At 35.8% G+C, this 125,625-nt stretch overlaps 2 protein-coding genes across 3 annotated transcripts; both read right to left on the bottom strand.

Annotated features, from left to right (window-relative positions):
• Positions 1-974: 974 nt before the first annotated feature.
• TBC1D15 (TBC1 domain family member 15) lies at positions 975-61,603 on the bottom strand. 2 transcript variants are annotated; one of them, XM_010958861.3, is made up of 18 exons: positions 61,467-61,603; positions 39,456-39,554; positions 38,924-38,998; positions 36,191-36,326; positions 31,473-31,683; positions 24,518-24,620; positions 23,471-23,521; positions 22,975-23,172; positions 21,790-21,918; positions 20,395-20,498; positions 19,274-19,368; positions 15,588-15,704; positions 10,405-10,505; positions 6,536-6,635; positions 5,945-6,042; positions 3,843-3,959; positions 3,244-3,330; positions 975-2,281 (listed from the first exon to the last, which is right to left on the bottom strand). In XM_010958861.3, the coding sequence occupies exons 1-18, from the start codon at positions 61,494-61,496 to the stop codon at positions 2,060-2,062; spliced, it is 2,073 nt and encodes a 690-aa protein (XP_010957163.2). In that variant the 5' UTR covers positions 61,497-61,603; the 3' UTR covers positions 975-2,059. The 2 variants fall into 2 exon arrangements, with proteins under 2 accessions (XP_010957163.2, XP_010957164.2); XM_010958862.3 differs by lacking the exon at positions 23,471-23,521.
• Positions 61,604-86,736: 25,133 nt separating this feature from the next.
• On the bottom strand, positions 86,737-120,585 carry RAB21 (RAB21, member RAS oncogene family). Its single transcript, XM_010958863.3, has 7 exons — positions 120,155-120,585; positions 108,389-108,448; positions 107,510-107,617; positions 104,486-104,549; positions 99,241-99,295; positions 98,634-98,722; positions 86,737-96,021 (listed from the first exon to the last, which is right to left on the bottom strand). The coding sequence occupies exons 1-7, from the start codon at positions 120,299-120,301 to the stop codon at positions 95,879-95,881; spliced, it is 666 nt and encodes a 221-aa protein (XP_010957165.2). The 5' UTR covers positions 120,302-120,585; the 3' UTR covers positions 86,737-95,878.
• Between the last annotated feature and the right edge of the window lie 5,040 nt (positions 120,586-125,625).

The raw sequence follows: 125,625 nt of genomic DNA on the forward strand, positions 1-125,625 counted from the left end.
TTAACTTTAAATTATCACATACTATAGCACGTAATATTTTACATTTGTGAAGAACTGAAATAAACAAATCTTTAAAAAGTTAGACTAAGACATTTACCTGAACCTACTGTAGCAATATCAACAGATCAAGTTTACACGGTCTTTGCTAACTGAATTTTGCAAGAGTCTGCAATAACTCTGATTAAGTGAAGACTTTCCCTACCACTATATTATTATCACTTCCATATAAAAAACAGGCTAAAAAGAAATTCAAGACTGTTTGGTAAAAACATTTTAACAGTAGCTTTAATAATGAAACTTGACAAAAGTTCAACTTACTAAATGTAATAAGATTCTTTTAAAACTCTAAAGTAGATATTATATGTTACATAGTAGAAAAACTCCCAAAAAACCCTGTCCAGGAAGGACAAGAAAGACATCAAGATGTTCTCAGCAATTTCCTGAACAGCAGGAAATGAAAGGCTGGAGATGCCGAGTTTTTGATCAGTTCACTTTTTTTCTTTTTCTCTGAATAGGCTTACTCATTATTAACTGATGAAAGATAACATACATATGATATTAAAAGCTACAATCTAATGGTTCTACTGCCATGATTGTCAGTTAATGCTCAAGCAAGAAAAAAAGTTCATTTGGTTCTCTAGCTTTCTGGAAAAAAAAAAAAAAAGTCTATCTACCAGACCATTTGAGAACTACGTAACTTTTATTTTACATTATCAACATCAATTGTAGGAAGCTGCTTTACTGATTCAGGTAATTACATCCTCCAAGGATAACACCACGCCCAATTTCACGCTAATGAAACATGTTCTTCAGTTATATGAAGGGTCATGTTTTTTGCTCATTTCCCCAACTCATTCACAAATGGTTGTTTCACTCACCTAAAAATGTAAGACTGGGGTCCATACTGGATTTTTTTTCTTCTGATGAAGAACTAGCAGATTATTTCTAAGTGTAATTTAACTGAAAACATTACATCAACTTCATATTTATTTTAATGATATGTACAGAAGTTAACAAATCACAATTAAAACGGAATCAGTTCTGTTAATTCCACATAACTTAAAATCATGCAACACTGCATGGTAAAGACAACTGCTTCGTTCATATACAAAAAAGCGTTACTTTGAGACTCGTGATAGTATATTGAAATATTTGACATAAGCTTTTTGTAAAGAGTATTTTATAAAAATTTAAAGACCTGATTAATCAGTTAATGCATCATTAAGAAAGATAATAAACATTATTAGCAAAGTGAGGCTACAAGCAGTTAACTTGAAAATTACACCAGGTACAGGGTTCAATGTAGTCTCATGAAATAATGTTTCGTTAAGAAAATAGTTTTGAAAAAGATCTCATATTGAAGCTATGTATTAACTTTGTGAAATCAGGTTATATAAATCAATAGTCAAGTTTATTCAGTTAAAGAAAATATGCCTATCCTTTCTTATACTCATAAATAAGTACTTATACAGTCTTTATATACAAGTGAAGGAAAGTTCAATGTAAAAAATATACTGCCAATCCACTTATTATGGTTGAAATAGCTCCTTATCTACACATTAAATTGCATTGATGAAAATGTCCAAATCACATTCCACCAGCATAAATATTTAAGCTGAGTACTGTTGTAAACAACATTTGTCACCGGGTAACAATCTACTTCTCAGCTTAGAATGGTATAGAAGGCCCAAACATTTAATTTAATCAAATCCAAACCCATTAAACTTGGAGTAAACAAAGTGAATGTTTTTCAAAGTGCATAATTTCCAACTCATCCACTTGTAATATTTATCCAATTCCAGTTTTTCAGCAAGAAAATAAAATGTACTGAGCTATAAAAATACTAAGGAATGTTACTGAAAAGGAAAGGCTATTTGGTAGAAGTAACTACAAAAATAATTAGTTTAAATCTTTGTAAAGCTTTAATGCAAGAACATCAGTACACTCTTTCCATAAACCTTAAAGCATGATCAATACCGAGATTTCAAATTTCCACCTTTCAAGTACTTTAAAAAAAGTTCAACAAAGTGTCTCTTCAAAAATTAAGCAAGAAGAGTGATCATGCAGGTGTTAATCTGCTGACACTTGGGGACACTGGTATCTCTGTTGGGCTGTCATCTCTGGCTCCACTGGTGGCAAGTACAGACAAGGAGTTACTCTGAAACGCAGGTGTCAGACAATTAGCCATGCCAACATTTTCATCTTCACCGGTGTCTGAATCCGGTGTTGTAACTTCACTGTCCTGAAGCCCCAGGATCTCACAAACTGCTTGAGGCAACTCCTGAATAAGAAAAATCAAACACAAATCTGTCATTCACCATAGAGGGAAAGTAATCACAAATTAACACTTCTGTTTAAGACTACATCAGAGCGTTTGTTTTAACAGTACAATCGTTCTGCACCCTCTCAAACCTTCCTTCTCCACTCCAAATGAAGTCCTAAGCACTCTTTTAGTAAGTGGCTCTCGGACCTTCTATTCTGAATTAGCGACTCTCCACTCCACCCCACTACTCCCACAAACATATTGTTTTCTAATATTTTGCATTTATTTCATTCTCATTTACATCATCTTTCTCTCTCAAGACACAGAAGCTTCTTAAACATAAGAAGTATCTTACTGACAGTTTTGAACAGAACAGCTATCAAATACCTGTAGAAATGAGCCACTGTAAATATTTGGAACCATGAACAAATGATACAAAGACCAAGCAAGAATTCTCTAAAAAATATGAAAATCAACATACATCAAAAGTATAATCCTTTGGTTTAAACTGAGAATATAATACATCAAATATGGCTTGTTTTTGAGATAATTAAGAGCTTGACCGATACAAATGTAAAGACACAGACCAAGTACTATTCACTTAATTATTTCTGATTAGCATCTGTCTTTACTTGGAGATACTATATATCGAATACGAAGTCCTACTCTGTAGCCACTGATTTAATTGGGTAATGTATCAATGCTTAAGTTCTACAGCCTCTTTGGTTGCTGCAGAAGTGTTTTCATTACTTTTGTAATTCTGCATTATTATATGTTTCCTGTCTAGCCATAATTAATCAACTGTTTCCAATTAAGTGCTGTAAATCTACAATGCTAAACAGACACTAGCTAATGCTTTGTGTCTGCCTTCAACTTGCTGCCATCTATTACTTCTAAAAAGAAAAATTCTTTTTTGACCTTAACCCATGAAAAACACAAAACAAAAAACCCAGCAATTACTTAAAACACTGTATAGATACCTTGCATTTTACCATCTGTAGAGAAATTGCTTCTGCCTTGCATAGTATATCTTCCACATCAATTTTCATGGACAATTCATTGATATGCTAAAATAAATCAATAAAATAAAATGATGATTGAAACTGAAACACTAGTATGTTCTACTATACAATTTATTACTTATATTACACTGTAGACAAAAATCCTTAAAATAAAAATATATACTACAAGTAAACAAGAAATTTAATATGTCTTTCATTACATCATTTCAAGTTTTAAATCTAAAACAGTTAATAAGCTTATGGAACATTAAATCCAGCAGTTGTCCCAAGTCTACTATGTCAAAGTTATAAGCAAAAGACATTTTTTTTAGAAAACTAAACTACAGAAAAGAGCATTAGTTGAATTTCCTTTTCTTCCTAATTAGCTAGGAAAAATAAGTAGCCAATATGTACTTATTGGACTGTCCTTCTCAGAGAGCCAGTCCTGGTACTGTTATTGGTAAAATTTAAGTTACTCAGGGGCTTCGGTAATGCTCCAAAGGAATGTTTTGTACATCAGTCCCACCAAAAGGAGGAAAGAGTCAAAATATTAAAATCTAAATTAAAGGAATCACTACCTTAAGTATTTCATTAAAGCCATAATGCTTTTCCATTATTTGCTGCTTTTCTGATTCCAGAATAGCACAACAGAGAAGAAGATGGAAATTTTTACATGGTAGTTCAGTCCACATCACCTATAAAAAATAGAACACCTGTTTAGTAAACTATACCAATTCTAAAATGCTCTCTTCACAGATACAGTGCTGACCTCTAAATGCCTTCTATGCAATGCAGAAGCTGTCTAGATGGGAGAGTCCACTCTTTTTCTAGTTAAGTGAAATGAGGTGTGGGGAAGGGAAGTCTCACCTTTACCTGCGAAGTAACTAACATTACGTGTAACATTATGTGAATACAATGAATTCCAAATGTGGCTCCTTAGGTAACTACAGTAACACTGAGTCTAGCCAGTAAGATAAATGGCATGAATTAAGGAGCCACAGCCAAGAGGTTAAGGTGTAAGGGTTAGAGGCATTTTCAATATTTTTCTGACCCTTTACTTAAAAGTTTTTCACTTTTAAGTAACCTTCAGTCTCGTGGAGGAAGAGTGGTGGGTAGTGCTAAATTCTGGAAGTAAAGATGCACTTGTACATTGCATGGAATAAAAAACACCCAGAGGTAGCTCCAATTTCTAAACATCATACTATGTAATGAACTCAGAGTATTCCTGATTATGACAAAAACTGAATGGACCACCCCAAATTTATACCCAAATGCATAAAATATTTTATCAATAGCTGCACTTCTTCCTAAGTTCCTTAAGTATAGGTAATGTCCTAAAGCTGAAGGTCTTAATTTCCCCCTGGTTAATGTACCTAATAATACCTTTCCTAGAAAAATCAAAAACTCATGTAAACAATGCTATTAAAGCACACCTGAAATATTTTTTCTTCTTTCACCAAAAATAAATCAAGTTGGATACTTTTCATACTAAATCCAATTTTTGAAAGTTTAATTACAATGTAATTACTCTCAAAGGTTCCATTAAAAGTTCCAATTTATTGGTAAACACAGATTAAGAAATTATTCCAGCTACGTGGTAACTTTAAAAAAAGAAGTTGAAATACTAATTTAACAAAATTGATAAGCTTTAAAATACGATTCTAGGTTGAGAACATATGAGCTTTTCTTCTAATGTCAAACAAAGGAAGTGATGCCCCATAAGTCAGTGCATCACCTCCTCTAATGGGAGCACAGTCACCAGGAGTACAGGAATTGACTCCACCTGTAACAGCCTCGGAGGGCACTGGCGTTCCAGTGTAGACTAAGGCTTTCATTATCCAAATGGATTATTCTCCCAATTCTTTGGGAAAATTTCTGTCATCTTCATTTGTATAAAGATAAGGTAGCAATCAGTTGTTTTACCAATATTCTATTTCAAAAGCTCATCCGTCTGTTAACAATTAACAGATACGTGAGAAGAAAGTAGTAATTTTGTTTTTCATCAAGCAGTGCCCTGGGTGCAAAATGGAATAAAACAATATACACCAAAAACATGATGATGGGTATCGCTTAGAGTGGAAAGAGGAAAATGGGGCTTGGGGTGGTGAGCAAAGATGTGAGCTATATCCTTAAATGTTTTTTTCTTGGAAAGAAAGAGAAAAAACTAGAAGTAAGCAAGGCAAAATGTTTACATATGTTAAGTGTGAATAGTGGGATGTGTGTTATATTATTCTTCGTATTTTGCTCTCACTCAAATTTCTTTAGAAAAAAAAAAAAAGCCAAACACAAGTCAGTTCCCTCCCAATGCTTCAGACGGCAAATAAAGCACTATCTCTAAGGACCGGCCTGACAAAACTTCCTTAACTCTGCACGAAGCTACACCAGAATGTGGCCGAGCCTCACATGAAGTCCCGTCTCCCAAGGAAAGAACACAGGCACAAATGGTCCACAGAACTGGTTCTGGGAAACCTACTGGCCCCAAGGGTTTGATTTACAGTAAAAAGCTCCAAAGACCAGACATTCAGTTCAAGATTGTTAATTTTTAAGGAGAGACCACAAACCACCAGGATTTCAGAACAACACTGCTTTAGAAATTCCAGTCGGGATATTACAATCTATTTATAGATACAAATGTTTATTTCAATAAATATTATATTTTAATAATAATTTAAGAACTTACCTCCCATAATCGGAGAATATCTAGAAAACTAAATTCCCTTTTAAATCTGATTAAAAGCCACCTGAAGCAGAAATAAAGGTATCCAGAGTCCTGGGATTCTACAGAAAGAAAAAAGAAATACTTATATATGGCTTACTCTTATGCTAATTATCTCAGAATACAATAAACTATTTCAAACTCAAATTTTTCTGTTCATCTTAGGCTATTAAAAGTCCTATAAATGTAACTGCCTTCTACTAATTCAAGGAAACAACTCAAATTGCAGGCTAACTTCTTTAAAAGAAACCATCACATAAGAACAAATACAGTCAACCCTCCATATCTGCAGATTTAAACAACTATGGATAGAAAAATATTTGTTAAAAAAATTTTTTCCCATGAAGTTTCAAAAGCAAAACTTGAATTTGCCACCTCTGGCAACTACTTACATAGCATTTACAACTATTTACAGTTTGATCCCACACTTTTAGTCCTCAGAGAAGCCCAGGCAACACTGGCAGGGTGTATATGTCTTTAAGAGTTCTCTACATTTTTTCCCTTTGAGTATTACCCTAAAATTTGCTGGGTAGAGTTTTGATTCACTAAACTTACCTAAGTAACTGCAAAATCCACTGTCCAACAACCGAAGTAAGGTACTTAGCTGAATTAGCTGGGTCTTCATGCCTTGCATTTGCTCTTCAAAATTTTGATGCTTTAAAAGGAAATAATTGTTGTCACATTAGTAATATTCAATGAACGCTTTACTGTATATAATCATTGGTAACTATGCCATGAGGATAAGGACAAATGTTGGACTTATACCACATTGGTTATATTTAAAACTCACAACTAATTAAAATGCTAAAGCAACATTAAAAAGGAGGGAAAGAGAATCTTTGGTCTTAAACTGAGGACTATTTTTTCACATGGGAAATAAACTTACCAAATCACTTTCACTGTTAAATATTTCTTTCAATTAACATATGAAATAAAATTAATTTTACCTTTAACATGTATCTCTCGCTGAAGAATTAACTAATTATCTTAGATTTGATGACAATAGGGAATCTATGAAGTCAAAACCATTTTCATGACAATGCTGAAACAATCTATGCATTTTGTGCTTTAAGTTCTCCCGCAAGTGTAAAAGCTGTATGATATGTGATACTGCGCTGGACAGCACACAGGAGCAGATATGAAAGTCAGCCGTCTCTTACTGAACTGTTAAACCAAACATTAAAGAAAATGTAAAATGTACAACAATCCCTCTTCTCAGTAAATTTTGTTTTGGAAAAGTTACTTTTCATTAAAAAATATACGTATGTTAAGGTATAATAGGTCTGTTATTTTTAAATGAATTAATAGATATTTATAAACTTCTCAGTATTAATTTTTCAGATGAGAAACGTCAAAAGACATAACCCACACAAACAAAAGCTCTAGGAATCCTTAATAATATTTACAAGTGAGAAGGGGCCCTAAGATCACAAAGTCTGAGACTGCTGTGGTTTACATGTTTTAAAAAATCTTCGAAGTTGAGCAGATTCCCTACCAACACTTCAGTCAAGGTTTGGGGGATGGAAGCACACCAAAATAAATGAAATGCTTCTTCGATGATTCTGACTCCTTTAACCCACGTTTCCTGAGCCCTCTATGGTGACCTACCGCACTAACTTTGTGACAAGTGTAAGAACAACATCCCCTCCCTCAGACTTATTTTTTTAGTTTTAGAGACAATAATAGTGCTTTATTAGAAGTATCTATCAGATTAGAAACCACTCCTTCTTGGTTAAAAGAAAAAAATTAAGGGCTAGTGATTCTCAATAAACTGGCTTCTCTTTAGTGATTTAACGAACTAGTTTAATAGACTAATGCAAGCTTCTGGGATATAGTTTCTTCAGATTTCCCATATGGAACTCTAAGAGAAAGGCAGAATTAATTAACTCTTTGATTAACAGCATAGTTTTTATTGTGACGTGACTAAAAGCTAGAGTTGGTTTGGAAGTACCAACATCACCTAGCCATTGCTACCCACTCTGTTATAAAAAGAAGCACTCCCAAAATGACAGAAGCCAAAATGACAGAAGCTATTCCCGGAGAAAGGAAAATGAGATTAACAATGGATATACAAAGGGCCTCAAGTGTAACTGTAAATAAATACACATGTGCAGACATACACATACGTATGCAGGTATGCACGTATGTGTATGTGCGTACACATAGGTGTGTGTGTACAAACATGGAAAGGGGTGAGAGGGAAGGGAGGGACTGAATTACATGGCAAAATGAGTGGTGGGTATAAAAAAGTTCATTAGATCATTTTGCAAATATTTCCATAATATTTCAATAATAGACAAAGTCTACGCCTAAACCTACATTAGATGTGAGTAAATATCAACAAAGGACATCTACAGACACTGGATTCAGCCTCATAAAAGCAGTAAAAACTTACATGAAAATAAAGCTGTAAAGCAGAAGGGAGGAGTCAAACAGCAGCACAGATTCAAGGACACCAGAACAACAGCAATGCAGTGGAAAATAATCGTGCAGATTATTTTGATTACAACATGCTGCCCTTTTGTTCAAATATTACACAACAAAAGATGTTAGGAAATGGTATATTAAGAGATCTTTTTAGAATAAAAACTAGAAAAATCCCCAGACCACTCTCAGTGGAAAAGGCAAACAGAGAACATTTACTGTGAAAAAGAGAACAAAGAACTTGAAACTTCATACACAAAAATGACAAACAGACCGTGAAGTGTGCATTACAGATGTTCAGAAAGTAGTCTTCACATCTGAGACCTAAAGACATGCACACATATGCATGTATGTGTGTATTTGGCATCATAAGCCAATATATTTGAACATGCCAATATTAGCTCAGTTGTATGAAAACTATTATTGTAAAAAAACTAAACGCAGTATGCCTGGCTAATTCTTGGAATACCTACTCTAAGTAAAGGTCTAAACTAAGCACTGGGGAAATATTCATGTGTTTATTCTACGAAAATCAGCTGAACAAAAAAGCCTCATGTCAGGCATTAGGAAAATTCTGGAAGCATATCAGAGAACTAGTTAAACAAATACATGACCCCTCTTACCAAGGAACACACTAGGTCTAGTGAAAAGAGGATAAACAACAAAAACAAAAGGAAAGCAGACAACAGTTTTCATACAATTAATATCAGTTGTACAGACCTTTATAACAAATGCCTCAGGTTTCTAGAGCACTTGGGAGTAAATGGAACTAAGGAGGCAGGTAAAAATCAATCAATCAATCAATCAATCAAAAAGGGAAGACAAACTATGATATTACCAGGCTACTGCAATTAATAATCTTTCCAAATAATCCAAAAGCATTAAATCATGGTAAAGGACTACATAATTAGATATTTTTAAATAGGAAAAGAATAGTTTAAAACCATCAAATCTTATCAAGTATGGAAAAGAACTAGAAGTGAGGATGAGTTGGAACCATGGATAAGAAACTTGAGGAAACAGATAAAATTGGGGCAAACTGGAAGGGAAAGAAAAACAGGCAGGCAAGAGGGGAAGAACAGAAGTAACTGAGATGAGAAGGGCACCACTTGCAAATCCCCTATCTGCATCCCAGACTCTGTGTTACAGGGAAATATACTATATGATTACACAGTCAAAATCTTCACCCTCCTGCAAGCGAGCAATTTCAGTACCTGATATCAAGGCCCAACATCAAGTATATTAGTTTTATTCTGAAACAGTACAGTGACCTATGTGGCCAGGTCTTTGGATTTCCTATGCCTTTATCTCCTCTTAGTCCCTACACTTTCTTTTCCCCCTTTCTAACAGATTGCTTGAGAAGACTGTTCTGTTTTATTTTCCTGTTAATACTCTTTCTGTGCTATTGTCCTAGAACTCTGTCTCCAAGATATATCAAAGATAATAGATAAAATGTTCTTTGTAATAATTGTATATATAGACACAGTACAACACTAATAATCGCATGCTTCTGAAAAAACTAAGAAAGTGTCAATGTTACAAATAGTTCAAACACATCTGGAGAAAAATCAGTCACTTATAATAAAAAAATCCAAAATGTTCACAAAAGGTAAGGATATTACTTGGCATGACTAAGCTTTATCTCTGAAACAGATGATATGAAAGTTCAACTGCTTCGCAAGAACTGAATTCATCTATTTCATCAATATTCTACAGTGACTCATGGCTCTTCGGCAGATCATACGCACTTACCGATACTAAATCCTGATTATTCCTGTTCTACAGACATATACTATCTACTTTTTGTATTAAAAACAATACCAGGACTTCCAAGCCTCTTGAAAAGACTTGAAAAAAGAAACAAACGAATGAACAACACAGAGCAACTTTTTTTAAGTTCCACCGTAAATGGCTAAATATAAATATCAATCTTACACGATAAGATTATACAACTACAATTTTCAAAATTAGTTTGATTAAAGGAAAGAATCTATTCTTACCATTTGGTCCATGTAGGAGGCAAAGCACCAAAAGGCATCCACTTCATTTTCCATCACATATAAAACAGGGGAAAGTAAATCACTCATTCCTTGCACATACCCTAAGAAGAACAGAAAAACTAATTATGTCTCTAAAAACCTAAGCTTTATGTATCCTTCTGTGCGTATCATCACCATTTCACTTAAAATCACATCTTTTCTTTGGTTTCAGAAACTGGTAGATACGGAAGTTTGTAAACACGGTGGAGGAAATCCCGCGATCAGGTGAGAAAGATGAGTTGTTTTAGACCAAGATGTCAAGCAGGTATATAATGGCTAGTGTAGATATCACTATCAAGAATGGTAATAATATTAAAAAATAATATGTAAAAGCATCATGAGAAAGAAGAAGGGTGAAGAGAAAACCCTGAGAAGTATCAAATGTCAGAATACATACTCAAAGGGAGATTTGTGAAGGAACAGTCAAGAGGAAAGGGGGAAAAAGCCATGGAGAAGAGTGTTGTAAAAGTCCACGCGGGAAGAAAGCTGCAAGATCACCAAGCTGCCATGAGTAAGTCTAGCAAAATAAGAACTAAAAAGGGTTCAACTGCTTTAGCAACCAGCTTATTGGTAATCTACACAAAAGGAGTCACAACAAAATTATCTCTTTTAAATGGTCGTATTCATATTCTTTTCTCTTTTTTTTCTTTTGCTGTTATTCTATATCCAATTAATGCTAGCAAATGAATTTAATCCAATCAATATTCTGTACCTAAAACTACCACTTTAACCACCTTTCTCTTGATGCTCTTATAATTTCTCAGTCACGCCACTAATTTACAGCCTTTGGTTAAAAAGAAAATTGGGAAGTTAAAGAATCAGGTCCCTCACTTAAAAAACAAACACAAAGTCTTAGTTTTGCTTTTCACCTGACCATGTCAAGCTTCTTGTTTCTTAGTTTTATCTTATCCTCAATTTTCTTAAATGTTTTACAATTAGATTTCAGACTTAAGACACAGATTCTTGAACCAACAAAGGGACAAGGGCCATACTAAGCCTTTTCACATACATATTTTATCACTCAACTCTGGTACCTTTTTGTACACTTGTTAAAGTTACATAGAGATTTTTTCCCAACGATAGCTTGGGGAGTCTGTGGAAAATAAGTCTTTCACTTATCTGCAGAACCAAAGCTTACATTAAAATCATTCATCAAAATCTATGTGCAATGAATCCACTTAAACGGCACATATTTTAAAAGGCGTGGAATATTTCTGCTAAAAATTATATACAATTTTATATCACTCTTCCCATTTTGGAAGAAAACTTTAAAAATGACCCCAGGAAGCATACAGGCTAAAGTCTCTTGAGAAAATTCAGATTAAAAATATAACATGAGAGTGAGTAGATACAGCTAAACCTAATTACCCCACCACCACCAAAAAAAAGCATAATAGAGAGACACTCAGTTCACTTCAATCTCCTTAAAATAAAAGTTTAGCTCCATCTGCTCTTAGCTTCTGCCCTAATCTACTGCTATATCTAGTCTTTGCCAACCTCACTATGCCTACACTGTACCCTGGGGGAAAGTATGGCTCTACTCACACTGGCACAAACAACACGTGGGTTCCCAAGGCAGGCATCCAATTTATTACAGTACCAAACTGTGGATTTAACAAGACATTTGCAGAAAGGGGCCAGAAAAAAAGTGGCATACAACATGGTACCTAAATGAAGCATTTCTAATGCTTACAAATGTATTGCAGATGCTTTTTTAAATAATACACACTTGTGATGATTAGTTTTGTGTCAGTGTGAGTGGGCCACAGGATGTCCCCATGTCTGGTTAAACAGTATTTCTGGGAGTACCTGTGAAGGCGTTTCTAGAAGAGATTAGCATTTGAACTGGAAAACTGATTAAAGCAGACGGCCCTCACCAACGTGACAGGGCAACATCCAACCCGGTTGAGGGCCTGAACAGAACAAAAAGACGCAGGAAGACTGAACTTGCCCTCTGCCAGGCTGGCTGAGCTGAGCTGAGCTGAGCCATCAGCTCCTGCCCTCAGTACTCCTGGTTCTCATACCTTCAGACTCAAAGGAATGGTACTCACACCACCCGCTCTGCTGCTCTCAGACCTTCAAACTACACCACCAGCTGCAGATCTCAGACTGTGGGACTTCTCAGCCTCCGTGATTATGTAACCCAATCTCTTATAAGAAATCTTTTTCTTTCTTTACTTCTTTTCCTGATTAATACAACACTTTTAAGAAAGGAGTAAGTAGGTTGGAAGGAGAACTAAACTGTTATTATCAGAACTTTCCCACATGGGAATGACACAGTGAAAGCAATGACAAACATAAAGGCTAAACCAATTAAAGTATGAAGGAAATTTGATCTGAATTCAACAAAGCGCAAAAGAGTACTTTACTGGCTGTGACTGTATATGGTCTATAACAGAAATATTTCAGAGTACGCTATTCAAAAGAGTTACAAAGCACCTTTCCCCCTAGGGGAAAAAAGTGCTTTATTATAAAATTATAATGAATGAAAATTTCTAAGAAGCTAACTTAATCCTTTAAGTCTTCAGCTTTCACGTGGGATCACTACCATATTTCCCCTGTAAGTCTTAGTTGAAGCAAGTAGTCGATTTAATCTTCATATTCTGGTTGCTTTTAATCTGTTTTATTTTGTACATGATGTTCTTTGGGATATGTCATGAGTTGTGGGGGTGGAATTAATGTACAAATTCCTTTTAATTAAAGAAAGATTAAAGCTGTTTAAATTAGCATTCAGTGCCACTCACATTTTGTACTAGTGCTGACTGACGTACATCTTAATCAGCACTGCTACAATTTCTGAAGTAGTTCCCCCAAATTATTTTCATAGCAAAGCTATTTCAGTGGGGGAGGTGTGAGAAATGAACTCCTTATCATTCTAGTGTACACATTCTTACAGAGAAAATGTTCATTTACATATAGGTCAACTTTCCAGGTTAACTGAAGCTTAGTCCTTAGAGTATCAAATGAAAAAAAGAAATCTTTAACAGTTAGAAATCATTTTTTTTTGACTAGACACTCTCCTGCCTTCTCACATACAGTATTTTGAGTATAATTTAATCATTTACTGCTTATTCAGAGTCATGATCATGAAAATACTGTTTAAAAAAATACTCCTAGAAAAACGTGTAGTGTGTTTACACTAACTAAAAATTATTTTTCCTTGAGTTCTTCTGTCTGCTTTCAGTAATTTTTGTCTTCTTCCTCACTATTAATGAGACTATATTCAATGCAAATACACCTACAACTATGGGGTAAGAAGCCAAACAACTCAATACGACAGAAACACCTCTAAGAGTAAATTTACAGCCTAGGTGACTTCACTGTGAGTTTAAAAATTGTGAAATTTGGTCCACTGCTTTATGAAAACTACCCTGGCTTCTCACAAGGCCAGAGTTTAATAAAAAACTTGGGTATGTTTCAGATAACTTAAGCATTTCACTAGAAAGAATGCTGGATTAATACAGACAAATGAAAACAGCAATTTATCCAGTTAGCTGGTCTGGGACTAGGCCCTGAAGAATCTGAGTATTCAGGGAACTCCTTCTGAGAATATGCATTAATTCTTTTCTCAAAAGTACCATTTGAGAGTACTGGGGGCAATGCCGCTTGTCCCCTAGGACAATAACCCAGTTCCCTACAGAAACTAAGATGGCAACGGCTCCGGCTGCTGCATGTGCAGAGGCAAGAACGCCAGCCTGAAATAAAGACCAGGCTCTCCATCGCCAATCCAGTATTTACTACTTGTGCTACCCTGAGTCACTCTCTAAATCAGTATAACCTTACTCATAAAATGGGGATCATTTCCCCACTTCTTTAGAACACTAATACAATCAAAATCAAAACTGAGAATGACTCTGTAACCTGAGAAGCACTCTAATAATATGTTTTCAGTCATCATTACAGATGTCACAGACAGGACTGACTAGATTTTACATTTCAAAGAGCAATCTGTGATCTTCAACTACCATCCCCAAAGAGGCTAATGCCTCCAGATCCACAAGAGATTACTTCTTCCCTTAGTTTACATGTAACAGGAAGCCAAAAATTCACATAGGTATAAACAATGAAGAAAATGCACCTGTAATTAAGGTTAATTTGGCTTTAATATGACAAATACCCACTTATCTTCTCTTCTCCAAAAGACGTCTCAAGCTTTATGAAGGTAATCTGAAAAACATCTACTTTCACTGTCCTCTCCTTGGAAGTCACTAACACTGGTAGGTAACTCAAACTTTTCCATTATTTATACTTGTTTAAAAGTTGATGCTTAGGGAATGTATTGGTCCTTTAAAAACACAGCTCAAGTACTCCTGACCCTTAAAACATTGGTTTCTTAGGTTTTCTATCCCTTAGCATCACTTCTCCATGAAATCCCCCATTCCCACCTCCAGCCCGTCCGTCCAAGTCAATCTTCATGGAGATCAGACTAACCGAGAAAAGACAGTCAAGTTCCACACACCTTAGGTAATTACCTGCACTGCTTGTCTATGATACCAAATTGGCACTTTTCTTCACAAGGGAGAAAGCATATCAAAAAAAAAAAAGGTTCCCAAACTTTCTCAGTTCACAGTATCCTTAACAGCTCAGTAATCTTTTTCCCAAGGCACCTCAGGCTCAAAAAAACTACAAATATTCCCATTTATTAAATAGATCCAAACAATGTAATAAATATTTATGTCCTAGGAACTTAGCACCTGTTGGGCACTACACTACTTCTCAAACCTTGGAATTCAATTGGAGACCACCGTCCTTATCTATTTTCACACAGTTACTTGCTTATCACAGCAGGGGCAAAAACACTGCTTTGCAAAGTTATAACCTCATCAGAAGGCATTTGGCGATCTAATGCTAAAACTCTGAACTACTTTAGCTAGTACTTAAAGCAGCATCCTACAGATGTCACCATATTACCCTCCAATATTTAAAATATCCCACACTGTCCCCATGAATTCACTGCAGCAACCCAGTGCTCCTTGGTGCACAATTTGGGAACCATAGCCTTTTAAGTTTCCAGTCCTCTGTGGAACAACCCCTATAAAAACGAGGCCACAGAGCTTTTACATACATTTAAAGGGCTAATAAATTTAAATTCTAAAATAAACATATACAATGTCTTTAAATTAGAATACTAGAGGAGAACTTACCTAAATCAAAATCATACATACAGTAGGTCATCAAAATGTCATGAAGCAAAATCAACCCTGGATTATCTTGGCCTTCATAAAACTTGTTTGTTCGATCTGTTCTGTTAACATCTTTTTCTGAGGAAGAAAACCATCACATATTTGAAAACCTTTGGAGTAAAAGATTTTTCATAAATCTCACATCTTACAAGAACATAATTATTTCTCTTGTTAATAATTTTTCTCGCTTGCTGAGCTTTTAGTTAATGAAAAAAATCCAACAAATTCCATTTTAGATACACAATAAAATTAACATTTTGGAATATTTTTCCAAAGTCAGTCCACCTCCTTTTGGGTATATTTTAAAATATTTTTCAATTTTTATCTAAACATAGAAATCTTTTAATTGAATAGTAAGAAATACTTTCAATTAATTAAGACCAACACCTAGTAATATTCACATTAGTTAGCAATAAAAATACCAGTCGTGAATGAATGTGATACAGTAGTTTCTGAAAACAGTAATGAAAAAAGCTACTATGCAATCAGGCGCAATCACAGGGATTTGTTTCGTTCATAATTGCTATCAACTTCTTTGTCATATCCCCAAATCAGCTTTAGGATAAATTACTTCCTTATTCTCATGTATACATTATTCAGTTTACATATAATTATAAGCAATTTATTTTAATTGTGAAAAAATAAAAATCCGTATTTTTCTGGAAATGATTTCATGACATTAAAAACAGGTTTGGAAACATCACCAGGACTATATCCCAAGCTGTCTTGACAAATTCAACTCACAAACACTGATTCCTACTAGATGTATCTTGTTGTGAAAGACTAAACAACTAAAAATACTTTCCCCAAACTTGAATCCCTCAATAATTAGGAAAAATAATTCAAAGAAATTCAAAGTGATGAACTTACTCTATAATCAAATTTTGTTTAAAAGTTATAACTGAGTTGTAACTTGCCCCCAACCCCTGGCCCATTAAGCTGAGTAATTTGAAAACACTTTCTCAAGAACTGTTGTGAAGAGATGGGGAGGTATTTTACAACAAAGTAGAATCTAACAGAGCATGACCTGAGTTTAGATTCTGTAAGGGCATTTAAAAAATCATCAGGACAATATTCTAGCTTTCTGTTAAAATACATTCCATTTGATTCTATGAATGTAAGCACACATCTCTAGAACTGTGGATACATTTTTCAAATAAATAAGGAAAAGCAATACCAAAAAAAATCATGCTATCAATGGCAAATTTCATTTAAAAGCATCAAAATGTTTCATTCTCTTATTATAGTTGATAGTTATTTTTTATTAATGAGTTATTTTTTTATTAACTCAAACACAATTTACATAGAGGATCTGCCTTAACAGGTGTTTTAAACACAGTAAAAAGTCATTTGTACCCTCATGAACTATCTATTTCTTTCCTCTTAAATAAATATTTAGTAATGATACGCCAGGCAGAAGACAAAAAGACTGAAGAGAAGCACAACATGCCGACGGCTCCATTTCACACTCACCATCACTAACCTCTGGGGGACCCCTGACACTGCGGGGCAATCATGCTCTTCCCCTCGTGCATTCCCTCTCTCTGCATTCCCTCTCTCTATTTATATAACTGTTTTACGTATTTTCCTCTCTCCTCAAGCCTCCAACATGTCATCTTCTCCCACACCTTAGCTCTGAGGATCTTCCTTCCCATTTCTGAGAAAACGGAAGTTATCCAAAGAGAACTTAGTACTTATCACTAACATTCCAAAAAGATGCCTGGTGATTCTAACATGCAGCCAAAAGTTACGAAGCAATGCTCTAATGACTTGGATTCCTGGGCCTTCTTATCTGCTTCTCTTTCCCTAGGTGACATCATCTATACCCATGGGTGTTTATACTGACAATACCCAAATTTATATATCCTACCCAGACTACTCCAGATTATTCAACTAGCCATTGACATCCCATTTGTATGTTTCACTTTAAAATATATATCTTAAAGTGAAACATACAAATGGAGAGAGAGAGAGAGAGAGAGGGAGAGGGAGGGGGGGAGAGAGGGGGAGGGAGAGGGAGAGAGAGAGAGAGAGAGAGAGAGAGAGAGAGAGAGAGAGAGAGAGAGAGACAGAGACAGAGACAGAGACAGAGACAGAGACATCTAATTTAACTTCATTATACCCCTACTATCAAGCATCTCTTTTTTAGAGAATAGTTATTCCCAGGTAAGTAGCTATTCAATTCTCAAATACTGACAAAATTTACTATCTGGAGTCATTTATTTAATTAAAAAATGAAATACATGCCTATTAAGAGGTGTGGGGGTATATAAACCAAAGCCTCTTAAATCTCTGAATGACAGAAACAAAAGTAATTTTTATTTTTCTCCTTTTTGCTCATTTAGAATTCCTAATTTTTTTTATAATACACACCAGGTGTTCCTATAATCAGGAAGACAATTTTTAAATGAAATTAACAAGCAAATAAAGTTACAAACTTTTGTTTTAATTCACATTTTAGAGCTCAAAATGAAATATATCAGTACTTACAAATGTACTGACTGAATTCATACTCCTACTGGAATATGAACAGCCAAGAATATTAGACACATATTTTAATGTACTCTCCAATTCTGATTTCTCATTTTTATTGAAGTATAGTTGATTTACAATATTAACATTAGTTTCAAGTGTGTAACATAGTGATAATATTTTCATAGATCATATTCTATTTAAAGTTATTACAAAATAATGGCTCTATTTCTCTGTGCTGTATGATATAGCCTTGTTGCTTATCTATTTTAAACATAGCAGCTTCTGTATCCTAATTCCCTAACCCTATCTTGGCCCACTCCTCTCCCCACTGAAAACCACTAGTTTGTTTTCTTTATCTGTGAGTCTGTTTCTCTTTTGTCATATACATCTGTTCAGCTGTATCGTTTAGATTTCACACGTAAGTGATAAAGTGTTTATCTTTCTCTAACTTATTTTACTAAGCATAACACTCTCTAGGTCCACCCACATTGCTGCAAATGGGAGAGTTTCATTGCTTTTGGGGGCCGAGTATTATTCCATCGCGTGTGTGTACGTATCACAACTTCTTTATCCATTTGTTGTTGATGGACACTTAGGTTGCTTCCATATCTTGGCAACTATAAATAACTGGGGTGTGTGTATCTTTTCAAATTAGTGTTTTCATTTTCTTCAGATATATACCTAGGAGTGGAACTGCTGGATCAGATGGTAGTTCTTTTCTTAGTTTTTTGAGGAACCTTCGTGCTCTTTTCCATGGTGGCTGCACCAGGCTCCACTTAGTTTTCAATGAGAATTATTCCACTATGCAGATGTATTTTTGATGTGTTTGTGGGGGAAGGTAAGTTCTGAGTCCTCCTACTCTGCCATCGTGACCTCCTCCCCTCTGAGAAGAAGTTTTATGTCCTCCATTATTTGGCCCAAATTCACAACAATGCCAGTTTCCTTAGAGGGCTAGAGAGTCAGATAGAGGCTTTGCAGCTAGAAAGAGTGCCCAAATCACACTGCCAACGCTGCCCTAGGTGGCTCTATGTATTTTCACAGTAAGAATCTTTGCCACAAGCCTCTGATTTCTTTTTTGACCCCTAACTCTGTAGCATTTACATTCACTTCTTAAATCTTATCAAGGCTTCATGTAACCCTCTCATGCATTTTCAAAATTAAGAAAAAATTACCGATAAGACTTCTATAATCTCTTAACCTCGAATTTCTCCTCTCTTGTTCCTCGCTGACAGATTTCCACTGTAGTTTCATCCTGAAGTATTCATCACTATAGAAAACAATTTTACACTAAAGTTATTTGAACACTTTAAAAAAACTTTAATGTATCAAAGCATTTATGATGCTAGTGAGATGTAAGTTTATAAATATGATAGCGAAGTATTTAAAATTATGATAAATTAGTGGAAAAAAGAAAAAATAAAATAACCTTATATATGTCATAAACTTTAAACTACTAGAATAATTTAGGTATGATTTTAAGGAAACATTTACTTCAATCCTTAATATCATACCTAAAATTATTCTAGTCATTAAATATTTAAACCACTAAAATTTCTGAGTAACTACAAATACAAATCTACAAGATTTTTTTTTATGACACATAAGAGCTCCATTTCCCAACCAGTTTATTGCAGACACTCAGTAATGTCAAAATGTCTCAGAAGGACTGGCAAATGTGTTGAAAAAAGAAAAGACTGAGAGTTTGAATATACAGATGATTCAAAGTGAGCTTTAAATCAAAAGCTAGACTGACAAACTGGGAATAAGGGTATCTGCAAAGTTGGTCTATATTTATTTTCAAGTCTGATAAATTACTTTAAAATAGAAACATACTTCGAAAAAAACAAAACAAAACTAGAAACATACTTTGAAAAAAAAAAAACAAAACTTCGAAAAAAAACAAAACAAAACGTAAGTTTATGTCATAAGAACACAGGAAAATAAAGATAATTAACCTAAACAGCAAATTCACTTATGAGCCATTTTTATAATTTCATAATAAATTGTAAAATCAATCAAGATGAATGAGATACATTAAAAAAAAAACTACCTAAATACATTTAAAATGTTGATACAAGGACACCAGAATTTTTTTTACCATCTTTCTACAAATTCACCAATGTAACTACAACGAGATCATTTTAAGTGTTTCTGGTCTGAAATACTACGGTGCTCATAACATTTAAATTCAAACAGTGAAAATTAAAAGATTTCCCATACCCTGGTCTACTCCAATTTGTATGGGTGAGTTACTTAGATTTCTCTGATGAACACACAAAAGACCACTACTTACGTTTTTTGTTTTTGTAACTGAGTTCTTTCCTCTTTGGTACTGTCCCAAGGAAAATAACCCAGAAGAAATTTCCATGCTTGTTTTCTCAATGCATGACTAAGTCCCTGAAGAAAATATGCATGTTAAACACACTCATAAAAAAGAATGCAATAGTTTAAGTTTGCAAAACTTGCATATAAACAGAAAAACCGATATTTAAGGGAGAGTTTTACAATCTTATGGTTACTGGAGGGAAAGGTGTGGGAATGGATAAATCTGGGAGTTCGAGATTTGCAAATATTAGCTACTATTTATAAAAATAGATTAGAAACAAATTTCTTCTGTGTAACACAGGGAACTATATTCAATATCTTGTAATAACCTTTAGTGAAAAAGAATATGAAAATAAATATATGTATGCATAGGTATGACTGGGACACTATGCTGTACACCAGACTGACACACTGTAACTGACTACACATCAATAAGAAAGTTTTTAAAAACTAAAGAGTTTTACACAGGCATATCTCGTTTCATTGCGCTTTGCTTTACTCCGCTTCTCAAATATTGCGTTTTTTATTAAATTGAAGGTCTGTGACAATCCTGTGTCAAGCAAGTTTATCAAGTGCCATTTTTCTAACAGCATTTGTTCACATCGTGTCTCTGTATCACATTTTGGTAATTCAGTATTTCAAACTTTTTCACTAGTTTTTTATTTGTTACGGTAATCTGTGATCGGTGATCATTGTTGTTACTACTGTAATTGTTTTCTTGTGTTTTTTAATTAAAATATGTACTTTACTTATAAAATATGTACTTTACTTTCTTAAGACATAATGCAATTGCACATTTAATCAATTTAATACAGGATAGTGTAAACACAATTTTTATATGCACTGGGAAATCAAAAAATTCATGTTGCTTGCTTTATTGCAGTGTTCACTTAATTGCAGTGGTCTAGAACCAAACCCACAATTATCTCTGAGATTTGCCTATACATAAGAGTAACTCCATTCAGTGAATACCACCTTGGTTTTGACTTTTAGATTCTGAAGATGTAGGCAGCTGACAGAAAGCTCAAACAATGAAGGGTATACAGTAGACTGTACAGCAGAAAGTGTAACTGATTTGATTAGTCTCTCTAAGCCCGATCTCTACTGGATAAGGCAACACCACTGGTACACAAATGCATCCTTCACGTACACAATCCACAGGACCTCAGGTAAGGATGAATATCTACCCCCAGGCTTAATGGTATACCCCTCTAGCCCAACCCGTGGGGACATCACCAGCACCTCACTCTGTCCTACAGGGATTTTAAGGCATCACTTTTTTAGGAGTGCTCCTCTCCGACCTCCAAAGGAGAAAAGGAAGGAAAACTTGAATAACAGCAGTTTAAAATACTAACGCATTTACCCCTCTAAATATCATCTGCTTCATATTATCTACATTTAAAATTCTTCCTTCAGAATCAATGTTCTTAGTCCATTCTTCCAATGATACTGGCTCTCTCCTTTGAACAACAGGTCGTTCTCCAAAAACAATCTGAGAAGATAGGCAAAAAGAAGTACACTTTTAACAGGCAACATGAAATCAAGACATACAGAAAGTAAAACTAAAATATTATTACTTAGACATAAGTTCTAACATTTCGAATATCTTCTCTTATTTTCCAATGTTTAGTTTATTAACTGTAATAGTTAACATTACACACAATTCCCCTCCCCCTACTAAACACATAAATAACTGGGTTATAAACTCAGAAACAGAAAAGCATTTGCTATTTGGGGTTTCGATTACCAAGTATAGAATATTCAACATCTAAATTCTAAAAGAGACTCTTCAAACTAAATGGTATAGCTATATTATTAAAAAAGAGAATATTATTCCATTTATCATATTCTAAAATTAGCTTTTCTTCCAAGCTAAAACTTGTAGCTCTTAGAATTGATTCATGATCCATTAGCTCTACTTGACATTTTCTACAGTTTTTTATTCAATTAACAGATGTTGGTAATTTTAAAATGCCCTCTGCAAGATAAGCCCTTTAATTAGCTAGTACAATTTAGATATTTATAATGTTCTAACTATGTGCAGCCTAGAACTGCAGCAAATTCAAGTCCTGGTGAGCATATACAAAGATTTGCCATAATTCAAGGCCAAAATCCATCTTACTTAAAAAATAAAAGATTCACACAAGAATAAAAGCACTAGAGAAGTGTCCTGGTTAGCTGCCTTTGCAGACTGCCTGAGAAAACATAAAAATTAGGAAGAGCTAGGGAAAACATTCAGGCTTACTATTACTCACTGCTATGCACTCAATGAAACAATCTGTTCATTATTATCAAAAAGTCATCAAAGAAAAGAGATCCAATGAACAGAAAAGTTACTGTAGTAATTAATGAACAAGAAACCAAGAATTTGGTGGCAGGACAGCATTAGTTGTTAGATATATTAGTTAGCAAAAAGTTATAAAAAAGGTTTATGAGAAAGAGGCAGATTTAACCAAAATGGAGTTTCTACTTCTACAGCATTCCGTACATGCTTAAAAAGCATTTCTCCTATTAAAATATATAAGCTATTAATATAAATACCACTCACTCTTGTAACGACTTCAAATCCTGGTTCTTCTTGTTGATTTATCTTTAAACCTGGAATAGCATCGCTTAGAAAATCTGCCATCTCTGAAGGTGGTCGCTGATGTGTAGAAGGATCGCTGCCTCTCAAACTATCAAAAATGTAGTTTGTGACTTTGGAAAATCCTACCATAGTCGCTGTGTAAGGATCCTTTTTAATTTTCTATGTAGTAGGAAGAAAAATATTGGCATAATTAATTCAAATAACGAATAAAAATACTGCCTGATGGCAAAAGAGCAGACATTTTTTAAAAGAGGGGAAATCAAAACTAAAACAGAGTGTTCTAAGATTAATTTTTTTTTTCTGAGAAGAAAAATTTAAATTTTCTAAGCCAATTTTTTCATTTGGTTAAAACAGTACACTAAATGGCAAGCTAATGCTACTGATTGAATTGCAGATAAACAAATCATTTGCAGGCTTCATTCAATCTGCATACACCAAAAATATATGCAGTGCTTACTTTCCACTGGTGAATGGCCCACAACAGCTTTCTTCTGTCTAGCAGTCCTGCCTTTACAAAAAAAAATATTTCTTGAAGTGTGTAGTACCACACTAGTCTAACACAAAATACTCGATAGCTAAGTTTAAATACTCACAATATTTAAATATTAGTTGACATTTTAATCTAATTAGATAACCAGTGAAACATGTCAACAAGAGTAATTTGTTCTGGACAATGCAGTCCTGGAAAACAGTTTAAAAAAAAGGTTTTTCTACTGCTAGAGTTATTTCTAAATTCCAAAGTATCTGCTTATTCATATTTAGCAAAAACAGTTACTTCTTAAAGGTCAATCTTTAAAATTATTATTTTCACAAATAAGAAAAACAGTTTCCTCATTTTTAATTTTAATCAGTATTTAGCTCTCTTGCCCTCCTTCCTAAAAAGTTCCCTCTTTATCTCCAGAACCAAGAAGACAGTATCTGGGACAAAGTAAGCACTCAAAACATTTGTTGAATGAATAAGTGAATATATGAATGAAAAAACAACCATTGCATTAGTTTACATAGAAATCTGCGTGAAAAATAAATTAACCTTATTTCTGCCTGTAGTTAAGGGCACATTTTTTGCCAAATGCAAGAATATACTCAAATACTTTAAGAGGAATTAAGACTTTCATGACCCCAAATGAATACACTTAAACAGAAAATAAAAATTCAAACCAGCTTCTTGTCTAAGTTTATCATCAATGAATTCAAAGTGGCTTACCCAATGACTTTTGACCTAATCAATGAAAGCTGTGATAATAAAAATCTGATGTCCAATTTCAGTTCTGATAAAGGGGAAAATTGCCTTAATGGTAATTAAGAACCAAGAAGGCTTCTGAGTCTTACAAATAATATGATACATATTATTATTTCTACAAAATTACAGAGAATAGTTCCATGAAGTTTAAACACACACACACACCTCATTCTGTATAATCTCTGAGAAAATGAGAGGTAGAGGTATATAAAATAATGGGAGTCAGGTTAACAGATTAATACAAGACAGACTTAAGAAACACACTTGTATTAGTCCATACGCTGGCTCATCAAGAAGATTTTCAAAAGACTGTGAAAGACTCTTATTCTGACAATTCACAAGAAGCGTCCTTTTGTCCTGCGGAGATCTGTAATAAAAAGAAGGGATTTGTAGAAACTACTAACACGCTATCAGTCACTACCTAAATAATTACTAATGCATAGTTATTTTTCCTTAATAACAACAAGAAAAATTTTAAATGCCCAGTTATAGAACTGTTTCCCATTAATACAATATTAGCAAGTACTTAGTAATTATCTTAAGTGAATTCCAAAACTACATGAAACATTAAACACTAATTTTTAACAAAAATAAAAGGGATGAAGTATATTTTTATTCAAGGTGAAGTCGAGGACTAAACTGTAATGAACCAAGACCCCCGTTCAGAATTACAGCAGAAAAGCCTTACAAATATATATTCCTTTATTACCATAAGATTATATCTCCTATCATAAAGAAAGTCAAAACACATTTAAGGATTCCTCAGTATATATAATATGTAAACTATAGGAAGATGTCCTATTTTGAAATAGTTTCCAACTTCATTCCACAGCTTGGAAGTATTGCAATATAAAATGTTAAAAAGATAAGATATGATAGATTATTTGTTAAAGGTCATTAACTATGCTAACCACTATTATAAATACATGAACATATTCCACAAGGTTGTAATGTACAGTTCAGGTAACAGCATGTTTTTAGATCTTGCTTATTAAGCTCTGGACACAATTCTCCCTATTTCCCAATAACTACAGAATAAATAAAATGCTCTCCAAATGGACATCTGTCTAATGTGAAGTAATCAAATGAATTATCCAGTCTTTTTTCTATTCAGTAAGTTTTATAACTTAGTTAGTCAGCTGTAATAAATCCACAACTTTTGTGTTTAAAAATAAAAATTAAATGTATTATTTTGCTGCTATCAACTTCTAGTTTATTACAAATGTCTGAGATAAGAACTTTAATAAAAGTTATCTCCTCTCAATTCTAACACAACAGGATGCAACAGCAAAGCTAGGGGGGATATGAAATCCAAAACAGGATTTTATTCTTAGTCAGAAACAGCACTCGATCTTCAGAGACAATAGTAGCTTAATAAGCCCCTTGGCTTCTTTAAAGAGCTGCGGTTGAGTCATTTGAAGTAGGAAAAAAAAAAATTACTTTTAAAACATTCAATTTCCATTAATCACCATTTTTCTGAATACTTTCTGAGGTCATGTTTAATATGAAGACCTACAGGTTCTCGCAAGGCACTTCTTAATGACAGGTCAACTTTTAAAGGCAGCACCAGAAAAAGAAAAGTAATACATAGGAATATAGGAACGTATTTTTTTCCTAGCACAGTGCTGCTGGTGCTATGGTTATTATTTTTTCTTAACAATGAATTAAGTCAAAATTTTTCTTTAAAATCCAAATAAAAAATATTCATGAAAGTCAAAACACTAGGTATGCATGTAGAAGGGGAACACATGCAGTCTTCAGTTATCTGTGCTCAGCTCACTGTTACGACTCCAGCTCTCAAACTATAGTCACCAAACTGGAGAGGGAAGAAGAAATGACTGTTCAACCAACCAACAACCACAGATACTTTTTTTTTTTTTAAAGGAAGGGTTTATTTTTTATACCTAATGCTCTTGTGATGAGGCTGGGGGAAGTCACGTAAGGCTTGGTTGCCCCTAAGGAAATCAACAAAGCATTTTTCAAAGTATTTCAGTAAGAGGACAAATAATATGTTCCCTAAGCAACTGCCGAGCTCACACGAGGGCTGGCACTCCAGAATATTGTTGCCTTTCCACCCGCCAGGTCATCACGTTGATTTAATCTGATAAGATTACATATTATGTATTTATAAATATTATATTTATATATTCTGGGAATACCATGGATTCTAGGAAGTTGAACGCTCATGAAAACATTATTGAAGACTTTCAAACTCATTGCAGCAGTAAGACAAAACTTTTAATAATGCTAACATCAGCAATTCTATTAGATCCTACTAAAAGGGCTTAAAGAAAACCAGAATATAATATCGAAACCACAGACTCATAACCACTGAAAATTCAGAAGTAATTTTCAGGCTTGGAGTGAGTCTCTCCCAAAGGCCTCAGAATAAATTCAGAACTTTTAACAGCTGAACAAATGTTTGCATGTTGAGATGTAGCAGTAACTATCTTACATTGCTACTGAGAAGAGCAACATGCAAAGTTAAATAAATAAATAAAAATATCATTGCAGAAGATATAAATACAGAAAAAGTTAATAAAAAAATTAAAAGGTGCAAAATATTTACAACAAAGGGAATAAATGAGGGGCTAGAGCCTAATCTCGTAAATAGCTGGTGTTATATGATGATATAATCGATTTGGCTTTTTAAGGAAATTTTTACTGCTTAGATATTTATATATTAATTTTAAAATGGCTCAAAATATACAAAATAATTTTAGCAGGCCCAATAACCTTCATTCATATTCTAGCAACTATCTTGGTTCCAGAAACCTAACAAAAATATAATTATGGCTCATTCTTTAACTCAACTGCGTATCATGTTTTACATGGTGCTAAGTCAAAGAACACTAACAAACATCAATGAATAAGACAATGTGTTTTTCCTACTAAATAAAGAAAATCATTTGAAAAATAGTAAGTTGGTCAATTTTGCGCTGACTAACCCAGCTGGTGAGGCTGAAAGAACTGTGCGTGGCTGGCCCAGCCTTTTCCTTGCTCCTTCAAGGCTGCACATTTGCAATCTCTTCATCTGTATGGTAAGGCCCTCAATTCATGGAGGCAGGTTACTAGGAAGACCACGTGGCCACAGATGTAAGCCACATTCTTCAATTTAGGCTAATCAGAGAAAAAAGATAACATGGTCTGATTCTGCCTCTACTAACGTTTTGAACTCAGAAGACAACAAGGAGGAGGACCCTGGCACAGACTGGCCAGCATCCCAGTGAGGCTGCTGAAACCCAGGTTCTCCTGGACTACTCTTCCTCCTTCTGGTCTCTACCACGATCTGTGACTCCAGGAACATGACCCTGGAAACATCATTTTGCTTAGGATAACTGCTTCAGAGACAGGAAATGACACCTAACAGAGTAAAAAATAGGGGAGATTTAGGGATTTTCATTTCTTTGGACATTAACCTAATTGAGAATTCCATTTATTTGGATCATAAGTAATGAACATAAAGAACAAGAGCCTTTAATCTCTCTCTAAGAATCTGATAACGGGAAATGGCTTACACAAATTTGGGGCTTATTTTTACACTGATGACTTTATTTGGAGTATCCATATTCTACCACTTGGACTCAGGATATAATCTCTGGCGAGCTACACAGCACAACGTAACTGGGCCTAATTTATGATGGGAAAGAGAACAGGGAGTGCTTACTCTCTGCCTAGGGTACAGAGGGACTTTGGGGATAAAACAGTTGATGTTCTATTCTCACACATTTCAGACTACTCAGGGGGCAAAGAATAAACCGGCCCCTAGTGTCACAGGAGAAATACGCGATGGAGGAATGGCTGGTATTAGGGGTGCGGCTCTTGAAGGACTCACTTCAGACAGCTATTTCCTCCCCCAGAAATAGCCACGTCCTTGGTTGACCATAAATCTGACAGCACGTAGTAGGAAGAGAGAAAATAACGTGTAGGGGAGTCAGAGTCCTCTGCCAGGTTTTTCTCTTTGACCAGGTCATTAAAGGCTATACTTAGACACATACTCACTTCCTGACCCATTTCGCCCTCTCCTCAGTTAATCTCATTCTCTCTCAGAGCTTCAATTACTCCTAACACACACATACACGCAAAAACTTACATACAACCTACTGCATGCTCTCATAGTGCTGTAGCTCTCCTAGTCACCTATTAGAGCTGAAAATTTACATTTATTTGTATAAGCACTGTTTGTCTTTCCCACAATAGTACAAAATCCATGAAGACAGAGGCCATATCTTTTTGATCATCCCCCTCCTTTCCAGCACTTACTATGATGTCTAGGACACAGTAGGTCCTCAAAAAAAAAAATCTGTTGAATGAAAAAACAAAGAACACCATTCCCACAGCTTCATGTTTCCAAATGGAAATATGCATTTCTACTAAAGAAAATCTCCTTCAGAGACATATCTGGCTGCTGAGATCAGGACAGAATTAAGACACGTGCTTGGCATAACCCCTTACAGGCTCTTTTGCTCTCTTGGATCTGTCTGCCAACAGAGAAGGTGGTTCTCGTCCTCTCTCATTCACGTCGTAAGTTGTCTGTGTCCTCACTAGGGAGACCTGTGGTTGTCCAAAGTGATAACTGGGCGACTTCAAAATTAATTTGGGGTGAATTACTATGATGCTACATATCTAAGCCTCACCAATAAGAATATTTTTACCACCATTTGTTTGATTCTTTTATTTACTTCTCACTTGTTTACAAACAGAAAAGGAAACAAAGTTTCACTTATAACCTTCATTAAAATATCACCAACGCATATTTAAGGTACACATTCCCTTATAAGCACCTAAATGATTAGTCTATCTTTGAACCCATCCAGGACAGAAAACGTTCTTCCTCTTGAGTAATTTCCTTCTAATTTATATTTGGAGTCATAACCAAAAAAAAAAAAAAAAAATCTAGTTTATTCCCTTTAATAATTCTTTCAAGATTATTTGTAGAACTGATAAGCACCATGCCAATTATTCACTTAACTAAGATTTAATGAACACATACTACGTGCCAGGCACTATAGCTAGGAATTTAGAAGAAAATGTAAAGACAGATACAATCCCTGTCTTTAATGCGCTTACATTCTAGAGTAGAACAGAAAAGACAAAATGATTTTATTCTGTTAAGGGTCATGAAGGAAGCAAACAAGAGAATGAAAAACCAAAAGAGAATGGGGGTTAAATTAATCAGACAGCGAGTACCCAGAAAAGCACCTCTGAAGAAGTGACACTAAACTGAGACCTGAGGGATCAGAAAGGGAGAAGAATATTCTAGGCAAAAGAAACATACACATATAGGACCAGAAGACAAGAAAGAGTTTAAACTTAGGGCATTTCAGGAACTAAAAGAAAAGTATGTGGCTAGAATACAGAAGAGAGTGGCATGAGATGAAGCTTAAAAAACAGAGCTAAGACAGGGCATAGTAAGAAGTTTGGGTTTTATTTAATGTTGTAAGTTAAAGTTAAATCCCCACGTCCCTCTAATGTTTTTCACGATACCACTTTGATCCCTCGCATTACAGCTTTTCCGTATAATACAGTTAGTCTAATACATCTAAAATGCAGTGTTTAAAATCAAATCTAGTTCTCCAAAATATGATCTTACCAGCGAAGAGTAGAGAAGGACTATTACTTCATTCTAGATACTGTGCTTTAATCACAGACTCAGAATGAATGAGATCTTTTGTAACTGTTACATCACAATACTGATAATGAGCTTGCTATGATGCTAAAACTCCCAAGCCTTTCACAGCTGCAATTCAACAGCCAAGCCTTCTGCCCCAGTCATGGCAATGCTCCTCCTGAAATCCACTTAACCCCTTGGGTGGTAGCCTATTCACAGCTTTTCACTTCAAGACCCCAGGCCCACATACTACCAACCAGGGCTGACTTTCTTATGGTTACTGGTACTAGTCCACATGCCTAGTGCCAGCCAGAGGTGGTCAGCATGGTAAGGGAGAGAATTTCATGCCAGTAAACACACAGTCAAGATCTTCCAACTTCTGGATCACCCCCTCACTTTATATAATCTATGTTTAGGTATGACATCACTCTATTATAAAAAGTGAGGACATTATTAATGAAGTTAACAATCACTCTACAGTTCTCCAAACTAAAAATATCAACTTCTCCCGTCTTTCACCTCCATATAGCCAATCAATCACAAACTCTAAATACTTCTCCAGTACTATCTTTCCTGTCCCTCTCCTAGTTCATGCCACTGTAATCTCACCGAGATGACTGGAACAAGCTGCTGACACGATTTACAAGATCCTTCATGCTCTGGGCATTTACTCAACTCTTTGGCCTCAACTTTAAATTTGATACCCTCCCTTTTCCCACTACGCAGACCTGTGATACTGAAATGCTGAGCTATGTGATTACATCACGTTTTACATCCTTCCCTCCATCTAAAACGTCTCTCCCTCTAAATATCCCCTTCTCTATCATGATAATTTTCACTCAATAGTTAGATCTCAACCTAGATGTTACTCCCTTCAGGTAGTCTTCCCTGACCTTTACCCAAGCCCAGTCCGAATGAAGTACCTTCCTCCATTACTGGGAACTTCCAAAGCACCTTGTACTTCCTCCCTCTTAGTTTCTGAGTGTTACTGCCACTTACTCGCTGGCATCTTTCGCAAGATTAACTCTCAGATATCCAGGAACATGATATTTATTAGTGAACGATTAGTGAACTAACAACCAGCACAGTGCTCAGAACATAACAGATACCAAACATATATCTGTTGAGAGTGAAATGTGAGAAAGAGTATGTGTGTACAAATGCCCATGGAAAATAAATGTAAGACACAAGATTTTTGGAAAGTGAGAAAGCCCTGACCTCCACAATTTTATAAAGCCTTAGATTTGCCTGACTTAAATTTGCAACATTACAAATAAAACTATGCTTAACAGAAACTTAATACAAGGTAAATTTGGTAAATAATCCATAAATTATTGCTTCATCATCATTCATTTCAATGTGTCTTAAAAACACTGGACGACAGTTTTCTTTAAAACAGTAAAAAGGCGATAAGTTACAGATTCAAATTACTGAAATAGCAAAAACGTATTCATTCATCCAAAGGAGTCAATATTCCAGAAAAAACAAAGCTGCTTGGCCCCTGATACGCACATAGGTCACCGACACCCAATGACAAGCAAAGCTAGTCTGTCTTGGAACCAACACAACAATCCAGTTTCAACAGGTCGAAAATAGTTTGATACTTACTCACACAACACCACATGTTTCTCAAGAGAGTCAATCAGCAGTTTGCTGTCTCCTTGATGAAAGTGCAGCGCGGGGAGAACGACGTCATCCTTTAGACAGAACACCAGATACGACCAGCCCATCCCCTCTTTGTTCTGCTTGATTGATTTCAGGTCTGTCAAACTGAACAGGAATGACCATTTGCTTTTCCCATTTCTATGACTTGGAGCATCTTAAAAACAAGAAAGTGGGCAAAATATTTTTGTTCACCTTTTTAAAGGGTACTGATAGTACTCTTCCTGACTGCCCAACAGAACCTAGGTAATGAATATAGCATTCATATTACCATGGTTTCCATCTGTATTAGAAATGGCAACATATATTTTCTTTAAAAAAAAGTTTTAAAAATAATTATCTTAATACACACAAATTGAAAAAATGTTATCCCTATTTAAAAATACCAGCTTTACCCCAAAATGACCATGGCTTTGGAAGCAGACAGGCTGGATTCAAACTTCAGCACCACCATCTTAAAAACTGAATGATCTAGGGCAAATAATTAAATCTGAGTCTCAGTTTCTTCATCTGTAAAATGGAGGTAACTATACTTACCTCCTGATATTATTCTAAGAATTAAAAAAGATAATACTTGTCAATTAACTAGTACAATGCCAAACATATAGAAAATACTCAATAAATATTAATCTTTTCTACTTCCCTCAAATATAAATAACATGATGCACTTGGAGGGTCATTTAAAAACAAACAAAATTAATAAATACCATTTCTTCACTTCCTTTTGCAATTAAATTTTTACTAGACTACACCGAGTGAAGGTAAAAGTATACTGGTATAAAATATAACACTGGAGCGAATGCAGACATTTTATTTGCAAATTCCCAAAGAAGAGTGGGGAACTGAGGTTGAAAAGGTAACAAAGTTCTGAATGCTTCAAAGAGAATGAATACATTCAATCTTCCTGCCAAATCAACTTTCTACTAAATTAAGATCTCAGTTCAAACCAAACTATAGCTATGTAAAATTAAAGCATTTCCTAGTGTGTGGGCTATTTATATAAGCTTAAAATCCTATGTTTGTGAACAGTATCATAAAAGATAACAAGCAACTTAAAGATTATACATTTAAATAAAAATTTAAACAACAAAGGAAAAAATGTTTTCTTCTCACTAGTACTTATAATTTCTAAACAAAAAATGTCATTTTATTTTAACATTTTAACTCAGAAATTTTTTTGAAAACCTTTTCTCTAATGTTATTTCCTAAGAAGTGTCATACTCTCCTGTTACGGAAAATCTTCATTAATTCTGTCCCACACTGTCAATTCCACAAAGATAAACAGCATAGATAATATCTGCTTATAGATCTTAGTCAAAGGGTAGATCAGTCAGTACAGGGTCAGGAACACGACAGCTACAGGGTCAGGAACACAACAGCTCCATCACCTCCAACAAGGGCTCCTATACTGATACAAAGAAATCTACAGCTTATAGAAACCTCTGCCTGCAAGGACTGCAGACACCATCACTCTTTCATGGACACTTTAATAAGGATTATTTGAAACAAAGTCCAGAAAAGCTAAAGTAACTTATCTATGCAGTGATCTGCCTAACTTCCACACCAGTTTGGATGGTGAATTCTTATCTAAGGCTGGTACTAGATTAACTACCATATGCCCACTGGACAAATACACATCATGGTCCACTGGAGTTTATGTTACAGAGCTCATACCACACCACTGTAAACTAGTATCAAAGTGAGAATAACTCTAGACTTCCAACATCTTCAGGAATTATTTAAGTGTGAATGTACCTAGACCACCCAGAAAGGATACATACTACTAGATTATCTGCAAAGACCAAAAAATATTTTCACAGCAACACAGCAATGAAAAACTAGGCATAATTTTTTAATTAAATTCTTAAGTTACACAAAAAGTATTTAATCAAACATAATGCAAGGAAAGCATATAAAGTGCATTAAATACATGCAGGCTATATGAACTATCAGGAGTTTGTACATGTTCAAAAGTAAAGATTTTACACAGGTCTCTCCCGTCAATGGAAGAGCCACACATTATATATTAAATACAATAGGAAGTGCCTCACACGTTTCCTCACTTACAGCTCCAATAAACGAGAGAAACTTACGAGTCAGTCCTAGAAATCCCTTTGCTAGAGTGTAAGCCTCATGAGAACAAGAACTTAACTCTGTTTACAACTATATTCCCGGTGCCTAGAAGAGCAACTAGCACACAGTAGGTATTTAAAGACGTGTTAAATAAATGAATAACCTAGTACCAAGTCAACATAAAGTAATCTATAATTTGGTCAACCAACAATAGCTAACCAGAAACAGAAATGGTTACAAAGGAAAACTAACAGAATCTAAGCATTAACTCAAAATTTCCTTCTTTTTCCTTAAAGAAAGGGAAATAAAACTAATTAGTTCTGATGAATTTACTATGTTATCAAATACATGTAAAAAATATCTCCAACACACTGACATGGGAAAACAAGCCATAAGTTGTTCAATTAAAGTCTCCAAATGTCTGAAATAAAATTAACATCAAGGACATGACATTTTATTTGCATGCATTTCCAGAACATCACAGTATTCTGCTGTTCTGGGAGAGTATATTTTCAAAACATGTGATCTAGTATATAAAAACAATGACTTAAGCAGTATATTTCTTAAATATAAATTTTAAAAAAATTTTTAATACTCAATTTTAAAGGTTCATCTCAACTTCCCTCTATGAATCACAAAAAAGTAAACGTAAAAAATGTGAAGATTATAATAAAAATAAAATAAAAATTTCATTTGAAAAAATGCTTTTTAAAAATATAAAAATTTAGTAATGGTATAATTTTGAATTCTGAAACATCGAACTTAGAAACGTCTTCCTTGGGAAGGAGTTCTGATGAACCATTAACTGCATGAGGCAGACAGTCTAGGATAAGACAGGATGGAACGGGCTAGGATGGAACACAGGAAATGTACTTCACTGACTCCTTGTTCTGTTAAATGTGTGCATGCGTATGCACACTGGGCCATACTGTTCAATGTATTTCTTACTACTATGCACAATCATAAGCTTTTTTTAAATACTGGAGAAAAAAAAATGTCTCCTTAGCTTTTAACAATTACCAAATGAAGGTTCTTTACAAGTCACAAGCACAACCAAGACATTAAAAACAGTATTAATGTCTGTGGTTTATGCTAAACTATGCAGCTACACAGGGGTTCTTAAATCATCAAGAGAGCTTCTGAAAAATACAGAGAAATACAGACACCCAGGCTTCATCTCCAGAGTATGAGTCAATTTACTGGATGAAAACCAGGCACTGGTATTTTTTTTTTTCAAAAGCCCAACCTCCCCAGGTGATTTCAATGTGCAGCCAGGGTTAAAAAACATTCATCTAAAAAGATCTTTATGGTCAGATTATGCTTTTCTCAAACACCTAATGCTTCTTTTATGAAATTCTGAAAACGTACTCCTTTTGTTCATTTCTGTGATCTTTTTCATTTTCAAGGAGTTAACAATATTAGGTAACAACAAACAAAAACTAGCAATTCACATAAACCAATCCTGAAGATCTAAGTCTACGAAGTTGAAAACCCCTCACATGCTAATATCCTAAAATCCTGTGGTTTTATCTTTCCTTAATATTTTTGCATTGTTCTTTAAGAACCTTCCCTGTAGAGAGGGAATGCCCAAATTAAAAAAAAAAAAAAAAATATATATATATATATATATATATATATATATATATATATATATATATATATGTATGAACTGACTTAAAAAAAGTTGCTTGTGATTTACTGTTTACTTCTTAACTTACTCTATTCCCAAGAAATGCTACAGTACAAAGTATAACTTATATGTGAGATGGTTCTCCAGGCCACACATGAAAATCAGTTATACTTAGTTAGAATGCTCTGTAAATGTAGCCATACATATTCCAGTAAATTTTGGCCAGCCTTTCTGAATCTGGTAAACGTGGATAAATCCTAAATTCAGACCAGAACTATTAAAATATAAAATATCTTATTAGTTATAAAATACAAAGGAACCAATGAAAAAAAATTAACTTTATACAGTATTTAACATTGTTTAAAGAGATCACAAATAGGCTGACCACATCACAGATGGGCAAGCCAGATCATATCTGGGGTAGTTCTGTCAGGTTGCTAGCTTGGCCCTTTTTTGTTACCTGTAGGTAGATAATCACCACGCAGCAAACGTAAATTTAAATATATAAATAAAGGAGAATAGTCACTGAACACACATAAACGGGAGACTGCAATGAGCTGCAAAGACCCCAGTAAACACTGAAATTAGAACCGTATGGTTTAGTGGTACACTCCATCTCCCCCTGGTGCTCCAGGATGATATAACATGATTTTCTTTTATTCTACTAGATTATGAAAAATATGCAAGAGGGACAATCAAAGCAATTTTTTTAAGTGTTTCTATTTTCAATAACTACAAAACAGAACAAGTATTTTTAAAGCCTTTTTATGAAGTCACAACCAAAAAAGCAACAAAAAGATGAAAAGGGAATGTAACTAAAATAAGAGCTATACATACATATTAATCCAGGCACCAAATCATTCTTCTTCTGACTGAGGAACATTAAAGAATTCTCTTTGCTCTTTTGTTTACATTATATTGTAGCAAATCAGTTTAGGATTTCAAAAGATTAAATTCATACCTCCATTGGTATGTGGTTTCTTTTTAAATGAAACTGTATTAACCATGTCCCACTCTGCTTCGTAACTGTTCAGAAGTTCCAGTCCTCGAGCTCTCTCTTTTGGGGCCTGGGTCCATTCTACAACTGAACTGGAGTCCTAAAATAATTACAACATATAAAATATTTAGAGACTAAAACTAGAATTCCATTTCAATCATTAGGTCTTCTCAGCTTCTACATAAATCAACTGTGTAGGTTGTGGCAAACATCATTGCAAACATCAGTAGTGGGAAAACTGAACACTATTTTCTATCCTTTTCTCCCTTGCTTGCTCAACTTCCCAAAAAGATAAGAAAAGCTTGCTCAGGTTCCCTAGCAGTTAGGGTTGCCAATGAAATATAAGTGGAAGTCAACTGCAAGGCCCTGGAAATACTTTTGCTTTCTTAATAAAAGCCTGACCCTTTTTCTCTATTTCCTGCTTTTGATATAGCTGTCTTGTCTAAAAATACAGCAGTCACCTTATAATCATAAGGAAAATAGTAAGAAAACCACTACAAATAGCTCCGAATCTCCAGACTTTTGGTTATTTGAGGAAAGTAGCCAAGGATGATTACTTATTTAAGCCACCATTAGTTGCATATTTTCTTAATCAAAATTAGCTAAAAGCCACAAACAAGATATCTACATAGATAATTCTAAAGAACTTTCTGTTTTAAAAGAGAATAAAACCAAAAGTCTATAATGCAATACTAATAATCTGACTAAATAAAAAGTTTAATAACTTCTACACAACAAAAGATAGCACACGTAAGTTACACATAAGCAAAACTGGGTACAAAATGTTTCCAAAACATAGGGAAGATGACAGAAAAACATCCAGGATACAAAAACAACTCTTACCAATTTACTTAGAAATCAACAAATATCAAAAAAGAAAAATAAGGAAATGGTCTGAACAAATAAGTCAAAGACGGAATATAAAGTGACAAACAACAGAAGATGTCCAATTTCAGAAACGATCAAAGAAAAGCAAGTTAAGGGGGGAGGGTATAGCTCAGTGGTAGAGTGCATGCCTAGCATGCGTAAGGTCCTGGGTTCAATCCCCAGTAGCCCCATCAAAGATAAATAAAAATCTAATTATCTTCCTGCAAAAAAATAAAATAAATAAACCTAATTACTTCTCCCCAAAATAAAAAAATAAAATATTCGTTAAGTAAATAAAAGCATTAAGAAAAAAGAAAAGCTAAGATGAATTTTAATTTTCCTGCCCCACTCAACTGAAAAATAAAAATATGGGAGAGAGTTTGAGGAAATGATATCTCACACTGTTGACAATAGTGCTAATTAGTACTGACTCCCAAAGTATAATTTATTAAAATCCAAAATATGCATGTGTTTCACAACAATAACTCTTTTCATCATCTATCTATATACCCGTCAATGAAGGAATAGGTAAAAAAACCCAGGGGGTTGTCAATAAAATGCTAGGCAAAAGTTTAAAGACTGATATATGTTAATATACGTATGTTCAATATGTAATAGTAAATAAAAATTATGAGACAATACATGCGCTGTTAACAACTAAAAGCTTCTAAAGAAACAATACAGCAAGGATCAGGAATTAGAATGCATTAGACTTAAGATCAAGAAAGGAAACTAGTCAAACCTGGGACAGTAACTATCAAAAATATGGGGAAAAATTTATTTTCAAACTGTAATACTGTGCCAGCCAAGCTATCAATTCAGAATAAGGGTTAAAAAAGTCTGAAAAAAGGAATGTTTCTGCTCTCATGCACTCTTTTTCTCAGGAAGCACTGGAGCTGCACCAAAGCAAGGAAATAAACCAAAATAGAAGACAACATAGGACACAGGAAATGGGGATTAAAATACAGGAAAGAGGCAAAAAGAATCCCCAAGATAATTGCTGCACAGCAAACCAAAAGAGCAACCAGTTCAGAATGAGCTTGTAAGAAGGCTCTGGTAGAAACGTCTCTAAGAAGATGAAGTTAGAAGATCATCTATGTGATTAAATCCTTTGAGAAGAAATGTGGAGAACTGAGCCAGAGTTTCAAGGTGAATTAGAGATAAGACAGAGCTAAATCTCTACCTTTCAGAGTGAGAAGTTAACACATGATACACGTGTTAAACACAAGTTAACCCAACTATTCTACTCCCAGGTTTTCAAGGAAAAATATGCCCACACAGAAACTTGTACATGAATGTTCACAGAGTATTATTTATATTAGTGTAAAAGTGAAAACAACCCAAGTCCATCAACTGATGAATGAATAAACAAAATATGGTATAGATGCATAAATGCAATAGTATTCAGCAAAAAAAAGAAAGAAAGTAATGAAGTACTGACAGGTACTGTAACATGGAAGAACCCTGAAAACATTATGCTAAGTGAAAGAAGCCAGTCACAGAAGACTACGTTATTTTATGATTCAACTTAAACAAAATGTCCATCACAGGCAAATCCTCAGAGACAGAAAGTAAAGTAGTGGGTGCAGGGGGCTGGCATTAAGCAGGAAGGAGGGGTGACTGCTAAAAGGTACAGTTCCTTTTTTGGAAGTAATAAAAATGTTCTAAACTTTGACATTGGTGATGGTTGCACAACTCTGTAAATATACTAAAAACACTAAATTATATACTTTAAAAGACTGAATTTTATAGAACATGAATTAAATCTCAATAAAGCTTTTATTTTAAAACTGATACTCCTTTGGCCATACTTTTTTTTTTCGTAAATACCTTTCCTGCATAGAGAATACTGGAAGAATCTAATGCATCATCCAATGGTCTCCAGTCCACTATTACATCAGCATCCTAAAGAAAGAAATCGTTAATCGTTAATCACATTTTCTATTCAGCAATATCACACATTTTTAGTCATCTATATGTAGTTCCATGAACCCAAAATAAAATTTTAACCCCTTAAATTTATTAGCATGTTAAATATGCAATAACATATGTAAACCACTATTTGACAACAAATGGTATGTTTATTTCTAAATTCTACTTTTCATCATAGAAAAATTGTACTACTACAACTTTTACATAGTAAGTTTTAAAATACTTCATGCCATTTTACCGGCTTATTTAAAACATTATATTTCTAACATCACTTCCATGTTAAATTTACAACCACTGCTGGATTACATAATTTTCTCTTACACATGAAATGCAAACTTGCTGATAATGTCCCTATTACTAACTACTAGGTAAAAATCATTTCTTATTTAAATATAAACCATTATTAAAAAGTCATTTACTAGAAACATACCTTTTCTAAAACACGTAATATTCCTGAAATCAAGCTGTCTTGGTCATTGGTCTTTCCAAAAGATGAGTGAATATAGACCCCTTCTTGTTCATATATAATCTAGAACAGCAAAAAGATTAGTTACACCATTTTTATTCAATATTATTTCAGCATTTGTTTTAAAAAAATTAGATGTTTTCCTTTAATACCTGAATCAAGTTTCTGATTATTCCATATAAAAAGTGTAATGTCTTAAAATACCACTAAGATTTAAAAGCACTTCAAAGACAAACTGGAAGGAAATTTGTTTTGTTATGCACCGAAGTTTGTTGGTTTAGTGATAATCACAATCTTGACCGTCTCCATAAACAAAGATATCAGGCTAATTATGTGTGGCTCTATATGCAAATTACACTTAAAATATATTTTTATGTGATTCTATATGCACATTCCATTTAAAAAATGTTTAACAAACATTAAGCAAAGTTGGGTTCAAACTGAAAATGGACCTGAAAATATTCAAGAATAAGAATAGGTGAAATATAAAGAGGAATTAATGATTCCTAACTATTTCCACAGTAGCACATTTTCTAACTGTAAGTTTATTTTGATGTGTTTTTGTAGTATAGTGGCATAAATTCATGGAATATGGGAATTTTAAAAAGTAATGATGAGAGATAAACAAGGTCCTACTGTATAGCACAGGGAACTATATACAGTATCTTGTAATAGCCTACAATGAAAAAGAATATTAAAAGGAATATATATACATATATGTTACATATACATATATGAATCACTACGCTATACACCAGAAGGTAACGAAACATTTTAAATCGACTATACTTCGATCAATTAAAAAAATTAACTGACAGTAGTTTAAAATAAAAATGATGAGGACTTCTAGAAATGACTAGTTTAAACCAGTTCAAGCTCACAAATAGTTACTGAGTGCTTCTATACATAAAAGCATGTAAAAAACTATAGGTAGATGAGTATGATTAAGACATGGTCCCTGAACAATGTCCTATGGGAATATAAAGGAGATTTAAAGTAATTTCTGAGTAAACTGAAATGTTATAAAGTTAAGCCTTATTTTCTAAATGCAAAATGTTATTATATTAAGATTCTATTACAGCACCCATTTTGAACCACTAAAATTTTTTTCATTATGAAAATAAGTAAAAGCAAAAGTAAAAAATAGTCAATTCTAGACCTAAGTAATTTTGTCATAAGTAAATCTGGAATACACTGTACTTTCTATTTATGTAGACCTTTCATTAATATAATCACATCACTATTCAGAATAGCATGGGGACCAAGAAATGCAAGACAAGTACCACCAGAGCCCATACTATCAACCCCGAGTTGACAGTTATGGAACTTATGCACCAAGAACCCCACGTTATAGCCTGATCCTTACAATAACCCTAGATCATAGGTCCTACATCATTATAACTACATCATTAGGATGAGAAACCCATTTGTTCAAATGAGAAAACTGGAACAGAGGTTAAATAACTTGCCCAAGGTTGATGATACAAACACCAAGGGGTGGTTAAGGAATGGTGTGGAGTTTGAAACCCAGGCACAGAGAACTGTGCTCTTAGCCACTGCACTACAAAGCTCCTGCATTACCATTACTGCCTCTGTATTATGTTAGTCACTTGTGATACAGACGTATATCATGTCAAGAAAGAGTCCTCCTAGTAATCAAGATCATCACACAAGTTCCAATCTCAAAAACCCAAGATGGCCTTGATAAAACAGTCGTTAAACACCAGACTAGTATTAAGCAGAAGGCAAAGACTGGGGACAGTATGAATTGGGGAGTGGTGGCAGACAATTCTACAATGTTTGTATTGAAATGAAAAATTGTAAAGCATCCAGATCTTTTCACACATGTGCACAAAGATATGCATAAGAATATCCACAATAGTGTTATTTTATAACACAGAAGATGGGAAGGGAGGAAAGGATGCAAGGGGAGGTATGAATCTAAATGATCAAGAAGAGGGAAATTATAAAACATATTCTGAGATAGTCATTCTATGGAGAATACTATTCAGAGGTTAAAAGAAAATTCAGTCGATTAAGTGGACAAATGGACATACATGGAAAAAAACTTCCAATTAAACATAGTATGATGAAATTTACACTCTTTACAAGTTTTTCTCTATGTCTGTGCAAAATATAGAGACCAAGCTCTGAGAGGACACACTTCAATGTTAACAAAGGTTACTTCTGAAAGAGAATGGGACAGGAAAGGTTGAAAAAGGAACTGTAACTTTCTATGTTATGTTAATGCCTAATTTATTTGAATATTTCAAAGTGAAAATAGTTATATATTACTTCAGTAATTTAAAAATTAACTTTAATGAATACAGTAAAAAGAGGGAATTCCAGAAGTATAAACTGTAACTTTTCTGGACTTCAGTTTATCAATTTATAAAACAGAAGGCTGGACTACATAATTATACCTGAGGCCACAAAACAGAAGTATGAAAAGGTTATGGGGAAAAAAAATCCCTTAAAATCTCAAGCTTTTGTGATGAGTAGATCGGGGACATATCCAGAAACTACACTTTAGTATATTTTCACCTAAGACTCAGCTACCAGAATAATCAAGAACTCCGTAGTTCTCATAATAGAGAAATGGATATTCATTTGCCAAGAAAAGCTTGGCATCATTAACAGCGCAATCTAAGGTCCTGCAGTACTGCTAATACTGAAGAGATTCTGGAAACTTAATGAAACAAGTGAACCCTACAGAATCAAATGAAACACTTCACCTAACTGAAGCACATTAAGCAGCTCTTTCTCTCCCATACATATGTTGGTCAAGTGTTCCGTCATTCTTTTTCACTTAAAAAGCTGAATTTCCTAAGTAATTGAGCTGGGAAAAATACTTTTAAAAGTTTTAAAGTACCAAGCATCTTATGAAAAAGTCAAAATTGCACTCATCTCTGGTTCTTTCTATGCTCCGTAACTTTTTAGCACTTTCTGAGGGACAAATTACACGTCCAAAATTTCACAATTCTAAACTCCGACTTGTACTGTCTTTAGAAAGCAGTCGTGCTAAGCTTTCTAACTTGAAGGATGCGATGTTAATCAATACAAATTAATTCTGAAGATAGAATAAAATTAATAAATTTACCTTCATGCACTACTAAACCTTACGAAGGCTTATAAGACTTAAAGGCACAGGGAAAAAAATACTAGCTGCATCAGTATAAAACTCACTTCAAATATAAAATAATAACAGTTTTGACTGAATAGCACTTTGTTTTCAATACACTCTGATCTCATTTAATCCTCACAGCCAAACTGAATGAGTCCAAACAGACATTATTATCTCCACCTCCATTTTACAGAATAAACTGAGACACAGAGCTGTTCGTTGACTTTACTTACGACCATATCAAAGCAAGGCATGGATTCCAGACTTCCTGGCACCTTCATCCATTAAATCTCAACTACTACTGCCTTAAGAAACTACTAGAAAAATTCTACATGGCTTCCTTAGAGGAAAGTGGTTTCTAAAATTGCTTAGACATAGAAAATAATGTTGCTTCAAGGACTAAAAGCAATTTTTAAATGTCTTTAATTTCTAAGTCAATATAGCAGCTAATATTTAACAGTTTGGCCTTTAAACAAAAACACTTAATTTCTCTCCCATTTGAACTCCTAAACATTTCACACAAGAAGCTTAGTCCCTTTCATGGCATCATCTTGATTTGAGGCACTCATTTTAATATTACAGTCCTTCATTCTACTTTTTTTGAAGGAATGATTTTACTTATTTTTTATTTATAGCGTGTATCTGTTCGTCATCCCAGTCTGTGGGTAAATCTGTAAAATACAGTTGTATCAACTCCTTGAAACAGCACAAAATGCAGAAACAGAAGTCCAATTCAAAATTTGATCTTATACCACCACCATGAAGACAGTATTTCTTTATTAAACCCTACAGAGAACTGATTCCTGAGGAGTACCATTCTGCCACAGGACATTCTGCTGCCTATGCTTATCAGTGGTAATAATTAATATTTGAAAAGCTATCTCCAAGCTTGTTTGAATTGAAAAAATATTTTGCTACAAGGAACAATTATATCAGCAATTTCATCTAAGATACTACTTTTAGTAAAGCGGGCTTCTAATTTCCTTACTCTGGTTTTATTCATGACTGCTAATGCGAAATAAAAAGATTCAAATGCTATTATCAGCCATGTAATATTTCTATCATGTATTACTTTACAAAGCATTCCTACATTATCACATTCGATCCTTACCACTCAGATATGTGTTATCATTCCCACTTTGAGAAAAAAATGCAAGGAAGTGATTTGATGAAGGTTCTTCCGTTACTCTGGGGATGATTCTCAGGTCTGCTCTGACAAGTTTTAATTGTCCAAAGAGTACATAATGAAAAAGACCAGCAACTTAAGGCTCAGCATATGTGACAATGACAAAACTGTTCTAGTATCCTATGGGAACATATTCCAATCTAAATGTGTTGTGAATATGTGTAGGTCCTCTGTGCTACAGGAAGCAAAGAAAGGGCATCAGCAATGCCTCTTTCTACCATCTAATGTTTTGAGGGGAGAAGAGTTCATAGGCATAATAGAAAAAATATACATATGTCAGAAAGAAAGACCAGAGAAAAATTATACTCCAACCGACGTCAGGAAGCTGGCAAATGGAAAGCTAAGAGAAGAAAGACTAAAGCAAAAGTCTACACTACTAGAGATGTACGACATAATTTGAATCTCCTCCTACAGAGAATTCGGACCTGTGAACTATCAGCACCAAGCATTCCAAATAGCAGGACAACGTACAAGCAGTAAAGACTGCCGGTGCCTGCTACCTTAGGGCTACAGAGACTTCCGGTGCCTGCTACCTTAGGGCTACAGAGACTTCCGGTGCCTCCTACCTTAGGGCTACAGAGGCACCGAGTGTAAAAATAAGACAGTCTGATCATTTCTCTAGCACATATATATGAGATATTACTAAAAGTCTGCATCAGATTCTCAAACTCTAATAACTTACTAATTTGTGATACTTCATAAGGGAACAAAAACATATCTGGAGTACATGTCTAATGGAGATTAAAATGGTGTTTTCATTTTATCTTCCAGTTTATTTGGCAGAGAAAGCCGAGTATGAAAATTGTACACAACAGGATTCATAATTGTTGTCAAAAATCAAGATTTGGGTGGTTTGGGGTGTTTTTGTTTTGGTTTGGTGTTTTTGATGATTCCTGTATGTCCAAGCTTTCAAAATCAAGGAGCACTGTGTTTGAGAAAAGGAATTTAAAGTCAAATGTGAAGAGAATAAACAAACTATCCAAAGAAAAATAAGATACCAAATACCTGAAAGACAAAAGTGCAACTGATTGAGAAAAACAAAACTGGAAGAAGTGCCCAGTAATACTAAGTAGAGGACAGAAAAGAAAGACTAAAAAATAATTTTTAAAAAGACACAATAGCAGTGTTTTAAAAATGCTACTAATAATAAAGAAATGCAAGAAAGTACTATAAAACATAAGAACAGTGGTTACCTAGGGGAAGGTGGGTACACGGAAAGCTTTATGGAGTGGCTGCAAAGATCTATTTCTTGACCACAGTGGTGCTAACAAGGATGTTTGCCTTATGACTCATCAAGTTATATGTGTGATTTTCTGCATATAAGTTTTGTTTTACAACCAAAATGCTAAAAATTACTAGCGATTAACATAAAATATGACATCTTAAAAAAAACATACTTTAATATAAATTACAAAGATGTGATGATTACCTTTAACTACCCAAACATCTATTGGTATTCTCTAAATACTTAGCATTTAATAAAATTCTTGAATGTCTTACTACTTGAGTCATCTCTCAGAAGGTACAGAAGAGAATACATGCCAACAAGAAAGAAATGGTTTTTAAAAAAATGCTGGAAGAAAAAAAATCTCAAAGTTCATAACAATAAAGGAAATCTGGAACACAGTAAAACAGTCAGCCTGAGCCTGAGGAAGAAAAGATATATAGAAGAGATAGGTACTATCCCACCAAAACAGAAAGGAAAATAACCCCTAAAACAGCTTACACTTTCAGCCAATACAGAGTAACAAGAGACTGAATTTACCCTCTTGTCAGAAAAAAAGGGGGAAAAAAGGCCAAATTTATGAAACAATAGTTTTCATCAGGTAATGAAGGACAGTAACTGCTGAAAGCAAGGGAGCAAATGGGGTGAGTCATACGATGCCCTAGCTTACTGTCTGGAGAGAGTTCCCTCCCAGCTGTGGCAGAGGGAGAGAAAACCCAGAGGTGCCCAGTGGTCTCCAAGTTGCGGGCACAGAGCTGGGAACTGGGGGGAGGCCAAGACACAGTACCAGAGAAGAGAGAAGCGCACAGAAAGAACTTGAAAGATCTGCAGAGGTCCCTGAGTATTTGACAGAGGACTGATCAATGCACATGAATCAATAAACTACCTAAAGGGAGGGGGTAAAAGCCACCTGAAATTATGAGAAGAAATATCAGTGTGGGAAACCTGTTATGGGGCACTGGATAAAGCACTCAAAATAGTCCTGCCTCAGCAATGGAGCAAAACTAGTCTCACAGTAAACGCTGTGCTGATCTCATCTAACAAAGTTTTAAAAGCAAGACCTAAAAGTATCAAATTGTTTCTGCATATCTTCAGTGCCTTCTGGATGAAACTCAAGAACATTTTATAGGAATACAAAAGCATTGAGCACCCAAAAAGATCAAATTCACAGTATCTGACATTTGCTTAAAAAAAAAAAAAAATTACCAGGCATGCTACCAATCAGGAAAACATGATCAATATTGAGAAGGAAAATTGACCAATTAAATATGACCCAAATGACACAAATAATAAAATCAGTAAAGATATTAAAACATTATTGTAACTGAATTCCGCATGTTCAAGACACTAAAGAAAAGTTAGAACCTGCTAAGAGAAGACATCAAAAATTTAAAAAATATCCAACTGAACGTCTAGAGATGAAAACTACAATGTCTGAGATGAAAAACAGAATGAGATAATGGTAGATTAGATATTGCAGAAGAACAACAAACCTGAAGTTACAGCAATAAAAATTATACAAAACAAAACACAAAAAGGGCGAAAGACTGAAAAAAAAAGTGAACAGAGCATAAATGAGCTGCAGGGAAACTTCAAGTGGTCAAACATATGTATAACTGAAGTACCTGAAAGAGCTGATGGAGGGGAGAAACAAACCAAAACCTTTTCTGAAAAAATAATTACAGTTTCTCCAAATTTGATGAAGACTATAAACCCACAAAAATAAATACTAATGAACCAATGAACTCCAAAACGAAAGAATCAGAAAGAAAACTATGTAAGGGCATATTGTAATCAAATTTATGCAAAATCAGTAAAACACAGAAAATCTTAAAATCAGCCAGAGGAAAAAACACTAAGTATAATGATTACAGTGGATTTCTTTTTAGAAACAATGGAGACTAGAAGACAATGGAGCAGCGCTATTTATTTAGACCACTTCTTGAAGGTATGACTGACAAATAAGAAGCTATATGTATTTAATATATACAACTTGGTAAGTCTGGGACAAGTATACACCCACGAAATCACCACCATCAAGCTATAAACATAACCGTCACCTCCCAAAGTTTCCCCCTTCCTCTTTAGAGCAACATCTTTAAAGTATTGGTTAAAAATATATATATATACTGTTAACCTACAATTCTATACCCAGAGAAAATATCACTCAAAAAAGAAGGTGAAATACTTTTTCAGACATATAAAAGCTAAAAAACTTCATCACCATCAGACCTACACTACAAAAAATGTCACAGTAAGTCTTTTAGACAGAATAAATTACATAAGAAGGAAATCTGGATCCACACACAGAAATGAAAGCTACCTAAAATGGTAACTATGTGGATACGTATTTTTTTTCTTGTTAATCAAATTATTTTGTTTAAAGCATAAATAAATGTATTTTTTGTTTTGTGGGTTTTATAACACATGCAAAAGTAAAAAATAGCACAAAAACCAGAAGAGAAATGGAAGCATATTGTTCTAGGTTCTTATACTTTATATGAAGGAGTATAATAACTCTTGAAGATAAATGTTGTAAGTTAAACATGTATACTGTAAGCCCTAAAACAATCACTAAAATAAGAGTCACAGTTAATTATCAACAAAGGAAATAAACATGGAATGATGAAAACTACTTGATTAATCACAAAGAAGGTAGAAAAAGAAAATGGAACAAAGAAGAGATGGGACAGGGAGAGGGGTGAAAAGGGACAGACTGGGGATTTCAAGATTTGTAGATACTGACAGGTATATATAGAATAGATAAACAAGTTTATACCATATAGCACAGGGAAATATATTCAAGATTTTGTAGTAGCTCACAGTGAGAAAGAATATGAAAATGAATGTATGTATAGCATGTATGACTGAAAAATTGTGCTGTACACCAGAAATGGGCACATTATAAACTGACTGTAACTCAATAAAAAAAAAAAGAAGCATACTAAGAAAGATGAAAAAAAAAGAGAGATGGGACAAAACAGAAAACAAAAGCAAGATGACAGACTTAACCACATTAGTAATCACATTAAAAGTAAATTGTCTAAACACTTCAACTGAAAAAAGATTGTCAGATTGAAAAGTAAGCCCAAACTCATATGTTATCTACGAGAAAAGCATTTTAAAGACACAAATAGATTAAAAATAAAAAGATAAAAAGATATGTTAATATTAAATCAGAAGAAAGCAACAATGGCTATTAATATCAGACAAAAGTAAATTCCAGAGCCAAAGAAATATTACCAGACAGAAAGATAACGTCATAGTGATCAAATGGTCAATGCCTCAAGACGACCTATTAATCCTAAATGTTTATGCACCTAATAACAGATCTTCAAAAAATATGAATCATAAAGTGACAGAATTGCAAGAAGAAATAGACAAATACACAATTACAGTCAGAGATTTCAAACCAGTTTCAGTAACTGATTAAACAGTCAGGAAGTCAGTAACAATATAGAAGACTTGATTACACTCTCAATCAACTGGACCTAATTTACACTTAAAACACTGCACCCAACAACAGCAGAATATACATTCTTTCAAATGTACATAAAACATTTACCAAGATGGATTATACGTTGGGCCATAGAACAAATCTCAGTAAACTTAAAAGAATTCAACTATGTTCTGTGACCACAATGAAATTAAATCATAAATCAGTAATAGAAATACCTTCAGAACATTCCCACATATGTGGAAATTAATAATATACTTCTAAATAATCCAAAGGTCAAGAAGAAATCAAAGGAAAACCAGAAAGTATTTGAGTTGAATAAAAACGCAAACACATCATATTAAAATCTGTGCAGTGCCAGTGCCACTAAAACAGTGCTTAGTGGGAAACAAAGTATTGCATGCCTTTATTAGAAAAGAAAAAAGGGCCTCAAATTAATGACCTCAGCTTCTACCTTAAGAAACTAGAAAAAGAAATATAAATTAAACCCAAAGTAAGCAGAAAGAAATAAAGGTCATAGCAGAAATCAATAAAATAAAAAAAAAAAAGAAAAGAAAAATGGTGGGTGGGAGTTATCAACAAAACCAAAAGCTCTTCTGAAGGAATAAAACTAGTAAAACTCTAGCCATGCTCTGATGAGGAAAAACAAGAGACACGAATTACCAATATTAGGAATTAGAACATTAACATCACTACAGATTTACACAAATAAAAAAGATAGTAAGAAAATTTATGAACATTTTAGACTAATAAATTTGACAATTTAGACAAAACAAATAAATTCATCAAGAGACAAAGTTACCAAAACTCACTAGATGAAAAGTATAACCTGAGTATCTCAATATAAATTAAGGAAATTTAATTTGTAGTTAAAAACCTTCCCACAAAGAAAATTCCAGGCCCAGATGGTTTTAGTAGTGAGCTTTGCCTCATATTTAAGAAAGAAGCAATACCAATCCTACACAAACTCCTTCAGAAAACTGAAGAGGAGGAATATTCGCAACTATTCCATAAAGCCAGCATTACCCTGACACCAAAATCAGACAAAAACAAGAAAACTATATATCAGTATTCTCATGAACTTAAGTGCAAATTTTTAAAATAAAAATTGAATCCAACAACATGTAAAAAGGAAAATAGTTCATGACTAAGTGGGGCTTACTCTACTTAAGGTTGGTTTAATATTCAAAAATCACTAACTGTAATTCACCACAGTGAAAAATTTTTAAGAAAAACCATTATGATCATCTCAAAAGACACAGAAAAAGCATTCAACAAAATCCAATCTCTATTTCTGACAAACACTCTTAACAAATTAGGGATAGAAGGGAAACTTCCCCAATCTGATTAAGGGCAACTATGAAACACTACAGATGACATCATATACGTTAAAGACTGAATGCTTTCTCCTAAGATCAGGAACAAGATAAGGAGGTCTGCCCACTCTCACTACTTTTATTCAACGTTATACTTGTGGTTTTAGACACTGTAATAATTATACACAGAAAACTATAAACCACTGATGAAGGAAATTAAAGAAGACTTTAAAAAATGGAAAGATACCCACGCTCTTGGATTGGAAGAATCAATATTGTTAAAATGGTCACACTACCCAAGGCAATCTACAGATTTAACGCAATCCCTATCAAATTACCCAGGACATATTTCACAGAACTAGAACAAATCATAATAAAACTTATATGGAACCATCAAAGACCTAGAATTGCCAAAGCATTACTGAAGAGAAAGAAAGAGGCTAGAGGAATAACTCTCCCAGACTTCAGACAATACTATAGAGCTACAGTCATCAAGACAGCATGGTATTGGTACCAAAACAGACATATAGACCAATGGAACAGAACAGAGAGCCCAGAAATGAACCCACAAACTTTTGGTCAACTCATCTTCGACAAAGAAGGCAAGACTATACAATGGAATAAAGAAAGTCTCTTCAGCAAATGGTGTTGGGAAAACTGGACAGCAGCATGTAAAAAATGAAGCTAGAACACTCCCTTACACCATATACAAAAATCAACTCAAAATGGATCAAAGACTTAAACATAAGACAAGATACAATAAACCTCCTAGAGGAAAACATAGGCAAAACATTATCTGACATACATCTCAAAAATTTTCTCCTAGAAGAAATAAAAGCAAGAATAAACAAATGGGACCTAATGAAACTTAGAAGCTTCTGCACAGCAAAAGAAACCATAAGTAAAACAAAAAGACAACCTACGGAATGGGAGAAAATTTTTGCAAATGAAACTGACAAAGGCTTGATCTCCAGAATATATAAGCAGCTCATACGACTCAATAAGAAAAAAATAAACAACCCAATCCAAAAATGGGCAGAAGACCTAAACAAGCAATTCTCCAAGGAAGACATACAAATGATCAAAAGGCACATGAAAAAATGCTCAATATCACTAATTATCAGAGAAATGCAAATCAAAACTACAATGAGGTATCACCTCACACCAGTCAGAATGGCCGTCATTCAAAAATCCACAAATGACAAATGCTGGAGAGGCTGTGGAGAAAGGGGAACCCTCCTACACTGCTGGTGGGAATGCAGTTTGGTGCAGCCACTGTGGAAAACAGTGTGGAGATTCCTCAAAAGACTGGGAATAGACTTACTGTATGACCCAGGAATCCTGCTCCTGGGCATATATCCAGAAGGAACCCTACTTCAAAATGACACCTGCACCCCAGCGTCCATAGCAGCACTATTTACAATAGCCAAGACATAGAAACAGCCTAAATGTCCATCAACAGGTGACTGGATAAAGAAGATGTGGTATATTTATACAATGGAATACTACTCAGCCATAAAAACCGACAACATAACACCATTTGCAGCAACGTGGATGCTCCTGGAGAATGTCATTCTAAGTGAAGTAAGCCAGAAGGAGAAAGAAAAATACCATATGAGATCACTCGTATGTGGAATCTAAAAAACAAAAACAAAAACAAACAAACAAACAAAAACAAAGCGTAAATACAGGACAGAAATAGACTCATAGACAGAGAATACAGACTTGTGGTTGCCAGGGGGGCGGAGGGTGGGAAGGGATAGACTGGGATTTCAAAATTGTAGAATAGATAAACAAGATTATACTGTATAGCACAGGGAATCACAGAGGAAAAAATGTGATAATGAGTGTGTATATGTCCATGTATGACTGAAAAATTGTGCTGAACACTAGAATTTGACACAACATTGTAAAATGATTATAAATCAATAAAAAATGTTTTAAAAAAAGAAAAGAAAAAAATGGCATCTAGACTAGAAAGGAAGAAGTAAAACAACTTACTTGAGGATGACACGATCATCTTATGTAGAATATCGAATGGAATCTACATAAAAGCTACTAAAAATGAATGTATTTAGTGAGGATCAGGACGCAAGATCAATATACAAAAATCAATTATATTTCTATATATATCAATGAACAATCATAAGGTCAGATTTTAAAATACAGCATTTATAACATCAAAAAATATCAAATACTCAGGTATAAATCTGATAGAAGATGTGCAAGAAAGGTTTCTAAGCTGAAAATTATAAAACATTTCTGATAGAAATGAAAGAAGACCAAAATTAAATAAAAAAATACACCATATTCATGGCTCAAAAGAATCAATATTGTTAGGATGTCCACTTTCCCCAAATTGATCTCTAGACTGACTGCCATCCCATCATAATCGCAGCAGGCTCTTTTAGAGATATTAACAAGCTGATTCTAAAACATGTACGGAAATTCAATGACCTAGAATAATCAAATCATCTTTGGGAAAGAGTTAACAGTGGAGCACTAACATACCTGACTACAAAACTGGGTATAAGCTATAATAATCAGGAAAGTGTGGTATTGATGTAAAGAAAAACAAACTGATTTAAACAGCACAAAATAAAGGTTCAGAAGCAAACACACACATATATGGTATATTTACTTTTGACAACTACAAATGCAATTCAGCAAAGAAAGGATAGTCTTAAATAGTGCTTGAACAACTGGATATTCATGTGCAAGAAATAAACTTCAATGCATACACCACACTATATACACAAATTAAATTTAAACAGGTCATAGATTTAAATGTAAAACCTAAAACAACAAAACTTTAAGAAGAAAATTGAAGAGAAAATCTTTGTAGCCTTGGGTTCAGCAAAAAAAAAATTCAGAAATGACATCAAAAGCATAAATGTAAAAAAGAAAAAGAAAAAAAGATAAATCATCAAATTGAAAACTTCTCTTCAAAAGACACAGTTAAGCAAATGAAAAGCCAAGACTCAGGCAGAGAAAAATACATTGGCAAATCACTATATGTGCAATAAAGGACTTGTATCCAGAACACAAAAGAACTCTCAAAACTCAGTAACAAGAAAATGAAAAACACAATTTAAAATAAACTAGGCAAAAGGTCTGAACAGACACTTCACCTAAGAAAGTATAGGGGTGACATAAAATGACATGAGAAAATGACATCGTAAGTCATTAGGAAAATGCAAATTGAAACCATAACAAAATACTACACATCTATTTTTTTCAATACCATTTCTTTAAATTGAAGTACAGTCAGTTAGACTGTGTCAATTTCTGGCGTACAGAACAATGTCCCAGTCATGCATATACATACATATATTCATTTTCATATTCTTTTTCATTAAAACTACACATCTATTAAAATGATTAACTAGTCAGTTTTAAAATGTGAAACCCTATATAAAAGTAAATACATAAGTAGAGACAGTTAACTTACAAAAAAAAAAAAGAAAAGAAAAGTAAGTTGATTCTGCCTCAAAAAATTTTAAAAATCCTACAAAAAAATTAATATTATAGTATCACACCCTATCTGTTTTTGATTAGGGATTAAGCGTCCATAGGGAGCAAAAACTTTCAAAGATTTGCCACTTGGTGGTCTAAACTAATTATATAAATGATTCAACCAACTTTTATTAGGCACTTATGTGCCAGACACCATGGAGAGCTGAAAAATAAGCAAGATAAAGTTCCTTCCCTGTATGTACCTGGCAATGTTATAAAAAGAGTAAAATCTACACGAGCTAGGATATTCTAAGTGCTCCCTCTTGATAGAAGAAACAAAAGAGGAACAACGTGCAAAGATACTAAAGAAAGGAGAAAAGTTCTCCATTTGGAATGAAATTGTCTCAGGCCCTTCAGGTCCTCCTTTATGCTTAACCACTTGCTAAGATGTTTAGGCAAGTGAGTATATTTATAAAACTTCCAGTGATAGCCTGCTGATGGCAATAGAAACTGCAGGTTTTTCTCCTTTTAGCAAAGGAACTATTGTCAGATATAACTTATTTAAAAGCGCTCTAGGGACCACAGCAAATGTTCTCAAACTAATCTTACTGGCCTCTAACTTAGCATAAGTTAGAAAGAAGTTGTACAATATAGTAGCAGATGATTTTTCGTAAGTGCTCGTACACTTAAGTGGGACTGGATTTCTATTTGTATTATGATTATTATCTTTATTTTCAAAACCTAAAGATGAATGAAAACATTCAACCCAAATATTTGAAATTTATTATTAAAAGCTTAGACATAAAATTCTTGCCCTAAATCTGTCAAAACATGGAAATCTAACACCTACCACACACAACATACATTCTTGAACTTTAGCAACCATGAACTGTGTAAGTTAAATTTAACAACAAGAAAGTTATAAAAATTCAGTTTGTTTAAAACCATTTGGCATATAAATAATTTAAACTTTTGGTTAGAGAAGGTATCCCCAAGAAAATGCCAGTGTAAGCTCAGAAATTCTAATGAGCTCCACACCCAAGTATCAAAGCACCTGACCTACTTGTTTTCTCCACTTGAATAACCCACAGGCATCTTAAACTCAGTATGTTTTATCCTAAATCTGCTCTTCTGATATTCCCAACTCTATCAAAGACATTCCATCCACCTACTTTCCTAAACACCTCTCTCACCACCTCCATTCTATCTCCGAAATCCTCCAAACCTTCACCTCTGACACTGGCCCCCCACCATTTCTAGCCTGGGCTACTAAAATAACATTTTGGTCTCTCTTCCCCAATCTAGTCACCTTCCAATATTCTGGGTAAGGTGTGTAATGTGTAACCACTGCCAAAATTGATCACTAGAAAATGTACATTTGACTGTACAACATTTCAACTTAAAATCCTTCTCACTCCACCCTTCACCTCTACAGCGACGCAACACCTGAGACTCTGCAATACTTCCTGCCTTGGGCCACTCTGAACTCGCCTGTCCCTCAAAGCCTTATGCCTTTTTGTGTTTATGCATTCTGATTCTTCCGCCTAGAACATCCTTTTACACCTTCTCTCCGCAAATATCATCGAGTAAGGCCTTCAAAAGGACATAAGTAACAGCCTGTCCAAATACTTCCAATCACCCTCATATCACCTTATCTGATTTAGAAGTTTCTTGACTCATAAACTCAACACATTTATTGAACACCAACTAGATGCTGAGAATAAAAGGTGTTGGTGGAAAAACATACATTGTAAAAAGTGTCTGATTGAACTAGTCGTGTCCCGTAAATCAACGGTCATGGCAGAGTGCGACAGAAGTAGGCACAGGATCCTGTATGAGATGTCAGTTTCAGTTATTTCTTCAGTAAATACAAAATGAGTGCCTGCAATGTGCCAGGCACAAAATGAGCTTGTAGATACAAATAAATAAGATTTTGCCTTCATAACAGTTGCGATCCATCTGGGGATTAGGACAAGAAAACAGCTAATTACAATATATGATAGAGGTATGAACAGGCAGCCACAACAGGTCCTAGAAAACGGTATCTAACCTAGATGTAAGGGACTCAGGCAGGATGAGAAATCAGGAAGACTTTAGAGTGACATACAGGCTGAGACCTGAAGAATGAAAACTTTAACTAGAAGGTGTATGTTCTGCACAGAGAGCAGTAGTTCAGTGCGTGGCTGCAACCTCAATCAGATGGTAGCGGCAAAAGAGTTTAGAGGCAAGAATAGAAACCAGATCAAATCATAAAGCGTTTTAAAGCCATGCTCAGGAATTTGGGAGTTTGGAATTTACCCTGGAGACAGCTCTTTGCCACTAGAAAGCCATTAGAAAGTTCTAGCAGGCGAATACCATGTCAGACTTGCCTTTTCTAAGCCAACACACTGGTTGCAGAGCCAAGAGTGAACAGCTGCAGTAATTCAGGGAGGAAGCGATTCACGGTGGCTTGAACCAAGGCAACTGCAGTGGGGTGAGGACAGGCAGATGGCTTAGTAAGATATTTAAAAGGTCAAAATGACAGGACTTCATGACTGATTAGATGTGGGAGGTGAAGGGAGAGGATTCAAGGACAAAACTGAGTGTATGAGGTTATTCACTGATACAGAAAATACAGAAGGAAGAAAAGTAAACAATGAATTTTACTTGAGACGCGTTAATCGTAATGACTGTGGAACTCAAAGAAATGTACCTCTTTCTATGTAGAACATAGATGGTTTTAAGAGTAACAAACCACAGAAAATTCTGAGAGTGAAGACAGAGAGATACTGAGATACTGAGGATGGTTCAATTCTCAACAAAGAGCAGGCAGCAGAACCATCATTGCTTCTTAAGGGCTTGTGTGCCAAAGTCAGGCAGGAGGGTAGTACTGGGAGGTATAACAAGGATTAAATGAAAGACTACTCTTACACCAATGCCTACAGGTACACAGTAGATTGCACAAGAAACAGTAAATAGATTTCATAAGGATTTCCTTCCACCAAAAAGCAAAAATTAAAAGGCTGGATTATAATTTTTCATTCAGTCTCAACAGCTATGTCCCATCAAAGGAAACCCTTAACATCTGAATTCATCCCCCTAATTCACAAATTGAAATAACTTGTTAAAATTGAAGACTACTGTGTTGTGTCAAGAATAAATAGCAGACAGAAGGTACTCAAATGTTCGTTAAAGAATGCCAGAAAAATAAAGAAGACATACTCATACTGTATGCTACACCAGCAAGGTACTACCATGTTACAAGATCTAACCTAAGAAAATTCTCCAGAAAAATCTACCAGAAACTAAGAATATTAATCTTTCTTAAGGGTTTCATGGGACTATAGGCATATCTAAAAGTGACTGGAAAAGGCCAAATTTAGCTACAAAATAAAGTCTTATTAAGAATGCCATCAAAAATCTAAAAAAAAAAAAAAAAAAAAAGGTGATTTCCCTGTTGTTTCAAGTTATTTTCAACAGAACCAAATTTTAATACAATCACAGTAAAAACACAGATCGAGCATGAAATGCAAATATAATAGGAGTTTTTAACTCCGAAACAAGAGCATTATTAGTGAACCCATCTCTCTCATTCTAGTCCCTTCATTTTTCCTACTTTCTTGCTCTTTCCTCTTCACAGAATATCTACTATGTGCTAGAATCTATACCAGATACAGGTGAAACATTTCAGGTCTTACCCTCATGAAGGTCAGTCAGTCTACAAGTCTTGAGAAAACATTCGCTAAAAATATCACCCACTTCAAGGGCCTGAAACTCACATTGAACTTCTTACATAAAAGGAAGGAAGGGGGTGGTTTTTAATGAATGTTTTCCTTCTGAAGAACTGAATTCTGTAATCTACATGGTAAGAAGCTATCTGATATATCCTGAATGCCTAAAATAGTGGCTGGAAGAAATCAGGTGCTTAATAAATCTTTGTTGAATAAATGAATGAAAATAAACTGTAACCATCAGAGGCTCTGGGTATAAGGCCAAAACCTATTTTGGACTTAACTTTTTTCCTCCTGCTTTCTCTTTGATAAGTCAACTCATTTCATTAACTCAACTCCTTCCATTAATTATCCTAAAGCAGGATAGCCTTTACAGGCAGTGTCCCTGTTCCCTCAAGATTCACGAGAGGATCTATGAGAAAATGGATATTACCTGAACTTACTGTGGTAATCATTTCAGAATATATGTAAATCAAACCATCATGCTGTATGCCTTAAATTTATACAGTGATGCATGTCAATTATTTCTCAATAAAATGGGAGGGAAAAAAGATTACAGCTCGGAAAACACAAAATAAAAAACTTACAAGGGAAAGTCACTCTTCCCCCACTTTTTCGTTGACTGTTAAAACATATGGTTCCATACATACATAGCAGCAAAGAACAGATGAACTCCAAGAATTAATTAGGGTTTGTTTATATCACAACTTAAGCCCACTTTCAAAAGCTTAGCTAAGAAAAACAATACACATGTATGAAACACTGAATCCATTCACTCATGTTGACAACAACCTACCCTTGAATTCAGTCAAATCATCAGAGAATCGAATATATCAAATTGGTAGCCTGTATTTACTGGGTATTTACCTAACTAGTCATTGGCATAAAACCATCAGCATACTAAGGGACATTGTAGGGTCCTGTTTTGTTTTGATTTTTACCAAAAGGATACAGTATGCCATATAATCAAATTCATTATAGTACATAGTATAAAGAATCTACAGGAGACTTCACTCTTTGATCCAATCTTCAGAAACTAGTTTGGGGGGTCTTTGCTTTTGGTTTTATTTTACTGTGGATCCTACAATTCTTAAAAATTGATCACGTTCCTTATAGCAAAACTGTAGACCACTAAAGTATAAAGTTTATTTAATAATTCTACTTCCACTTCCATCTACTTTTACTTTCTTTTTGTCTCCTTTCCTCCTCTATTTTACATAATCATACTGCTTTAATATTTGTGAACAGCCTTAATCTCTTTGTAGAAAACAGCAGCAAAAATAAACATTCAACTATTTCCAGATCAATAATAACTTTACAACCTTAAGAGTCTAAAAGCTCTTCTTTAACAATAGTAATAATAGCAGCTAACATTTATTTAGCAGCTAACATTTATTAAGTACTTACTGATGCCAGGCATTAGTCTAAGTGCTTTGCAAATATTAACTCATTTACTCATCTACAACTCCATGATGAAAAACAATTCTTATCCCCCTTTTTACAAATGCGAAAACTGGGGGCACAGAAAGTTAAGAAATCCACCCAAAGTAACACAGCTATAAGCTGTGGAGCTAGGTTTTGAACTCAAGCAATCAGAATCCATCTCCTGAACTACTGTCCTACTGTGATGATTTTTCATTCATTAAAACTATGTGACTTCTAAAAATAGGTATTTTTCAAATCATAAAATAACACTGAAAATTAGAACTGAGGCAATTTCAGAAATGAAGTTCACACCGAAACCAAAAACCATATTCTAAATCTTTAAAATTCTGCTATACCCAACCAAAGATTTGCAGGGAAATTAAGATGATGAATAAAATACAGCATCTACTACATGCTGTGCTTTGTTCTAATACATTTACTTATTAATCCTAAAAATCCCATAAAGCAGGTACTATTATCATCCCCATTTATGGACAAGGAAACGGAAACAGACAGGTTAAGTAATTTGACTGAAGTCACTAGTAATTGTGCAGTCAGGTTTTGAAACTAGTTCGGTTCCAGAGTGCAAGCTCTTAATTGTCATTTTACACTGCTTCTCCATATGACAGAGATTAACTTCCACCCCCTCCATCACTTCCTACACTCAAAGTTCAAAGCAAGCAAAGTAGACTTGGTAGGAAAGTTACTCTACATCCTAGATCTCAGCACCAAGAGGTTCTGATTCAATAAAGCTGGGTTGTGGCCCTGCACCTACATTTTTTAAAAGTACCACATGTGATTTGTGTGAGCATTGGTTAACATCCACTGCCCTAGTTTTTTAAATTAGACAGGTCTTAGCTGAACCTTTGGGGTTGGGAGCAGGGAATAAATACAGAGAGAGAGTGTGCGTGTGTCTATGTACTTTGCTATTCCTCCTATTCCCCCTTCCCAAAGAAACAAGACTGGGAAGTAGGGAAGCAAAGATAAAGACAGAAAAGCAACATAGCTTTTTATGCCATGTTAACCAGCCTTGAGTATTACCTTAATGGTGACAATAATAAAATTATTTTTTTGTTGTTTTTTAAAGCAAAAGACAATCAGATCTGTGCATTAGAAAATAACCCCAAAGATTGTGTAGAGAGGGAACCGTGGGTAGAGACTGCAGACAAGGAGAAAAGCAGCCAAGAATTCAAGACTAAATGCCTGAGTGAACTAAGCAAGCACTGAGAATTAAGGGAATGCAGCAAATTTAAGATACCTCTTTAAGGTAAACCTGGTAAGACTTGGTTATTCATTAGACACTGTTATAGAAATGGGCATCTCCAAGTTTGTTTTACAAGCAACCAGGTGAACGATGAGACCATTAAACTAGATCTTAACTTGCTGAGGCAAGAATAAGTGGGTTTTGCTGGTCATCCCAGAATTATGTGGGAGAGGGGAAGCTTTTGATATGGAAAACAGGTGGAGAGATGGGAACAGGTGTAAATTTGTGATGAGTGTTTATAAATGAGGTGATGAAGCAGAGTTGAGAAATAAAAGACTAACTTTAAGAGGTCAGATTATGAAAGGTAGTGGCTGGAAGAAGAGTGAGAAGAGTCTTGTATTTCATAATGCTGCTTCATCATCTCAAGGGTTCTATCAAAATCAATCCACATCGGAAAGAGGGAAGTGTAGTTCAAAAAGAAGGGATCCCTCCTTGGAAAGTCCTAAATTGGATCACTCCAAGTAGAAAATCAAACAAGATAACCTTAAAATATGTAGTGAACTAATAAGTAGGGAGATCAGCATCCACCCTGAAGACAAAAACTAACAAGACAACGAAAGAGCGTGAATAATCCAAAAACAATGACCAACCCATCACTTTAAATAGCCAGTACATAGAAGTATGTGGGGGGGTTTTTTTAATGCTTTTATTATTTCACGGAATCCTAATAACTGAAATAATGACTGACATCCATTCTGGAGATAAAGAACGTGAAGGACAGAGAAGAGATGCTTGCTCAGTTTCCCAAGGTCACACATCATAGTAACAGCAATGTGCTATTCTGCCCCCTAGTCTGGTAGTCCATACACTAAAGCACAAACGCTGTCAAATAATTCAAACTGGGATAGGGATGGCAGCATAGAGAAAATGAGTGAAACACAAGGAACAGAGGAAGCTATATGCGAAAATATACAGTGTTAGATGAGTCATTACCCGACCGAACTAATTACGAAATACTCCTGCAATGGGAAATGCTGCCAGTGGCATGCCATGATAGTCCTAAAACAGGCATAAAGATATGCCCTACGAACGTGATTAAGCACTATGTAACAAAATATCCTCTGGACCTAATCCTAGTTCCCAACGAACTACGAGGGCCTCAATGACCACTTCCATAAGTCGCCACCACAGGTCCTCCCACGGGAACATCACAGAGACGTCTGGGAAATGAATACCCTAACTAACGCCTCCCTAGATAAGCGTGGTATGGTGTAAATCTCCAGCTCTCCAATTGGAAACATGCCTTGCTGCTCACAAGCACCATCCAAATCGGCAATCTGGTAAAATGGATCCAACATACTCTTCTCCTAAATGCAAAGCAGCAAAGCACCTGTTTTCAGCTCCTCCCAAAGGGGGAAAAGATGCCTTCACCAGAGTGAAGCAGAGGTAAGCAGAGGCAAGTTACATTAACACCTCAAAGGAAGAGAGAAAAGACGCTGGGGTCTGAACAGCTGACATAAAGAACTAGAGTCGGGGAGGGGAAAAAACGATCCACTAAAAGAAAGGAACTGGGCAACCACCTGTCCCTTAGAAAAGGTAATACAAATAAAAGCCCCTCGCCCTGAGGCAAAGCAGACCAGAACAGCGAAGAGGCCTAGCTGGCCTTGGAGTAGGAGCCGTGTCTCTTAATTCCAGGGCTGTGCCGGCATTCTCGAGAACACAGTGACACCATCTAGTCATCTTCTCCTACATCCTCCACAGGCTGTTCCTGACACAGAAAGGCCCCCGCGTCCCTCCCCGCTCAGCCTCCAAGCAGCAAAAGCAGCCCCGTGCCAGTGAAAAGCAGCGATGTTCCCCCGGGCCGTTACTTACCTTCCCGCTCACAACACCCGCCGCCGCCATGTTTCCTACGCGTGCCTATGATGACGTAGCAGAGCCTCACGTGTCTCTCCGACTCACAACAACATCCGGCGAAACTAAGCAGATATCCGGGCGGGAAAGGGGCGGGGAATGGCGGGAACTGCGAGGAGTGAAGGGGCGGGGCGAGAGGAGCGGCCGGACGCATGCGCGCTGAGTAGCGCTCGGAGGCCGCTTGGGTAAAGTCTCTGGTGCGTACTGCGCATGTGCCAGTTTATTTTCCTCGGAGGGTACTTACGTGGAAGGGATTTTGATTAGGGGTTTTCCTGGGGGCGAGTTTCTGGGCCTTTCGCAGGCCCCTTCGCAGTAATGATGGAAAGGACACCATATAGGGGCTCAGCCGACCTGGTCTTGGCTTTGTGGCCACAGGCAAGCCTCTTCCACCTTCAGCCTCGGGTTCCCATCAGTAACATTGAGATAGAGCTGTGATGAAGGCGGAAGGAATTCCAGTCCTCTAGCCCAGGAACACACACGGACTTTTCGCCTCTATATGTGAAGTTTCTGAAGTTGAGTCTGGTAACTGCCACTCCCACATGACCGTGAACAAGGCATTTTGATAGGAACTGCAATAATACCACGCCCGGAGTCCAACGTACATAGCTCAGAACTACTACCCAGTTGCTTAATAGCCGTGTGAATGGGAACAAGTTTCTAAATTCATCCAAGCCTCAGGATGTGAAATGAGAATTACCCTTGGAATGGTTGTACAGATCTCATGAGACAATGCGTATGTATTAAGAGAATTTGTTGAGATACTGAGATGATAATGTTTTGTTCTCGCTGCTGTGAAAAAATCCCGGGGAATGATTGGATACTTCCCCTGATGACTCTGACAGAGGATCTGCCCTAGCCCCAAGGCAGAATAAAAAGTCCCCTTATGCCAAACACCTGTGCCCATTGAGGTACTTCTCCACACAATGGAGAGAGGTTAGAGGCTTTTGAGGTTGACTGAATAAGTAGCAGCCGAAGGGAAGGAGGGTTATGGGTTCCGTGACTATTTGGGAACATAATGGTTGAGGGAGGGCAAGACACAAATGGCTGTGTAGTACTACTAGGGAGGCTGCATCAGAGGTTCGAACCATGGCCGAGACCCCATGCCCAAGCTTGGCAATCAATTGAGAAATCAGCTCACTTTCAAAGGATAAGGGAGCTGGAGAAATGAGCAAATTAGCCGTAACCAATGTTGAGTGGAGACTTCAGGGCCTTCCCCAAATGTTCTTGACTGAGACTTCCAGAACTTTCATGCAATCCTGGTTGTGGTGTTTAGAGCCCTAATAATGACCCAGATTAAAGTTTCCACCAGCTCACAACAATAAGGTGTGGTTAGAGAAAAAAATTAATGAAATTTCTTATGTCCTGTGTTTTGGAGAACAGTTGAAGCCCTTAGTACAGTGCTGGGACTAAAATAATAAATGGTAGCTGTTATTTATATAGTGAGCTTGGGAATTAAAGGCTTCTTAGTGAAAATTTGGCACCCTATGTTCATCTGCTACTTCTTCATATTCTTAAGCCTCATCCTTTAACTGCCCTTTAAATGCTGGTGCCTACCCATAGGCCATCCTTAGACTTCCTTTGTCTTTCTCCCAAACACCATTCCTGGGCCATTATTTTCATATTCTAGTATCACCATCTTCTGTGTGCTGATGACTATGAAATATCTCCAGCCCAAGTCTGTCTTTCTTTCCTAAAGTCTAGAGCCTGCAACTACTGCCCGCTGGACCTTTTCACTTGAATGACCCACCCTCACCTCAAAAAAATCCTAAATCTTTACTATGCAAAGTGTTAGGTGTAGATCAGCATTACCACCATCACCTGGGAGCTTGTTAGAAATGAAGAAGCCCAGGTCCCACCCTAGAACTACTGAATCAAAATCTGTATTTTTAGCAAGATCTCAGGTGATTTGTATGCATGGTAAACTTTGAGAAGCACGGTCTTAAACTTAAGTTTTGCTTTTGTTCTCTGAAATTACTGCCATTTGCTGACCCAGAAATGCAGTCAGAACAGTTTCTCCAGGGAAGTGCTGCCATCGTGTTGCCCCTTTCTGTTGTGTCTTCTGGAGAGGTCGTGGGAAACATCTGCGTTATGTCTCTTCTTATTTGGACAACTACTGTGGCATTTTAATTCGTACTCTTGCTTTCTGCTTCATCTTCCCCCTATCCCATCCTTCATATTCCTACTAGATTAATCTTTCTATATGATCATATGAACTCCCAGCTTAAAATCCCTTAGTGACTCCCCATCTGTTCAGGAAAATTTCCAAATTTTCCAACACAGCATGGAAGGTCCTTCATTAATTATTCCTGCCTACCATTTTAGCTTTATCTTCCCAATTTATACCCAGTCCTCCAACCATAGCCAAATAACTGCTGTTCCCTTAATGTTCCATACTGTGTTCCAAGATTGCTTCTGACTGTAGCAGATTGGCTTGGCTTGGATCATGGAACCATCGCTGAGCCAATCACTGTGGCCCAACGTATATGATGTTCTGATTGGTTAGATTTCAATCATATGCCCACAGCTCCAGTAAAAGTACATGGAATGAGAGGGAGGGTAATGCTTAGAGAAAAATCCAGGAACCATTCCAGAAAGAAAAAAGGGGGAGTAACTGCTTAGCAAGCAAGCAGATATCAGTTATAGAGACTCCTTTCTGCACTTCCGTGATATCATACTGTAAAATACTTGGTAGTTTACTAAACTGCCTTCCTCCCCTTTCTAGGTGATCACCACACCAGGCACAAATGCCTGACCCCTAGTAGACACTGAATAAGGGTTTGTCTAACGAATTAATGTCAACTAATTCCCTGTTTAGAAATGACACAGTTATATTTTACATCCACGAGGAAAGAGACCATTTTCCTTTTTTAATGATATCCTCTGTCTGTATGCAAAGGGAAGAAAAAAGTTCAGGATTTCAATGTAATTTGTTTCATGTTTTAGGTTTTTACTATAGTAGAAGGAAAAAAATCACAGTACACTTACATATAAAAAGTGGACGAGTTTTTTTTTTAAGTAGCATGCACATATATTTAATGTAAATAAAGTCATTAAGCTCCCTATAACTTAAAACAAAATTACTCTTTTCACGGAAGTGAGTAATTTTATACTTCCTAAGTTCACTGCTATGAATTACATAGCTATTCACTAATTATGATTTATCACTCAAAAAGTCGTATGATGCAAAAGAATCCTAAGAAGTACCTTAAAGAGACCTGGGCGGGACTTTAGAGATAGTTTCCCAGGCTTTTCAGTCGAGGAAATTGAGTCTTGGAGATTAATGGTTTGCCAAATTCACAAGCTGCTTTATGGCTAAACAGAGACTTCATCAGAGATACGTGTCTCAGTCAGCTGTGCTACACCATCATCTGAAAGTGATCACTCCACTCCCCTCTGTAAACTAAAGCATTTAATTAACTACTCAATTTGATTCTCTCCCGCCTTGGTTTTTAGCTAACCTATCTATGTTTCAGGGCTTATCCTATGTCACACATCATTTATTAAGATTACCCCAACTTTGCCACCACTCATTGATCTCTACCTTGCCTGAACTCTTAGAACAGTCAGACTAAAACCTTTGTTTTAGTGCTTAACTATACAAGGTAGTGCCATGAAGAAAGCATCGACTTTGCTGATAGCCAAGGGATCGCAGGAGTTCTCACAGGATAAACTGACCAACTGAAGAAATCAGACCTATGGGTACTGACAGCTGGGGATCTGTTGAAATGACCCAACCACATCATTCTACCATGAAGAGCAAAAATGAACAAGCCCCACCTCTATACATAAAACTTCCAATCAGCTTTTGGTTCTGGTCTCTTAAATATGAACAGATGACCATGAATCACTCCACATTTGAACAAAACCTTTAAGCTGAAAGGCAGACACCAAAATGAACAAACAAATAAACAAGCAATTCAAGACAGACCATGCAGAGAGTAGAAGAAAATATTTTAATTACAATAAATACCTTTAGAGATATTAGAGAAGACTTTGCATCCATGAAACAAGAATAAAGGCCATGTAGAGAAATAGTTAGAGAATCAAAATGAGATCTTAGAAATGAAAAATATAACATAAATGAGAAAAATCCGTAAATGGAAATATTCCAGAAATTAGAACAAAAAGACAAAGCTATGGAAGTAAGAGAAAAGTTAAGAAAATTAGTGGATTAGAACAGGATATGTAAAATCCAAATAAAGGAGACAGCAGAGAATATGGAGGAGAGGAAATTATTAAACAAAATAATTCAAAAACTTTTTCCCAGAAATACCCGATGTGCATTTTCAAACTGAATCAGCCCACCAAGTGCCCAGCATAGTGGAAGGAAAAGACCAACAGAAAGAGACAGAATTGTGACATTTCAGAACAATGGGAATCAAAAGAAGATTGTATAGCACAGGGAAATATACACAAGATCTTATGGTAGCTCACAGAGAAAAAAAATGTGATAGTGAATATATATATATTCATGCATAACTGAAAAATTGTGCTCTACACTGGAATTTCACACAACATTGTAAAATGATTATAAATCAATAAAAAAAGTTTAAAAAAAGAAGATTGTAAAAACTTGCACAGAGAAAAACAAAGTGTTACATGAAAAGGACAAGAATAGATACCATCTTTGTACTGGCCAGTAAAAGCACTGGAATATGTGGGGCAGCGGCATAAACCTTTTGAAAATATTTTCTACCTAGAATGTTATACCCAACCAAGGACTCAGTCAAGTGTGAGAACAAAAAAATTCATTTTCAGACATGCAAGTTCACAAAAATTGTATCTCTTACCCTATCTCAGGAAGCAAGTGGAGGCTATGTGACACTGAAACAGGGCAGTTAATTACATGAGAAGAACATGTGGAATCCTGAAGATGGGAAACAAACACGGGTACAATGCAAAGAAGAATCTTGAGGGCATTTCTGTGAAATGGTGCAGCCACTGTGGAAAACAGAATGGCAGTTCCTCAGAAAATTAAGCAGAATTGCCCTATAATCCAGCAATTTCACTTCTAGATCTGTTTACAGGATAGTTGAAAGCAGAGACGGGTATTTGCATGCCAATATTCATAGCAGCAGTATTCACAAAACCAAAAAGATTTAAACAACCCAAAAATCCATCAGCAGGTGAATGGCTAAACAAAATGTCATACATACATAAAATGAAATATTATTTGGTCTTAAAAAGCAATTAAATCCTGATACATGCTACAAAATGAAACATTATGCTTAGTAAAGTAAGCCAGCCACAAAATGGCAAATGTCGTATGATTCTGCTTATATGGGGTGCCTATAATAGTCAAATTTATAGAAACGGATGGTAGAATAGTGATCTAGGAGTTGGGGCTGATGAGGGAGAATAGGAGTCATTTAACTGATGAAGAGTTTTAGTTTGGGATAATGAGATGGATGCAGTGATGTTTGCACAAAAGTGTGAAGGTACTTAATGCCACTGAATTGTGCCTTTATAATGGCTGAAATGATAAATTTTATGTTATGTTTATTTTACCACAATGTTTAAATAATTGAAAAAAATGGAAATATTCAAGATCTAGGGTTAAGCAGAGTTCTTAGACTTGGCGTCAAAATCATGATCCATAAAGTCCATAAATTGGACTTTACCAAATTTAAACTTTTGCTCTCCAAAAGACTGTGAAAAGAGTGAAAAAACAAGCTACAGATCAGAGTAAAACATTTGCCAACTACAAATCCCAAAGGAGAAATACCTAGAATGTATAAAGAACTCTCAACACTCAACATTAAAGAGACAAATAATCCAATTAGAAAATAGGTAAAAGAGATTGCATTATTTTTCTATTGCTGTTGTAACAAATGACCACAAACTTAGTTGCTGAAAAACCACATTTTTATTTTCTTACAGTTAGACATCACAGGTCTGATTGGCCTAAGATCAGAGCATCAGCAGGGCTGAATACAGCCACTTCTGGAGGCTCGTAGAGGAGAATCTATTTCCTTGCCTCTCCATGCCTAGCGGTCTCCTGCATTCCTTGGCTCGTAGCCCCCCGACTCCATCTTCAAAGCTAGCAATATTCCATCTCTCTGCAATCTCTGCATCTCTGATCTTTCTTCCTTAGTCACATCTCCCCTTGAAATCTTCTCCACCTAAGGGGCTCATAAGATTAGATTAAGCCCACTTGGATAATTCTTGACACTCTCCCCATCTCAATGTCCGTACCTTTAATCACATCAGCAAAGTACCTTTGTTGTGTAAAGTAACATACTCTTCAGCTTCTAGGGATTATGGCATGATAATTTGGGGAGGCAATTTTTCTCCCTATCACAGACATAAACAGACATTTCACTAAAGACAATAATAAAGATGGCAAAATAAGCATCTAAAAGATGTTCAACTTCATTAGTCATTAGGGGAATGCAAACGAAAGTCACAAAAAGATATCACTACTTACTTATTAGAATGGCTAAAATAGGAGAAGAGGGTATAGCTTAAGTGGTAGAGCACATGCTTAGCATACACAAGGTCCTGGGTTCAATCCCCAGTACCACCTCTAAAAAAAAAAAAAAGTAAACCTAATAAACTCCCCCCTAAAAATAAATAAATAAAATAACAACAGAATGGCTAAAATAAAAAAATAGCAGTAACACAAAATCCTTGTAAGGACATGGAGAAACTGGATCACTAATACATTGTTAGTGGGAGTATAAAATGGTACAGCCACTCTGGAAAAATATTGTGGCAGTTTCTTATAAAACTAAACATACGCTTACCCTATGACCCATAAATTGTACCCTTGGGCATTTATCCCAGGGGAATAAAATGTACATACAAAAAACTGTACATTAATATTCATGGAAGCCTTATTTGTAATAGCCAAAGCTGGAAACAACCCAAACGTCCCTTGACAGATGAATGATTAAACAAACTGAGCTATACCCATACCATGGGACACTGTGCAGCAATAAAAAGGAATGAACTATTAATACATGCAATAGATCAAGAGAATTGTGCGGAGTGAAAAAATATCAATCCCAAATGGTTACATGCTACATGGTTCTAGTTATGTAATATTCTTGAAATAGCAAAATTATAGCTATAGAGAACAGATTAGTATTCTCAGGGGTTGGGGATTGGGGAAGAAGGGAAAAGAGGTAGGAGTGGCTATAAAGGGCTAGCACAATGACGGAACAGTTCTGTATCTTGATCACAGTGATAGTTCTGTGAATCTACACGTGTGATAAAACCTCATACTCTTCTCACTACACACACACACTTACAAATAAGTGCATGTAAAGCTGGTAAAATCTGAGAAATTCTGTGGATTGTTCCAATGTCAGCTTCCTGGTTTTGGCATTGTACTATAGTTATATAAAATATTGTCATTAGAAAAACTGGGTAAAAGGTATGTGGAAACTCCCTGTAATTTTTATTTTTTTTGCAAATTTCCAAAGTTTATATGTATGAACATATTTTTAAGTTCAGTAATGTATTTTCACGTGTAGATCAGTTAGGATGACTTTGGCTGCAAGTAGCAAACAATCCCAACAAAAATGTATTAAATAAGTGGATTTTGTTTGTCTCCCACAGCAAACATTCAAAAGATAGGGCAGTTTCTGGGTGGATTAACTCACCACCTCAACATGGTCATCACATACCCAGCCTCTTGCTGTATTTCTGCTCTTCCATTTCCAGAGTGTTGGCTTTTGTCCTAAAACTGTCCACTCGATCTCAAAATGGCTGCCGCAGCCCCATTAATCACATCCTTCTACAACACCAGGCAAAGACCAGAAGAAAGAAATTTTCGTTCATGGGCTCCTTTTTTAAGGCTATTGAAAAGATCTCTTTCAAATCATATTGGCCAGAATTGGATCTCATTCTCATTCTTAAATTAGTACAGCTCTGCGAATGTAGGAGAGCCCCGAAGTATATGGCTCTCAATTCCAGAAAGCAGTTAGGAAAGAAAAAGACATATAGACAGCCTATACGTCTGCAAGACCGTACGTCTGTATAGCTGGGATTGAAAAAATTTATTTAAACCTTAAAGCAACTGACAAGTAATAGCTCCATGGTTATCCATTATATCTAAGGCCACTGTCACCTCCCTCATGAATGAAGTAGCTTCCTTGTCCTCCCTGCTGAAAAATATTGTTCCCTTCTAATCCTTTCCCCCACTATGAAGCACAGTGATCTTAATCTTTACTTTTCCTTTTCTAAATCACAATGTCATTAACTGCATAAATCATTCACTAATTTTTTATCTACATTGATGAGATGAAATTCAGGCTCCTTCCTTGGCTTAACTCTTCAGCCAGTTTTCCACCATTCCCTGCAGAACTTTGTAATCTAGTGACCCCAGACTCTTTATGGTTCTCTGAACCCCACACTGTTTGCTCGTTCATTGACGAGGTCCCATCAGCCTGGCATACTCTGCTTTCTACACCCAAACATGCACGTTTCACCTAGGACATGGCTCCTCAGCCTTTAAGAATCAACCAGGATATGAGTCTTTCTCCTGGAAGGCTTCTCCACTGTTCTTCATCAGAGGAGTAATAGACAAAAGAGTTTCTACTAATAGAATTGTAGCAGTGAGCTAGAGAAGCAATAAAGAGCTATTGAAAAACTAAGAAACAAAAACTTCAAACCCGAGGCATGGTTATATACAAGGAGTTTTTGAGTGTCAGTCATTTCTATCTCAGTGACAGCCTGTACATACCATATATATTTTTTTTTCGGATTCTATGATGCTTTGGAAATGAAAGACCTGTTAGGCAAATAATAAAAAATAGCTTCTCAAACTGCTGATTATTCATAAAATGTTTCCATTTATTTTGGAATCATAACATAGCTAACTATTGAGAAATGGAGTTATTGTTGAAGCCTGAGGAGGTATTTTTGTTTTCTCCTATCCAGGCACATATTACCCAGTATCAAATGTTTTCCTTCTCAGCTTCATTGCTTACCCGCTCACATTTTTCTCTCCTTTAATGTGTCATGAAGCTTTATGTTGTTAAGTGCTTTTTTAAAAACTATTTATAAAATGAAGAGAGAAAACAGGAACTTTATAAGCTATTTGAGGAGAAAAAGGACTATCAATGTAATAATCATTTAAATTATATTGATACGAATCTACAGCATTTCTCATTCATACTCTGATAAAGCTAATGGGAAACAAAACTAGCAAATTCAAGTATTTGCATAAATTGAACCCTTGAAAATAACAGTCTACTACTCCGTCCAAAGTCTGAGGGAGTATATTTCTCTACAAAAGCTGTTAAAGCATCATATGCAAATGTTCCCTACACACAGCATATGCATCTGTAATTAGTATCCTTTCCCTTACTTCATCCCTCCAACCTTGAGTCAGTACTAAACATTAAAAAAAGACATATAGGAAATAAAACCAAAACAACAACTATAAAAAAACTAAAAAGAAAAATAAAAAAGAAAAATTTTTTAAAAAGAAAGAAAAGGCAAACAGTATACATGGTATCTGATTCAATTAGCTGATAGATTCAGGAATCATGTCTTCTAATCCTGTACGTGGGATTTAAGATTGCTTTGGAGCCAACTGCCTAAGTGATCTATTTGATTTCCCTACCTGTTAAAGGCATAAAGGATAAAAAAGAAAAGACAAAAAGCTCTAAGGAGCTACAGTGTAGAGTCTAAACCAAATACTAAACTCCTAGGACTGTAAGAAGAATTCCACTTTCTACTTAAAGCAAATCAGTTTTTCTCCGTCATTGTTAGAAAGTTCATGTATTATACTGAAACTGGATTCCCTGTTGGCAGTGATGGTGGTAAAGAGAATGGTATCTGGAGACAATCTGGGGTAAATCCTTACCAGCAGTATGACTCAGGGCAAGTGATTCAATCTTATGAAATTTTCCCCCTCGGCCTGTCAGTAGCTTAATCCTCTAATGTAATGGTATATAAGCTTTTGAACTTGTGTTCCTATGAGTCAGAAGCTTTGCAGTGTAACTAGGTCAGAACCACCAGACGCCACTCAAATCTGTGGGAAGTCCAAACTAGGAGGAATTGTTGGAGGCCAAGCATGGACCAACTCCAGTGCGTGAAGCTTCTGGGGGCTGCAGCCATGGAGAGGGGCTCCCATCTTCCTGTTGACTCTTCCTCTAACAATCCCACCAGGCTCCCACAGGGTTGGAGGAGGACAGGGAGAGCCCAGGGAAAGCCCCCCTCCCCCATGACACTGGCTCTATATTACTTTCAAAATCATCAAATGATCAGAATATTTTAAAGACATTATGCTGGTGATTCTGTCTGTATCTCCTTTTATGAGGAGAATTGAGAAATTCAGGCCCCCCAACACTCACTCCCTTTATTCTATATGAAAAAATCTGAATATTTTACTTGAAGAGTAGGATATCATAGTAAATATTTCCAAATAGTTGACTTAGTTCTCCAGATATTCACTAATCTTACATTTTCTCAGTGCCCACTATGTCGATAAACTGCCAGGAACTATGGGAATCAAGAATACCTGAGAGAAGCCTTGAAGAGGACCGTTCACGAATGGACTCAGAAGAAGTGCTACCACTTAAATGTTGTGTAACCTTTGACAAATCAGCCAATCTCTAAATGAGAGGTTTCAGTAAAATACAGGCTGAGTTAGATGATTTCCCTATCCTTGTGGTAGATTGCAAAACTAGCCACACTTATCTATCTCTTCCTGTAGGCACGCCTCTTTGCAAGGTGTCTTTACAGCTCCTTGAATCAAGAGATAGAATATATTTCCTTCCCCCTGGAATCTGTATCCTTGTAACTTGCTCTGGCAAGGAACAAAGAGCACTAGAAATTTATCAAAGAAAGAGGAAGTCTATTCTTTTGAGCTCCCCCAAATATCACCAGACCTGTTACTAAAGCAAAGCAGAAGTTACTTCAGTAAGGGAGACCACTACCTGACAGAATCTTAGCAGTGTGTCAGAAGGGGGAAGTCAGAAATGGAGTATTTATAGGACTTTGGATTCTGAGTCCAAGTGGTTTAAGATGAGTCTTTCAAGCAAGAAGCTGATTGATCTCAAATTGTAATATAATTGTTCAAAATTTACTGGACAAAGAGAGGATCTTGACATTGTCACTTTTCATAAGTGTAAACTGTTGTAAATACCTGCAAGCTAATTGCAGAAGTGAGCAGTCTACTGGCTCAGATAAATTGATCTGTGGAAATTTTCTAAAGAAGTGAAATTATTTATTGTTTACATCAGTATCCATTCTAGGCAAAATTTCCTCAAATAGCTAAGTCAATTTGACATAGGTGGTCTATAGTCTCATCTAAGTCATATTGTCTGATTTTCAACTCTTAATCCATTTCAACTTTATGGGCATAAAATTATTGATAATATTTTATTGTTCTCTTTTACATTTCTAATGTAACTATAGTTGTGTTTTCTTTCTCATTCACTATATTACTTAAGTGTGCTTTCTTTTTTCCTTGAAAAATTTTCCAAAAGTTTTCTATTTTAAGATTTTCATAGAACCAATTTCTGAACTTATTTTTTTCTCTTTGTTGTATCTTAGTTTTCTCTTCCATTGAATTCTTATTTTTATTATCTCTTTCCTTCCACTTTCATTGGGATTTATTCTGTTGTTGCTTTTCTAATTTCTTAAGTTAAACCTTTACCTTACTATTCTGCCCTTTTTTCCTTTCTAATAAAACCTTAGATCTATAAATTCCCAAAAGAACCACGCCTGCTGCATTCCCCAAGTTTTGGTATATGGTATTTTCACTTATCATTCAATTCTAAGTTTTTTAGTTTACAATATGATTTCTTCTTTGACCCATAAATATTTTGTTTTTAATATTTTTGTGCTGTTGCATATTTTATTTTTATTTTTACTTACATTGTGTAAGTTTAAGATGTACAACATGTTGATTTGATACATACATATTGCAAAATGATTACCATGGTAGCATTAGTTAATACCTCCATCACCTTACAAATTGCCATTTCTTTTTTGTGGTGAGCACATCTAAAATCTACTTTCTTAGCAACTCTCAATTATATAAAGGTGTATTTTTTAACTATAGTCACCACACTGCATGTTAGAGCCCCAGAATTTATTCATCTTATAGCTGGAAGTTTGTACCCTTTGACCAAAATCTTCCCATTTCCTCCAACATCCAGCCCCTAGCAACAACCATTCTAGTCTCTGTTCCTAAGAGTTCCTGTCTAATTTAGATTTCACGTATAAGTGATATTATATAGTATTTATCTTCCTCTGTCTGGCTTATTTCACTTAGCATAATGTCGTCAAGGTCCATATTGTCACAAATGGCAGTATTTCTTTCTCATGGAGATATATATATATCCCCACATTTTCTTTATCCATGAATCCCTAGAGGGACACTTAGGTTGTTTCCACATCTTAGCTATTGTGCAATGCTGCACTGACCATGAGAGTGCAGATACTTCTTCAAGATACCAATTTCATTTCCTTTTGATTATACCCAGAAGTGGGACTGCTGGGTCAAATGGAGTTTATTTTTAATTTCTTGAGGAACCCCCATACTGTTTTCCATAGTAGCTGTACCAATTTACATTCCAACAACAGTGCACAAGGTTTCACTTTTCTCTATATCTTCACCAACACTTGCTACCTCTTGTCATGTTGACGACGGCCATTCTAACAGGTGTGAGGTAATCTCTCATTGTGGTTTTGATTTGTATGTTCCTGATGATGATCAGTGATGTTGAGCGCTTTTTGATCAATGATGTTGTACATCTTCTCATGTATTTGTTGGTTATCTGTATGTTTTCTTTGGAAAATGTCTATTCAATTCCTCAGCCCATTTTTTACTCAGATTGGATTTTTTTTTCTATAGAGTTGCATGAGTTCCTTATATATTTTAGATATTAACCTCTTATGAGTCATGTAAATGGGTTGGGAATTTTGTTGATTGTTTCTTTTGCTGTGCGGATATTTCCTAGTTCGATGATGTCCCACTTGTTTATTTTTGCTTTTGTTCCTTGTGCTCTTGGAGCCCTATCCAAAAAATCAAGACCAATATTAAGGAGACTTTCCCCTGTGTTTTCTTCTAGGAATTTTGCAGATTCAGGCCTTACATTTATGTATTTAATCCATTTCAAGTTAATTTTTGTGAGTGGTTTAAGATAGGCATTCAGTTTCATTCTTTTGCATATGATTATCCAGTTTTCCCAACTCCATTAATTAAATGAATTATCCTTTTCCCATTGAGCATTCTTGGCTCCCTTGTCAAACATGAGTTGACCATATATGTGTGGGTTTATTTCTGGGCTCTATGATTCAATTCCATCCATCTATGTGTCAGTTTTTATTCCAGTACCACACCATTTTGGTTTCTATAGCTTTTTTTTTTTTTTAATGGAGGTACTGGGGATAGAACCCAGGACATTGTGCATCCTGTGCTTGCTAAACATGTGCCCTACCACAGAGCTATTACTTGCTTCCCCCTGCCCCACCACAGCTTTGTATTATAGTTTGAAATTAGGAACTGTGGTGCTTCCAGCTTTGTTTTTTCTCAGAATTGTTTTGGCTATTTGGGGTCTTTTGCAGTTCTGTAAAAATTTTAGGATTGTTTTTTCTATTTCTGTGAATAATGCCATTGGGATTTTGATAGGGATTGTGTTGAATTTATAGGTGGCTTTGGGCAGTATGGACATTTTAACAATATTAAGTATTTCAATTCATGTAGATGACATATTTTTCCATTTGTGTCTTCTTTAATTTCTTTCATCAGTGTTTTGTAGTTTTCAGTATGCAAGTCTTTTACCTCCTTAGTTTAGTTTATTCCTAGATATTTTGTTCATTTTGATGCTATTGTAGATGAGATTGTTTCCTAATTACTTTTTTAGATAGTTTTTTAATTAAAAAATTTTTTTAAATGTTTTGAGGGGGAGGTAATTAGGTTTATATATATATCTAAATTTTTTTTAATGGAATCCATCTATAGATTCAATGCAATCCTCATCAAAATTCCAGTGGCATTTTTTTTTTACAGAAATAGAAAAAAATTCTAAAATTCATATGGAACCACAAAAGATCTCAAATGGCCAAATCAATATTGAGAAAGAACGAAGCTGGAGGCTTCACATTTTCTGATTTCAAAATATATTACAAAACTACAGTAATCAAAACAGTATGGTACTGGCATAAAACTAGACATATAGGCAAATGGAACCGAATAGAGAGCTCAGAAATAAATTGCATATAAGGTAAACTCATCTTCAACAAAGTCTCAATAATATGCAATGGGGAAAACATAGTTTCTTAAACAAATGGTGATAGGAAAACTGGATAGCCACATGCAAAAGAATGAAACTGGAGTCTTATTTTACACCATATACAAAAATCAACTCAAAATAGATTAAAGACTTTTGACATAAACCTGAAACTGTAAAATTTTTAGAAGACATACGGGAAGAGCTTCATAACATTGATCTTGGCAATGCTTTCACGGATGCCATCAAAAGCACAGGCAAGAAAAGCAAAAATAAACAAGTGGAACTACATCAAACTAAAAAGCTTCTGAACATTAAAAAAAAATTTTTAATTAAAAAAATAGCTTCTGAATAGCAATGCAAACAACAGAGTGAAAAGGCAACCCGTGCAATGGGAGAAAATATTTGTAAGTCATATATCTGGAAAGAGGTTAATCTCCAAAATATATAAGTACTAGAACTCAATAGTTTAAAAAAAAACCAAAATATACTAACTTGATTCAAAAATGGACTGAGGACTTGAATAGATATTTCTCCGAAGAAGACATACAAAAGGCCAATAGGTACATGCTTCAGGGAAATGCAAATCAAAATCACAGTGAGATATCACCTCACACCTGTCAGGATGACTATTATCAAAACAAAAACAAAAAAAACAAAAGTTGGCAAGGATATGGAGAAACTGGAACTGTTACACACTGTTGGTGGGAATGCAAAATGGTGTAGCCGCCGTGGGAAACTGCATGGAGAGTCCACAGAAAATTCAAAATAGAACCATCATATGACCCAGCCATCCAGCTACTGGGTATTTGTCCAAAGAATTTCAGTCTGGATCTTGAATAGACACTGACATTTCTATATTCATTGCAGCACTATTCACAATAGTCAAGATATGGAAACAAGCTAAATGTCCATCAGTAGATAAGTTGATAAAGAAAAAAATGTGGCATATACATGCAGTGAATACTTTTCAACCTTAAAAAAGAAGGAAATCTGAAATATGTGACAACATGGACAAATCTTGAGAACATTATGCCAAGTGAAATAAGCCAGTCACAGAGAAACAAAAAACTGTATAATAATACTTATATGAGTATCTAAAATATTCAAATTCATAGAATCAAAGAGTGGAATGGGGGTTGCCATGGACTGGAGGGAGGAGTAAATGGGGAATTATTAATCAGTGGGCAAAAAGTTTCAGTCAAGCAGGGTAAGTTCTAGAGATCTGGCTGTACAATATTGTATTTACAGTCAACAATAATGCATGCTTAAAGTTTTGTCAAGAGGGTAGATCTTGTGTTAAGTGTTGTTACCATTAAAAAAAAAAAAAAGTAAAACAGAAGATGTGCATCCTCTGCAACCCAGAAATCCCACTTCTAAGTATATTCCCTAGTGAATCCTCTATGTGTACAAGGAGTCATGTACAAGTATGTTCACTGCAGCATTATTTGTAGTAGTAAAAACTTATAAACAATCTGAATGATCCCCAGGGAGAGAAGGTCTGTGGAATGCTATACGGCAATTCAAATGAATAAACTATAGAGCAATTTGCATCAGTATGAGTAGATTTCAAAAATAATGTTAATTTAAAAAATATTTTTGTAATGTTTCATTTTAAAATGTTTTCCAAAAATCCATGGCTCATTTATTTTTATGCATGGCTAGAAAATTGAAGTCATTTTTGTCTTTTTCATCCTTAAATGAATCCTCTTTACTTCTTACCATCTCCTTCTCTTTTCATTTGTTAAGAAATAATTTTCTTGATGTTATAATGGGAAGAACAATCCATGTTTCCTGCCTTGTTACGAGATTGTATTTCCATTCACAAATTCGTCATGGTATATTAAAACACAAATGAGGTAGCTATAATCAATGGCAGTGGAACTCTAAAATATAATTACGGTGCTTCACGATTTGACTGGAAATGACAGATTGTAATTTGGATTACAGTGTATTACAATTAATGCTAAATTGCCAATAGCGAATACATTTAACCCCCCCCCCTTCACACTTGTAATCAGTCAAGCATGAGATAAAGCATATCAGGGAACACAACTCATTACGAAATAAAAATTGCAGGCACTTGGGGAGGAAATAATGCAATATCCATTTCTGTTAAAGTCAGCTTTCATTTACTGCTTTTGTTGTGGAATTTAAAAGGCAATTCTCGTGTTAAACCATTTAATCAAATTCACTCACGAGAACCAGTTAATCTGAAGGGAAAAAAACTCTCAATATAGCTTATGAAAATAGTTTACTCTTTACAAAGGACTGGATTGTATACAACTTAGCCTTCTTGACATGCAGTTTTCCTGTCATTGACATGTATCTGCATAAAGAGAATAATAACAAAAACAAGGTAGTTGCGACAAAAATTACGTAACCTTTGATTAACCATACTCATCTGCCAGGAAGTCCAATCTGGTTAATTTGTTAACATGCCTCAGGTAGTGCCAGGAGCATATATCTACCCTGAGTCTATTTGGAATCACAGAATGTTGGAAATTTCCCTTAGGAATAATAACACTACACCATGAAACTCATATACTCCCTTTTCAAGATGCTAAGTTTCACTTTATGAATTTGAAATTGTATTCCAAGACCAAATTTTCCTCTGTATTGAAATTGTGCCTGTTATAAAGGTTATTGTCTACATGCAATTATCCAGAAGTGCTCAATATGCAAGCTCGAAACAAGGATTAAGTTAGCTCTTTGTCGTGAAAAATGAACAAGTTACCATTTAATAAGAAGAATTAATCTACAGTAAGTACCACAATCTCCTAATAGAATTCATGCTCCTCTTTCTAATGCACTCTCTGAGAGTAATTTAAAGGTTGAAAGAACCGGTTGATAATTAACCTTTCAGAAAGCTTCAAGGAAGAAGTTTTTTTTTAATTTTTCAGTTGCTATTAGAGTCCCACAAAATAACCATTAAGTACTTGGTCTTGCTTTTATGTCCTCTCAAGTGTCTGGATCCAATTACTGGTCATAACTGCAAAAAAACAGTGACAGGCACAGTCTGTGGTCCAGTATTACTAAAGAGGACATTAAGCAACCATTGGGGACATTTTGCCTCCCTCAAGAGGTTTTCTTCTCTCCTTGTAGCCTTGTCCATTTCTCAAGGATTACCTGTTCATGGATAGATGGGCAGACAGTCTACTGGTTCTGTTTCTCTGGAGACCGCTGACTAACATAGATTCTTTAAGGAAGTTAAATCTCCATTGTTTACAAAAATCCTAGTTTCAGGTCATTGGAGCTCTAGGATTGCAGAATTTAAAAACCACTTTCTCAGACCCTGGAGTACCATTCAGAAGCATTTACCAAAAATACTGGTACCATAGTGACTCCCATGTACTCACTATACTCACATCTATCTATGGGTCAGTCTCTGAGCTAATAGGAATAATAAAGAGATAAAAACAACAGCTCCAGTATTCAAAGTAGCTCCTGGTCTAACGTAGAAGACAAGAAAAGGGATCATCACAATTCAGGGTTCATTCATTCAACACATGTTTAGTGAACAGCTCTGATGGTCTGGCATTATTCTAGGTGCTGGGTATGCAGCAGTAAGCAAAGCAGACAAAATAAATGCCTATCCTCCCTGATTTTACATTCTCAACAGATAAAAACAAAATAAGTAAAGATTGTACTATGCTAGAGGGAATAAGAAGCACTGAAGTTATCATTTTCAGGTGGATGGGAGGTCATAGGGTAACAATGGCAAAACACAACAGCGGCATCTTGAAAATAGTTGTATTTGATCTTGGTAAAAGCAATTTTGTGGAGTGATTGATGGGATCAGCGGGGAGATTGCAGTAGGTTAAGGAATGAAGGGAAAATAGGAGAACATAGAGGTAACCAGTGTGGACCGTCAAATTTGATTATAAAACAATAAAGAAGAGATGCTCACAATTAAGAACAGATTTTGTTTTAAGTGGGAGGTTCTTGATCATGTTTATACTTCAGGGAGAAGGGCCAGTGGAAAGAATGTTGTTCAGGATGTTGTGGGAAAGATTGAAGTCATCTATGAAAAGCCACCAGGTGGGAGGAGGTGGGATACAGTTGGTGGGGAAGTGTTAGCCTCAGGTGACGTGACACAAGCCAGGTCTTCTGCTAATAATAATACTACATAATTGCTAATATTTATCACATACTTAAACATGTCAGGATGTTCTAAGCACTTACATGTAATAACTTATTTAATATTCTCATCAGCCTTATGAGGTACACAATATTGTTATCTTTATTTTATAAATGAGGAAGCTGGGGTACAGAAAGTTAAGTAAACTGACCAAATTACACAGGGAAATGCAAAGTGAAATTTCAAATCTAGGCATCTGGCCTCTGTCCCTATCCTAGACTGATGAGTGTGAAAGGAGAGGAAGACTGGAGGTCAAGAAGTTTGAGCAACGATTTGAATTTTTATAGAGATGGGGATGTTTAAGGGTAGGCAAAGGGTTTTCAGAGTGGCAGACAGAATCTGTGGCCAGAATTTTGAAGCAAAAGGGAACGTGGAGGTCGCTCATTTTGTTAAAGCCCAGAGGCGCCGTCTAGACTAGAAGCTCTATCAGAACAGTGGTCATGTCCATTTGGCTCACTGCTAGATACACATGCAACACCTCGCACTGGACGTGGTGAAGGGCAGCCACTTACTAAAAACATGTCAGCCGAGTCAAGATAGTTGAAGGCAAATATGTGCCTTGGGTTGGGTGGGTATTGGGTTGAACCATATGAAATGCCATTTGTGTTCATCTTAATTCTTCTGCAAAGCCCTCCCTCATATACTTTTCCTTCTTACTTCCCTTCCCAGCCCAATGCCCCAGTCAAGTTAATTTACTTGCTAAAGTTTGCCATTTACCATTTTCATACCTTCGCATATGTCTTCCTCTTAAAATATCTACTTCACTCTCAATTCATGTCTCTCCTCTTTCAAAGTCTACTGCAAATATTACCTACTCCCAACTATCCTTAAATGATTAAGTCTACTTTTGCTAATTTTTAACTTTGTGATCTCTTGTATTCCATTCTTGTTAAAATGCTTCTTTGCAAAAATATTGGGTTTTTTTTTTCAAATGCTCTGCTTATACACCTAAATTTTCTTAAGTTTTTAAAATTTATTTTCTGGAATAGGCAATCTACAGATGGTCCCCAACTTTGGATGGTACATCTTACAATTTTTTGACCTTATGATGATGTGAAAGCAATATGCTTTCAGTAGAGACTGTACTTTGAATTTTGATCTTTTTTTCAGGGCCAGCCATATGAGATATTCTCTTGTGATGCTGGGCTGCGGAAGCGAGCCACAGCTCCCGGTGAACACACAATCATGAGTGGAAATAACTGATACACTGACAACAACTATTCTGTACTCAATCATTCTGGCTTTCAAATTCAGTACAGTATTCAGTAAGTTACAAAAGATATTCAACACTATTATAAAATAGGCTTCATGTTAGATGATTTTGCCCAACTGTAGGCTAATGTTGGTGTTCCAAGTTCATTTAAGGTGGGCTTGGCTAAGCTATGATGCTCGGTAGATTAGGTGTATTAAATGCCTTTTTTGATTTACGATATTTTTAGCCTCTAAAGGGTTTGTCATACCTCCGTTTGTAAGTCAAGGAAGATTTGTATTTGCATGACTCCTACTTTAAAATATACGAAAGGTATCCAGTGAGCAGTTTGCTTCTCATCCCTTCCCCCATCCAACTCAATCCAACTCTCTCCTCAAAGGCAACCAATATTATCAGTTTCTCAGTATCTTTTTGGAGACATTCTAAGTCTACATATGCAAATATGTACATATGGTTATGTACAACAACAAAAAGATCAGGAACAAGACAAGGACGTCAATTCTGACCACTTCAATTCAACATTGTACTGGAGGTTATAGCCACTGCAAGAAGGCAAGAAAAAGTAAAACATATCCAAATTAGAAAGAAAGAAATCTCAATGTCTTTATTCACTGATGACATAATAGCCATGTAAAAAAAAAAAAAAAACCCATGTAATCTACAAAGAAGTTATTAGAACTAATAAGTGAGTTCAGCAAATTTGTAGGATGCAAGTTCAAAAATCATGTTTTTATATGCTAGCAATGAACAATTAGAATTAAAATTTTAAATATCATTTATAATAACATGAAATCCTCAGAAATACATCTGACAAAAGACCTGTACACTAAAAACTACAAAACATTTATGAAAGAAATTAAAGTAGATGTAAGTAAATGGAGAGCTATACTATCTTTATCAGTTGAAAGACTCAAAACTATTTGACATAAACTCTTCCCAAATCTATCTATAGATTCAGTGCCATCCCAATCAGAATTCTAGCAGGGTTTTTAAAAATTATTTTTATAGAAATCAACTAAAATCCATATGGAAATGAACCTCTAATAGTCAAAAACAATTTTGTAAAAAATCAAAGTTGGAAGACTAACGCTACTTGATGTCAAGCCCAATTATAAAACTATACTAATCAGTGTGGAACTGGTATCAAGACAGAAAGTCAATGTTCAAAAATACAACCACTTATTTGTGGACAACTGATTTTCAACAAAGGTGCAAAGGCAATACAGTGGAGAAATGATAGTCTTTTCAACAAATGGTGCTGCAGCAAAAAGAAATTAACTTCAATGTTTACCTTGTATCATATACAAAAAACAACTCCAAAAGAATCACAGATCTAAATGTAAAGCCTAAAACTACAAAACTTTTGGAAGAAGAGGAGAAAATCTTTGTGACAATAAGCTAAGCAGAGAGTTCCAAACAATACCAATTGCACAATCCATAAAAGAGTTTAAAACTTCTTCTCTTTGAAAGACACTGAAATAATGAAAAGGTAATCCAAACCAAGAGAAAATGCTTGCAGCTCATGTATCCGATAAATAACTTGTATCCAAAATATGTAAAGAACTCTCAAAAGAACTAACCAAATAAATAAAATATGGGCAAAAGATTTGAACAGACATGTCACCAAGAAGATATACTGAAGTCAAATAAGCATATGAAAAAATGCTCAACATCATTTGTCATCAGGGAAATGCAAATTAAAACCACAATGATATACACACCTATTAGAATAATTCCAATTTAAAAGACTGACCATACCAAGTGTAGGCAAAGATGTGGAGGAACTGAAACTTCTCAAACTGCTGATAGGAATATAAAATGGTACTACTTTGGAAAACACTTTGGAGGTTTCTTGAAAAGTTAAACATACACCTACCAAATAATCCAGCCATTTTCTTCATAGGTAGTTCCCCCAAAGAAATAAAAGAAACTGTGTTTACAAAGACTTGTACACGAATGTTTACAGAAGCTTTATTTGTAATAGCCACAAGTGGAAAACCACCTAAATGTCCAACCATACATGAATGAATAAACAGAAAGTTATATGCTGGATGTGCATACAAAGGATATTAACAGAAAAAGGAATAAACACAACATAGATGAGTCATAATTATGCAGAGTTGAAAGAAGCTAGATTCAAAAGTATACACACTGTATGATTCCATTTATATAAAATTCTAGAAAATTCAAACTAATCTATTGTAAATGAAAGCAGGGATGTGGGGGAAAGTATTATAAAAAATCTTCGGGGGTTGGTGATGGATACGTTCATTATCTTTGTGAAGATGGTTTTGTGAGTCAAACTTGTCAAATTGCAAACTTTAAATATATTTACTTTATATCTATTATACTTCAACAAGGCTAATTAATTGTTTTTAAATAGTATACCTCCTGGCTTTTTTTCCCCCAAGTAATAATATACCTTGTTGATTGTTTCTTTTCAATGCACATTCTTTTTTACAGCTACCTAGGATTCTATTACATACATGTACTATAATTTATTTTCTAATTCTCCTACTGATGACAATTTACAAACAATGCATTGAAAAATCTTGTACAAACTCATTTCCTTCATAAACAAGTATATCTATAGCATGTATTCCTAGAATTAAAACGCTTGGTCAAAAAGAAATACACTTACAGTTCTGGCTACTACTATCCAACTGATCAGTTTTCAGTGCAACAAACAGAAACCATTCTAGAGATTTTAGATAGGAAGGCACTTGTTATAGGGAATGTGGTGCTTACATAGTGAAGGAAGGACTGAAGGAGCAGGACTAGGAGCCTAAGGCTGAGCCCCTCAGAATGAATCCCACCATGATACAGAACCAGTTCACCAGGGGAGCTACTACCTCTCCGGTCACACGTGGAGCCATACTGGAAGCCATACTGGAAGCCAGAGGCCACCCCTACAACCTCTCATTCCTGGGAAACTGGAGAAGGAAGATCTAATACCACAATCCAGGGGTTAAAATGTCCGATTAAGAAGCTGCTGCCACCACTACTGCTTCTCCATATCCAGGAAGTCGGAGGATGGACACTTAATCCCTGCTGCATGGAAACATGTTTCCCACAAGCTTGCAACATTCAAGAACCTTAGGAAGATGGCCTTTGTCTCACTTCTCTTTCCAAACCTTACAGAGAGCATTTAACTGGGAAAATCTCATTAGCTTTTAGAATCCTAGCTGTACAAAAAAATTGGGGAACTGTATTTATTTCCCACCTTCTCAGACTAGGAAGGTAAATCGGTGGTTGAGTGAGTAGATCCAGAATACACAGCACACTGTCCTCAGTGGTTGTTCCCGTTTACATCTCTACCAGTCAAATTTCTTGTTCCCCAATTCTGACCAATAATATCTAGGATATAATGATGTTTCACAACATTAAAAAATCTTTCTTGATCAAATGGATTTTAAAAACTAGTATCTATGTATAGTTCTATTTTGTACTTCTTTTACTAGTGAAGTTGAACTTTTTTTTTTTTCAATTTGAGTCATTTGTATCCTTTTCTGTGAAAACTGTACAGCTTTGGACCTTTTTCCTTTTGGACTGTTGAACTTTTTCTTACAGAATTCTAGTTCTTTATATATTAAGCAATACATGACAAGATTTACAATTTTTTTTCTAAATTTGTCATTTTTTTACTTTGCTTTTAGTGACTTTTTTTGCCATGAAGAATTTATTTTAATATAGTATATAATTTATCATTTTATAAATTTGTAGTGAAAAATCTATCTTTATTGTTTCTGGATTTTATGTCATATTTAGAACAGCCTTCACCACACTAAACACTTTCAAGGTTCTCCCATGATTTATTCAAGTACTTTAAACATTCCAGTTTTCAAATTTAAAACTGGATTTTATTTTGGTATATGAGGTATGAATCCAACTTTATTTTTTCCTGCAGATAGCTACCAGGTACCCTAATACCTTTTAATGAGTTAAACTGTATTTTCCCCACTGAGGTGAAGTATCACCTTTGTCCTGTGCTAAATTCCCGTGTCTGGGTCTATTTTTGACTTTTCTCTTCTGTTCTAATGATCAGTCATACGCCAGTACCAAATTCTTTTAATTACTGGAGCTTTCTATTTTAATATTTTGTAAGACTAGTCTGCCCTCATTGCTTTTTCAGAGGCTTTCTGGCTAGTCTTGCTTCTTTTTCCATAGAAACTTTGGGATCAGCTTTCTATGTTTAGAAAATCTTGGTATTTTTCTTGGGATTGCATTAAATTTATAGAGTAACTTACAAAGAACTGGCACGTATATGATGTGAAGTCTTCCTACCCAGGAATACAATATGCCTTTCCATGTGCTTAAGTTTCCTTTTTGGGAAAAACGTGAAATTTTCTTTCTGTGGTCTTGCATATTGTTTATTCCTAGGTAGTTTCTCTCCTTTGTTCTTACTTTAAAAGGGGCTCTCTCTTCAATTATATCTTTGAACTGCCCATTGTTTATATAAATGAAAGCTTTTAAATTTCTCTGACTAATTTTATACTCAGTGAAGATTAGTTTTAGGGTACTTTCAGTTGACTCTCTTAAGCTTTGTACCATCTTCTACAAATACCAATTTTACCTCCTCCTCTATTTTCAATGTCTCTAAATTCTCTCACATCTGCTATATAATCCTCCCCTAGGTTTTTAAGTTCCTTGAGGACATGAGTTACAGCAGTACATTTTGTATATTTTTCAGAGCACCTGTTAAATGCTCTGCATAGAATGGTAAATTTTTTTAAAGTGTCACGTATATATTTTGCAACAAAGTAAGTCTTTCAGTTTATAAATATTTTTCTTGAATTTATATATGAAATTTCAGGCAAAAACTAAAATTTTCAGTCTCAGGTTTGAAACATTCTTGATGATATTTATTCATTGTCCATAGCAGTTTTCCTAAAGCTATGTAGGATTTCATGTAAAAACTACACACATTAGGTATAATGTGAGAGGGGAAATGCTCAGTAAAAGCTTAAAATCAAATAGAGCCAAACCATAGATATTTACATGATGAAATAGAAGGTTAAATTCTATATGTAAGGAAATTAGTCTTCCTCCTTTATAGAGATATTTTTAAAATATTTCCAAACTATAGCAGTTACCTAGACATCAGAAGGATAAATCAGTCATGTGTCTATCTTAAAAATGCTACATCAAATGAGAAGTTCCACTTGATAAAGCAAATGGTTCTTCCCCAGACCATTTTCAAATGTGGTAAAAAAAAATTCTAAACATCTAAATTAAACGTTCATAAAGTGAAGTAAAGCTAGCAACAGTTGTGTGATATAGTGAAATAAGATGAAAATTCAGTGAAGAAGAGACAAAAAGCAGCTCTTAAAACTGCCCAGCAAAATGAATAAATATTTGCAGACTTTCCACATAGGACAGTAAGACACTACCATCCCCCAGTCTAACCCTAACAATCTTTTCAATTCTCATAATGTGACTCTTTCTCTACCTCAATAACTAATTCTTTCTTGTACCTTATGCTGGACCTGTATCCCTTGGATCTTATATTGTCTGTGTACATACCACACACCCAACTCTCAAAAAATGAGGCATACATTTTCAAACGTGCTAGTATTTTAAGATTACCATCGAAGACCATTAAAGGCAGGTAACTGAGATTTGGAGGTCTAACCAATGTGTTCATAAGACCAGGATATGAATCCTGACCACAATACTCAAATAAAATTAGTGCAATTAGTTTTAATTATTTCTTAGTTGGATAAATACAGGCATACCTCAGAGATATGGCAGGCTCCATTCCAGACCATGAAAATAAAGCAAATATGGCAATAAAGCGAATCACAAATTTTTTGGTTTCCCAGTAAATAAAAGTTATGTTTACGCCATATGATAGTCTATTAAGTAGGAAACAGCATTATGTTTAAAAAAAACAATGTACATACCTTAATTTTAAAATACACCCAAAAATGTCAATAGTAACAGCAAAGATCACTGAGCACAGATCACCACAACAAACAGAATAATAATGAAGAAGTTTGAAATATCACAAAATTACCAAAATGTGACACAGAGACACAAACTGAGCAAATGCTGTTGGGAAAATAGTATGGACAGACTTGCTCGACACAGGGTTGCCACAAACCTTCAATTCGTAAAATAAAACAAAACAATACATGCAAGGTGCAATAAAGCAAAGATCACTAACACAAGATATGCCTGTAAATAAATGTCCTTCTGCAAGGCTAATCAGTGTTAAGTGACAACCTGAGATTATGACTCAAGGTTATTTTAACTTTTGCCTCTTTTGCCCATTCTCAGTTGGACTAGTGCCCCATCAGACACATGCAAAGTTTCCTTTTAGCATTTCTTGGTATGTACATTGAAACAGCATAAAAATTCATCTGAGTTAATAATGGTAAGTGTAGTGATTTGCTTTGAATGTCCCATTAAATTTCTTGAATTAATTATAAGTAACTGGCATGTGCAAGTTTTAGTTGCAAAGTAACCAGAAAACAAATACAGCTGAATCACCTTGAAAAACTGAAGAAGCTAAAAACTTAATATACATTAAAATAAATTTTCTATCAGAGATCATGAATTTGGGGATATTAACTTCTACTGTTTTCAGCATTAGGGCAAAAATGGTGGTGCACAGCTCAAGTTCTCTAGTTCGAGTGTTTCCAAAAGATGCCATAATCAGCTTCAAAAACAACAATAAGAAGAGAGCAAAGATGGTAAGGAAATTCAAGGATACCATTAGCAAAAATTGTGGCATATGAAGAATTTAGAATTCATCATAGAATGCCAAGTAGCTAGAAGCTTCTGTGTAATTTAATGATCACAAAGAAAGACAGTGTTTGGGGGCCAGGGGAGGGCTGACTCTGAAAAAGGTATTAATCTTAGTTACTAAAGGTCACAGAACCAATCTCAATCTTCCCTAATCATGTTAAAACTGACTTTAAATAATGTCAGCATAAGTCATTATTAGGCTAGGGACATCCTCAAACAATTTCATTATTATTAAATACAAGATTTTTTTTCCTTCTTCTTTAAAGCAGTGTTTGGCTTAAAGCTGGTTTTTTTGTTTGTTTGTTTGTTTGTTTGTTTTTTAGCACTACTACAAATACTATGATCCTTTAATAGTATGCTTTAAAATGGCTGTTTTTCACTCCTGGTTCTTAATATTCTGAATCACAAGTCTGGCCAAATTTTATTTTTCTAATTAAACCCACCTATATTCCTAGCATTCACTATCTATAGAAAAAGACAAATAAAAGTCACTTACCAGATTGAATGAAGCTCTCAATCAACACCACACTCTTGAACTTTAGCTCCTAGTTCTACATTTAAGGAAATTCCCCTCACCCCTTATTTTAGAATAACTCTGCTCCACATTTCATAGATGACAATTGCTTACATCTGGCAATTACTCTGTAAGTAATTCTACATTCAGTTACTAATTTTTACAAGTTTTGATTGGATGAGGCAGCAGCCCAGCTGTACTTCTGGTGAAACAGCGAACCAAGCGCTGAGGAGCAGGGACTGTCAAATGCCAACCTCAAGGCAACAGACTGAAGGTGAGTTCTCAGTGAATTAGCAAGGCCATCTACCTGACAGTCTTCAATACAGTCCATCCAAAATTAGGTCCTTCATAAATAAATTTCTTGCATCACTACTGTTGGCCTCAAAATCTTTGACAGGGAGGAACTACGCAATGCCACTTCTTCAGTTAAATAACCGATATAGGATTTAACATGGTGGGGGGAGGCTTATATTGTATAGTTTTTGGACAAGAGGAATAATTTTGTCACCCAGGAGAGCCAAAAGTCCTCAAGGCATCTTGCTCCTGCTATATAGTTTTTCCTTTACATGGCTTTTACATTTTGAAGAACTATCACTAGATCATTAAAAGTATTAACCTTTTGTGAATTTGTGCAGATGAGTTAATGCAGATGAATAAAAGTTACTTCTTGGTAACTGGTTCATGGAATTTGTTTTTTTAAAAAAGAAACCAATGATTTCAATCTATATTCTCCCCAAAAGGGCCAAGAAGGGACCTAAATAATTGACCTTTTATACTATAACATCAAAAATATTCTTTAAAGGCACTGGAAAGATTATCAGAAAAGTCCAAGTATTCATTAAGCTTTCGTTCTGAACTATGTCTTCAAGTTCACATAGGGAAAAGGGGACCTATACCCTCAAACTGGAAAGTGCATTTACAAATACATGTATTATGCTATGTCACACTCCCTAAACGGGTCTACTATGACTCAGGAATGGATTGTGTCCTAGGTTACTATCTGGCGGCAAGGCAACATCTGTCAAAGGCAAAGAAACAATACAACTGCTTTTTAAAATGCATTTTTTCTAGGTTAAAAAAAAAAAAGCAGCCATGTAAACAAGCAAAAGGCATCTGTTTCTTCAACGCTACCCCAAAATTTGGGAAAGCAATTTGGATTCGAGGATCATTTAATTGCCACTTGAAGCTAGGAAACAAGTTATTCTATTCTAACCTGGCTTGAAAATGTATCATTTGCAAGACTCAGAATCATTCTGTCCAGCTTTACCTCAAAATCACTATCAACTTCAACTACTGTCATTCTAATTACCACACCCCAAAAGTTTGACTGGTACGTACTTATCAAATACAGAAATGTGAACATGTGTGTTTGGTTGACCTCATATCCACAGATAAAAGTACTTACATCATAGACTATGGGCAAAGGTCAACAGGTCCCCATCTCTGAGCTCTAACTATAAAGGAAGGCTGGTTCCCCTGCTGTGCGCTCTGGGAACTTAATAAATGAGTAAAATTGAGAGAACAGCCATGATGAGCAGAATGTGTTTTGAATTATTTTAAAGACCATATGGAAACAATTAACAAAATCATGTAAACATGTGCTTAATTTGCTTTCTGAATTATTTTCATTAAAAGTCAAATGTGAATAAATTTGCTGAGCCAGGGCACACACATTTACCTTTGTGTCACAGCACTCACATGCTAAGCTACAGCCTTGACAATGCAGAGAAGGACTCATGAAGTAATTGCTGGGGACATTACAGCGCTCCCCACGTAGGAAAACATACCAACAGAATGAGCGCAACCCAGAATTACACATGTACTAAGGACCTTGGACTTGCTCAACCCTCTCTCCCAGCCCTGTTTTCACAGGGGACATAAATCGGTAAGTTGACTTTTCCTAGAATGCTACCGTTACTCTTTAAGCTTAATTTACAATAAACATAAAACATCTTGAGAGTCAGGTAGTTAACTTCTAGTTCAAGAACTGTCACCACTGACTTAACTTTCTTTAAACAAAAAGTGATTCTGGTTTTTCTTGGGAAGTTGGTCAGTTGATTGAGGACAGAACGTGACATAGGGTAGAAACTGTTTTCAGGGAACTCAAAATCTATAAAGATCAAATATAAATTAAAACAGATATAAGAGATATAGACACACACCAAATTGTTAACAAGGGTTAACTCTAAAGAGGGATGTGGGATGGTGGTAGGAGATGAAAAAGGACTTTTATCCATTTAAATTTTATTTTTTAATGGAGGTACTGGGGATTGAACCTGGGACCTTGTGCGTGCTAAGCATGTGCTCTATGCACTGAGCTATACCCCCACCCACTAGGCTTTTCTTTATTCTGTTTTAAAGGCACAGATCAAACAAGTGTTAAGTTCTGGGAGCATGAAGTCATGTGTGATGTAGCTACTCAAAGTTGTATTTTAAGACTTGTTTTAGTTTACCCTTCTCTTTCCCTCTCAACTATATCTTCCCTCTTTTCCCTTTTTTCCTCAAATCAAAAGCTATTCTGAATAAAGAAAAATCTGCTAAAGTTAATTACTGAATTTTATATATCAGTCAACAGTAGGCCAAAAGTAAAATACTTAAATGAATTGTAGGCAGATGCCTTTCTAATTTCCTGACGCACATGCTTAAGAGAGACCGTGGTTCTATCTTAGGTAAGTACTGGCTTGCATTTAAATTCTGATTCTAATGAAATCCACCTAATTGACCGCATTCCTTTGGGGAAGGTTTTATGGAGAGTCAGAAGTTATTTTAAAAGCCAAAACACACCTGAAGAGATCTGGGAGAAAATAAAAAACTGTATCAACATGAGAGCTCCTAGACTTGGTAAGAAAAAAAGCAAGCTGCAAAACATATGCACAGTAAGACACAATTTATGTAAAACTTTCAAATGCACAAAACTGTACTTCTATAGGTAAATATGTATGTATATAAATGCATAGAAAAAAGGAGGTTGAAGAGTATACAGTATAGAACAACTGTTACCAATTAGGAGTGGTACCCAAGGGGCACTTCTACAGTGTCTGTATTTTTTATTCTTCCTAGAATATAGTCTTAGATAATTAACTACAAACTGAGGAACCTTCAAATTTCTAGGGGAGTACTAAGTACAGTTACCTTAAAATAGCTTGCTACCACTTAAGGTACAGTCTAGCTAATACCACTTATGTCTGGTTTTCGACATTATCACACTTTCCCCCTGCTATCCCTCACTTTTCTCTCATTGCTCTACACAAGTTCAAATTCAAGGAAATCCTATTAGCTTTTTCTTCAGCAGTTGATAATGAAGAGATGATACAGTTGCCAGGAAGAATCAAACTCAAAGTGAGAACTGACACAGTGGGAATGAAGATCATCTAAGTAGCCAGGTCCATCTTTTGGCTTTAACGTAATGCAGCTGGGAATATGTACAGTATTCTGAAAAGGACAAGATGCTATGAGAACAAGATTCTTTCTGGGTGTGCCATTTAACATAAACTTGCCATGTCCATTATCTACTGCAGGAAAAAACGCTGCAGTAAAAAGGTTAACATTCAAAAGCACACTCAGCTTCCTCAGAAAAAAGATGATACATAAACCCCAAAGAGCACAAGCAGTCTATCAAATTAAAGTGGTATTTGTTTAGAAGCAAAGCACTTTTTGCTTAAAATTGGAATGTCTTTTAAGAGTATTTCTAAATTTTTTTCATTACATATGCTTAATACTAAAGTAGTTACATTTGGGAAATCTTGCTCAGAATTGTGATTAATTTCTTTTCTTGAAAAGGGAGTAGCCATCAAAGTCGGACATACGTGTAGCATGAATTCTGGTCCACACCCCCAAATATATTACTCTGCTTTAGTTGATTAAAAATTATAGAACAGCAATTTACTAGAATCAATGCCTATTATGAAATCAAGTAAATATATATGTTCAACAAATCCCAGTTTTTAATTATTAAAATCTAGGTAATGCATTGTGCAATTTAGAAGACAATACTTAAGGATCTACTCAGTCTCTATATCTTTAGAAATTATTATAAGGCTCTTGCAGGTCACTACTATCTACACCCTTTTCTAGAAGATCTCAACATTTTAAATGGTCACAAATTAAGTATTCCCTCTTTATCACACTGTATTTATAAAGAAAACTGAAAATTGTAATGGCAAACGGAGGTCAAAAGATAAATTTCAAAAGTCAAAGGCACAGATCAAATCCTTCCAGAGATAATGTATGTGGTAATTATAAATAAGATAAGTTATACCGCCTGCAGATAATGATCTAGATTCCTGGTAGCATTTACAATATAAAAAAACGTAAATCATATTTTAAAAGAAATAAACAGCAGAACAATTCATTTTTTTAACGTTCTAAATAGTTGGCACAATGCATAACTTGCCTTATTTAACTTGCCTTATTTAGAAACTACCGGATAAAGTGTAGTTTTCAAAACGGTTTTAAAAATTGTCAGGCTGTGGAATTTCATATCTACCTGACTCCCATTCTACTGTTCACTACCCTCTTCCCTACCCCAAATTTTATCTTTTTTTCACAGAAAATCTGAAAATGAAATATCACTCTTCTTTTAATGCCAAATAAAAAGTAACCACTAATAATATATGGCTAATATTTTTTAGAAGATTTCAATTTAGCTGTAACAGCCATAGCTTTAGGATATTTTTCAGGAGATATCCCCAGAACAAAACAAATTCGAACACTCGTGTTTCATACAGTAACGTGATGCTTGTTTCTTTTCAGATTACTGTTCACCTCAAAACTGTTGCAATCTACATTTATAAAAACAATAATCTTCCTCTATTATCACAACACAAAACAGGAAGCAAAATACCCATCATCATAACAGAAACAGAAAAGTATACTTTTAATATTCAGACACTTTTTTTAATGACTATCTTAAACCAATTTTTAATTATATGTACTAAGAGTATACACTTAACTAGCTGAAAAATATATTGGTTCTACCCACCTACTACTAATAATACACAACACGGTAACTGTCTTCTTCCTAACAGCACAACTATAAGGACAGGAACACAAAAGGTACGCATTAGAGAGGTGAAGAACTATCAGAGAAACCTCCTCAGCCTTGGTTTATCATCTGTTTATCTTTCCTTGTATACAGTCTGCAACTGACTGGTCCTCTTTCATTAGACTTTCACCCTATTCCTACCTCAAGACCTTTTGGGCTTCAGAGCAAGGACAGGTATGCCACAGTATCTATTGCTGCTACTGAGTTAGTTTAAATTACAAGTTAAAAAAAGAAGAATGAAATGCTTGAGGTTAAGAAAGACACATAGAAACCAGGGGAGAATAAAGCGAAAAAAAACCAAAAAACATGGAGCGTGGTTGTACCCCATCGATAATTATCTGGCAACTCTGGAGCAGAAGCTTCTAGCTGGACTTTGTATCATTAATATAGGGTCAAAAATCAAGGGTACAACTCTCTAATTATCAGGATGTATGACTTTATTTTTTGGAATAAAGCTCAATTTCATCTCTAATTATTTTTAAAAACATACTTCACTCCAGTGGAGAAGAGCTTATTTCCCATGTCCATCTACAACAGTAGAAATGGCAAGGCTTCTTTACTCCACTGAAAGAACCAGGAGGGCAAAACCAATTTTTCCTGGATCTGCGTTCATGATTTCCCCTGCCTCTTTCCAGCCACTGCATAGATAGTAACTTCACAGGAAACCAAGAGACTACACAGTCATCCCATAAAAGAACACAATTTTAGCTTATCTTCCTGCCAACTCTTCCCATCCCATCCTCCCCAAACACAGACGACAGAAAGCGGTGCGTTGAGTCTGGCAAGGACAATAATAAAAGGTAAAATGAGGACTTAACAGAATGCTTAATACTAAGTTAAAATTCTAATATCTTAACATCAAGGTTTCAATCTGTTCAACTTTAACCCATCTGTGAAAGTTACCTGTTTAGTAACTAGAACCTCTTCAATCCTCTTAATTGCTCATGCTAACAACTTTATTGCATACTACTGCTTCTTAAAAGAAGTAAATCCAGGGACCATTCCATTTTATCTTAGACGTAACATTTACTAGTTTTCCAAGCATGACAGAAATGGAAAAATATATATATTAGAACAAGAACAATTTATGTTAATTTCCACAATTTGTGTTCCTTCTGTGAGCAGTGCCTGATTCTATTAAAATTAACAAATTTAAGTTCAGTCCTACACTTAAGGGAAAAAAAAAAAAACCTAGTGAGAGACTAATTTACAAAGTATACAAGAATATAATTTTATAATAAATCTTTCCAGTGTTCGCTATAACTGCATTACTTGAACTGTTTCCCTTCAAAGAAACTCAGAAGGATAGCTCTTATAAAACGAAACAAAACTTTCTGTGTTCATCTCTGGCAAGCAACGAACAAATAACACTTGCTCACAGAGGACCTAAAAGTGCTGCCTCAGGAGCGGAGACTCACTAACATGCCGTACAAATGAGTCTGCCTGAGTGGCTACTATCTCAGCCTTCTTCCTCTCTTCTCACACCAGTGACTCCATCTCACATTAAAACCTAAGAGAAAACTAAAGCCATTGCAGAAGTGAAACTCAGCATTCTCCACTCAAATTCTTCTAAGGTAACCATTCTAAAAGCAAAATCGGCAGAAGTCACCTCTTTTATCCAAAAAAAACCCCAAAAAACAAAACAAAAAAAAAAAAACCCAAAGGAACAAAAAACAAACAGAAACCCCAAACCAAAAGGCAAATGCTGTTGTTCAACCATCAGATGGATTTACAGAGGCAAAAAAAATGTGACAACAGCAATAATTCAAGTAAAGTAAATGAGAAAATTTAAACACGCCACTCTCAAGTTAAGACAAAAGTGAAGGGGAGCTATGATCCTTGTATCAGAGTCAAAAAGCTTAGGCATTATCACCAAATGTTAATTCACTTTACAGTCATAAGACTACTGTATGTATTTTTGCACCTTGCGCTTGTAAAAGCAGATAAAATATTTAATATGTAATTTACAATGTATTTCACCAGCTCAGCATACAGGACGTATACAGATTATATCAAAGTAGTAGACAGTTAGGGGCTTGTGCAAACCCTGCAAAAATAGTACTTCAGGTATCTGCTAATTTAAAAAAATGAAAACAAAAACAGTTTGCTGTTTAGAAGTGATACAATTCAAACTACCACAAAATACAAAGGACTGCAAAAATGTATACCATTCCAACAACATATATAAGTTATTAAATAAAGATTTGATTTAAAAGAATATAAATGAAGCCTTTAAGTAGGTCTTTTCTACATGCATATTATTCCTTATTAAAGAAAAAAAAATATGTAAAAAGGCCATTGGTAATTGCTTTGTTAACATTTGTAGAAAATGCCAATTCTCTGGTCACAAACTCCACTAAGTTTAGCACTTAAGGTCTCTGCAGTGTTATAAACGTAATTTAAAATACTGTTAATTCTATAATTCCATTGGTAAAATAATGTGACTTGGAATATGGCAGTCTTCATGTTGAGAGCAATGATCCACAGTTTGTTTTTTTTAATTTCTTAGGGGTGAACAGTTATCCGGAAGAGCAGCACCCTCCGCCACCGCTCTGGGCTTGAGGTTCGTCATCAATGATCTGTACACCTCGCCTTGCAGCTCCTGGTTGACTGGAGCCATTGCCTTTTGCCCTCTCATCCACCTGTGCTGTTTCTATCATCCCTAAGAGAGGGAGAAAGCAGAAATTACTTAGGGTCACAACTGGAATTTTCTCTTTCTGTGACTTCAGTATACCACCATGATAGCCATTTCTGACTTTCAACCAACAAGGAATCTAAATAAAATTAACAGCAAGTGTATTTGTCCACTTGTATAACAGCCACAGTGACATTAATAGAGAAAACAAGTTTTTGATTTGAATAAATGACTGTATACAAGTAGCAACCTTAAGATTTTCCAAATGTACTTACAAATATGTCAAAGAAGTTCAAATTGTTCCAAGTATAAGCAATATTTAGGATAGAAAATTTATTCAACTAGTAATACTTTAAGGCAAATAATATTTGAAAGAGAGTTTAAAATGGAAGAGAAAGAACAAAGATACAGTAGAAAGTTGCTCTGATGATGACAGTGAGACATTGGTGAAAGAAGATATACAGAGATAAATGGAACAGGGTCCAGAAATAGACCCCTATAAATATGGTCACTTAATTTTTGGTATATGTCCCAAATTTATTCAATGAAAAAATAATAATCTTGTTAAGAAACACTAGAATTAGATATTTACATGTAAAAAACAAAAATTCGATCTATACCTCCCACCATATGTAAAAATTAACAAAAAATTATAGACTTAAATAAAAAACAACTTCTAGAAGAAAACACAGGAGAAAATTCTGTAGAAGAAAATCTTTGTAACTTTGAGTTAGCAAAGATTTCTCATATAAGACATAACACAACTCAAAGAAAAACTGATAAATTGAACTTTATTAAAATTTAGAACTTCTGCTCTTTGAGAGACAGTTAAGAAAAATGAAAATACAAGACACAAATTTGGAGTAAATAGCTGCAAAATACATATTTGAAAAAATGAGGAAAGAAAAAAGTCCTTAAAACAGAACAAGGATTCTTAAACTGGAGTCCAGAGACTGCTCTTGAACAACGGTTTCCAAATCGAGGTTATACGGGACAATCCACTGAGAGGAAATTTTTTAAAAAGTACAAATTCTAATTTCTATTTATTTTTCCTCAACCTCTCAAAATTTCTATTTTTAGGTGTGTTTTATAATATGCAAAAATACAAGTACTTGTACATGTTCTTTAATTTCAAAATAAACATATGGAGAATTCTCTACTTTTTTAATATAAAGATATGAGATGTATAACATTTATAAGCCACTGATCTAGAACCCTGGTACTCAAAAGTATGGTCTGAGGACCAGTATCATCAACGCTTGGGTGCCTGTTAGAAAAGACAAACTCAGGCCTACATCAGACGCACTTTATCAAAAAATGCATTTTAACAAAATCTCCAAGTGACTGATATGTAGCGCAGTGGTGCTCAAATTTTAGTATCATCAGAATCATAAAGAGGGATTCTGGACACCACCTCCGGAGACTCTGACTCAGGAGGTTTGGGGTAGGGCCCAAGAATATGCATCTCTAACACATCTGAGGATGTTAACGCTGCTGCTCAAGGGCTGCGCTTAGAGAATCACTGCTCCAGAAGGATTATGAATAACCTTCAGCTCTACATAAAACTGAAATTCACTCCAAAATTTGTGTATATGTACATTTTTCTAGAGAGAAAAACCATCATTTCATCAACTTCTCAAAAGAGTCAGGTCTATAACTTCAAGGATTATATATCATTTGATACAATCATTCCAATCCATTATTCTGTAAACTAGGGTTTTCTTAAGTATGGTATGCATCCTATTGGTGATATGAGAAATGACTTTCAGGTTGCATACAACAAACATTTTTCTTTCGCTGTTCTTAAATTTTTTAATATGGAAAATTTCAAACATATATAAAAGTAGAAAGAATAGCATAATGAAAATCTGTATGTCCATCATACAATTTCATCCGTACTTGGGAGGCATCTCTACTGTTACTTTAAATCAAATTTCAGACACATAATTTTATTCACAGATTATTTTAATACAAATTCTAAAAGATAAAAATTTTTTTAAAAAGTAAGAACTCTTTTTTAAGCATAACCAAAACACCACGAGCACACCTTAGAAATTTACAATAATTTCTTTTGTGGGGAGTGGTAATTAGGTTTTCGGTATTTTTATTTATTTATTTTATGGAGATACTGGGGATTGAACCCAGGACCCCGTGCATGCTAAGTGTGCACTCTACCACTGAGCTATACCCTCCTGCCCCACAATAATTTCTGAATATAATCAAATATCCAGTGAGTGTTCATATAGCCCCAACTGTTTCACAAATGTTCTTTTTCACTCATTTGTCAAATTAGGTAGGGTCCAAATAAGGTTCCTCCACTGCAACAGACTGTTACATCTCTTAAATCTGTTCTACTCTGTATATTCCTCTTCCATTTTTACTTTTAATAGTAACACATTTATTTTATTAAATATTTAGCACATACTACACGATTTCATACCATTGATTACTGCTTGAAATAGGGGAAAAGTAAGTATTTACGCTTCAAAAAGTTAGTTTAAAATATTAAGTAAGTAGTAATACTAGTAGACGTGACAAATTATCAATGCAGTCAGAAACGAACACTGTAAGCATCACTTTGGAAATAGGGTATTTTTAAAAGAGCCATATCTAAACATACTAAATCTAAATATACCTACTTTTACAAAGGTCAAGAAAGAGTTCCTCAATTCCTTTGTTCTGTTTGGCTGAAGTATGGTAATGTTTTGCTCCCACAGATTCTGCATACCTTAAAAAAAAAAAAAGAAAAAGAAATCAGGGATTGATGTAAAAAAAAAGTTTCATGTTTTTGGCCTATTTAAATTTTTTTTACAGTAGCAATTTTAGTTTATTATTACTAATTCACCTAGGTTTAGTGAAATTAAGATCATATAACCACTTAATCTCTCTATATTGAACCAACTTTTAAATAAAAACATAAGTATAATAAGACTTGAAATTTTTATAAGTTAATTTGGAACCCAAATACTTTAGTTTTTGTGACTCACTGACCATTTGGCCATGATAGTTTTCTTCTGCATTACTCATATTTTTTACTGAAACCAGAAAGAGAAGTGAGAATCGAGTATCTTTAAATATCACCAGAAGTCCAGAAATTACCAATGTAATCATGCTTCACTGAATCCAATAGCTCAATCTATATTAAGAGGTTTGAGTTACACCTAAATGGTAAAGAATACTGTGCAAAGATGACAATTGCTCACAGGGAGTGACTGGGGGAAGGAGAGGCGAAGGGATAACACTTACGATTCTGCTTCTTGAGTGGAAACATGTCTCTCCTTCTCCAAGTCTATTTTATTACCTAATTTGAAAAAGTAAATGCCAATCTTTAATATTGATTCATTTTTATAATGAAATTAAACCAATTATAAATATCCAACTGCCATTTTAATCACCTGGGAAAATAATTCAAACTCCCATCAGCTTTCTCAATGTCCTGAAACTATAAAATTAACTCCCATGATGGAAAGGCTGATCATGACTGTCAAGGTGAATGCCCCAACCTTCCTCAAATGGCTCAATGCATATCCCTTCTGAAGCTGCAGCCTCTGTCAGACAAGTAACTTTTCCAAAGAGATAGACACTATTTTTGATTTATGGTAGAATAGGGATTAAGATTCACTAGGGAACCCTAAGGATAAACCTATATAGTTCTTAGCCAAGTGTAATGGTCCCCAATCAACTTAGAGCCAGTCAATAATTAAGCAAGGCTACCTTATTGCTCATGAAAATATACCTGGCTAGCCTCTTGGATCCTAAGAGTATTTTGGATTTCTGGATGATATGAACTGGTTAGAGAAAGCATTACAATGCATGGCTTTTGAAGCACTTCACCACTGCAGGGGAAGGAACTGTACTGTTTGTTTGAAAACATGAAAAGAATTTAGTTTATGAACAGCATGCAGATTAAATGACTGAAAGTAAGTTTACCTCTCCTTAAACAATGGAACCAAACTGAGATTATGCTAAAAAGCCCCTAGAATGAAAGTGAAGAAACAGCAAAATGCAGATTTCTTACTAAATACAGGGTAGAGATTAAAGTGAGCAGGCTAGACACAGTGCTAAAGGCAATGGAAATAACAGACAGGAAAGGGGAAAAACACCCTAAGAAAGGAAATGTCAAACACACATTTTCATTTCTTTTATTATAACCTACAGGGGTAAAGAAAGAAAACCTTGTGATTAAAGTCATTTTTTCTTGGGACCTTAGAGATTTGAGAAGACAATTTCAGATAAAGCACTGAAGTAAGCACCCAATGAGGGACACAGTGCTCAGAACTGAGAAGTGCAAGCCCAGAGGTCCTGTGCACGGAGGACCTCAAATAATCTGGGAAACTAACTACGAGCAGCTGTAAGCAACGATTCGCCATCGCAGACTAAGGCTGAGGGGGAAGCAAGCGGACATACTAAAGTTCAGCGGGTACTAACAAATTCAGTAATGAACTCTTCCTTCTTTGAACAGTTATCAGTCTCCCTCAGTGAGAAGACACATATTAGTTCTGATTTCTCACATTATACTTCGTCAATAAGATTTTTAATTTGCTGAATACTACAACCGATATATCCAACAATCACCAGTGGAATAACAAGTTGTTTTATGCTATGAAGAATGCAAAAAGCACCACCTAGTGGCAGGTGGCTCCAACAAACAGAGGCACAAGGTGCCACTGTAAAAAGCTGAAACAGGAGTCTCCTATAGGCAACCAGGAAACTCTGGCTGCAATTAACTAAAATCCTATGAGTTGGTTTTTTAGATCTTTAACACCTCTTTTTTCAAAATCCACCAGAATTACCAACATCTATTAAAAAATGAGAATAGGGAAAGTGAACAATCACCTTACCATCACAAATGAGTATTTGGGAAAAATTATTCAGACACTGCTTTATTATTTAATAACATTTTAAACTTAACCAACTGAAAGTCAGTTATCATTAAAATAGCTATTTTAATGACATAATTATTATTTTAAACAAAAAAATCCCTCTACTAACTACTATTTCTTTGAAACATCAGTGTCATAACAGATTGACAGCACAGACTAAATCACAGAAAACTGCCTGTGAGTGACTGACACTTTCTCAAAGTTTAAGACCTTTTTAGCTCCTATGTTCTTTTAAAAGCAAGAGAGCTAAAACATTACAGCTCTGAGACTCATATCTGTTTTACTGCTACTGCACAGCTACACTGGGAACTTTCTAACTGGCTTAAAACATCTGAAAACAAGGACAACCACCAAAGCAAGCAACTCCTTGAAAGTCCTGGAAAGGTTAGGGGAGAAAATGGGTGAAGCTACTGGAGAGAGAGGAAAAGGCCACCCTGCTAAGAATAGTAAAAACTTCATCTTCTTCAAAATACCCATCGGAATTAGTAAGATGGAAGGGACATACTGCTAAGGGCAGATGATCTAGTAGCGGTAAAGAGCTAGAACCATATTTTGCTTAGACTAGATGGTGTATGGCCTAGTGGAAAGAAGCTTTTGTAAGTCCTGGCTCACTTCATAACTATAAAATTTTGGGCAAATGATTTAACTCCTTCTTAGCCTCACTTTGTACAAACTAACAAATTTTGCAGGGTTGATGTGAAAATAAGATACAGGTAAAAGGCCTAGTACATGGTAAATGTTCAATAAACAGTAGTTACCAAAAATAGTCACATCCATCCCAGTGAATGATCAAATGGAAAGTCAATATTGTTATGAGAGAATTAAAGTCCATGATAATTAAAATTTCTACCATGACCCTGACTGCCTTACCTAGTTTACTTAAACCAGCTCTGTTTTACACATTATCAGAGGCTTAGATAAAAGTCTAGAAGGTTCAGTATCTAATTTACATATGAAAAAGCTAGCAGATTATAGACCAAAAATCCAGAAACATATGACAAGTTGAAATTTCTACACTTAGGTTTAAATGACTTAATTATGTAGGAAGCAGGGAAACAACTGACAGAAGAGCAATACTTACAAAAAAGGAATTCAGATGTTTGTTAACTATATGTATAAAAGAGACACTGAGTTGAAACGGCTGCTAAAAGTGTATGCAACCTTGAGCAATGTTGGTAGAAGGACAGTGTGAGGATTTAAAAAAAGGAGCCACGGAATATACACTGACTCAACAATGTCTGGAGTCTAGCGTTCATTTCAAGTGTAGGAAACACACTAGTAACTGAAATAAGCCTAGGAAAAAATAACCAGGATGATGAGAACGTCTGAAAGTTAGGCCAAGTGAGAAACAGCTGAAGATCTAGAGAAGATTTTAGGTGAACCATCCAAGTAGGTTTCCAATGTCTGAAGGGCTGTCTTATGTAAAGGGAAAGGAACAAATATTTGTTAAATGCCTTCTCTACGCCTAGTGTTTTCTAAATCATTATTTAATCTTTACTACAATCCTGTGAGGCAGTATTCTTTTGAAGTTAGAAATAAAACAGAAGAAAGAATAAACACTGAAGTACTTTAAAGAACGAATGAAAATCAAGAGGTGGGAAAAATAATGCAGCTGTCCATCAATAGGAAAAGGATAAACTGTGGAATATTCACAGCATTAGAGAGCACCAGAACGAAATGAACTACAACTATATATAAGAACACAGAGGAATCTAGCAAACATAATGTAAAGACAAAAAAAAGACGAAACAGCATCCATACTGTATGAGTCCATGTATATGAAATTCAAAACAAAACTAGTCCATTAAGTAAAAAGACCAGCTCATGTTTGGGGGTGGGGGACGGTGAGGGGAAGACAACTGGGGTAGTGCTGGGATGAGAAAGAGTAGGGCAGGGCTTCTCCTGTACTGGTTACACACATATGTTAACTTTGTGAAATTTTCCTTTTGTGCTCAACAGGCTCTCAAAATTCTTCCAACTCTGAATTACAACTAAAATTCTGTGTCACTCTTGCCAATGGAAAAGACGAGAGAGTGAGAGCTTTTTACACTTTATACCAATCATTAATAAACATTATAAAATATTAAAGGAGATGTGTCTAACCATACTTGAGGCAGTAAGCTATCAGATCCAATGTGACTGAACCTTCTTAGAATATGAACATGAAAAATACTGAATTTTAAGCTTATTTACCCAGCTAATTTATTTTAAATGTTACTTTGTAACTTTGGTCAAGTATCCAAGCTCTTGAGGGTTCTCTGACTTTCTTAAGAATATGTTAGGTACTTCCTCCTCTCTTCTGAGAGACAACCAGAATCCCAAATAATCAGTTCTTCAGTCATTCACCTCCTGCGGACACTTCCACTGCCAGTAAGTCCACACACCAGACGAAGGCAGGCTATCTCACTAACGCATGACTGGCTGCAGCTCTGGCCCCTCACCCCTGTGTGGTCTACCACTCCTGTTCTGGTCTGAAACACCCCCTCCCTCTACCCTGACTCCTAGCATCTAGACTAAAAGGCAGCCCAGATCACCTCCTGCTCTTCTCCCAAACTTGCGCCCTGATATGGACCAGTAAAGTTAACCAATCTAATGGTGAAAAAAATGTAAGAAAAACATAAACTCAAGTTAAAAATAATTCTTAAGGCTAAAAGCAGAATTAGACCACGCTGGCCATTTCATTCTATGTCCTTTAGTAAAACTACCCTGGTTTCTCCCAGGCCATTCATCAGTTACAAAGAAGGGAAGAGAGAAAACAGCCTGAGGCCATTCAACGTAAAGATGAGTAACAGAAGCACAAGCGTCTGAATGACATCAGTGTGAACCCCATCTCTGATAGCTGCATGACACGGAGCAAGTTATTAAGTCTCTCCAGGGCTCAGCTTCCTCTACAAAGCCCTCACTCACAGGGCTGTGAGGGTACAAGAGAGAATGTTTACTGAGTATACAGCACAGTATCTGGTACCCTTTATTGCTCAATAATTAGCTGCTATATCATAGAAATAATAACCTACAGAAAAAGGGAAGCAAAGAGAAATTCCAGAAGTCTCAGAGTGAGTTCTGGAGTCCGTATATTTTACCCATTAAGAATATTCCTCCAGATATAACACTGTAAACTAATTATACTTCAATTAAAACAAATGGAAAAAAATAATTAAGAATACTCCTCGACCCTACTATATCATGATCTACTTATTTCCTTGGAGTCAAATTTGTCCTTAATTCAAAAATGCTTATAGTTAAATGTATAAAACAAGAACACCAGCTTAAGTCATTAATTTTAATCATTTTGTAAAGCAGTTGCTGAGCTCTTTTTTTCTAAAATAATCTCATGGTGAAAACCTAAAGGTCAAATTAAGGCAAGGCCAGGGGGACTAAAGCCCTACATGCTTAGTGCCTCCCACTGGCTCCACAAGGCATTCCTTGAAGGACAGATGTTTGAATCTCCTGGAGGATCACTTTCAAATCCTAAATTATTCTAAAATAGTAAATCCTAAAATACCATTCTTCTTTTCTCATGTAACTTTAAAATGAGAATTACTTATTTACCATTCTTTAATAAAGTGTTAAGGAAACAAAGGACATTTTTAAAAAGTAATGAAGCTTACCAACTATACACAAACAGATTTCATTTCCCAACATTTTCCGCAATTCTTTGACCCAGTTTTTTACCTGTGTATACAAAAGAGTAAATATTAAAACAAATCCTGTTACAATGACTACCATTACAACACTCCAAAACTCAACATTGTGTAAATACTTCAAAAGTTTGTCTAACAGCCCGCATATTTTGTTACTAGGAATGACTCACTGTAGGATCATTTATTGCCAGATTGATTATATTGCAAATCACACACACACAACCATCCAATGGAAAGATTTCTCTCTATATCTACATGTAAGTATGAACAAAAGCACCTCCAATTACAAATTTTCATAAATCCAAGAAAAGCTGTACACCAGAGCCAAAGTGTGTCAGTTCTAGCCTCTGATAACAGATGCCTGTACAGAGTCACCTTGGACTTAAAAACACATAAGCTTAATTAAATTATTTTATAACCAATTGGTTCCAAAATAGAGGGCATAGGAGCTTCTGTGTCACACAAGTAAAAGAAAAACAAAACGATATGGGTACCAAAAAGACTAAAATAAAATTTCATCCTTTGGTATATGACAGGCTTTTTCAACCTTGGCACTACTGATGTTTTGGCTTAGGTAACCCTTTGTTGTGAGGGTCCCTCCTGTGTCTCGCGATGCTTAGCAGCATCTCTGGCCTCCTGTCGACTAGATAGCAGTACCACCCTCCAGCTGCGACAATCAAAGATGTCTTTAGATGTCCCCTGATGGAGAACCACTAGCAAATGGATTCTTCACTATGGATGCAGCACAGCAGTGCAGTTGGAGTAAACTGAAGTTAAGTAATCTTTTGAACTCATGATTTTAAACAAGTTGATGACAATGAAACAGGAAAAAGCATGGGATACCTCCTCTCATTTTTTGTAATGGAATTTAATGTGTATGTAATCAAATCACAGAGAACTTACATATCTTCCTGAAAAAATACACACACACATAAATTACAGAAATTACATAAGATATGTGTGGTAAGCATTTACTGTGTACATGTTCCTATGCACAAAGTAACAGTTTCACACTTCTCTGCAAGAATGCGGAAGAACTGGGGGAGGGTATAGCTCAGTGGCAGAGTGCATGCTTAGCATGCACAAGGTCCTGGGTTCGATCCCCGGTACCTCCATTTGAAAAAATAATAATAAAATAATCACAGAAAGAATGTAGAAGAACCATCTTTAGTAAACTCAAAATCTTTATAAAAACAAAGGTAATCAGTATCAATACCTTATCTCTGTAACAGCAGTACAGTAGTCTCAGTACAGCCCCATTTTTTTGTTTCATTAACATGTATGTGTCACATTTTCTGAGAAGCATTTAACTTCCACCCCTAGATGATTTCACATAAGAAAAATTTGACAGTACTGGTATAAAATGTACAACTTCAACTCTTCGAGGGAAATATGCCAGAATCCAATTAGTATTACCACACTCCCTGTACATACAGTATCACGATGCACTAAATCTAAGATATTTTTAAAAAAATACTTATTCGTCTGCAATCAGATCCCCCTTCACAGACACCCTATTCATTACCCCCATACATTCTGTGGTGAGTTAAAGATGGTCATAGACTCTTTGCCAAGTCTGTTTCCTCTCTCTTTTGACTCTGGGCTAGCCTTATAACTGGCTTTGACCAGGAGAATGTGGCAGAACTAATGCTATGCCAATTCCAGGCTAAAGCCTTAAGAAGGTCCGGCAGCCACACTCTTGGGATCCAGCTATCATACAAGCAGCTTAGGCTAGAATAAGGAATAAGGAGAGTCCTAGAGGATGAGATACCAAAAAGAGTGAGAGGCCATGCAGAAGAGAACCCGGCATTCCTGGATCCAGTTCCCCACCCAGCGAAACCCTCAGTTCCACGCAGCTCCATGCGTGACTCCACTGATACCACATGGAACAGAGGACTTGTCCACAAAACCATAAGAAAAAATAAATAGTTTCAAGCCACCAAACTTTGGGGGGTTTGTTATGCAGCAAGCGATAACTGGTCACTTTTCAACCTAAAAGAGTCCATCTTCTTTTAATCAATAAAATACTTAAACAATTTCTTCTTATGCCAGAAAGCAGGAAGGAATAACAAACAGCACCCCAAAATAATTCTTAAAAATATCATTAAATCTGAAAGCTACCTATTTTTCTATACCTTGAACTAAGTTTTTCCATATGTCATTAATAATCCAAGTGCTAATTTGTATATCTGCTTCATCAGTTGAATACCGGGAAATAAGTAAAAATAAAAAACTAAAAAGGCAAGTAATTTCAACAAGTACAAACTCATAACTCAAGGCAAGAAAAGTTTCTGCCTTGGAAATTACTCCCTTTTGTTATATACTCTTGACAAAGTTATTCCAAGAAGGCCTTACAAAGGAAAGGTCAAATAAGTTAAGTGGTCACCATCCTGACTATGGTGAAAATTCAGAGGTAAGTTTAACGGTAACTCATTTTTGGTCTCAAACAACTTTAAAAATCCTAAATTTGTGCTGAATGTTTACAGAGGGATTAAAAAAAAAATGGAAGAGCTTTAAAATAAACCTAGATTGTCCTTTTAAAGTTTATAGCATATTCTCCAAGCTATTTAGTGAGAAGAAAGAGTTTAAACTTGATTTAGTTCTTTTTCCTCTTCGCAATTAGGGAGCCCATCTATGCAGCCATACCAAGTTTTCAGGTGCCCAGTGTTTACAGAATCAAAAATCGGTATACAACTTTTTCTTTAACAGGGAGATTAAAAGCCTCTATATTTCTCTGAAGCTTTACTTCAGGTTATTTCCCTTCCCTAATATCTGAGAAGCCATGTAATAAACTATTAATAAATGATATTCATATTGTTAACATGAATTAAATACTCCATTAAAAAACATGAGAGGTCATTATTTATGCACAAACTATACTTTACCCTTAAACCCAAAGCTAATCACATTAGTAAACAAAGGCATGTTAATGGAGATTTGGAAACTCAGTGTTGTTCTACTTAATTATCTACCCATAAGTAAATAGGATACCTTCTGAAAAGAATCTTCATCTGTTATATCATACACTAAAATAGCTCCATTTGAATCTCTGTAGTAAATTGGACCCAATGCGTGGAATCTCTCTTGACCTGCTGTATCCTAAATAAAGCAACAAATGCTTATTAGATCAGAAGAAAACATACATCTGTTATGGTAACTACAGTGAACTTCTGATTAATTAAAAAGTGAGGTATAAAGTTACAGATAATCCCAAAATACTGTTAAAAGAAACAGAACAGTTACAAAAACACTTTTTAACTCGTTATAATCAGTATATAATCAGTATTTAATGTTTTATTGTTATACAAAGGTTACTTCTCCCCTTCCCAACCCCTCCTCCTCAGCAATCTTCCCACCCTCACTAGAAAAACCAGTTCAGTTGCCAAAGGGTCAGATGGCCACAATGTCATTATAAGCCAGGAACAGGCCTTGCACTAAATTTAGGTTCTCCACCTGCTGACAGGTACCCTACTGCATTATTCTTGCCCTGCCCTCCACTAGTCACTCCCTCAGAGGATTGGAACATGGAGACGGGGGAGGGGTGCAATGGGTGGGGTGGGGTGGTTAGTCAGGCAGGCTGTCCACTCCTGTATTCCTTCTCCCATGTGGAATCCCTCTGAGTTGACCCTTCCCTAGCTGAAAAGTTATGATAGCACTATACATTTACACAGTTGTATTTAAGATATAATTCTTAGCCAGATTTTAGGGAAAAAACTTTATTTTTAAAAAGGTTTTATCTAACCTTCAGTTAACTAACTAACTAAATAAATAATCCAGAAATTCAAATTCTTATTCCTTGAGCCAATTAGTTATTAGAGCACCAAGAACAGGTACAGGCTTTCACTCATACAGTTAAAAAAGTTAACTTACCCATATAGCAAGGTTTACTCTTTTCCCACCAATATTTAACTTCTTTGTTAAGAATGACGCCTAAGAAAAGAGAGATATACATTAAACAATGTTTCACATAAAGTAACATTTCTTATCTTAAAAACTATAGATGAATCATGTCAATATGAAACTCCAGTTATCTGGGAGAAAAAGTAATCATTGAGGTTTTTATTAGTGACCAAACACCATTTCCACTGAAGATCGAACACTCTTTATATTATAATCTAAGAAAAAGATATTTTGTTTTATGAACACAAGTTATGAAAGTACAAAAAAGTTGGTAATTAAATGTTTTCTTAGTTTTTCCTCACAGAACGTTTTCTTAGCATTTAATTTGATGGCACCTTACCTACTCATTGTAGAAACTCTAAGAGACTTCTAAGATGAGATAAAAGAAATGTTTACTGGTAGTTCACTTAACTGAATGAATACTATTATTATTCGAAATGTTCTTGCAATTATTTTATAATTCAATGACTTAAACTATATCTAATATATCTAAACTAAATCTAATGATTTAAACTATATATCTTACAGTCCACTGCAGAAATTAAAATGTAAAGAGAATTAAAATACCACGTGATAAGTGTTAAAACAGAAGATCTTGCCAAGTATACTGTAAGGAAAATGCTGAGAAAAGAAGTGTAAAGCCTGCCTGGATGAGCCACAGAAGACTTCAGAAAGAAAGTAATGACCTCCCCTTTAGAAGTAGTAGGGGCTTTTTCTAACAGATGGGTGAAGCCACTAAAGCCTGAAGAACGTAACTCCAAACCCCATGGGAAAGAAACTCCAAGTTGGTTGGTTTACCAAAGATAAAGACTACAAACATTGGCAAAGGTTGAATGAATCAAAAAAGTCCTGGAACTTCATATTTAGACATATAGACTTTACCTTCTGGGTCTTAATCAAACCTGTTCCAAGACACTAGACAAGTTTTTTTGTTTCATGTATACTATAGTCAGGTATATCTGGGGACTGCTGCATATTGCTCTGTATCCCCTTTGTGTATTCATAACGCACATCAGCACACTAAGATTCTGCCAAAAGGAAGACTGACTAACAGCTTTTATACAAGCATTTCCCAAGCTCATTTGACTTCTTTTTTCCTAAAGAAACACCTACCTAAAGGAATTAATGTTAGGAAATAATACTGTTGACAATGGAGAATCCATAAAAGCCTTTAAGCAGTGGGGAAGTATAAGATCTATATTTTAAGAGAATGACTCTGGGATAGGAAGAAAGGACAGGACTAGACCTGGGAGACAGGAGGCTACTTTAAAGTTGGAAAGAAAAACATAAAGGGACTGAACTAAGTCCACGTAGACAGAAAAGAGAGAACAGAATCAAGAGTAATTGAAGAAGAAATACAATCGGAATCCAGTCAGTTGACAGGTTTAAAAAAGGAACAGAGAGCCAAGTTCAAAGCTATGCAGAGAAAGACATATTTTAAGTGTATCTATATAGAAAAAAGTACAGAGACAGAGAAACAGATAAAAGGCTAGGATGGTGAATTATTATTACTGAAGGAGAAGGAACCTAGATTTCAGGGAGGACTTTCTGCTGTATGCACACCAAGGAAAATTAAAAGTAAGAAAAGGACACTAGATTGAGTGATTAACTAAGGAATCCACAAAGACACCAATGGCAGAGCTGAAAGCAAATCCAGGAATGCCTTCCTTCAAGGCCCAAGCTATACTCAAGATACCTCATTAAACAGAACAAAGGTTACATAGAAAAGGGTATAAAATAAATTCAACGGCAAAATAACAAAAGAAATAATTTGGAAAATGAGAAGACCAAATACATGACAATGAATGTGAATAAAGGACCATCTCCCACTCACAGCATAAGAACTACGAATATCAACTCTGAAGCAGAACTTTGGATATTGGATCTCAGCTTTGCACTTATTAGCTGTAACAGCTGCATAATTTATATGAACTCACCCATTCACATTGTTTCAGTATCAATGCTATAAAAGGAAACTCAAAATCTGAATCCTATCCAAATATTTAATAGATAAGTAAACTTAAATGCCCTCCTACTTTCAAAATGTATCCAAACTGATCTTCCCTCCAAAATTGGCTTTCCATTCCAACTTCAGTATTTTAATCACATCCTCCAAGTCACTGAGGTTTAGAATCTTAGAAATATCATCATTGACTATTCTTCCTCCCGTCATCCCATATTCCCAAAAAACCCTACCAAGCCTTGTTTTCATATTTCCTGCGGAGTTCTAGGACCACCAGTCTCATATTATGTCATAATATGAATACTTCTGGTCTCACTTTACACTCTGGTCCTCTGGTCTACATGCGAAATTACATTCCCAAAGCCTCCATGATTTAAAAAACAAAACAAAAAGACCCTTATCATATCTATAGCTAGGTTCTCTCATAAGCTATCATTTTCAATAAGTATGCTTGAACTACATCCTTGCTAGTAAATAATATCATAAAAGCCTTTTTGTCATGAGTTTTGTCTCAGCAGAGGGGAGTGAATTGGAGCTGCTAATGCTCCACCATTTCCTTCCTACCATTCCCTCTGAAACTTACTACCACCTTCCCATGGTGAGTTTAGAGACAGTGTTAAGTCTTTTCTAAGAAACCATGGATGTACACTGTTGGTCAGAATGTAGTTTGGTGTAGCCAGTATGGAAAATAGTATGGCGATTCCTCAAAAAACTAAAACTACTTACCATATGATCCAACAATCCCACTCCCGGGCATGTATCTAGAGGGATCTCTAGCTCGAAAAGATACATGCACTCCAATGTTCACAGAAGCACTATTTACAATAGCCAAGACATAGAAACAACTTAAATGTCCACTGACAGATGACCGGATAAAGAAGCTGTCGTGTATTTATACAATGGAATACCACTCAGCCATAAAAAATAAAATAATGTCACTTGCAGAAACATGGATGGACCTGGAGATCGTCATACTAAGTAAAGTAAACCCGAAAGAGAAAGAAAAATACCATATGATCTTGCTTATACGTGGAATCTTGAAACAAACAAACAAAAAGGACACAAATGAACTTATTTACAAAACAGACTCACAGACATAGAAAACAAACTTATGGTTACCAGGGGGAAAAGGTATAAAACCTATAATGAAAAAGAATAAGAAAAGGAATATATGTATATGTATATGACTGAAACATTAGGCTGTACACCAGAAATTAACACATTGTAAACTGCCTATACTTCAGTTTTTTTCAAATGGAAAAAAAGAAAAAGAAAAAGAAAAAGAAACCATGGATATATAAAACAATTTTATGAAAAGAGTGTTCATCACAACATTGATTATATTAAAAAAATGAAATAACCTAAAGGCCCATCAACAGGCAATTTAAAAAATACACAAATATAGCCCATCCACACAGTGAGACACTGTACAGTCATTTCTACTACTATTGTTAATACTAGCTAACAGTTATTTAATGCTTACCTTCCGCCAAGGACTGTGCTATGCACTTTTAACAAAATCATTCATAAGTTCTCCTTTGTAAAAGTCAAAAAGCCCTAATCTACAAATAAAAATCTCAAAGCCTTATCTTTGTATCCAAGGACCTCTACCATTTGTCCACATCTGTCTTCCTAGATCAGCTGCCAGTATGTCTCTACTTACTCTCCAACGTACACAGTCTACACTATATATTCCCTCCAATTATCCTTGTTCATAAAACTGGGGAATCCTTATTCTCTATCTGAATCTCACCTACCCAAGACCAACTCATGACCTATACTCTTCCTCCTTGAACTTGTAAGCTTTCTCGTGCCACCCATACAAACTGCACTGAATTTCTCTGCCCTGAAGAACTTTAGGGAACCTAATCTTGTCATGCACAGCCTACACCACCTTGTATTGTAAGTTATCTTTTCATGAGTATAAGTCTCCTGCTAACTACTTTACATATTTTTTATTTAACACTTTCACAGTGCTTACAGTGAAATGGGCAGTGTTCTAAGAACTTTTCAATATTAACACACTTCTCATAACACTCTGTGAGTTAGATATAATTACCATCCAAATATTATAGATGTGGCAACAGACAAAGGAATGGTAAGTATCTTGCCCAAGGTCACACAGTAAGTGACAGAGTAGGATCTGAAATCCAGGCAGTCTGGCTCCAGACATGACTCATAATCACCATGCTATGGTACCTCCCAGACTGAGATGTTAGCTAACAATTCTTCTCTAGTAGAAGGGGCGGGAGGAACCACAGTGCTGGCCATAGCCACCATGCTAATATTGTTAACTGTAGGTAAACACAGCTACAATGTGCCTGGTATTAACTCGATTTATGTAAAAGATGTGTTCCTAGAAGTTTCCTTATAAACCAAATTATTTTAACTCAAATATCTGAGGCACTAGTAAAGCACATTATTATAGAGTTCCCACTAAATCTTTTTTTCTCTTCATAACGAAAAACTTAAGTCCTATTCTATAGAAAGATTCTTTCTGTAATATAAATCATCTCATTTTACATATATACTAAGTTTTTAATATTGCATAGGTATTTTCTTAAAGAACAAACATCTTCTGTTTTAAAAACAAATACAATTATATTTGAGAATAAAGCTGCAAGATTTTACAGAACATCAAGATAGCAGTAAACAATCAAAAGGCTGAAATTTATCTTAATTTTTTAAACTACCTCTATGAGCCATACTTAATTTGCCCAGACTACTGAGATACCATTTGTGATTATACTACTTACTCTGGGGTGGAGGTTCTTAATTCTGTTATACCAGAGTAAGCGTGGGAGGGAGGCATGATCATGGACTTCTTTGAGAATCTGATGAAAGCTATGAATTCATTCACTCCCAAGAAAACTGCTCATATGCACATACCAAAAACAATTTTCACACACTTTTCCAAGGGATTTTATAAATCCCTGGCCAACATCTCAGTGAAGAACCACCCCCCGGCCCCCAGTCTAGAAAGCGCAGGGGAGAGGGGCATGAAACAATGTCAATTCAAAGGTTCTAGGAATATGGGAAGAAAAAAACAATAGCACATACTACATGCCACCACGCCTGGGCTTTTTCATTTAATCTTTACAACAACACTGTGAAGTAGGTAATTAGCCCTATTTTACAGTTGTGAACCTACAATTTAAAGAAATACAGTTGTCTGACCCAAGGTCAGACAACTCAGTCAGGTAATGTAGTGGGTGGAAGCCTGTCTGACTCCACAGTGTTCTTCCATTGCACAAAGCTGCCTATCCTAGAACATACACACATTTTTTAATGCTTTTTTTTAAACTTTTTTTTAAACATTTTTATTTTTTATATTTTATTTATTTATTATTGTATTATTTAATTATTTTGTTTTGGCAGTGGCAGGGGGAGAGGTAATTAGGTTTATTTATTTTTAGAGGAGATACTGTGGATAGAACCCAGGACCTCAGGCATGCAAAGCATGCACTCTACCACTTGAGCTACACCCTCCCCACAACACACTCTTAACCTGGCACTCCTCCACTAGAACACTTAAATGTTCCTGGACACCAACTCATCTCCCAAAATATTCTCAGGGTAGGCACAAAATAATGAGGATCAAAGTAATGGTACATTTCCCACCTTATACCTCCAGACCCTGAGTGACAGTATGACTAGTTCTTCTTACCCCAGTGATCTAACCTTCCAAACTTCAGGGGTATTAACAAACTTAACAATCTTATTAGACACCTGTCATTTGCACCTGATGCTTTTTTACCCAACATTTTATCTGATATCATAGTGAATATATATATTTTAAATCTCTACTTTAAAAAATAAAATAGGGTTATAGGAGAGATACAGTAAGAGCAAATTACATTTGCCAAATGAAAGTCTTTTCATAACTTGTTTAATCGATGTTTTAACAGGGTTTTCTTGTGTATGTTTTTGTTAGCCAAACCGTGCTTGCTAATCATTGGCAGAGCAAAATACCTAAAGCAGTACAGTAACCAATTGTGGATGAATACCTTCCTGTCTTTATTTAGGTTCAACAGACTTTCATTAATAATATGTGTGTGCATAACTGAACAGTTGTATTATTTTTGCTACAGTTACTAACATTGTTTCAGGCTTATGTATTTAAAGTTTCTATTAATTACTTCCAGACTTAATATGTGGACAAGAAAGGATTCAGACAAATAATTTATAAAATTGCCTCTGTAGTAAGGCAATGAAAATTAGCTACCAAAAAACTAAGCTACAATGGCAAAATTATATTATAATATATAAATGTAACAAACATGTTATACATCTTAAATTTATACAATGTTATATATCAAATATATTTTAATTAAATAAAAGAAAGAAAACTAAGCAGGGTCCTTGGCTATGTCAACATTTCTTGCCCTTAGTTTCTAAAAGGAAGTACTATACTCAGTTTAGAGTCCAAGTCAATACTTTGAAAAGGAGAGTCAAAAAGTCACTTCTAAGGACTAGGTCAAAACACAAAGCAGAAAATGGCCATCAGATATAGAATATTTATTTATTAGAAGTTAAAAGCTATGATTCATTTAAAAAAAAAAAAACTCTTCTTAAAAAAAATCATCCACCCCTCCATGGCCCATATTTATCTAATGAAATACTGAGGGAAAAGGAAAAAGATTTCAACTACTTTATTTTATAAAGATATTGCAAATGAACTGGCTGAATCAACACTGAAGTGGCTTCCAGTACTACTCAGAAAATATTTCAGACATTCAAAACATTAATCTTACAAACAAGGAAATCAAGATTCCTAAACCAGAAACTATGATGCTAAGTGCAAATCCAGCTGCTAGAACCAAATACCAAGTGTTGCTCAGGAGGTTAGGTGTATACAGCGGGGGAAAATGCAGTTGATTTAGCTTAAGAAAAAATGGTACACCAATACTATTTGTGGGACCTCAGAAATTTAATCCAAGTTTAGTTTCCTCATTTGCCATACTGTCAGGAAACTAACCACCTGCCCAGCCAACCTTACAGCACCTCTTTGCTAACCAAATGACAGGCACCTACTTCAGGAGGCAGATAGGTGGAATTCCAGTTAGAATTCTAAAAGGGAAGGTGACTGATAGTTCTGATTATAAACAATGTTACTTTTTATATAGACTAGTTGGGACAGAAGGCATTTAAATTAGAGTGTATAATCTTACAATACCTTCAATAGGGGAAAAGGAGGGGAGGGTTCAGCTGAAGAAAGGAAGGGATCACCCAGCAGCACACATTCATACAGAGACATAACCAAAGACAATCAAAGTGGCACAAGCATTTAAGAACAAAGAAGAAAGCTAACTGATGGTTAAACCTCCTCACTCATCTATATATACCCCAGTGAGCACAATGTTTGACATGTAACAGGTATGAAATAAACAATTCTTGAGTTTGACTAGGTTCAGCAGTTAAATCCCAGAGAAAAAGGAGTAAGTCCTTTACTACAATCTTGTTGTCTCTGTTGAGTTTAACATAGCCCCAAATCAATGAGGAAATCACATAAGAGAGTTGAGGACTCTATATAAGATCAAGCTTTCTTGGCAAGCCAGGCAAAGGATCTTGAGTTCTCAGAGAGCTCATCCAACAAAATTACTTCATAATTATCAGTAACCTAGGAAGAGGTCTGCAAAAAGGAAGTAGTACTAAAACACCAAAGCATGGCAAATGCCACAATTTTCAAAAAAGTGTATTTCCAGAAATGTCGATCTCAGACAAAACTCTAGAATTGATAATAAACAAATACATATGTGTGTATAAAAATACAAAATATAGCAGTCCCTCAGACAGCACGGGTTCTCAAAATAATTCATGTCAAATTAACCTCATTACATTTTTGCCTGAGTTACCATGAAAGAAACCAACACAAATTAAGCACCATTTATTCATTCAAAGGCAAACATACATTAAACAAACACTGTGCCAGGTTTACACACTATGGCTCTCTAATCCACATCAAAACCCTATGAGTGAGATTCTCCCATTTCATGGATAATGAGCCAGCTGACAAACGTTAAAATAATCGGCCAAGATCCAGGAGCCAAAAATTCAAACTAACTACAAAGTCCTGTCCCTTTTTACCACATCATAGGGCCTCCTAGTGCAGAAACAGTGGATCCTGTCTTCTGCAAGCATCTGACAGAGCATCTCATGATATCCGGTATAGGCAAGACTAATGTGGCTACAACAAAAAAGTTAGATTTGTAATACCAGAATAGCCATTTTCATTAAAGGCTTCATGTCCACTAGGTAGTAACCCATAGCACTCAGCCTTGTTTTCTGCTTCCATTATCATTAATATGTAATATACTCCATTAATAACTATTTCTCAGTCAAGAGGAAAGAGGACTGTGGCCCAAGCACGGACTGAAAGACCCCACCCCTAAGATTCTGAATGTCTAGAGAAATACAGCTCTGGTCACGTGTCACTAGACTATGATGAGACTTGCACAGAGCTCTGCACTTGGCCCTCTCTCTCCCCTTTCTTTCAGAGTCTACTTATGACTGATGAGAACACTGAAGACATTCAACTGAAATCTTCAGCTGACAAAGTTACGAGTAGCTAGCCTGGAGAGGAGGAGGCATGATGCCTTATTTTTCTTTGCATGCCCTGGACCCAACCGAGCGCCTGACCCACAAGAACTCCACCAAAGTTTCTTGAATTATCAAACATTTAAAGGATATTAATAGGCTTTAACCACTGGAGCAAATCTATCAAAGCCAACTTCAATGAGTCAAATACATTAGGGACAAAAAACCAATACACAATCAAAGAAAAAAGAAGCTGAGGGATGTGAAGTCTCCTTCCTTCCTACCTTCCTTCTTCCCTCCCTCCCTTCTTTTCAAGCAAATAAGACTCAGACAGTGGGCACAATGTTAATCAATGTGACAGCTAACTAAAAAGCTCAGTCTTTTCTACTTAGGTATGAGAAAAGAATTCTCCCCAGGAAAGGTCATAGTCTGCACTTCTTTGCACAGTTCTAACCATACTTGGAATCATTTGTATAGCTCAAGCCATCATATTTTAAGGAAAGAGGACAATGATTAAGTGGTGACTGTCAAGAAGAGATGTCAAAATAGTGATGATTTAGAACAATTTTACAGAAGACCCAGTTTAAGGAACCAGAGCTGTTTACCCAAGAGAAGACAAGACTCAAGAGGATGTGATAGCTATCTTCAACTATCAGAAGAGATGTTGCATGTGGCTAAGATTCAGAGGGCAGAACTAAGACTGGAAACTACAGGGAAACAGATTTTTGTCTCCAGGCACAGAAAAATGAGTTGGAAATGAAATCTGTCCAAAAATGAGACGTGCTGCTTCAGGATATAGTTTTCTACCTTCTATGTCAGTTCATCTCACCTCCAAGATGTTTGAAGCAGTCACTTGACCGAAATATTTAACGAAAGACTGAAACAGTGAAACATAAACTCTTAGGTTCCTCTCAGCCTTTAACATAGGAATACATGAGAGTGTACTTTGCAAAACACAAAGTATTTTACAAAGATAGGTAGTAGGTAGTTTTGTTGACAAGAAAAAAGGGAAACTCTTCCCCTCATACTTTAGGATGCATTATCTCCTCTCCATTTGAAAATGAAAGGCATACCAGCTTGTGTTTTATGGGTCTCACTCAAGTCAAATTCCTCTAAACAAACTGTTAAGAAAGATGAACTGATATCTAAGAGAAAGAGACTGAATATAATGCTGTTCCCATACACTGATATGCAGCAAAATCTTCAATTCTGGAACATAAGCCAGACACTGTTTGTGATGAGTGTTAAATAAATATTAAAATCAGGACTGCTATGCTTCTGATACCAGCGAGCTACCACAACTTCATTCTCTCCCATGTAAATTGCAGTGGTTTCCTCTCAGGTATTAAAAATCTTTAGCCTGGTTTTAGTTTTGAGGATATGTTTTTGGAATGTATAATGAAAGTGCAATTTTTAGATAAAAAAACTAAACTATTTTTTAAAAAACGTTAAAAGCACAACCACAAGGTTTTCTCTTTTCTCTAAGATTTGTAGCACAAAAGAAACCACTAAGGGGTGGTTTACCAGTATCCAGAGACAGCGTGACTTATTGCTTAAACTTTGAAGTAAGAACTGGATTCAAACTTCAGCTTGGCCACCATGGCTTGTGGCAATCTGATGGCCAGCAAATTACTCAACTTGACCACGCCTGTTTCATCACCTGTAAAATGAGGCTAATAAAACTATCCACCTCATAGGCTGTTGTAAGAATTGAAAGAAAAGAAGAAAAGTAAAATATTCAGCACAGTACGGACTCACTAAATGTTATTGCTATTACTTTACCTAAACTTCCAAATGATCATAGGTATTTACCCTACGAATTTCCTTGCTCTAATAACACTTAATTAAAATTGTGTTAAGTGATCTTGTACAAGGATGTAAGAAAAAAAATGCAGTTTCCTGACATTGACTTTTTCAGATATTATGCCTTACACAGGAGTAAAAATAGAACATGGAATCAGAACCAGAGCATCTTTGTAAATTCTAGGCTCAGTAGTTTAATAATAGCATCAAACATCAAATGTCAGAACAATTAAGAGGAGACTGTGCATTCTATTAAATAGTGTCCATGCACTTAACACACTCCACAATCACTAATTACAGTCTATTGTACAATTTGGGCTAGCAATAATAAAAATGGAGAGCTTACACTATCAGGTCCTAAGTGTTTTTATGTATATTTGTCCTGACAACCCTATGAACTAGATACTATTTTTATGGCCATGTTAACAGATAAAGAAATTTAGGCACAGAAAAGTTAATTAACTTGACCAAGATCACACAGCTAGTTAAACTGATGGTGGTGCAATATGAAAATCAGGCTCAAAAGTCCACTAGAATTTACTGCCTCTGACTAAATTGACCTGGCAGATTCGTTGAATATTCTTCTTCTAACACGTGCAAACTGATTTCTTTGGAAGACGGGGAGACTCCAACGACCTCAGAGGCCTGACTTCACTCCCAATCAATGATTACATTTTAACACGTTTCCGACTAACCACCGTGTAACTGCTGATGAAAGCCGGCCCTACATCACAAGCAAATAAATAACAGCAGCAGCTAAGCTGCTAGTTCGAGGACCAACTGTTGGCCAGTATTTAAATGACGTTTCCATGTGAACATGGCTCGACCCGCATCGCTGGATGGAAGTGACCCACCAGTCAGACCTACGCAGGCAGCAATGGAACTGCGTAACCCACACCGGCAAGGGGTCATTTTAAAAACCCTCCGGAGGTGAATGTTTTGCCAATCAGCACGTTACTCGAAGACAGAGTAAAATGGAACTTGCATAAATACTTAGTCATCAGTAAGCGCTGAAGTTACAAATCACCTAATTCGCAAAATCAAATCCGCAGCTAAGTTCCTAATTCCGAAAGAAAGAAAAAGGGCTGACACTCGGTTGACTGCCTGTAGGGTGAAGGCACCTAGGGCCCAAGCGGAAGCGACTAGAAGGGGAAAACCTAGCCCACCGACGGGGATTCCACGACACGCGCAGCCACACTAGGGACTTTTCAGGGCCCTTCCACTCCCCTCCCAACAGCCTGTTCTCCTGTCTCCAGGCCGCCCCGACAACGCGTGTTCCCAGGGCGAATTCGGAAAGGCAATCCGAAGGCGGCGATGACAGGCCTGGGATCCGAGAGCCCAGACCTAGAGGACCGTGGCGACAGGCAAAGTCCTCGGAGCCCCGGAGGGGTAGGGGCCCCGAGGCGCCACCTCCCGCTCCCCGGGGCCCGCACCTGCAGCGTGGTGATGTGCTTGTCGTTGAATTTGTTCTCGCAGTAGCGCAGCACCAGCGACGTCTTCCCCACGCAGCCTTCCCCGAGCAGCACCACCTTGAACGAGTAGGCTCGGCCCGCCGCCGCCCCGCCGCCGGCCGCAGCCATCCCGTCGCGTCCCCGCCGCCCGAGCCCTAGCGCCGCGCCGAGCTCCCCGCCGCCACCACCGCCGCCGCCGCCGAGGCAGCGCCTTCACAGCCGCGGCCGGCGCAGGCCCGTCCGCACCCGCGCCGCCCGCCCCGGGCGCCGTCTCCGCTCCCGCCTCCGGGCGAGGCCTGTGAGAGCCGAGGGCAAGTCCGAGAATGAAGGGCCCCAGCCACCACGTCAGGCACCCGAGGAAAGGCAAAGAGCGCTCCCTCTCCGCCTCCCTCTAATGGCGTCTCCTTCCTCCTACGTCACACTTCGGGTCACGTGACCGCCGCGGCCGGGGGCGGCCCCTGGGACGCGGCCCCGGAGAACGTGCCCTGACGGGGGCGGGGCTTCTGGGGCCTCGGCCCCGCGGGGAGGGGGGGCGGGGCTGGAAGTGAGCGGATTCCTCCCGGCCGTCTGCCCAGCTAGGCTGTCTGCGGCTCCCCACCACTCTGCCGTGGGCAGGAGCCTGCGGGATTAAGGCATGAATAATTGGAGGCAAACCCAGCTCAGGTGGAATGTCGAAGTGTAGAAAGTCATCGTTCTTGCCAAGGGAATGTTTACAGGGCTAATGACGTCTCACGTCTGGGCTCGCTGTAACCCAGTTCTGCCAAGGTGCCCTTCATTTTGTTGACAGTATTTCTCTGTGAGATGTCAATTCATAGCCAGTGAACCTCTTTTCAGTTCCCCAGACCACCTGGTCTCCTCCTCATCTTTCAGGTCTCAGCTTAAACTGCAAAGACTTCCCTGACCACCCATCCTTCTCCGGTCGGTCCTTCCATCCGTCTCTTCGCCACCCAACTTAGATATTTCATAAACCTTCTCTAGCAGCGCTTAGCACACTTCATGGAAATTACTTTGCTGAGTAAGTAAGGTAATTAACTTTCCTTAATTAGGCTGTAGATTTGTTAAGGACAAGAACTACGTGAGACTTGCCCAAACTTTGAGTTTCTGACTCGAAGTGCCAGGCACATAATAGGTATTCTACAAATATTTGGCAATGAATGAATGAACAATACTTCTTAAGCCATTTTTCCTTAGTTTCCCAGTTTTTCTGTCTTCCATGAAGCTTTTTTTCCCCCATGAAGCTTTTGACATTCCATACTGACTCCACCTTGATAGACCTGGCTTGTTTGATGATTGCTTGTTTTTCCTCATCTGCCTCCCCCCTTCTTTCATGAAATACACTCTTCCAAGAAACCATACTAGTGTTTCTAAAAGTTTGCAACTAGAAATGTGATGTCAATTAGGCAAACACATTCGTTTTCATGAGACTCCCTTTCCACTTAAACTGGATAGCCCATTCATTCATTCAACAAATATTTGAATGTACCCACCATATACCAGGCACTGTGCTGGATGAGATGCAATGTCTTTGTCATCAAGAGCTTCCATGTTAGCAGGGAAGACAGACACAGTTGTTATACAATGAATGCTTTCATCCTGATAAAGCAGTTCAGCATATTTTGCCAACGTATATGGGGACCCAACTGGTTTAGCATACCAAGGCTTCTGGGAAAATGTTACCAATGGATAGGAGTAACCTAGACAAGAAGGGAGGAGAGCTTTGCAAGCAGAGAGAATAGCATGTCCCACAGCCTTGAAGTAGGAAGGAGCATCTAAAGATGAGAAACAAGTGTGGTAAGAATGCAGAGAGCTTCAGATGAGATTGACAGGGAAGCCAGGAATCAATACTGACAGGATCTTTCAGCAAATGCAGGTTTTTAATTAAGGGGGCTGATGTAATCAGATTTGACTTTTAAAAGATCACTCTAGCTATAATTTGAAAAATGGATTAGAGAAGGATAATATTACTTCAATTTATTTAGAATCAGTTATTGAAGAGAGCTTATGTTTTCACAGAATATCCTTATGATTCCATCTGAAGATGTGTCCTCTACTTCTCTCTCCATTCTTCCTCTCAGGGTCTTTGCACACTCATGAATTCTTCCAGAACTAGGAGGAGACTTCATTTTGAAGGGGTCGCTTCCATTGTCCATTCTGAAGTCTTCTTCATATTGGATTGAAAGTTGCCTCTCTCTGCCTGCAATTAATTGTTCCTCATTTAACCTACCAGGCATGTATCCAATCTCTATTCTCTGTAAAACTCTTTATACATTTGAAGAAAATTATAAGATCTTCCTTTAAGCCTTCTTTTCTTTTCTCTTTTCAATATAGCCAATCCTTTCAATCACTGATCATCTTAGAACCTACACGCAATACTTTGTATTTATCACTGAATCAAAACAATTGAAAAATTTTTATTGTAAAATGGAATACATTTAAAGTTAAAATAATTTTCCAGGTTTAGCTTACATTGGGATTTAAGGACTGTGTTACAAATGTTCACAGATTGTAATAAATCAGTTTGGCATAATTTTGAGCACAGAGTGGGTAACTGTCGATGTGAATTTGTGGCAAATTGATAATGACTCCCCAGAGAAATCAGTTCCAAATACCTGGGCACCAGTAAATGTTGCCTTATTTGGATAATTGATGTCTTCTGGTGAGATTACATTAAGAATCTTGTGATGGAGAGATTCTCTTGTATTATCTGATTGGGCCCTAAATACAATCACAAATATCCCTATTGGAGGGAATCAGAAAGAGATGCTACACACACAAAAGAGAAGGCAATGTAACAGTAGAGACAGAGATTGGAGTGATGCATCCACCAGCCAAGGAATGCTGACAGCCATCAGATGCTGAAAGAGACAAGGAATAGATGTTCCCCTAGAGTCTCTGGAAGGAGCACAGACCTGCCAACACATTCATCACAACCTACTGAAACTGATGTTGGACTCCTGAACTCCAGAACTGGAAGAGAATAGATGTCTGTTTTTTAAGCCATTAAGTTTGTGATAATTTGCTGCAGAAGCCATAGGAAACTAACATGTAAGTATACTGGGACTAAACACGTGTCCTATGTTAGCTTAAGCATTGAAAGAAATTCAGGCTAATTCTGGGATAGATTCTGTGCTCTTAAGAACTTACATCAGTCTTGGAGTCAACTATGACTGGTCTGTATAAACTTGATAGAGGATGCCAGAAAAAACTGGAACGCCAGTTCCTTCATAGATGGGAGCTGCAAAAAAAGTGAATACTCCTCAGTGAGCAGGTAACTCAAGACAGAATCCCGATTGGTGAGGGCTGAGGCATGGTAGGGTGCAAAACCTTGGTAAGTAAGTGGTTCTATTATACTTCTATTTGCTAAAGCTAAGACCTAGCTGATATCCTTTTGTTTTCTCTTACTCTTCACGTCCAGTCCACTATCATGTCCAGTCAACTGTACCTCTGAAATAGATCTTGAATCCATCAGTTCTCCATCTCTACCACCCTAGTCCAACCCACAATCAACTTTTTCTTAGGCTACTACAATAGCCTTCTAACATGTCTCTCTGACTACGTTTGCCCTATTACCCACTGCAATCTATTCTTCAAACAGTTGCAAGAGTTGTTTCAGAAATAAACAAACAAACTCAAATTCCTTACCATGACCTATAAAGTCCCCACATGATCAGGATGTTGTCTGACTTTCCACCTTCTCATCATCCCATCCTCTTCTCCTACTATGCTCCAGTCTTACCTGCTTCCATTCTGATCCTCTTAGAGGCTAGTCCTTACCTGTCTCCAGGCTCTTGTCTGGAGCAGAGAAATGTTTATTGCAGGACCAAGCAAGGAGAATGGGTGGCTTGTGCTCAGAAAACCCTGAACTCCTTGATGATTGGGGGGGGGGTGGGTATTTTACAGGTAAAATTTGGGGTGAGGGCTGCAGGGTGTGTGACTTTCTTCTGATTGGTTGGTAGTGAGGTGACACTGTGGTACTCCAGGAATCCTCCTGTGTAGCCTGAAGTTGCCATCCTCCACCTGTGTAGGGGCCTCAGTTCCTGCAGAAGAACTCAAGGATATTGTTATGTATATTCCTTCAGGAGGAACCGGGACCCTGTCCCATCCTGCACTATTGTTTCTTGACTGCTCCTCCTCTGTTTCTGTATTCCCCCACTTCTCTGCTCTTTGGAACTCAGGGAAGGTCTAGGAGGCTGAAGCCTTTTTTCCGGCAAACAAGAAATGGAGGACACAGAAAGGATTTGTACCCAGGAGTGTCCCACAGGATCCTGCTTGGTTTCAATACTTTTATCATACTCCTAGCATTTATTTGTTTCCATGTTTATAAGCTCTGTGAGAACAGACACCTTGATGACTGGCACAGCCACCAGTCTGCAGGGCCGAGCACTGTATCTGGCATGTAATGGTCACTCAGTAAACATTTGTTGCATGAATTGAGGTAAGATCATATTTTGATATTTTAGCCTATGGGAATTTCCCCCTAGTATTTCCATGAGCCGGAAGGCATCCTATGTGCCAAGGAAAGACAGGGACGGCAGAACATAGTACAACAAAGATTTTAATTTTTAGATTTAGATTTTCAGCAACCCAGGCCACTAGTATTTTAAACTTTAAAAAAAAAAATGTACGTATCAACAATCAGAGGCACTGCTTGACTAACAAGTACTAGCCAGGGACAATTAGAGGGAAGGCAAAGGAGTCAGTTAGAAACTGGTGAGTATTCCGGTAGCAGAAACCGACCATATGTTTCTCAAACATTCTAGCCCTTTCTGCCTTGCCTTCCTCTACTATAGAGATAAATAGAGGAACACTTGAATTCATAGTCTTTGAGTTAACAATAGTTATGTTGCAACTATGAGGGTCAAAATCATGCACAAAAAACCCAGAGCAGTAAGTTAGAAGTAGTCTTGAGCAAATATCCTAATCCTGAATTGCCTATCTCTAGACTTCTTATTGGAGAAGGTAAGTACCAAATTTATATCATCCACTGTAATATGGTTATCTATTATTTGCAGCCCAATATATTCATAATGATAGCATTTTAGATAGTTTTGGGGGCAGGGGAGAGTATAGCTCCCAGTACCTCCATTTAGGTTTTTTTTTTCTTTTTTTGTAGGGGGTAAGTTAATTGGATCTACTTATTTAATTATTTTTTAAATGGAGGCACTGGGGATTGAACCCAGGACCTTGTGCATGCCTAGCATGTGCTCTACCACTTGAGCTCTACCCTCCCCCACCCAGCACTTCCATTTAAAAAATAAATAAATAAACTAATTACCCCCAAAAAAACCCCTCAAAACTAAAACTAAATAGTTTTGAGGAATCTAAGATCAAAGTAAAGAGATTTCTCCCTTCCTCAACAAAGTCCAAGAAGGTAAGAAGCTTTGCAAAGTTCACCTGTATCTAAGATGGACCAGGAGCTAAAGAGCAGAAGGGCCTGGAGTATCTAGACAGCC

Source organism: Camelus bactrianus, chromosome 12 (assembly GCF_048773025.1).
Source record: "Camelus bactrianus isolate YW-2024 breed Bactrian camel chromosome 12, ASM4877302v1, whole genome shotgun sequence".
In the NCBI taxonomy this organism is placed as follows: Eukaryota; Metazoa; Chordata; class Mammalia; order Artiodactyla; family Camelidae; genus Camelus; species Camelus bactrianus.

What these genes read in the sequence shown, in the direction of transcription:
- TBC1D15 (XM_010958861.3), bottom strand. Translation starts at nt 61,496, where the DNA reads ATGGCGGCGGCGGGTGTTGTGAGCGGGAAG. An exon ending in GAAACCACATACCAATGGAG is followed by an intron (nt 31,684 to 36,190) that starts GTATGAATTTAA and finishes CTTGTTTTTAAG; the next exon opens with ATGCTCCAAGTCATAGAAAT. An exon ending in AGATTATAGAAGTCTTATCG is followed by an intron (nt 15,705 to 19,273) that starts GTAATTTTTTCT and finishes TTTCTTCCTCAG; the next exon opens with AAAAAGATGTTAACAGAACA.
- RAB21 (XM_010958863.3), bottom strand. Translation starts at nt 120,301, where the DNA reads ATGGCTGCGGCCGGCGGCGGGGCGGCGGCGGGCCGAGCCTACTCGTTC. An exon ending in AGCACATCACCACGCTGCAG is followed by an intron (nt 108,449 to 120,154) that starts GTGCGGGCCCCG and finishes CTCTTTTCTTAG; the next exon opens with GCGTCATTCTTAACAAAGAA. An exon ending in TCCACTCAAGAAGCAGAATC is followed by an intron (nt 98,723 to 99,240) that starts GTAAGTGTTATC and finishes TTTTTTTTTAAG; the next exon opens with GTATGCAGAATCTGTGGGAG.